General features: G+C 38.2%; 12 protein-coding genes across 26 annotated transcripts in view; 5 read left to right on the forward strand and 7 right to left on the reverse strand.

Annotated features, from left to right (window-relative positions):
* Positions 1-14,181: 14,181 nt before the first annotated feature.
* Positions 14,182-15,834, forward strand: LOC132844033 (forkhead box protein D1-like). Its single transcript, XM_060867191.1, has one exon. It carries the CDS (start codon positions 14,392-14,394, stop codon positions 15,259-15,261), a length of 870 nt encoding a protein of 289 aa, XP_060723174.1. The 5' UTR covers positions 14,182-14,391; the 3' UTR covers positions 15,262-15,834.
* Positions 15,835-57,156: 41,322 nt separating this feature from the next.
* Positions 57,157-67,181, forward strand: lyl1 (LYL1 basic helix-loop-helix family member). 2 transcript variants are annotated; one of them, XM_060868745.1, is made up of 4 exons: positions 57,157-57,374; positions 59,335-60,182; positions 62,622-62,716; positions 64,885-67,181. In XM_060868745.1, exons 2-4 carry the CDS (start codon positions 59,632-59,634, stop codon positions 65,475-65,477), a joined length of 1,239 nt encoding a protein of 412 aa, XP_060724728.1. In that variant the 5' UTR covers positions 57,157-57,374; positions 59,335-59,631; the 3' UTR covers positions 65,478-67,181. The 2 variants fall into 2 exon arrangements, with proteins under 2 accessions (XP_060724728.1, XP_060724729.1); XM_060868746.1 differs by having other exon boundaries at positions 59,398-60,182.
* Positions 67,182-70,427: 3,246 nt separating this feature from the next.
* LOC132844882 (uncharacterized) lies at positions 70,428-77,878 on the reverse strand. The gene is made up of 6 exons (XM_060868747.1): positions 77,759-77,878; positions 75,419-75,972; positions 73,722-74,052; positions 73,457-73,534; positions 72,387-73,030; positions 70,428-72,257 (listed from the first exon to the last, which is right to left on the reverse strand). The coding sequence occupies exons 1-6, from the start codon at positions 77,775-77,777 to the stop codon at positions 71,460-71,462; spliced, it is 2,424 nt and encodes an 807-aa protein (XP_060724730.1). The 5' UTR covers positions 77,778-77,878; the 3' UTR covers positions 70,428-71,459.
* A 4,798-nt stretch (positions 77,879-82,676) lies between these two features.
* Positions 82,677-89,545, reverse strand: LOC132844883 (HMG box-containing protein 4-like). 2 transcript variants are annotated; one of them, XM_060868748.1, is made up of 12 exons: positions 89,448-89,545; positions 88,277-88,405; positions 88,086-88,161; positions 87,564-87,854; positions 86,263-86,442; positions 86,064-86,167; positions 85,893-85,974; positions 85,381-85,445; positions 85,086-85,203; positions 84,382-84,626; positions 83,977-84,099; positions 82,677-83,425 (listed from the first exon to the last, which is right to left on the reverse strand). In XM_060868748.1, the coding sequence occupies exons 1-12, from the start codon at positions 89,448-89,450 to the stop codon at positions 83,381-83,383; spliced, it is 1,461 nt and encodes a 486-aa protein (XP_060724731.1). In that variant the 5' UTR covers positions 89,451-89,545; the 3' UTR covers positions 82,677-83,380. The 2 variants fall into 2 exon arrangements, with proteins under 2 accessions (XP_060724731.1, XP_060724732.1); XM_060868749.1 differs by having other exon boundaries at positions 89,463-89,484.
* Positions 89,546-91,873: 2,328 nt separating this feature from the next.
* On the reverse strand, positions 91,874-94,190 carry LOC132844886 (heme oxygenase-like). The gene is made up of 7 exons (XM_060868751.1): positions 93,986-94,190; positions 93,767-93,821; positions 93,506-93,617; positions 93,134-93,349; positions 92,683-92,955; positions 92,464-92,551; positions 91,874-92,374 (listed from the first exon to the last, which is right to left on the reverse strand). The coding sequence occupies exons 2-7, from the start codon at positions 93,817-93,819 to the stop codon at positions 92,253-92,255; spliced, it is 864 nt and encodes a 287-aa protein (XP_060724734.1). The 5' UTR covers positions 93,820-93,821; positions 93,986-94,190; the 3' UTR covers positions 91,874-92,252.
* A 1,381-nt stretch (positions 94,191-95,571) lies between these two features.
* LOC132844885 (heme oxygenase-like) lies at positions 95,572-97,506 on the forward strand. The gene is made up of 7 exons (XM_060868750.1): positions 95,572-95,759; positions 95,924-95,978; positions 96,128-96,239; positions 96,396-96,611; positions 96,790-97,062; positions 97,194-97,281; positions 97,371-97,506. Exons 2-7 carry the CDS (start codon positions 95,926-95,928, stop codon positions 97,490-97,492), a joined length of 864 nt encoding a protein of 287 aa, XP_060724733.1. The 5' UTR covers positions 95,572-95,759; positions 95,924-95,925; the 3' UTR covers positions 97,493-97,506.
* Positions 97,507-100,047: 2,541 nt separating this feature from the next.
* On the forward strand, positions 100,048-102,604 carry LOC132844889 (heme oxygenase-like). 3 transcript variants are annotated; one of them, XM_060868760.1, is made up of 7 exons: positions 100,048-100,137; positions 100,471-100,525; positions 100,607-100,718; positions 100,842-101,057; positions 101,188-101,460; positions 101,618-101,705; positions 101,795-102,604. In XM_060868760.1, the coding sequence occupies exons 2-7, from the start codon at positions 100,473-100,475 to the stop codon at positions 101,914-101,916; spliced, it is 864 nt and encodes a 287-aa protein (XP_060724743.1). In that variant the 5' UTR covers positions 100,048-100,137; positions 100,471-100,472; the 3' UTR covers positions 101,917-102,604. The 3 variants fall into 3 exon arrangements, with proteins under 3 accessions (XP_060724743.1, XP_060724741.1, XP_060724742.1); XM_060868758.1 differs by lacking the exon at positions 100,048-100,137 and adding an exon at positions 100,241-100,283; XM_060868759.1 differs by lacking the exon at positions 100,048-100,137 and adding an exon at positions 100,241-100,283 and having other exon boundaries at positions 100,866-101,057.
* Positions 102,605-102,684: 80 nt separating this feature from the next.
* Positions 102,685-115,043, reverse strand: LOC132844887 (target of Myb1 membrane trafficking protein-like). 6 transcript variants are annotated; one of them, XM_060868755.1, is made up of 16 exons: positions 114,886-115,043; positions 110,650-110,734; positions 110,375-110,453; positions 109,760-109,909; positions 109,474-109,608; positions 108,986-109,114; positions 108,580-108,696; positions 107,987-108,120; positions 107,649-107,691; positions 107,356-107,470; positions 107,209-107,281; positions 106,863-106,938; positions 106,031-106,099; positions 105,065-105,124; positions 104,259-104,298; positions 102,685-104,157 (listed from the first exon to the last, which is right to left on the reverse strand). In XM_060868755.1, exons 1-16 carry the CDS (start codon positions 114,935-114,937, stop codon positions 104,018-104,020), a joined length of 1,497 nt encoding a protein of 498 aa, XP_060724738.1. In that variant the 5' UTR covers positions 114,938-115,043; the 3' UTR covers positions 102,685-104,017. The 6 variants fall into 6 exon arrangements, with proteins under 6 accessions (XP_060724738.1, XP_060724739.1, XP_060724736.1 ...); XM_060868756.1 differs by having other exon boundaries at positions 107,209-107,275; positions 107,356-107,473; XM_060868753.1 differs by having other exon boundaries at positions 107,356-107,473.
* A 1,118-nt stretch (positions 115,044-116,161) lies between these two features.
* On the reverse strand, positions 116,162-118,092 carry bglapl (bone gamma-carboxyglutamate (gla) protein, like). The gene is made up of 4 exons (XM_060867194.1): positions 117,928-118,092; positions 117,584-117,814; positions 117,373-117,490; positions 116,162-117,016 (listed from the first exon to the last, which is right to left on the reverse strand). Exons 1-4 carry the CDS (start codon positions 117,986-117,988, stop codon positions 116,914-116,916), a joined length of 513 nt encoding a protein of 170 aa, XP_060723177.1. The 5' UTR covers positions 117,989-118,092; the 3' UTR covers positions 116,162-116,913.
* A 7,748-nt stretch (positions 118,093-125,840) lies between these two features.
* On the reverse strand, positions 125,841-131,424 carry LOC132844036 (endoplasmic reticulum resident protein 27). The gene is made up of 7 exons (XM_060867195.1): positions 131,273-131,424; positions 130,053-130,138; positions 128,561-128,698; positions 127,799-127,915; positions 127,419-127,544; positions 126,232-126,429; positions 125,841-125,927 (listed from the first exon to the last, which is right to left on the reverse strand). Exons 1-7 carry the CDS (start codon positions 131,406-131,408, stop codon positions 125,883-125,885), a joined length of 846 nt encoding a protein of 281 aa, XP_060723178.1. The 5' UTR covers positions 131,409-131,424; the 3' UTR covers positions 125,841-125,882.
* A 6,591-nt stretch (positions 131,425-138,015) lies between these two features.
* Positions 138,016-140,741, forward strand: LOC132844037 (retinal cone rhodopsin-sensitive cGMP 3',5'-cyclic phosphodiesterase subunit gamma-like). The gene is made up of 3 exons (XM_060867196.1): positions 138,016-138,089; positions 138,795-138,948; positions 140,328-140,741. The coding sequence occupies exons 2-3, from the start codon at positions 138,807-138,809 to the stop codon at positions 140,402-140,404; spliced, it is 219 nt and encodes a 72-aa protein (XP_060723179.1). The 5' UTR covers positions 138,016-138,089; positions 138,795-138,806; the 3' UTR covers positions 140,405-140,741.
* A 1,547-nt stretch (positions 140,742-142,288) lies between these two features.
* rbfox2 (RNA binding fox-1 homolog 2) overlaps positions 142,289-143,633 on the reverse strand; it is a 54,737-nt gene continuing 53,392 nt past the window's right edge. For all 6 annotated transcript variants that reach the window (XM_060868766.1, XM_060868764.1, XM_060868765.1 and 3 more), the window contains one exon: positions 142,289-143,633. This exon is cut by the window's right edge and continues 1,463 nt beyond it. The gene's annotated coding sequence lies outside the window, so the exon portion shown is untranslated.

The raw sequence follows: 143,633 nt of genomic DNA on the forward strand, positions 1-143,633 counted from the left end.
TACACATTAGGTATTTGAGCAGGTATGAGATGAGGTAGAGATGGACTAACACAAAAACACTACTTTCAACTTTCCTGGCAAGTTTTACCTTAGACTTGCTTATTAAGGATCTAAACCTATATCAGAATTTCTATGAATATGTTTTGTGGAAGTGTCCATTGTTTAAAGGACTACAAGCAATAAAGTGAACGCAAAATAAAACGCACTAAGTGTGGGAATTTGGGAAACCTGGAATGGCTGCTCATGTTACACTTAACATCCCATTAGGAATTCAATTTAGGAGTGTAGAATTGGAGATTTGCCTATTCAGTCAAAAGAGGTTGCGCAATGATGTGTAGCAAGTAGAAATTTTGTTCAGATGTCTACATAACTTTTGGCCATGTAGATTCTTTAGTAAGGTGATAACAGTGTATGTTAAAGTCATATAAAATGCAGCTATAAAATATATTAATAAATTAATTGATAAATAAATAAAAAAACAAACAAACAAACAAACAAACAAACAAATAAATAAATAAATACAAAATTAGTTTTGTTTACAGGTATGTTAATCTGATTATTTCTTTATGTATTTTGGTCTGTACTTTGTTCCAGGTTCTGCTTTGAGATGTTACTACTGCACCATAGATTCTACTGGGAAATGTATTCCTATAAAAGCTATATGTACAGATTCGGATGATGTCTGTGCGAGCGGTCAAAACTTTAACTATCAAGGTATGTCTTTTAGTGCTTTAATTCATAATCGTTGCTTCTGAGCTTGTGAACATAACATAGACCACTTAAAACATGTAAATTATATATTGTTTTCAACAGACATTTGCACTTATTGTCAAATATTTTGTATCTCCTTAGTTAAGAAAATGATTACTTTCAAGACGTGCTTGCCTTCTTCAGTATGTTTCCGACTAAAGTTCCAAAGTAATCACAAGGATGTCAAATGCTGTGCGACCAACTATTGCAATTAAGATTGTGCTGAATGATCAAAAGGATGATGTCCTCATGATTTGTTTTTTATTATTTTAATCATGTTTTCAGCAACGTTAGTAGTACAATCTATCTGTTAGACTGTTTTCTTTCCCAAAACACAATCTGTAACTAAACAGCAATTCTTAATAAAGTCTTTTCAACAGCTTTTACTTTTGAATGTATTTTTTAGAGTTACAAGTCTGTGGAGCTTTTTATACATTGTAATTTCTTATTAAATATTCTAATGTGGTTTATTCTGGTTTAATGTCTTACCTCACAAAAACCTACCATTTTAACAGGGGTTTGTAGATTTTATATATAAATGTTTTCGTTTTTTTTTGTAGAGGTGGATGGGGATGGGTGTAAATGAGAGAATTAAAACTCGCTACTAATAGCCCACCAATGTGAGGCGCATGCATGTGGTGAGGACAAAAGTAATATGGCTTGAGACCATTAAAAAACACGAATTATATGATAATGATAGAATCAAAGTCGGTTTTCTGTATATCAGTTTCTCGTGTTATCCAGATATATTTAAGCTTAAGGAACTTTTCTAAATGAAAAAAATAAATATATATATAGACATATATACTGTATACTGCATATATGTGGACATGTGCTGTTCATGCTGAAGTGTTTTCTTGCTCATGTTTACGGTGACAGTGAGCTCTTACAGCACAGTGTTGCTGTAGGGCGGCTTGTCCACAATCTTCACACATCTGATACTTCAGCTGTTATTACACAGAACAGGAGATTTAACGGTGTGACTACAGTGCAAGCAACTTTTTCCTGAAAACTATTTTATAAGAGGGATGGTGAAATATCTTTGTGTACCAAGAAAAACATGACTAATTGTAATACTAAGATTTGCTTTTTCAAATAAGTTACAGTAAACAGGAGAAAAACTTCAGCTAAGAGTACACACACACACACATGCACAAACACAAACACACACACGCGTAACAACATCATAGATATTAATAATAATTTATTATTTTACATTTTTTCTAATATTATTATTGAGTTATAAGTTATAAATACTGAAATTTACCCCACGTTTGTCATAAGAATTTAAGAGTCCCACAGTCCTTCTGTGTAATATCAGGTTTTGTGCTGATGGAGTGGACGTCATGTGGGTGATTGGGTTAGTTCAGGTGTTGAGGCTAAGGTGTATAGCTTTTAGATAAAGAATTAGGAAATTATATGTTCTCTTCTGTATCCAGCGTTATAATCCTGTTAATGGTAATAATTTGTTTGTAGTATTTTTAACTGACTTTTTAGGCTGCAAAATGAAGATGAAGATTCCATTCATGTCTCTGGTTCTGGCCTTGATGCTGATGAGTGGTGAGTGTCGACTGGCACTGAGTCCAAGATAATGCTGATCAGTACTTATAAAGAAAATAAGACGAGGCAGGATGCGTTCATTATCCTTTAATATCCTTCTTCATCATTTATCGAAAACGTTTTTACACCTTTTCTTTTTACAATCGGATAGCTATCGGATCACAGAAAACGCATGAAGTGACCAGGTGTAAAAAGCCACTAAATTATATATGATTGTCAATAGACATTTGCACTTATTGTCAAATATTCTCTATCTCCTTAGGTCTCAACCTAATTACTTTCAAGAGGTGCATGCCCGCCTCTCTGTGCTACCACCTACTGAAACGCAAAGATTATAGGGATGTCAAATGCTGTGTGACCAACTTTTGCAATTAAGTGCTGAATGATCCAAAAGATGATGTCCTCATGATTATTGTTTTTTTTTGTATTTCAATCATGTTTTCAGCAACATTAGTAGTACATTCTTTACAATCTATCTGTTAGTCTGTTTTCTTTACCAAAACAAGAGCAATTCTTAATAAAGTCTTTTCAACAGCTTTTACTTTTGAATGTGTTTTTTTGATTTACCAGGCTGTGGAGCTTAAAGACAAAGACAGTCTATTATTTGTTGAATTAGACTACAAGCTAATTTTTATCCATTATAATTTCTCATTGATTATTCTTCTGTGATTTATTTTGGTTTAATTTTTTACCTCACAAATCCTACCATTTTAACAGGGGTTTGTAGATTTTATATCCACTGTAAATGCTTTATCTTTTTTTGTAGAGGTGGATGGGGATGGGTGTAAATGAGAGAATGAGGAAAACGTTCACAAAACTCACTATTAATGCCCCCAATGTGAGGCGCATGCATGTGGTGAGGCCAAAAGAAATATGGCCTGAGACCATTAAAAACACATGAATTATAATGATTGGTTCAATGTCAGTTTTCTGTATTTCAGTTTCTCATTGTTTCCAGAAGTACTGTACTTAGCTTGGTACTTGGTACCAAGATTGAGGACCAAAAAAATATGTGGATAACTGAAGTGATCGGTACACCTGACGAAGCGCAGGCTCAACGGCACGGAACACATGCAGGCCTGAATAGCGCACAAACACGTCATAGGCTCTCCAGCAGCTCCTCCTCCTCATGTGTGTCTGCTTCCATGTGTGCCCGGGCCGACATGTAGTCACCATTGTAGAAGCACGCCTCTTCAAAAGAAAATGCTTTTTCATAAAGAATGCTTTTGTATGCTTTTTATATACAGTATACAGAATTTCGGACTGAATATAATATACCAGTGACCCTTAGATTTTGCCATTGCTCTGGATGCTATAACATCTACTTTATACATGCTTTTAAATAATAATAATTTTTCTTTACAAACAGTTTCCTTCCCTGAACCTGATAACATGCCTATTGGTATGAGATGCTTCACTGGGGAAAAAGAAGTACAGTAATCACAAAATGAGAGATTTATTTCTTCAAAACAGTGTCTTGGCACTTCTTTCTGTTTCATATTGGAACGGCTTTTTTGGTAATCTAAACTGGAAGAATATATGGTCAATGCAACAGAGATTTTACCTTAGAAACAAAGTAAAAGAAATATCATTCTAATGATTTTTTTCAAGAGTTAAAACATTATTTAATTACAATTTCACCTTCACTACAACAAACCACTCAACAATAAAGCCGTCAAAACGTACAATTTGCATGGCTTACAAACTCTCTACTATTTTTAATTTAAAGTCTTGATTATCACTGTGTTCTATTTTGCTTTAACAAACTATGTTATATTCAAATAAGGCACTGGTGAGAAATAAGGGTAAGGAGTATTGAACGGTAGGAATTTTCTCTTCCAGGCAGACATACCTCTCGTAATAATCTATAAACACCCCCCGTACTTGGCAACTGCCAATCAACTTCTCTAATAAGGAAGTGAGTCAGAGAAGCAGAGCCATACCCTGCTACACTTTTAAAATATCAATCAGTGATTGATTAGAAAATTTGATTATATAATTCATTTATTTCATCCACTGAGATGAGGCCGACTCTGTGAGGATCCTGAGGCATCTAGAGATCTACCAGCTCCAGTTAGACTCTGCTATAATAAAGTGGAGATGCCAACTCCATGTGGTCTTTGAGGACAACAATCTCCTCATCAATACAACATTTGTCAGATTGTATATTTATAATCACACCCTCCAGTGTCACCCATATGAGGATGAGGTTCCTCTTTGAGTCTGGTTCCTCTCAAGGTTTCTTCCTTTACGATTCAAGGGAGTTTTTCCTCCCCACAGTCACCTGAGTCACCTCAAACTTGCTCTTTGGGGATAAATACAAACACATTTAAATATATAATATTAATCTTGAATTTTGTATTATATTAATCTTTATATTATTCTTTATAATAACCATTTGTTCTATGCTTATGTTCTGTAAAGCTGACTTGAGACAATGTCAATTGTAAAAAGAATTGTAAAAATAAATTTTAATTGAATTGAATTTTTAGTTTTTTTACTGACTTTTTAGGCTGCAAAATGAAGATGAAGATTCCATTCATGACTCATGATGCTGAGTAATGGTGAGTGTCGACTGGCACTGAGTCCAAGATGATGCCGAAAGAATTGATAAATAAACAAAACAAAACAAAAAACAGTTATGTTTAAAGGTAGAGGGGCACGGTGGCTTAGTTGTTAGCACATTCGCCTCACACCTCAAGGGTTGGGGGTTCGATTCCTGCCTCCGCCTTGTGTGTGTGGAGTTTGCATGTTCTCCCAGTGCCTTGGGGGTTTCTTCCGGGTACTCCGGTTTCCTCCCCCGGCCCAAAGACATGCATGGTAGGTTGATTGGCATCTCTGGAAAATTGTCCGTAGTGTGTGATTGCGTGAGTGAATGAGAGTGTGTGTGTGCCCTGCGATGGGTTGGCACTCCGTGGTTCTCCTTAGGTCCCCAAACAAGAACTTTAAAGATGTGCATGTCTTACTCAACATGCCTCCGAATAAGCAACCGAAGTGATTACAAGGATGTCAAATGCTGTGCGACCGACTATTGCAATTAAGATCGTGCCGAATGATTATGATTATGATAATGATCTCATGATTACTGTTTTTTCCAACTACTAATGTTTTCAACAACATTAGTAGTACAATCTTTACAATCTATCTGTTAGTCTGTTTTCTTTACCAAAACACAACCTGCAATCTTAAGAGCAATTCTTAATAAAGTCTTTTCAACAGCTTTTACTTTTGAATGTGTTTTTTAGATCTACCAGGCTGTGGATCTTGATGACAAAAATATGAAATTATTATTAAACTTTTTCACTCTATTATTTGTTGAAGTCGTATATTAACTTAATAGCATGAGATGATCTTATACATCATAATGAATGGCATGAGACATATCACATTGCTCAGCTATCATCTGCTTTAGAAGCATGAAAGAAGTACAACATATACTTTTTTGTACACATAGAGTATTTGTAAGATATGGCACAAATTTTACAAAGACTTCTTAAGAAAGAAAATTGTATATATGAAAAAGTTATATAAGAAAAATATGTACTCTCTCATGTTAAAATATTACTTTATAGAGTAAAACATTTTTTGAGTAAAAGCAAATTTTTATACATTATAATTTTAAATTCTCAAGTTGTAAAATATTCTGATGTGATTTATACCGGTTTAATTTTTCACCTCACAAAAACCTACCATTTTAACAGGGGTTTGTAGATTTTATATCCACTGTAAACGTTTTCTTTTTTTTTTGGTAGAGGTGGATGGGGATGGGTGTAAATGAGAGAATGAGGAAAACGTTCACAAAACTCACTATTAATGCCCCCCTAATGTGAGGCGCATGCATGTGGTGAGGCCAAAAGAAATATATTATTATATTATACGACTTATAATGAACGGATCAATGTCGCTTTGCTGTATATCAGTTTCTCTTGGTATCCAGGACTATTGAAATTAGAAGAAATTTTTTAAATGGAATAAAAAAATGTGGGTCACTGTGGATAAGTGATGCAAATATACGAGTACAACATCCTGAACCAAAAAACACAACACATTTTCAATACTGTAAGATTAAAGCAAGAACATGCTGTATTCATCTGTACTGAGTAACCTTTATGCTGAAGTGTTTTCTTTCACACATTTGATACTTCAGCTGTCATTACACAGAAGAGGAGATTTAATGGTGTGACTACAGTGCAAGCAACTGTTTACTTCTTCTAATCAGCTTGTTCGTTGTTATCAGTTAAAGCACTAGATATTAAATGTAATACTGTATGAAAAATGTCACTTTTCTTTTGAAGTGATGCATCACCATAAACAGATTGTTCCTGAAAACTTCTACTTTATGAGAAGGGAGGTAGAATTATATTGTACATGATTGTATATTCCACTATTCCCTACTTGATTGACAGGTGAAAAGTTTGAACTTCAGATTTATTTTAAGGTGGAGAGATAAACTAGTCTTCTTCTTCTTTCGGCTTTTCCCTTCAGGGGTCGCCACAGCGAATCATCTCTCTCCACCTAACCCTATCTTCTGCATCCTCAACACTTGCACCCACTAGCTTCAAATCCTCATTAATTACATCCATATACCTCCTCTTTGGCCTTCCTCTTTGCCTCCTGCCTGGCAGCTCCATGTCCAACATTCTCCTACCAATATACTCACTCTCCCTCCTCTGAACATGTCCAAACCATCTTAATCTCGCCTCCCTAACTTTGTCCCCCAAACGTCCAACATGGGCTGTCCCTCTGATGTACTCGTTCCTAATCCTGTCCAATCTTGTCACACCCAAAGAGAACCTCAACATCTTCAGTTCGGCTACCTCAAGCTCTGACTCCTGTCTCTTCTTCAGTGACACTGTCTCTAAACCATACAGCACGGCCGGTCTCACCACTGTCCTGTACACCTTCCCCTTGATTCTTGCTGATATTTTCCTATCACACAGAACTCCTGACACCTTTCTCCACCCACTCCAACCTGCCTGCACTCGCTTCTTTACTTCTTTCCCACTCTCTCCATTACTCTGGACTGTTGACCCCAAGTACTTAAACTCCTGTACCTTCTTCACCTCTTCACCCTGTAACCTTACTATTCCACTTCCCTCCCTTTCATTCACACACATGTACTCAGTCTTACTACGACTGACTTTCATTCCTCTTCTCTCCAGCGCAAACCTCCACCTCTCCAGGTTTTCCTCCACCTGCTCCCTGCTCTCACTACAGATCACAATGTCATCTGCAAACATCATCGTCCAAGGAGACTCCTGTCTGACCTCCTCTGACAACTGGTCCATCACTATAGCAAACAGGAAGGGGCTCAGAGCCGATCCCTGATGCAGTCCCACCTCCACTGTAAACTCCTCTGTCTGACCTACAGCACACCTCACCACTGTCCTGCTCCTCTCATACATGTCCTGCACCACTCTGACATACTTCTCTGCTACTCCTGACTTCCTCATACAGTACCACAGCTCTTCTCTTGGCACCCTGTCATACGCTTTCTCTAAGTCTACAAACACACAGTGCAACTCCCTCTGACCATCCCTATACTTCTCCATCAACATTCTCAGAGCAAAAATTGCATCTGTTGTGCTCTTTCTCGGCATGAAGCCATACTGCTGCTCACAAATTTCCACCACCTTCCTTAACCTAGCTTCCACTACTCTTTCCCACAACTTCATTGTATGGCTCATCAACTTTATACCCCTATAGTTGTTGCAACTCTGCACGTCACCCTTATTCTTAAAGATCGGCACTAACACACTCCTTCTCCATTCCTCAGGCATCCTCTCACTTTCTAATACCCTGTTGAACAAACTAGTTAAAAATTTCACTGCTGCCTCTCCTAGACACTTCCAGACCTCTACCGGGATGTCGTCAGGACCAACTGCCTTTCCACTTTTCATCCTCTTCAAAGCCTTCCTGACTTCATCCTTTCTAATCTTATCTACTTCCTGTTCCACAGAGTTCACCCCTTCTACTCTTTTTTCCCTCTGATTTTCCTCATTCATCAGCTCCTCAAAGTATTCCTTCCATCTCCTCTGTACACTCTCCTCACTTGTGAGCACCCTTCCATCTCTATCCTTAATAATTCTAACTTGCTGCACATCCTTCCCATCTCGATCCCTCTGTCTAGCTAACCTGTACAAGTCCTTCTCTCCTTCTCTAGTGTCTAACCTAGTGTACAACTCTTCATATGCCTTCTGCTTGGCCTTAGACACCTCCCTCTTCACTCTGCGCTGTAGCTCCTTGTATTCCTGTCTATTCTCTTCAGTCCTGTCCATATCCCACTTCTTCTTGGCTAATCTCTTCCTCTGTATACTATCCTGAACTTCCTCATTCCACCACCAAGTCTCCTTATCTTCTTTCCTCCTTCCAGATGACACACCCAGCACCTTTCTCCCTGTCTCCCTGATCACTTCTGCTGTAGTTTCCCAGTCATCCGGCAGCACTACCTGACCACCCAGAGCCTGCCTCAACTTCTGTCTAAATTCCTCACAACATTCCTCCTTTTTCAGCTTCCACCACTTAGTTTTCTTCTCTATCTTTGACCTCTTCGTCTTACAGACCATCAGAGTCATCCTACACACCACCATCCTATGCTGTCTGGCTACACTCTCTCCCACTACCACTTTACAGTCACTAATCTCTTTCAGATTGCCTCTTCTACAAAGGATGTAGTCTACCTGTGTTCTCCTACCTCCACTCTTGTAAGTCACTCTATGTTCCTCCCTCTTCTGAAAATACGTGTTAACCACAGCCATGTCCATCCTCTTAGCAAAGTCTACTACCATCTGTCCTTCAAGGTTCCTTTCCTTAACTCCAAACTTGCCCATCACCTCCTCATCACCTGTGTTCCCCTCACCAATATGTCCATTAAAATCCGCTCCTATCACCACTCTCTCACCCGTGGGAATACTCTCAATCACCTCATCGAATTCACACCAGAATCTCTCTTTCTCCTCTAACTCACAACCTACCTGTGGGGCATAACCACTAACAACATTCAACATCACCCCTTCAATCTCTAACTTCAGACTCATCACCCTGTCTGACACTCTCTTCACCTCCAGAACATTCCTCACAAACTCCTCCTTCAGGACCACACCTACCCCATTTCTCTTACTATCCACACCATAATAAAACAGCTTGAATCCTGCTCCCATACTACGAGCCTTGCTACCCTTCCACTTGGTCTCCTGTACACACAGTATATCCACCTTCCTTCTCTCCATCATATCAGCCAGCTCTCTACCTTTCCCTGTCATAGTACCAACATTCAGAGTCCCTATTCTCAGTCCTACACTCTTACCTTTCCTCTTCTCTCTCTGTCTGTGCACTCTCCTCCCTCCTCTACTCCTTCAACCAACAGTAGCCCAATTTCCACCGGCGCCCTGTAGGTCAACGGCGCCGATGGCGGTCGTTGTTAACCCGGGCCTCGACCGATCCGGTATGAAAATCTTACTGACAACTCGCATGGTTAGATTTGGCAATGTTTTATGCCGGATGCCCTTCCTGACGCAACCCTCTCTATTTATCCGGGCTTGGGACCGGCACAGAAGTCACTGGACTGTGACCCCCATGGCTAGATAAAAGATAAACTAGTAAGACTTGGAAATAATGAACAGTGAATGTACAGAGATTCCTTTTCCCTCGACTGAACTTCTTTAATGGTTAGAATTGCTCACTCGGCATTTCAGCGATCAGTCACTCACTCACTCACTCATTTTCTACCGCTTATCCGAACTACCTCGAGTCACGGGGAGCCTGTGCCTATCTCAGGCGTCATCGGGCATCAAGGCAGGCTACACCCTGGACGGAGTGCCAACCCATCACAGGGCACACACACACTAATTGCAATAGTCGGTCGCACAGCATTTGACATCCTTATAATCACTTCGGTTGCTTATTTGGAGGCATGTTGAGTAAGACATGCACATCTTTAAAGTTCTTGGTTGGGGACCTAAGGAGAACCACGGAGTGCCAACCCATCACAGGGCACACACACACTCTCACACAATCTCACACTACGGACAATTTTCCAGAGATGCCAATCAACCTACCATGCATGTCTTTGGACCGGGGGAGGAAACCGGAGTACCCGGAGGAAACCCCCGAGGCACGGGGAGAACATGCAAACTCCACACACACAAGGCGGAGATGGGAATCGAACCCCGACCCTGGAGGTGTGAGGCGAATGTGCTAACCACTAAGCCACCGTGCCCCCATTTCAGCGATCAATCAAATGTAAATTTCACACTGTTTAGGCTACAAAATGAAGATGATGTTTATGGTTTTTGCTCTAATTCTGATGAATGGTGAGGGTTGACAGGGGTTCAGTTCAGTTTAACAAATTCTGCTTCACATGTCTTAGATAATGCTAGACAGCCAAAAACAAACAAGGATAATACTTGATCTAAAAGGGGGAAACAGGCTATCTTCAAATCAGGAAATCCACCCGAGACACTGAACACACTTGAGAACCAGTTTTGTTTAAAGGGATTTTAATACGATTAATTCTTTGTAGAATTTGACGTGTGACGTGACGTGACATACGGCTAAGTACGGTGACCCAAACTCAGAATTCGTTCTCTGCATTTAACCCATCCAAAGTGCACACACACAGCAGTGAACACACACACACACCATGAACACACACCCGGACCAGAGGGCAGCCATTTATGCTGCGGCCCCCGTGGAGCACTTGGGGGGGTTCGGTGCCTTGCTCAAGGGCACCTCAGTCGTGGTCGGCCCGAGACTCGAACCCACAACCTTAGGGTTAGGAGTCAAACTCTCTAACCATTAGGCCACAACTTCCCAAATTTTGTCTCTGTTACAGGTTCTGCATTGAAATGTTAATGCTGTTCCTTTCAACTAGCTGACAAATTTACTCCCAAGACTGAACAATGGCAAGAAAATTATGATGCTTGTTCCAGTGGTCAATTATTTTCCTATGACTGTATGTCTTTTATTAAATTTCTTTAAGATCATTGCACCTCTGAGAAATATTTTTTCCAAATAAATAAGTTTGCCACTTACTGCTTAGCTTTACCTTTTGTTCTGAAAGAATGTTAATTATTCTATCTATGGTTGTGAATATGGTCTTGCATTAACTGAGAAATGTTCATAATAGATTAACCTTATGGCATTGGATATTCTTAAACATATTAATGATTCTGACTCAGTCACAAGACCAATAGTGAGGTCACGCTCACAAAAAATGTGGCTATGTGGCTGTGTGATTTGGCCAGTTGCTGAGTTAAATATATAGACTCACTAAAACTAAAAAGGTAGAAGAAGGTACTGAAAATTCATGAATAGAACTGAAAATCCTCTCTAGGTCTACTTACAACTCAGTAGTTCAGAATTATATGGTGTGTAAATAAATACATCAGATCAGCTGTGCTTTTCTGCCTCCTAACTCAGCAGTGTGTACACATCAACACTAGATGGAAGTGTCTAACTATTTTGTGAAAAGATGCCTGCTCTGCAGAAAGTGGAGAATCCTGTACCTCAAAGATGTACACTAGTCAACAGAAGTCCAGGCAAATTATAGGCTTTATTTTGAAGACCATTAAGTTTGCACTCATTAGTTTTCTCATACATAAATTTACACATACTGTACTCAGGAGCACATATAGGATATGAAGGTGTCTCATGAATCCCAGATTTCTTGGAGAAATGCTCTTACAAACCATTTAGAATTTCATCTGTTTATTTCCAGCTTGATAGAGTTTGCATATTAATAGCATTCTGTGTAACCGTCAATCCTACAGAAAAGTTTGTTTCTTCTACCAGCCTGCAATTTTTTTTTAAATCAGTATTTGTTGGATTTTTCAAACATTTGAGCCATACTGTACAGTATATACACCAATCAGCCATAACATTAAAACCGCCTGTCTAGTATAGTGTAGGTTCTGCTTTGCAGCCAAAAAGACTCTGAGCATAGATCCCACAAGACCTCTGAAGGTGTGCTGTGGTATCTGGCACCAAGACATTAGTAGCAGAAGCTATAAATACTGTAACTTGTGACAAGAAGCCTCCATAGATCTGACTGGTCTGTCCAGCACTTCCCACAGATGCTACAGTAGATTGGGTTGAACATAAAGGACCAGTTAACACGCTCTTTGGCATGTTCCTTAAACCATTCCAGAACAATTTTTGCAGTTTGGCAGGGAGTGTTATTCTGATGAAAAAGGACACTGCTGTAAAGAAATAATGTTACATTACTTATTCAGATTTTACTTTGACAAGTCAACATACATAGTTAAACATTGTTGCAGACCAAGTACACCTTTGTATTTGGTCTGCAACAACGTTCAAGTAGATGGTACGTGTCAGTCTTCATGAACATGAAGATTCAAGGATTCCCAGCAGAACATTACTCTGGCTCCGCTGTCAGATCTTCTTCCCATAGTACATCCTGGTACCATCTCTTTCCATCTCAAGTGATGCACATGACGCTGACCACATGATGTTATAGAAAATGTGATCCATCATACCAGGCCACCTTTTTCAATTATGTACCGCTTCAGCTATATATGGTTGAAATGACAATAAAAGCTTCTTGACTATGTTTTCGGGGGGCACTGTGGCTTAGTGGTTAGCACGTTCGCCTCACACCTCCAGGGTTGGGGGTTCATTTCCCGCCTCCGCCTTGTGTGTGTGGAGTTTGCATGTTCTCCCCGTGCCTCGGGGGTTTCCTCCGGGTACTCCGGTTTCCTCCCCCGGTCCAAAGACATGCATGGTAGGTTGATTGGCATCTCTGGAAAATTGTCCGTAGTGTGTGATTGCGTGAGTGAATGAGAGTGTGTGTATGCCCTGTGATGGGTTGACACTCCGTCCAGGGTGTATCCTGCCTTGATGCCCGATGACGCCTGAGATAGGCACAGGCTCCCCGTGACCCGAGGTAGTTCGGATAAGCGGTAGAAAATGAATGAATGAATGAATGAATGAATGAATGAATGAATGACTATGTTTTAGGGAGGAAGAGCAATGAGACAAAGATTATTATAAAAAGCAAGACCTTTATGTCACATCTTATAAAAGTATTATAAAAAATATTATAAAACTTTAACAAGGTAATTTACCAACAATAATTATTTTACACCAAACTGAATGATATTCTTATCACGTTTGTCATTTTGACTGAAATTGACTGAAATACTTTATTTGTGTCTTCTAAATATAAGGAAGTAAAGAGGATATAATGAAACTATACAGTATGAGGCCCATAACTTATGGAAGTGTTCTGAACATCCAACATGATTGTGCACCAATATTAATGTAGATCTTGCACTAGAGAACAAGAATAATTTTTGTTGAAATTTTTTTGAAATTTTTGAAATTCTTTTTAAATTTAAAAAGTGTTAGCCTTTATTATGGACTATGTTTTTTTTTTTTTTATTCGTTTTCTCATACATTTTGGTGTCAGACCTTTGAAGCACACTGAAACTCATCCACACGTTCGTTAATCATATTCTTAAACAAAAGAAAAAAATATTGTTTTAATAACAGTAAAGTGGTTTAAATTTGTATTATTGTAAATTATGTTTTGTAATTTTATTGCATGTGTTTAAGGATTTCAAAGTAAATATCAAAGTATGGAAAAACTTTTTTCTGTACTATTTTTGATCTAGTAAATTAAAAGATTTGTATTTTAAAATCCTGTTGCCATCAGTGGCCTTGGTGTTTAAATGTAGCCTAAATTTGATATGAAGTCTGGTCTCTCCTGAAAAAAAAAAAAATGACATCACCTCCTTCTCATCTACTAATGGATAGAGTTACAAGGAGAAAAAAAATCTTGAGGATGTTTTTCCTTTCTTTCTCGGTGCTTTCACCTACAGGACTAAAAGAATTGCCCCTCCTCTTGCGATTTTTATCACAATCAAAATAAACATTTATCTTTGTGAAACATGAAAGACGCGACTGGAGCGCACTCTTCCTTCGATGGAAATTAAAGCAAGGCGTTTTTTATTTATTTTTTTATTGCGTTTTTACGCACGGAAAGGATCAATAGCGCAGCTCGGATGTGAGGTTGTGATCCAGCTCTTGAGGCTCTAGTTTTTCCTTTTTTATTGCGGGATTATGATTTTGGATAAAAGCTCCATGGAGGAGCCTGACATCGACGTTGTTGGAGAGCAGGATAAAGATGCTCAAGTTCAAATGTCAAGAAGTGAGTGCAGGATCAAGGAGAAGGATCCAGAGGACGAATCGAAGCGCAGCGACGGAACCCGCGTTACGTGCGTAAAACCGCCGTACTCCTACATCGCGCTCATTACTATGGCAATCCTGCAGAGTCCCCGCAAGCGGCTGACCCTCAGCGAGATCTGTGAGTTTATCAGCCGCCGCTTTGCCTACTACCGAGAAAAGTTCCCGGCGTGGCAGAACTCCATCCGGCACAACCTATCGCTCAATGACTGCTTTGTAAAAATGCCACGAGAACCCGGCAATCCCGGCAAAGGCAACTACTGGACCCTGGACCCCATGTCGTCTGATATGTTCGAAAACGGTAGTTTTCTGCGCCGCAGGAAGCGCTTCAAGCGGCACCGCTTCTTCACCAAAGACGCAGAAACGCCGCTTCCGGGATTCCAGCTCAGATCTTACGCATCGGCTTTACCTCTCCCTGCTTTAGATCTGTACCTCGAGCGATCACCTCCTCCTCGTCCACCTCCACCTCCTCCTCCTCCACCCCCAGGCCTTGTCTCACCTGTCGGCAGTCTTTTACCTGCGCTGTCCACTCTTCTGAAAGGTTACCTTCCGCATCCATCACGCTCTCTCACACTCCAATCCACACGCGGTCCTTTCTCTGACCCACAGCTTCCAACTCCTGCTGCACTTGCACCTTTTCCGCCGAGTTTTTACACCCTTCAGCAGGAATATCACAAACTGCAGGCTCTGCACAACACCGCGCTTACCACCAAACTTTTACAGCAATTCGGTGACTCTACACTGTAAACATATTTAAAGTGTTTTTTATCTAATATTCATTGGTGTAGCCAATATGTGAGGACTTGACCATAAACTCACAGTTTTATAAATATAAAAGCGACATTAATAAACCCCAGACTTGTGGACTTATCCAAGAAAGACCATGGCAAAAGTCCTTTTTCTTTTTTTTCCAAACGTTTTTTAATGATTATGGACTGTATTTCTTTGAACAACGAAACGAGGAAAGTGTTGATTATTATGGACTGTACTTCATGTTCATTCATCCACCTTTTTGTCTGAAGCACATGTTCATCTGAGTAATCTTAAAAATATCCTTTTCAGAAAAAATTTAAAATGATTTGAAATAACATTGTATATGAATTTTCCATTTTCACTCATTAATACTGAGTATACTATTAAACTCATAATTATCAAAAATTCTATTATTCTATTCGATACAAACCTTTATTAGATGTCAGACTTTTACAGCGATTCTTTGACACAACACTGTGATACATTTTGATAACTTAGAAAATTGTATATGCAATTTTGTAATTTATATGCCAAAAATAATAGTAATAATAATAATTATAATAATAATAATAATAAGAAGAAGAACATTATTATTATTATTATTATTATTATTATTATTATTATTATTATTATTATTATTATTGCAATGTATATGCCACTAATAATAATAATACTACTAATAATTATAATAATAATAATAATAATAATAATAATAATAATAATAATAATAATAATAATAATAATACAGAAACAAATTGAATGAAAAAGACCATGAAATGATTCAAGAAATGTCTTTTTACCTTCCCTTTTTATTTTCAATCTTTTCATTATGGAACATAATTTTTAAAACCTTTTCCTCCAGTAAAGTGACTGGGACATTAAAAACAGATGAAATTATATTTGGAATATTTTAGGAAATAAACAAAATTGTATCCACTAATTGTGTTTTTATGTAACATTTTTGTGTTTGTTGCTTTATTTGTTTTAGGACCTTGTTTAGTCTTTGGTCTCATTGCCACGTTTATAAGTATTTAAACGTTTTCTGGGCGATGCTGTGAATCAGTATTGTTTAGTTTTAAATAAAGGACTACAGCTTCATCTGTTTTTCTTTTAAATGTTCATTTTGCTCAGTTTTAGGTTATGGCCGAAAAGAAAACAAGTAGAAATGTTGGAAACATTAAAAGGCATCTGATAGCTTTGCATGGCTGTTGTTGTTGTTGTTGTTGTTGTTGTTGTTGTTGCTTTTCTTCTTCTTCTTCTTCTTCTTCTTCTTCTTCTTCTTCTTCTTCTTCTTCTTCTTCTTCCTCACACTGTTTCAGTTTCAACCACAATATATATAAAGTATAATCTATGATATGTAAAATACATTATTATATAGTCTATAATATGTTATAGATTCTTAGTTTTACATTACTTGCATTATTAGGTTTTGTACTATAAGAGGAACTTTACTGGCTTTTTGTAAAGCAACTAGTACAGTATGATAGTTATATTATTGGATTTGACTATATCATTAGTGTAAAATAATCTTGGCATAAACGTGGATTTAGTGAAAATAAAGTCTGCATTCAAGAATTTTGCAAAAAACTGGCTGCTATTTTAAAACATAGACATAAATTAAAATTTAAGATGTTACACCTCTATTATTTAACCCAGGTTAAGTGTCCATGTCAAGGTAATAACGTTTAAAACTAAAATATATTACATTTGGCTACTTCAAGTTAATCTACAGCTTTTTAAACAAGGCACAGTTCACTTTTTGACTTACTGTTATTTTTTAGCAAATGAAATGTATGTATGAAAATAATGTGGTTTTTGCAATATGAATGAGGTGATTGTAAATCTCTGCCCCAGTTTAAAAGTTTCTTGGATGTACACGTGGGCTCATGCTGTAGGAATTTACAGCACATTTAAATTAATAACAGCACTTTATTAATCTTTCAAGTGCAAAAGTGTAAACAGAAAGTAAACTGCCTCTTATAGCTTACAGCGTTTAAAAAAACATTAGTACCTCTCACACAGAAAAGTCACACCAACTTCACATGAGTCATGATTCCCATGTAAATATTTAGACAATTCAATTAATGTTTCATGCATTTTCACATGTGGTGCATATGTTTTAATTTAAATTTTTCCACATTTTTCCTTTTCATCTGTGATTTTTTTAATTCGACACATTAATATAATTTTTTTTTCACGAGTTATTAATGCTTTATTTTACATATTAATCATTTTTCACATTATCGGTTATAGTATGTGATTTTATATTTTTACATCTAACCCTACATCTACATTTTTTTTACACACATTTATTTTTTCACACCTGGGGCATGCAGCTTATTACAATTCAAGTATCTTCATTTGACTTATGTAAAGATCATGTAACTTTATATATACAATATGATTACGTAGAATATGTTTTTTAAGGGATGACCATAGGTTGGTATTCAAATAAAGATCTCACTTATCATTGACAAAATTACTGGCTTACTGGCCTTATCAGATACATATAACTGTGCAATTGCTTGTGGTGTAGGGTCTAATCGTGATTTTCATGTCAAACAGAGGATCTTCGTTCCCTTTTTGGACATTTGCTAAGTGTTTGGAGGATCAAACTCTTTGCCTTTCTGAACATGTGGGATTGGGTAAGATCTCCAGTGAAAATGCTGAACATCTCCAGATGAATATTTTGGAGGATATTTAATGGAAAATAAACACTTGCCAGGCTTGTTTCATTTCGAACTAGTTTCTTAATCGAAATCGCAAAACTATTATAAAAAAAAACAATCAGATCTGCTCTGTGTTTCTTAAAGGTATCAGTGGGATATGCGTGATGGATTTGTGCATGGATTTGTGTGTCTTTTTGTGTTTTGCGTGCAGAAGCAAAGGGTCAGTTTGCACCTGACAAAACAGTGTTATTTGCTTTTGGACAGAAAGAGGTTTCCATCTCTCTCTCTCTCTCTCTCTCTCTCTCTCTCTCTCTCTCTCTCATTCAAATTTTCCACTTGCTCTGCGTCTGCATTATTTTGTGTTTATACGCATATAAACACAAATCCTGTCTCGCTAATTTCTGTAGCTGTTTGCAGGCACGAAAGTCCATGTGGGAGAGTTGGGAATTGGCATGAGGTTCACCGCTGCAATGAACGATGCAGCATATAAAAGGATATTATTTATCCTTTTTTTTTTTTTTTTTGCTGTAGTCTCTGAGGTTGTTTATATAGTTTAAAGATATATGTCTAAGCAAATTTCTGGTACAGTGTATTGATCAATCTGAATATTAACCTAAATTCAGAATTAAGGCAATACAGGAGATTACAAAAACAACAACAATAAACAACAATTGATATCAAAGAATTTCAGTGTTTCTAGAATCTTTAAAACCTCTTATACTGTACTTTTACTTTTTAAAAAAAAAAAATCTTTGGGAAATCATAATGACATTTTTCATTATAAAGTGAAACAAGTCCAAGAATAACAACATTCAGAATTTCCTCTATAATATCCTTCAAATCAGGGTTAGGAATAAACGTTTTCATTGAAGATCATTCAGCGACGTTCTTCCATTTTAGTTATTAAGATTTATTTTTTTTTTTTAGAAAGAACAAGACAGGTATAATGGAATAACAAGGATTTTAGGTATATACAGTAGCTTAAACTTTATAAAATGTTAGATAATATGTGGACATGTTTTTATTGCTACAGCTTGTGATTAGACATATAGATGCCATTTGGAAAGTTAAATTATCCATAAATATATTATTCACAGCATGGTGGCTTAGTGGTTAGCATGTTCGCCTCACACCTCCAGGGTTGGGGGTTCGATTCCCGCCTCCGCCTTGTGTGTGTGGAGTTTGCATGTTCTCCCCGTGCCTCGGGGGTTTCCTCCGGGTACTCTGGTTTCTTCCCCCGGTCCAAAGACATGCATGGTAGGTTGATTGGCATCTCTGGAAAAATTGTCCGTAGTGTGTGATTGCGTGAGTGAATGAGAGTGTGTATGTGCCCTGCGATGGGTTGGCACTCCGTCCAGGCTGCCTTGATGCCCGATGACGCCTGAGATAGGCACAGGCTCCCCGTGACCCGAGGTAGTTCGGATAAGCGGTAGAAAATGAATGAATGAATGAATGATATTGGTTGGTGTAAAGCTAAAAGCAAAGCTATATCATTTGTAAGAAACATTGATGATCCTGGTTTACGTATTTTAGTTTAAAATTGAATTATATTACCATTTCCAATAGCTTAAAAATGTCTACTATAAGTCTGCTTTTTAATTTTGGAAGAAAATGTGTAAAATGTCTTTGCTGATTAAACGGGTCGGTTTAATTATGAAATATTTGCTGACCTATTTCAGTCATCGCTAATATTCTCAGCCTCGAATTTCTCTCTAACCATTTCCCAACTGAGTTTCCCAGCATACTTTGCCCTGGAGGCCTTTCTGATCGTGTTGAACAAGCAGTGCATCCTGTTATTCATTTTTCCCTCTTCTTCTGTTTGTTCTTCCACATCTGTGAACGTTCGCTCCTGACAGCCTCTGATACAAATGTAGCCTGAGATGCTTCCACAGAACCGACACGGAAAGAAAACGGTGGTGGTATATTTCAAGGATACATAACGATTTCATAGCACATACGTAATCATTTAATAACATAAATATACACTGTGCTGCCAGTTTATTAAGCCAGTTAAGCTTGTATCTGTATTTGCAAGACGAGAGGAATTGTTTCATGCAGAACTTAACTGCTCTATGATCTCTAGTCTGTGAGTCACATCATTTCCATAATGCATAAAGTGTCAAACCCCTAACTTTTTTTTGTCAGATATACTTAATAAAACAACAAATATTTCTAAAACTATGCATTGTTCTGCAAAAGACTGCTTTTTATTAGTGTTACTTGAAAATGTGTCTCTGAAAAGACCTGACTATATTCTGTAACTCTAATGTGCATGTCATATACATTATCACAACTTCAAATGTCATGTAATGGTTCAAGTGTCTTTATTTACCACTTGTATATTAAATACATGTGATGCTATACAGTGAAAGGTTTTGCCTTAGTTCCTCTTCCCGCACTGCAACCAACAGAACCAACAACAAATTAACTAAGGATGCACACACAGTACTGACTATTTCCCAACTTTAACTTGGAAAACTTATAGTTAGCACTTTATTTTTGACTGTTAGAAAGTACAGACACTGGATACTTCGGCACATCAAACTTTTTCTGTGTTTTTGCATCGTCCACTATGCAAGTTCTTGTGTAAGCTGTTACTCTACAAACAAGAATGAATACGTGTCATATATATTATTCCTACTGCTAAGCATGTGTACGATATTAGAGATAAATAGTAACTTAATTTTAAACTAAAAACAAATTTTTATTCTGTCTCTATGCTTCTGTAAAGCTGCTTCGAGACCATGCCAATTGTTAAAAGCGCTATACAAATACATTATATTTAAGTAAATGTGCTGATATTGAGATATTCATCCATCAGTGTGAGTTTATTTACCACATGCATACTCCTGGAATTGCCCAAATGTGCCATTCAATGGTTATACATTTGCTATAAAGCCATTACGTAGTCAGCTTTCCCATAAAGTTTCATATAAACGTGGCCTGCAGCTTGTATGTCCATAACGGCAGCATGATTTGCAGTGAGTCTAAATAGGTTTGACAGAAGTGTTACAGCTGAGGACTGACTTCAATAATGTGAACTTTCTGCCAACATGCCATTACACTTACAAGCCCAAGAGGAGCACAAGAATGCTAAGCTAGCTTGAGCACAAAGCAGCATGAGGTAGAAGCTAATGAATCACACCAACATGGCCGCACGAGTTCACATAAATTCACAACTTAAAGTTTAGCATGAAAATATGTAAAGTAATGAACGGTTAAGATCAGGGCGAAGGCTGAGGTAAGTGTGAAGCGTTCATAGCTTTACTTTCAAATGAAAATGACTCTGTATCATGCTAGGATTCTTATGAATTTTGCTTCAGATCAGTTTGATTATATTTGTACAGACATTAAATGAGCTGGATATCTTTTGGTGTGTTTTTCAGACTTTCGTCATGCACGTTCTTTTTGTCTTTGTGTGTTTTTTTGTGGCAAAATTTCTTCTGCTATATTTGAGACATAATTATAATGTGCTACTTCTACTCTCTCTCTCTCTCTCTCTCTCTCTCTCTCTCTCTCTCTCTCTCTCTCTCTCTCTCTCTCTCTCCGTGCAATACCCTTTTGGCTTTTGTACTTCTTTATGCACTTACAATTGTAAACAAATTCAAGCATGTTATAAAACGAAGGTGCACAATATTTTTTTTAAACTTGCCAAAATGCTTTATGTTTTGGCTAGTTGTGTGTATTGGGACAAAACAAGTCACCCTACTTTCTTTTTTTTTTTTTCATGGACTCTGCAGAGTCAAAATTCGGCCAAATTCCCACTGCAATTACAACTTTAAATGACACTAAAATAATCTGAATCCAGAGCAAAATTTTGGGTCACTGGGCAAGGACTACTTTTTCCTTTTTTGCCCAGTGCATGAGAAACCAGTGGATTGCATATATTTCTGATTTATTTATAGAAATATATTAACTAGTATGTTCTTTTTCATGTGTTTATCATTATTAAACTTTAAAAAACTTTACAAGGAAATTATACAGTCATTATAATGAAATAGTGCTTAACTAGCATCAGCATTGTGTCCTAGCTTCAAAGTAAAATCTGCTAGCATGTCTGGCGATCTTTTCTGATCTTTTTTAAAGTAAATCTGAACACAACAGTTCTCTGGTTTGGGAAATCTTGTTTAAAATATACAGTCCTCTCTGAAGTAAAGTATTGGGAGCAATACTTTTGTTTTTACTCTACAATAAAGACAAAAAATGTAAGTTTGAAATCAAAAGATGAAAATGAAACGACTGATCAGATTTATTTTAATTAGTTTATTTTGGGGAGTTGGTTATTATGGTTCTTTCCAGGATGTGAAACATACTGATTTGGTTGAGGTCTGGGGATTGACTTGGCCAGTCTATTGGCTACTCACTCACTCTCACTCATTCATCTTCTACCGCTTATCAGAACTACTCTCGGGTCACGGGGAGCCTGTGCCTATCTCAGGCGTCATCGGGCATCAAGGCAGGATACACCCTGGACGGAGTGCCAACCCATCGCAGGGCACACACACTCTCATTCACTCACGCAATCACACACTACGGACAATTTTCCAGAGATGCCAATCAACCTACCATGCATGTCTTTGGACCGGGGAGGAAACCGGAGTACCCGGAGGAAACCCCCGAGGCACGGGGAGAACATGCAAACTCCACACACACAAGGCGGAGGCGGGAATTGAACCCCCAACCTGGAGGTGTGAGGCGAACGTGCTAACCACTAAGCCACCGTGCCCCCCTCTATTGGCTACTTCATTATGAAATTCCTCCTAATTAGATTGGAAGCATCTCTCTGTAAACTGACAGACAGAATGTTTCTGACCTTCATGAATTTATTTTGCCACTACAATCATCAATTACAACATCAATAAAGATTAGAGTCTGTTCCAGATGCAGTCCAAGCACAAGCCATGACACTTCCACCATGCTTGATTGTTGAGTTTGCATCCTTTCTTTTTTTCGCACTTTGGTAAATGTTAATATAGATTTCTTTGGAGCTTTTATGGCTCATCTCTTGATTTCTTTGCTGATAAGTGGTTTGCTGGTGCTATGGCCTCTATATTTCTGCTCTCAATGTCTTTTCCATGAGGTAGATTGTGATTCCTTCACCCTTCCCTGTGGATGTTGTTCGTGATGCCACTGTCTGTTGTTTTGAGTTTTATCTTCAGAGCGCTCACATTATTTCTGTTATCACATCTTGTTTTCTTGGCTGAACTGTTTGATGTCTGCTTGTTAGTACACCAGTGGTTTCTTTCTTATTTCTTATTCAGAACACAGCTGTTGTATTGGCTATGTCAGTTACTTGCTCAGTGGCTCTGATCGATGTCTCTCTTTCTGAACTTCAAAAATGCTTGCTTTTCTCCTATAGACATCTCTCTGGTCTTTGTGTAGGTGTATCCATTTTGGCACCAATTCCAGTCTTCACAGACAAAGCCAAGAGTTAAAGCAAGAGCAGATATTCAGAGTTCTTAATTATTTAAACAGTCAGTCTAACAGGGCACTCATGGTCATAAAGAACTGTTATAAAGAACCGCCACTTGTACTAATATTTCAAGTTCCTTACAATATGGGTGGGTTATAAGATGTAAATATTAGCTTGAATTAGAATGATTAGCTTTATTTGATGTCATAGAATGAGTGAGCATGAATTGCCCACTTTCCGAGTAGCAATGTTGGGTTGAAGTGGCATTTCTTTTATAGTTTTAGTCAAGCACAGGAATAGACACAATCAGTGTTTTGCAGTCTATGCTGCTAATATGATGAATAAGAGTGTATGTGTGAGTATGTGTGTGTTTGTGTGTGTGTGTGTGTGTGTGTGTGTGTGTGTGTGTGTGTGTGTGTGTGTGTGTGTGTGTTAAAGCCAGGACCCCCCTCCTGCTGTTGGCAGTAATGACAGTGACATATCGCAGGAAAACCACCCAGAAGGGTATTGAGCTCAGACTTCAGCCATGCGTTCAGCATGAAGGGGAACCAGTGAGGGGTGAAAGAGTGTGTGTATGTAAGACAGATTAAGACAGCTGATGAGGTACAGAAAGAGGAAAATAGTAAAGCTGTTAGTGACGGCATAAAAATCAGAGCAAGACCGATGCTTTTATGGACACGCAAAATAGCGCTCTTTCATCTCGTGCGTTGCTTTCAGGAGAACTTCTCTGTTTCGGCGCTCGCCTGTAAAAATCGTCAACCCGAATCGAGCACAGTTAGAGATCACAATGTGTTTGTGATTAACTCAGTGACCAGAACTGAACGAGACGACAGAGCATCTGCTGAGCTTTCTATTCCAGACATGCTGGATTATTTACAATTATTTTATTTACTCTTCAGAGTAAATACAAGTGTGCCAACAGACCTGCTGGGGTTTATTAGATAACCGTAATTTAAAATTGTTTCCACAAAATTCAAGACCACCTGGTCAGAGGAGGCTGCAGTGTGTGTGCGTGTGTGTGTGTGTGTATGTGTGTGTGTGTGTGTGTGTGTGTGCACTTTTGTATCTATTTTTGCTCTGTTTCTCTCAATTCAGTTCTGCTCTGTTCAGGTCAGTTAAATTCAGTTAAGTTCTATTTGACTCAGGCCTATTCAGTTCAATTCAGTTCAGTTGTATACAATACATTCATTCATTCATCTTCTACCACTTATCCGAACTACCTCGGGTCACGGGGAGCCTGTGCCTATCTCAGGCGTCATCGGGCATCAAGGCAGGATACACCCTGGGCACACACACACTCAGTACAATACAGTTTCCTTCAAATACAGTAGATTCACTTTTATTTACGTTTGTTCACTTGACTTTTATTTGTTTCAGTTCTGTTTAATTAAATTCAGTTCTATTCTATTCAAACCAGTGCTATTCTTTTCAGTGTTGGTTAAGTTCAATTTGATTCGTTATTCTTCACTTCATTGTTATTCGATTCAGTTGGGGTGAAGTTCCTTTTAACTATGAGTCATTTCTTGAGTCACTTGACTTGATTCAATTTTTTTTCTTTACTTCACAGAATTGATTCCACTCCATTCAGCTCAATTCAGTCGACTTCGATTTTGTTAAATTCAGTTCAGGTCTATTTCCTAAAGTTCTATTCAATTCAGTTAAATTCAGTCAGTTCAGTTCAGTTCCATTTGGTTGAATAAATTATTTGTTCCAGCACGTCTGTGTAGTTCAGGTTGTAGGTCATTTTTTCACTTCAGTTCAGTTAAATTCAGTTCCAGTTAATTCATTTGAACCAAGCTTAGTTCATTTTAATTAATTTGTTTTTGATCGAGTCAGTTCTCCAGTTCTATTTGATTCTGTACTTGTAAATATTTTACTCTGTAAATATTTGTTATATTCTTAAAATAAACAATGTAAACAAAATTATTTTTTTCTCAGTATTGCTTAAACCCAAATATACATGCAAATCATTAATAGCAACATTACTCACTCACTCTCTCTCACTCACTCATTTTCTACCGCTTAACCGAACTACTCTCGGGTCACGGGGAGCCTGTGCCTATCTCAGGCGTCATCGGGCATCAAGGCAGGATACACCCTGGACAGAGTGCCAACCCATCGCAGGGCACACACACTCTCATTCACACATGCAATCACACACTACGGACAATTTTCCAGAGATGCCAATCAACCTACCATGCATGTCTTTTATGGTTGACCGGGGGAGGAAACCGGAGTACCCGGAGGAAACCCCCGAGGCACGGGGAGAACATGCAAACTCCACACACACACAAGGCAGAGGCAGGAATCGAACCCCCAACCCTGGAGGTGTGAGGCGAATGTGCTAACCACTAAGCCACCGTGCCCCCCAATAGCAACATTAATACAAGAATACATTTCCCTGTTCACAGAGTCTCTCTCTCTCTCTCTCTCTCTCTCTCTCCTCCCAGTAATTCTCAATATCAGTTAAAACTGTAAAATGTGTAGCATTAACATGGAACGGTTTTGAGTTTCTCTATTACTTTTCAAGAAATAACCAGGAATATATTTTCCAGCTTCTTCTCCTACTGTAATATAGTTTATCAGAGTCACATGTCTCTGTACAAGACACACAAGCCCAGGAGGATTAGTGGTTTCTCTGAGCACTGCTGCTTGTGGTGACATCACATTGCTGGTGTGTTTTCAGGAGTTTGTAGTATGTTATTGATGACCGAGGATGGTGAGGATGGGTGCGGATGATTGTGGATCTGCGGCTGCATGCAAAAATGGTGAAAAATGAAGCATTCAGGAGATGAGAAAGGACACGGAGATGCTGACGGAAGCGTTGCTGTACTGACGCAATCCTACACCACTGCGGTGTCAGCGCCTCTCTGATCTGCAACCACAGAAAGAGAGACAGACTGAGAGACAGACAGATAGACAGACTGACTGATTCATATACACTGTGCTTCTGTTCTTTTCCCCTCATTTATGGTATCAATATTTTTTAAATCTTTCTTCATTGTTTTTAATTCTTTCTTCCTCTCTCTCTCTCTCTCCCGCTCTCTCTCTCTCTCTCTCTCTCTCTCTCTCTCTCTCTCCTTTGTTCACTGTAACTCTCATTTCAGTTCTGTTTAAGTCATTGCTGTTTTGTTTTGTGTTTCGGTTTGGTTTGGTTTCTTTGATTCATTTCTGCACAATTCAGTTCAGTTCTGTTCTATTGAGTCCACTTTGTTTCTGTTCTGTTAACTTCAGCTCAGTCTCATTCAGTTTGGTTCAGTTCTGCTTAATTCTACTTTGTTCTATATTCACTGAGATTAGTTTTGTGCTCAGTTCATTTCTGCTTAATTTACCTTAGTCTCATTTTGTTCTGTTCAGATTCAGTCCATTTCTATTCAGTTTTGTTCACTTCAGCTCTGATCTGTTTAGTTCAGTTCAATAAAATCAGCTCTAGTGTCATAATTATATCTGCTATAAAACTATATTATTATTATTATTATTATTATTATTATTGTTGTTATTATTATTATTATTATTATTATTATTATTATTATTATTATTATTATTATTACTACTACTACTACTACTATTATTATAACAGTTATATTTATAGTGACAGTATGATTACTGGTAATGATTAATGGATCTCTCTGTCTCACTGTCTGTCTCACTGTCTGTCTCACTGTCTGTCTCACTGTCTGTCTCACTGTCTGTCTCACTCTGGCTGAGTCATGAAACTAAGGACTGGATTTAGAGTTTGGAATGTGAAAGCTTGGTGTGTGTTTAATAGTTCACTGTGTGTGTGTGTGTGTGTGTGTGTGTGTGTGTGTGTGTGTGTGCATGTGTGTGTGTGTGTGCGTGCCTGTGTGCGTGCGTGCGTGTGTGCGTGTGTGTGTGTGTGTATGGTGAGCTCACCTGTTGAGTAGAATGCTTCACACACCCAGGCTTCCTAATCTTCACTTTCCTTTCTTTCTGTTCCCTATTTTATATCTTTTTCACTTTTATGCATTTCTCTACTTCCTTCCTTCTTTCTTTCTTTCTTTCTTTCTTTCTTTCTTTCTTTCTTGGCCACCTTCTTTTCTTCCCTTAATTATGCTCTCTCTCTCTCTCTCTCTCTCTCTCTCTCTCTCTCTCTCTCTCTCTCTCTCTCTCTCTCTCTCTCTCTCTCTCTCCCTGTGCCACCCATGCTGTTCTCTGTGGGTGCTGTTTATGTGTGTTCTCCGGTGGTCCCGGTGCAAGCTATATTTTTTGCCCTTGTCCTTTTTTGTGCTCCTCTTTTTTATAGCAAACACAAAATTGTTCCTAATTCCCCGCTGCTGGAGGGGGCTAATTTGTGGCTTTTGGCTGAGTGCACGAGTCTTCTAATTTAAAAAAGCTGCACTCTCTCGTTCTCCCTCTTTTCTTCACATTTCACATTTCAGGCTTGACATGCCTGTTTGGAAATCGTTAAAAAACGTGTGTGTGTGTGTGTGTGTGTGTGTGTGTGTGTGTGTGAAAGAGAGAAAGAGAGAGAGAGAGAGAGAGAGAGAGAGAGAGAGAGAGAGAGAGAGAGAGAGATCAATTGGCAGTCTGAAATTCTTTTAAAAATAATACTCCTTTAAACATATGCTTGAGATTGTGATGAATTAAAGAGTAATGATTTAGGTGTATGGTGATTTAGAGCTCCTAAGTGTGCACTCACAAGCTCTGTTTTAACCAGCTCCTTTATTGAACCCTGCACTTAAGTGTCAGAATAAACAAAATAATGTTATTGTAGGTTGTGCGTGTGTTCCGTCTCTTGTCATGATCACATGCTAGCTATATTTACTCTGTGACCTTGTGTTCCTTTAGAATGAGCCATAAAACATCTCCAATGTCGTCATTGGCTGTACATTAGTCACTGTGCACTCGTAAAACCTTAAGAGTTGCATTTTCCAGCACTGCTCCACTTTTGAGTGTGAGATCGTTTGTAATATGTGATATGCAGTTTTATGTGTTAACTTATTACGTGTGAGCTACTGCAGTTTTTCTCTGATCTTCCATGACAGGATTTGTGTCTTTCCATGTTCACTGTGTCTACTGTCCATAAGAAAATATGCAGCTGGAATAATAATAGCTAATGGATAATCTATCTTAAATTTGATTGGAAGCCTTTATGAAATTATTTAAGTGAAAGAATCACTCAGGGGGGCACGGTGGCTTAGTGGTTAGCACGTTCGCCTCACACCTCCAGGGTCGGGGTTCGATTCCCTCCTCCGCCTTGTGTGTGTGGAGTTTGCATGTTCTCCCCGTGCCTCGGGGGTTTCCTCCGGGTACTCCGGTTTCCTCCCCCGGTCCAAAGACATGCATGGTAGGTTGATTGGCATCTCTGGAAAAATTGTCCCTAGTGTGTGATTGTGTGAGTGAATGAGAGTGTGTGTGTGCCCTGCGATGGGTTGGCACTCCGTCCAGGGTGTATCCTGCCTTGATGCCCAATGACGCCTGAGATAGGCACAGGTTCCCCGTGACCCGAGGTAGTTCGGATAAGCGGTACAAGATGAATGAATGAATGAATGAATCACTCAGTGAACAGTGTACGATGTTTCATGATGATTAAACATAGAAACTAAAAGTTCAACTTTATTTCATATTTGTTTCGACTCCCAAGACACGACAACGGATAACTTTCTGAAAATGTGAGTCTCAATATCCAAAACCCGAGTTAACGAAACAAAAAAAAAAGTTTGCATAAATTAATCAATTTCTTACAAAGAGTTAAAAACAAAAATAGACAACAGCATAAATAAACCTTCTAGTAATGCAGCTCAGCCACTGCAGTGTGTCAGCAACCACGATCACATGCGAACATCTTTATAGGGTGCCATTATTTTTGCTTGGATTGGATGACTGTTACTCTTGGTCATCTTAATTCTCAGATATTTTTGGATTGCTTTCTTTCAAAGCTTTAACATCAAATGATTTCATTTTGACGTTTTTCAACAAAGCTCCTTATATGTAAATTTACACAAATTTAAGGGCTTTTTAAAATCTTTTTGTTTGTTTTTGATTGTTTAAAAGGTCTTGAAAATGATTTATAAATACATTTTCCAAATTGCTAAATAAGAAATCTATGAATTACCCTTGTACTTATCGTGTAAGTTAAATATGCTAAACATGCTCTGAGTGATAAATATATTGTCTCTCTCTGTGTGTATGTGTGTGTGTGTGTGTGTGTGTGAAGTCATATACGCTGCATCGCTGTCTAAACTCTTTTCCGGCTGCCCGGCACAGTGTGTGTGTGTCAGCTGTGGCAAGGCAAACCATAAATCCAGCATGCACCGTCTGCTGTGTGTGTGTGTTCATTACTGCACATAAAACCTAAACCATGACAGGTGCTGAAGACCCAAAACAGACAGAGAGAGAGAGAGAGAGAGAGAGAGAGAGAGAGAGAGAGAGAGAGAGGGAGAGAGAGAGGGCTGAAACACAGAAGTGTGTGTGTGGTAGAACTGGGAATCAGAGGAAAGAAAAGTATGTGTCAAGGATGTGAAGGCTGAAGAACTGTTATTGTGTTTTGAATGCTGAGGCCGCAGAGGTGAGTTTATTTGAAAGTCTGTAAAAAAGCAGAGAGCTGAGTGCCACGTGGCTGCCCTGGACTCCATCTTTATTCCTCCCCAGTGGCAAATACATACTACTGAAGAGTGACACAGGCACAGAACGTCTGGTGGAAAAAAGACTGAATTAGCTGTGCAACATGTTTCTGCCTATAGAATATTTGGCTGTGTTTTTTGATATATTTCCAAGAATTTCTTACATTATTTAATCATTACCAGTGTATATATACATTACATATGCGTTATATATGTAAAAAATCACCAGCAAATACACAGAACACACTCTTCTATCTCAACTTTTACAATTTTATATATAATAATGAACATGCTGTAATATTTATCCAAAGCTCACAGAACCAGAAGCCAAAAAAATCCTTTTTTATTAACACATGGCTCTGGTTCGTTGATCGGAGGATGTGGGTTCAAGCTCCAAGCTGCCAAACTGCCACCTTTGGGCCCTTGAGCAAGGCCCTTAACCCTCACTGCTCCAGGGTGCTGTATCATGCCTCAACCTCCAAAGTTGGGTTATGCGAAGAAATAATTTCACTGTGCCGTAATGTATATGTGACAAAATAATCTGTCTGGAATACTTACCTCTTTAGCTTGGAAATTGATGATGTAAAAGCTAAGTGTTTCCATCGCACATATTCACAGAATCTACATTTCTTGAAATATTTTATTTAATATTTTTTATTTTATTTAATTTTAGGAAACTTCCCTGTAAAAAAAATTATTCAATATTAACAGCCAATACCAACACTGCCAGTTAATGGTTAGTTAAGAGCACCTAGTGGTCAGAAATGGGAATTGCAACAAGCACTTATAGAGGCCTATTGGGGCACGAATCCCAGTGCCCCAGTCTCAAAACATTTGTGTTTTTTCATTATAGGTCAATTACATTTATTTTCCTCTTCTTTTCATCTCACATGGTGTGACAGTGTTAACACAAACCCTCGTATGTTAAAGCTCATAAAATAAACCAGATGTTTAGGCAATTATAAGATTGTGATTAGCAAGTTTAATCTTTGCTGTTATCTAGCTAGCTAAGAAACTAGTGAGGTTGTCTTTAAAGTGCAATTAATAGCAACCAGAACCTTATAATTACCCCAATTTCAATATAGCTCTAATGGATAAATTTGCACTTTTGAAAGATCACATACTTGTATTTTTTTATTTTTTATTTTTTATTTTTTTACAACTAAGCCAACATCTTTTTTTCTCTTATTGTAAATTGCTTTTAAAAAAAATCACTAGATAGTAAATCACTAGATAGGCTGTAACTCATGATCATGATTTTAATTTGTTCGTTTTTTGAGGCTATTGTCATCTTGTCCTCTCAAAACCTAATCTAGGAGTTATTTAAGGGGTTAAATTAGAAAAAGGGTGTCCTTAAACACTATAGTGCCACCTCTATCCCCATAGGAAGACGTCAGTGTTGATTCTTTGTTAGAGTGTGCACTGCAGTTCTGACTCAGGCATTAGTGTATACTCCTTTCTGCCTACTCCCTTGCTTCCTCATTCCTGTTGTCCCGTGGGCCCTGCACAGATGGGCCGGGTGTGAGGTTAAGCGGGTTAGCAAGGGTTTTTTTATCCGAGGTCATGTTCACAATCCCACACACCATGAAAGACTGGACCACCCTGGCAGAATTTCACTTACACACACACACACACACACACAAACACAAACATATATATATATATATATATATATATATATATATATATATATATATATATATATATATACATATATATATTCACACTTGCTTATACCCTCTTGGCCACAGGCACCCTGATTGAGCCACAGTGAATTCTTGTCCTCTACATCAACCTTGCACTTTTTTCATTTTTTTTTCTTAGTTGTTTAAGATTCTGTGTAAAAGACTGGAATTTTGTTCGAGTCACAGAAGAGCAAGAGATTGTAATCCTCAAGCACTGGTTAATATGGATGAATAGCTCTGTCCCAGTCCTGTGATTGGCTGATTACCCCACAGTTGTATGCAATGGTGGCTCAAACGATTAAGGCACTGGGTTGTTGGTCAGGGGATTTGGGTTCAAGCCCCAGCACTGTCAAGCTGTCACTGTTGGGCTCTGGAGCAAGGCCCTTAACCCTTATTGCTCAATGTACTGTATATGTAACAAAAAGAGCTTTTATTCAGTGTTCAGCCCTTAATTAGCTTGCTCATTTATACTCTTTTGTTTCTGTTTCCCTTTGTGAAGTCTTGCCTGTTGTGTCGTATTGGTATTGTTGTTTTTGACTAGGAATTTCCCTTCTTTCTTGCGTGCTTGTGTACTGACCACAGCTATGAAGATGATTCGTGGATTTTCCAAAATAAACAACAAGCTGAGTTTACAGACATGCGCCCTGCCTCAGACGGCACATCGGTTAAGCTGTTAATGTATCAGGCCTCGCTTGCTAAAATATAGAACTTAACAAGTCTTTGTGTGGCTGCGTTTCCATAACAACGCTCAAGATTCTTCACTCAGTGAGTGTGATATGACATTTCTGAACCCAGCCATCTGGTGCAAATTCATTTTTTTTCCATATTTTCCTCACCTTCTATAGAATTACTACGTTAAAAACATACAATCTGTGTGAATTCTGACCCGGTCTCCTTTCCTTCCTTTCTCATCCGTCTCGCTGAAACAATAATATTTCGTTTCTGGACGAAAAATGGCTTTGAACGTCTTGGTATGCTTTTGCTGAATGGATAAAAGGCACATGAAAACGGTGTCATGTAAGTGATCTAACAGAATAAGATTCCCAGCATCGAGTATGAGTTCAATATGGGCCTCAGGCTGCTTAATCCTGCTCGAGTATGTCAGAAACCCAACAGAGTTTGCACTAAGTGGGCCGGTGTCAGGATGCAAACAAAGCTGGGGTTCACGTAATAACGTGGAAACACAATAACACAGTACAAATGTGGGGGGGAAAGGAATAAGTAGAGAAGTGCAAGAAAGCCTGAATTCCTTTGGAAAAGCAAAAACATGACCTTGTTTAAATAGACAGAGTGCTGAAGTCAGACCATCTGGTCCACAGACTTGGGATCTCTGAAATTGGACCTTTCCTATTTTCTGAGCGGGAAGTAAGACAGAGGATGTATCGTTCCTCTTTAAATCTCCTGTCTCTCAAAAACAAAGCCAGAATTTCACAGCCACTTACTTTTTGACGTGCATATGATTCAGACTAACCTCCACTTGTGTCAGTTTGCATCTGACAAACACTGCATTCGTCAAACACACAGTAATCGTTGTAAAGTTGGATTTTTGCATTAGTGAGCAGTCAGGCAGATCCGAATCTGCTATTCATTTATTATTGATAAAATGCAGTACATAAATACGTCACTGCCATAGAAACACAACATTTCATTGGTTTCAGATGTGATAATTGGTCAACCATCTGATCTAATCAACGTTGTCTACCAACCGAAATTTGAAACAGGCGTCTAGAGCAGCTCATATATATATATATATATATATATATATATATATATATATATATATATATATATATATATATAAAGCTATACAAAGCTAGCATTTGAGACTTTTTTACTGGAAGAGTGCAGTACATTTATCTACAGACTTCTCAGGTTTGGTTTTCTAAAGGTGTTTCCCCTGAAGATTTGAGCACAAGCTGTTGGAAAGCCTTTCACAAAATGCTTACTGTGATGCTTTTACAAAAATTGTTTTCATTCTGTGCGTATATTATGTGTCTCTGAGGTTTGTGCAGCAAAAACCTTGACGATTGAGAAATGGCACCTTTTTTTTTTTTTAACTGACCAATCAGTGAGTAAGTTCATTTGGACAAAGGACAAAGCGCAGGTGAAAAGGTTGGTCTTGTGAGTCCCACACAAAAGCTCCTCTTCTCCTGATTTCCTGCCTCCAAAGCAACAGTAAAGGCCGACATCTTCGTCATCGTTAGAGTTAAACAAAACTTTATTTCATCTTTAAAACATGGAATAATATTTGTAATCTAGACAACAAGGGTTAGCTAGGTGATAATATCTAGGACTGATTACAGAGTTATGTCTAAACACAAAGGTTTTGGAGGAAGTGCGAAACGAACCCAACGACTGGGTTTAAATGATTGACAGTATTATTTAAACCGAAACCGCAGATTTGATGCTGTATGTTTCCTTCAATAATTGTGTAAAATAGTCTTTGTTTGGCTTAAACCCTGTCACTCCAGCCATAAACCTGTCTGGCAAGCTGAAACTCGAAGCCATTAAATAACACATTTTCTGCAAAGCACATTGATACGTCAGGTTTTGTTCGATTAAACGTGTGTATTTTTGTATAAGAGGAAAAATAAATCCATGTGAGAGCGTGCGTGAGAAAGCGGATGAAGTCATAGTCACGGATGAAACTTTGGTGCTGGAGACATTTGGCAGAAAAATAACACTATAATTACTCTGGTATTAATATATACACAAATACACCTAACCTGTCCCACTTCACAGCTTTCAACAAAAACACGGATTAAGAGCAGAACTGCGTGTGTGTTAGTCAGATGAAGTCATCATTGTGTTGGAGGAATAATATTATGTGACTGACCGGAGAGCAGCTCTGTCTTTGGCTCCTGAAAGAACGCAACTGGACAGTGTGTTGATTTTGGACTGCAGGATCAATCAGGCCACCGAGGCTCGGCATTTTATTTTTAAGAGAGCGCTGAGTGGAAAGTAAACCTCTATGGTCTGAAGTAAAAATACCTATTAGGATGACAAGCCTCACTGGTTTCATATGCTTCTCATTCTCGTGTACACTAAAAGCAAAACATTTCTGGATTTTTTAAAGTACAGAAAATTTGTGTCTGCAACATTGTGGCTACACACACACACACACACACACACACACACACACACACACACACACATATATATATATATATATATTTTTTTATATTTATAGCCATGAATATATACCGTATGTATATATAGAGAAAGATAGAGATTACAAAAAGAAAGGGAAACCAAAATCCAAAGAAAAATCCATAAGTGAGTAGGAAGTGACCCAGATTTTGGTGTTCCAGAGTCAGAGTCAAGTTTGCCACAAAATTAAATCAAATGTCATTTTGTATGGCATGTGGCATGTACACACACTCAGTGACCACTTTAATAGAAACACCTGTACACATGCAGGTTCATGCGGTCCGCTGCATGTGGCAGCAAAGTAAATGTAAAAAATCAAGTTAATGGTTACATCAAGCCTTGGCACGGTTGATGGTGCCAGTTGGACTGATTTGAGTATTTCAGAAATCACACAACAGTCTCAAGAGTCTAGTTCTATGCTACTGTATGAGATTATGGCCACATATGTAAGTTAAAGCTATTAGGAAGATTGCGGTAACCATCATCACTGAACCATTCTGTAGAGCCATGATGGGCTGAAAAAGGTCTCAGAACTCATAACAAGCTGAACCTATTCCTATTAAAGTGGCATTTTCAATTTATTGTGCCTAATCTATTTTTAAAAGCATGTGAAGTTGTTTTTTATAGATTACAGTAACTAAAAATTTGTCCTAAACCACAAACCATACCTGTGAGTCTGTATGACATTAAAACCTGATTACAGATATTTATGGAAAATATTTTCCTGCTTCTCTTCAGTAAAAATTTATCAAATCTCTTTTTTTTTTTTTTTTTTTTTTTAAATAAAATACTATTTATTCATCTTAAGTTAGAGCTTTATCCTGGTTGAGGTTACTGTGAATCTGGAGATTGCCCCAGGAAGCAGAAACACTGGCCTTGAGGAAAAGATATACTTTAGACATGTACACTTTAAAATATAGTTGTTTTATTTTGTTCTTTTTTTAATTGAAGTTAAGAAATCACACATTAAAACAATTAAAAATAAATATTCCAATATTTATATATTTAGTTTTCTTCAAGATTTGAACTTTGTTGATGACAGCAAACTTTTGGCTATTAAATAAAATCTATAATTAAGTTCAGTTTAATATTTTAGCATCAAATTAGCTTATACTGGGTTTAACTCACATCCATGATCTTATCATACAGTATGAGGACATTAAGGACTTTCTAATAATTTACTTCGGACTGTAAAGTTCAAACATATACTTGAATGATGAAAGTACTTTTTTTCTTTACATGATCTGGAAGTTTCTGTTGAACATGGGACTTGTGTCCAAGCAACAGGTTTAGTGAATAAACTGAAATGTACATTTTTTATAAGCTATAACAGGTGTCTCATGGAAGGAAGTTTCATGCATAAGATGCTAATTGGTTTCACACAAATGAAAGCAAAATATGTATTTTATTTGTTACAAGTGAAGCTGAAGTGTAGATACAGTGTGTGTTAAAGCTTTCTTCTAAGATTAGAATGTTAAAGAATGATCAAAGTTTATTTGTGGTTTTTTTTTGTGTCTGAAATGTTTGATTTAACATTTACAAATTTTTATGTAAAATAAAAAATGTATTGGGAAACAAATGGCATTCAAATTGTGCGCGCACACAGACTCACACACACACAAATAAGTGGGATTAACCATACACACACACACATAAAAGTGAGATTAAACACACACACACACACACACACACACACACCAATAATTGGGAACAAACACACACACAAATAAGTGAGATTAAACACACACTCAGACAGACAGACACACACACACACACACAAATAAGTGAGAACAAACATACACACAAATAAGTGAGATTAAACACACACACACACACAAATAAGTGGGATTAACCACACACACACACACACACATAAAAGTGAGATTAAACACACACACACACAAATAGTGGAAACAAACACACACACAAAAAAGTGAGATTAAACACACACACACACAAATAAGTGAGATTAAACACATACACACACAAATAGTGAGATTTAACACACACACCACACACACAAATAAGTGGGATCACACACACACATAAACAAATATGTGGAATCAAACACACACACACACTCACAGACAAATAAGTGGAATTAAGCGCACACACTAAGCAAACACACGTACACACATACTGTACACACAACGATACACACAAAGTAACCCAAGCTTAGAATGAAACCCAGACCGCAGAGCTGTGAGGCTGCCCACTGCACCACCATGTCATCTCCAAACCATTTACTTAAATTAGATTTAATTAGATTTAAAACAACCTTAAGAGCTACAACCTAATGGTCGTAGTTCTGTGCGAGTGTCACAAGTTTAAATGAATTCAGATCTCTGGACTGTACCTGCTAAAAAGGAAGGAAGGAAGGAAGGAAGGAAGAAAGAAAGAAAGGAAGGAAGGAAGGAAGAAAGAAAGACCCTTTTGGCACAGGCCATACCTACTTTAAATAAAATGAAATTTAAACAGATACAGATATTGGCATTGAGTCACACTCCTAGTATCTGTTTAATGACACACTGTCTCTGTTCTGTTTATCCCATATGGTAAATCCCCTTGAACTGAATCTGACATGCTGCACTTTAACCTCGTCCTCATTGTTTTATTCCACATACAATTTCCTGTAGTCGCGAGCCAAAACAACACAACACTGTGCTGCTGCCCAATTACTTACAGACTATAGCAGTTTCTGTGACTCAGTGTAATGCAGCTCAGATGGAGAGGGAGAGAAACGGTACGTTAACATCCCGCAGTCGGAAAAACATGTTTAATTACTCCATGTATCCTAAAATAATCGTCTTCATCGTGTAATCATTACTAACCAAAATTAGGTCGATTAACCAAGACATGTTTTGAGGCTAATAGTGCTAACAAGTACAGTACGAGACGCTAAACTTTAGCATCATGCTTAAACCATTACACAATCGTGTCAAATTTATTTGCGTTTTTCAAGACCTTAAACAGGCTGTGTGTGGTTTTTAACTTATTTTTGTACACTCTCACTCACTCTCTCACTCATTTTCTACCGCTTATCCGAACTACTGTACCTCAGGTCACGGGGAGCCTGTGCCTATCTCAGGCGTCATCGGGCATCAAGGCAGGATACACCCTGGACGGAGTTTTGTACACTATGTCTGGTGCGAAAAAATGTTTTAATTCATTTGCAGGGTTAAAAACTTTACCATCGATTTGACCTTTTTATCTCAGAATGGAAAGACTTCAAAAAGGAAAGACTTTAAAGTTTAATTATATTACCAGGATCCCGCTTCTATTTTATAATTCTGGGCCCGTATTCATAAAGATTCTAAAAATGATCTCAGAGAGCCGCTAATTTAGCTTAATTTAACTAATTTAAATTTAATTTAAGCTAATTTAACTAATTTAATTGAAAACATTTCTAACTAGGAATCACAAGCAACTCTGAGCAAGGAAAATAAACCAACTTTTATCTTGGAGAGGAGGCGGGGCTTAAACATGTTACTTGGTGACACATTGTTTTGAAAACTCTGATTGGTTGTTCAATAAAAAAATAGGAGCACTTTTAAAATCTGGTCTATTACAGTATAAGCCTTCACTTTGTCTCAATGTTAAGATATTTGAGACTATATTGTGTAGGGATTACGTTTGTGATCCATATTAGAGATGCGCTAAAATCTGTATGTTATAAATGTAATGTAAATGTAAATGTAAACATCTCTGACACAAAGCAGAAACGTCAGAGAGACAAATTATATCATTGTGATGTTGTCGTATCACAAAACTACTTAGCGGTGGAATATATATATACTGTATATATATATATATATATATATATATATATATATATATATATATATATATATATATGCAATTTCTGTGCTGTGTTGGAGATGTTATCTCTAATATGATTGATCACAAAAATAATTCGTACACGATCAAATCTGTAGTCTAGATTGTTTGCAATACATTTCTGCTCCCTATTCACTCATACTATTTTCTCTTAAAGAAACTCGTATACCTCTTAAAACTCCCCCTCACTATTGTTAACACTTTTAGGCCTTATGAGCACTTTTAATAGTTAAGATGTTTTATGAAAATCTTTCATCTTTACTCGGATCTTCTCTTTAATTTTACTCTTTAATTTAACTTTTTGCTCTAAGACCTTTCATGACCAGGGTTTTTATTCCTGAGACAAACAGTTTTGCTCTTTAGTTAAATATCTTTAGCATATTTAGGCTTAATTAAGGCTATTAAGCTTTCTATTACAAGTTAGCTATTAAAGCTAAAGTAAAACATTTTAACTGCATGTCCATGGTGGAAAGCTAAGGTCTGTACTGACAGACTTCCTGTTGCACTCACTAATCAGATTTCCTTTGTGTCAAATAAAAAATGGATGTAGTAGCTGTCAGATGAAGCTTATTTGTGCTGCGTAAAGATTTTTGTCTAAAAAGAAAAGCAGCTGGATAAGAAAATGAGATCAATGGCTGATTTTGGATACTTCTGCTCTGTGCTTCCTCACCATAGCATGCAAAACTAGGTGCCGGATTTTTTTTTTTTCTACCCATATGGTTTTAATGAGAGATTAGTTCTCACTCACTCACTTTCTCTCTCCCTCTCTCTTCCTCTTCCTCTTTCTTCTTTTTTCTTTTCTCTTCATCTATCATCTGTCATATACATCATCTTCTACCACTGTGTCCTCATGTGCTCCATATAATAAGATTTACCCAGAACACCACATTTATAAATATTGATTTATAATTATAATTATTGACATGTAGATATAACGACATGTAGATATTAAAGAAAGCTGTGTAAAATTCTCCTCTGTTGTAAAATCGTATAAGGATATGAACAGAAACTGTGACACAAACAGTTAGGAGTTTGTTACATTTATATCAGTGTTAGTTCCACATACGGAAATTAATTATATGGTAGAAAACAATTTTGTTTTGTATTCCAAGAGTCTTCTCGCACTTCTTAGAAAATCGGATAAAAGAGATAAAATAAAAATCATAATAGCACCATTTACCAAAATTTCATTTTAAAACAACTTTTAGATTTCCAGGTCTCTCTCTCTCTCTCTCTCTCTCTCTCTCTCTCTCTCTCTCTCTCTCTCTCTGTCTGTCTCTCAGGCGTTCTTTTCTTCATTCATTTACATTTACATTTACAGCATTTGGCAACCGCCCTCATCCAGAGCGACGTACATAAGTGCTTAAATCTCTAACATTGAATACATTAATGCTGGCTCACTAGGTTACATACTTAAGATTCCATGAGTTTAAAACATTTGTTCAAAGTTACAATGAAAAAGTGTCAAAGGTGTTTTTTTTTTGTTTTGTTTTGTTTTTTAAATGCAAAAGATAAGGAAAGAAGTGCTAGTTGAAGTATTTCCTGAATAAGTCTTCAACCGCCGTTTGAAAATAGCCAGTGACTCAGCTGTCCGGACTTCTAGGGGAAGTTCGTTCCACCACCTTGGTGCCAGAACAGAGAAGAGTCTTGTAGTGTACTTGCCTCTTACCCTGAGAGATGGTGGAACCAGTCGAGCAGTGCTGGTAGATCGGAGGGTGCGGGGTGCAGTGTGAGGAGTGATGAGGGCTTTGAGGTAAGAGGGAGCTGGTCCGTTTTTGGCTTTGTAGGCCATCATCAGTGTTTTGAATCTGATGCGTGCAGCTACCGGAAGCCAGTGGAGGGATCGCAGCAGCGTGTGGTATGCGAGAACTTTGGCAGGTTTGTTCATGTGTAAATAATAGTCTATACTTTTAATAATTGTCCCATAACACAGGCATGCCATATGAACTACTGATGTCATTAACTACTGATGACTCAAGGCATGGACTAATCACAAACTAGTAAAGAAGAAAACATAACTATGGTGTGAGTCTTATGAACTCCTGTGTGAATAACAACCACCTCAAGTAGATGTTAGTACCTTCACCAAAGCCAGGATGTATTCTATGTAAATACTGTTCTTATACAGCCATTGTTTTTTAACCAGTACTCCAAATCTGGCAATAAACTCATTTAACATCATTTTATCAGCGGTGATATAACGCAGCAGTGCCAATAATCTTATCCAGAAAGGGTTTTAGTGGGATCAGGTTTTCTTTCCAAACAAGCAGAAGCCACACTTCATTATTAGGTATTTTGAAGTGGAATCAGGTGCTGTTTCTGCTTGACTGAGATGAAAACCTGTATCCACACCCATATCCACACCCATATCCAAACCCACAGCCACACCCATTTCCACAGCCATACCCATGTCCACACCCACACCCATATCCAAACCCAAATCCACACCCATATCCACACCAACCCATATCCACATCATAACCCATATCAACACCCACACACATATCCACAACCACAGCCACACCCACAGTCATATCCACATCCACACCCATGTCAACACCCATATCCACAACCATACCCATGTCCACATGCATATCCATACCCACATCCACACCCACACCCATAGCCATACCCACACACATATCCAAACCCACAGCCACACCCATATCCACACCCACACCCATATCAACACCCACACCTACATCCACACCCTTAACTGCACCAACACCAGCATTTTACAGATAAGACATGATGGCTTCAGTGAGCGTACTAGGTTTGGATACTTGATTGATTTAGGTTCCAGTGTTAGCTAGAAACTGTTCTGTTCTTCAGTATGACACTCATCCTACACATCTTATATCAATACTCTCATTTTAGTGACTATTTTCATATTATTCAATTACCTAACTACATGCAGGTGCCATTCTAATACTTCTGAATCCAACTTTGTTCATCATTGTTGATGTTTGATGAGACCAGGTGTTGGGAGTGTGTGTATGTATCTGTGTAATCAGAGCAGATGGTAAATGAGTCCCAACCCTTGTTCTACACGGTTTAATCGCTGTAAGTGCTGTATATTTCAGCCTTGTAAAGCTCTAATGATCGACATGGCCAAATGAATAAAATCTTTGTCCCGTAACGGAGCTTTATGCCATGACTGCACTCATAAATCAGAATCTTTCTGTTTCGTATCATTTTCTCATTTGGAAAACTGTACACAGACTGAGAGGGCTGTTATACAGTTGGTGTTTATTTAGGTATGTTAATTGGGTACTTATGCTGAAATTTAGTTTTATAGATTAGTTATGGCACCTTCTATGACCTTCACAAAATTTGTAGAATATGGACACAATAAGAGTGTCAGCTGGAGCCACTATCTGTATTTGTATCTGTATCTGTTTAATGCATCAGTTGGCCACTTTAATAGGAACACCTTTATACCTGTTCATGAAATCATAAAATCATACAGATTCAGGCCCAGAGCTTTAAATCAAACATCAGACTGGGGAAAAGTATCAGCTGGTTTATTTCAGCAACTATTTACAGTCTTTAGGGATGTGGTAGCCCAGTGGTTAAGGTGTTGGTCTACCGATCGGAATCCCACTAAGCTGCCCCTGAACAAGGCCCTTAACTCTTAATTGCTCAGTATAAAATGAGATAAATGTAATTTTCTCTGATTAAGAGCATCTACCAAATGCCATAATTTTAAACGCACCCTCTAGTAATTTCACACTCGACATTCTCTACAGTTAACAAAGAATCGTGTGAAAAACATCCAGTGGGCATCAGTTCTGCAGGTGGAATGAGATATGGCACAGGGTAATGACCAGAACTAACAGGAAGGCTACAGTAACTTAAAAAAAACATGTACAACCATGAAAAGCATCTCAAAACACACAAAACGTCACACAGAAAAGGAGCTACAGCAGAAGACCACATCAGGTTCCACTCCTGACAGACAAGAAGAGGTATCTGAGGCTACAATGGACACAGGCTCACTTAAACTGGTTTTCTGGAAGACTGGAAAAAGATTATATGAGGTTTTGTCTAGTTATGGCAAGCCTGTGTCCACTTTATCCTCCTGTACTTTGATGAGATGACTAGACAAAACTGTGTGCTGTGAGATCCCATTTTCCAAATGACCATCTTTATGTAGTATCCTATAGTGTGTGTCAGTGAATCGGCATAATAATTCTCCTTAATATTCTACATTTTTATTACCAAATGTACGAAGACAAATTAATACAGCTTTGTTTAAAAATATAGGGTATAACAGGAATTAAATTTACAACACAATCTTGGCTGTAATAGTGCTTGCTAATATTATGAACAGCAGCTATGCTAATCCCGCTCCACTGTTTCTCTCTTTCTACCCATCCCGAAATTGTACCGGCTCCGTTTGTCTTCCGTGCAGTGAAGATTCTGGACCTTTACTGAGATGAGGCCAACCATGTGAGGATCCCGAGACATCTAGAGATTTACCAGCTCCAGATGGATTGTGCTTCATGAAGTACTCAGACATACTAAGAGGAGACTCCAATTGCGGGTATTCTTTGAGGACAGACTGCCAGACTGTATATTTTCACACCTTCAGTGTCACCCATATAAGGATGAGGTTCCCCTTTGAGTCTGGTTCCTCTCAAGGTTTCTTCCTTTACCATCCAATTGAATTCCTTGCCACAGCCGCCTGAGTCACCTCAGACTTGCTCATTGGGGATAAATACAAACACATTTAAATATATCTAATATTCATCTTGAATTTTTGTATTATATGAATCTTTATATTAACCTTTTGTTTTATGTTTATGTTCTGTAAATCTTCTTTGAGACAATGTCAAATGTAAAAAGTGCTATACAAATAAATTTGAATTGAATTGAATTGCTGTATTGTTGGAATTTATACAGACCAGGCAACCCTGCCTAAAGGGAAAATGAACTGAGAGGTAAGCTTTAAGGCTCCTGCAAGGCATCAGTTACCACATCGGGCTCAAAGAATATTTTTACACATTTATCGTACCGTGACTTTAACATCTGTCTATACTCATACCCAGATCTGTTTATACACTACACACTCTACATATTTATGTTCACACACCCACATTCATTCTTTTACATTCATAAACACTTTCCTGCTACACACACACACACACTGCACATGATAGGAACAACAGAACACTATTGATGAGAAAAAGATGAGAGATGAGGAGTGCCGAGAGCAGCTGCAGTGAGCGTGTGTATACACACCCTCGCACAATGAGCACACACAAACACACACACACTCACACACAGCAGGTTTGTATTATACACATATAAACACAGACCTCACAGGTATTCATATTACAGTTTGTGCCTTGTCGTTCCTTTGTGCTTATTTCCGCAATAAGCTTCTGTCAGATCACAGATACTGTCATGAAAGAGGATCTGATAAAAAAAAAAAAAAGATTAAAACGCTTAGAGTCAAATCAACCAAAATAGCTACATTACATTTATTGCTATCTGAGATCTACTTGTTTGAAGATATGAGGCACATGGGAGCACAAACAAACACTGGTGGTTTGAAAGCTTTCCCTGAATTATCATGATCTTAATGGTCTCCATTGGATGCATGTAGTTGCTTTTTAGCTGCAGCTGTGTCTGTGTCCCCAAACGTCTCCTCCCACACGGATCCACCCCAAAACAGTTTGATCTTTCAACCAAGAATTGCTACCTCACAGCTCCAGGGTTCCACTTTTTTGTTCCTGATTTCACCCATCTCTCAAAAATGTGCCTTAATGTGTGTGTACCATTTCTGTATAGGCCTCAGATCTGTCATGACACTGTGAAGTGATGGAACATTCTGGTCATTTTTACTTCTGGTCATTTAAATCTTACTTTAAGATTTTCATCTTTAAAAATAAATAATTAAGAAAGCATATCATAGGCTAATATGGTAATAATTCTAATTGAAATAATAAAGAATAATTAAATAATTTAATATGTTTATGTGTTGTTTTATTATGTTGGATTTGTAGAAGCCAACATTCTGTTTTCCTATTTAAGCTTAGACAAAAATTTATAAAATTTAATGCGGCCTAGGGCTTTCGAGCCACATGCACCAAATTCGGATATGTTGTAGACCCTGGTCTGAAGTTTGTTGCTATTACTTTTCTAAGCGATCCCAGTACCGGTACTTCCGGTACCGGGTCTCAAAATGGCCTTTTTTTCCCATAGACTCCCATTATAAACTTTGGAGATTTATAACTTGGCAAGCTTTCGAACTATCTACACCAAACTTGGCCAGCTCCTTTAGATTGGTGTACCGACTGGCCTTCCGGTTGTGCCACAGCACCGCCCCCAAAATATGCAATATCAAAAAATTTTGCACAACATGGGCATGTGACATATCAAAACACTCAGCCCAATGAGGGGAACTTCCTTAGGAGAATTCGGATGACATCACATGCTCGTCTCCACTTGCCTCCAAATGTTTTGGCACCCTATCTTTCTGTCCACTTGCCTCCAAAAGTAACACTGACCCTTATGTCCACTCGCCTCCAAAAAGCACCGGCCTTTGCAAATACTTGCCTCGTCAAAGCCAACATCAAAGTTTGTCGCGACAAACTTTACAAATCTAGTTATTAATTATGTTAATATTGAATTATTATTTTATTACTATCATTTCTTATTATTATTCCTATATGTAAGATATTTTCATTTGTAAGAGAAAACTTGTTTGCCAAAATAATTGTCAGTAAAACCTACATAAAAGAACCTTCCTTAAAGGAAAATCTAAAAAAAAAAAAAAAAAAATTGTTTTAATTCATAATCAGAATTTATATGTTTTGTAAAGCTGCTTTGTGACATGTGTCCATTGTTTTCTTCCAGGCTATAATGTTTAACTATGTGTGTATGAATGAATAGAAGACTAAGACTCACAATAATGATGTTCTATTAATTCAATGTATGTGGCAACCTCAGGCCTTTTTCTGGTCTGATGCTTTATTGAGTTTGCGGATTTTAGATGTTTGTATGTCATTACGTCACAACAGCTCATATTTCTTTCTCTGCTAATTTAACGGTGACTTTTTCTACACTCAGTGTATTGTTAAAAATATTCTCAGGCTTGGACTCAAAGCATCTGACACCTTTTCTAAACATATCTGGCAACCGGATTCAGAATCATGAAGGTATTACAGTAGTATTAGTGCACTTAAAATTGAAGGAGTTTTTTACTCTTGGGACAAATGTACTTTGATCATTTAAAACGTACTTTAATAATTTTCTTTTCTGGCACTTCTGGTATTTAAGAGTGTGTTTCACACTGAGGCTGCAGTTTAGTTGGAAACTTCAGCAGGTTATTCTTCATGAATCCCACACACACACTGCTGCATTTCCACTGACACCCTGCTGAGTCTCCCTACGCCGTCACTCCACTTCACTCCATTGTTCTGAACTATTGTTCTTCATCCACATCCCTTTTTTCTCCTCCCGGTTCTTTAAGTCCAGACCACATCTGCATGACAGATGTTTGGGCTTATGAGCAAGCTCTCTCTCTCTCTCTCTCTCTCTCTCTCTCTCTCTCTCTCTCTCTCTCTCTCTTGCTTTTTTGGAACATGAGAGCAGTATTAATCCCTCTCTACTCCACCTTGCATGGACCACCCACATGAGCAGCCCTGCCTCAGCTGGCCAGTATGAAATCTCTCTCTCTCTCTCTCTCCCTCTCTCTCTCTCTCTCTCTCTCTCTCTTTCTCAGTGCACCCTCCACAGAGCTGTGTGGTGGACTGAGACAGAACTACACCTATGAGTCCCATGTAGTAATTATACTGGAACACCAGCTGCAGGTCAGTATTTTTAACCTTTGTTTTTAACCTTTGTAAAAAGTGACCTATTCTTCTTCCCCCGCTGCACAGTCTATCACGCACAAGCAAATGCCCCGTTGATGCATCACAGCTCCTTAAATGTCATATATGTTATAGCAATACAATTGTATTATTTATTTATACATACTTAAGCGGTCACAGAGTAAAAGCGGGTACAGTTACGCCTTTGTTCGTCGATGTACAAATTAAAATGTACCTTCAAATTTTCCAAGGCTTACATAAAACATATATGTAACTCGTATCTTATTTATTAATAAGATCATCCATTTTTATTGACAGACACACTGGTCTTCCCATACGAGGATATTCTCCTGCTGCTGCTCTATGATACTATACAACATTTGATGTACTTAATGTACTTAACAAATAATGGAAGTCTGTCTCACCCCAAATGTTCCTAAAAATAAAACCCCCCATACTGTACATTTTCTCGTTTTGTCAAATGGGTGTTGGAGCACTTCTTACAGACAGCCACATCTGTGCTCCTGTTTGTCTACTGCTGTGTGATTTCCTCCCTTACACACCTACTAAATCTTCAGTGGGACAAATGAGGTGTGCATGAGCAGGAAAATCAGTAAACTGTGCTGTACACTGACCAGACAGGATCTCTCACACACACACACACACACACACACACACACACACACACACACACACACACACACACACACTTATAAGAGTGTATAATTACACTCACTTATAAGAATAATAAGAGTTATTTTGTAGCTTAAAGATATTGATTGTACCAACAGGTATAACTATGAATATACTTTATCAGTCATAGTTAGCATCAACTGGCCAACAAAGCATATTCAATAAAGGTATTTTTTATACAACAGTATCAAATAACCTACACTTGAAAAAAAAAAAACCATCATACAGCATTTATAAACAGTTCAATATAACACCAATATAAAGTGTCAAGCTTTTAGACCATCGTGAGACTCCAGACCACTTTCACTGCTCTCTGTTTTCGAAACCATTAACATTTTCTGAAAGAAATTCCCTCACTGAGTGTTTTGTTGAAGGTGGTATAGCGAATAACAGCTCCAGAGTCTATCTGGATGAGGTCTGTTCTTTCAGATCATTTACATTTTTATCAAGTCATTCAGTGTGTCTGTGTGACCTGTGGATGGGGCGAGGTCATCGACGAGACCAGTTGTGGGCACATCATGCGTTATTAGAACTTTTTAACTTTTAGCATTTTTTTTGTCATTCTCATACTGTACATGATACCAATTACATCAATCTTTTCTTTTCGTTTTTTTTTTCTTTTCTATTCTTTTCTTTCAAACTTAACCTGCTTTAGCAAACCTGCTAAAACCTGCAAACTTAACCTGCTTTTTTATACACAAAATCACTACTAAGGAATCATTCAGGATTCATTAAAATTACTACTCAGGAATCATTTCAGTCATTAAACCCAAAATGAACACACGCTGAATCGTGTGTTCATTTCACCCTGATTTCACCCCTGTTTCAGCTCTGAAACTCAAAACAAAGTGAAGAAGTGAAGCTTTCCGTTGATATAAGCATTAAATGTAAGTTAGATTACTTCTTTATAACATGTATCATCATTACTCCTGATAGGATAGTTTGAATAATTGATGTTTATGTAAGTAATAATACTTACGTGAGCATGCTGTTAAAGGAAATTAGTGCATATTGTGATTGATTCTGGCTGTTACCTCCCTGATTATTTACTTGTAGCACATCAACACGTCCATATTATTATTATTATTATTATTATTATTATTATTATTATTATTATTATTATTATTATTATTATTATTATTATTATTATTATTATCAACTTACCAACTATTAAAAGTTTCTTAAAAATAATTGTAAATTAAATTAATCAGAACAATGTGGCATACTGCTTTAACTGTTTATATATACGTTATATTCTCTCTCTCTCTCTCTCTCTCTCTCTCTCTCTCTCTCTCTCTCTCTCTCTCTCTCTCTCTCTCTCTCTCTCTCTCTCTCTCTCTCTTTCGCAATTACAACCATGATGTCCAGAAAGAACCTCAGAAATCTTAAAAGTAGTTTAAAAACTAAAAGCTTTACCTTTTATTCCTTGCTCACACTGGAGACACCTTCCAAAAATAATATCCATACAAAAAATGTTAACAATTACTCTTTTATATATATATATATATATGTATATATATACGTATATGTATATATATATATATATATATACATATATATATATATATATATATATATATATATATATATATATATATATATATATATATATATATATGTATATATATATATATGTATATATATATATATATATATATATATATATATATATATATATATATATATATATATATATATATATATATATATATATATGTATATATATATATATATATAATTCTGTATCAGTTTATTTGGAGCATATAGCATTCAAATCCTGTAAAGAAAAGCTGTCAGGTTACAGCTACAGTTAATACAATCAATGCAGCTGGAAATAATCTCAGAGTTACTATTACAGTAAATTAATCAACAACTTCTGACCAATCAGAATAGAGTATTCAGGAGCTGTGTTATAAATAGCTGCTTGTCTTTTTAATGAAAATATATAAAAATCTATATCATTGCAAAATGAAAGACTTTCCAAGTGTTGGCGTGATTAAGTCCAAGACCAGATGAAATACAAGTCTGTCTCTCCATCTAGTGACACTTTGTGAGAAATGCAGCGTTTACTCTCAGTATTTGAACAGAAGACTTTAAATAAGGTATATTACAAAAAAAGATTTATACAAAATATGTATCTTTTTAAAATTCACATTAATGGCCACAAGGAAACCACAGGGAGAAAGAGAGGAAGAACTAATATGTGGTGAGTGTGATGTGTACATGGAAAAAATAAATGTGTGACACTATAGAGAAAAAAAAAAAAAACAGAAAGAGTTGAGTGATATGAAGCTATTTCCTGTCATATCACCAAATCTGGGAAACTTCATCGCTTTTCCAGCTCTTGTTACGAGAGACAGACTTTTGGGTGATGAACATTAGTGATGTTACAGGAGGACAGGAACAGCTACTGTTGTTTTTTCACTATGACACTGTGACCTGAGAAGCATGACAAAGTTTTAGAGCGTTGGCCCTCCATCCTGATTCCCCAGCAGGTCATTGTGTTCCTCTCTGGGAAATATTTGGAATTGTGGGGAAGTGAATTATGAGGAGTGTTCTAGAAGTCCATGAGGAGTTGTAAAACGACCACGTACAGTAAAGACATATGAGAGAAGGTCAAACTCTGTGTGGGAGAAAAGCACTAGGCGCCATCCTTAGTGACTAACGTTGTAGCCACTGATGCTGACATCTGATTGGTTAGATTAATTTTCTAATACAGCAGCACTTTCCTGGCTCTAACTATATATATCAAGTTTATATTAAATTTCTCATATGCATTTCTATTTATTTTGTAGGGGAAAAATGTTAAGGGAAATTTTTTTTGGCAAATTAGTAAACATGGTGATGACGATGACACACAATAATTATTTAGGTCCTAATACTTAAAATCAGACGTGAAGGAAGGTGTACTTTTTTATCCCCATGACTGTATATATTTTGTTAACATTATGTTTACCGCATGTGGCAGACACACTAATCCAGACTGATTTACATTTTATCTTTTTTTTTTTACAATTAAGGAATTGAAGGTTAAGGGCCTTGCTTAGGGGCCCAACAATGGCAGCTTGGATGGACTGGAAATCAATCTCACAACCTTCCACCACCTTAAACACTAAGCTACAACATCCCCACATACACATATTAATAATATATATTTCTATATATTGCATATGTAATATGTAATTATATGTATTATATATATATATATGTTTATTAATTAATTCAGTTATTTTGACCGCAGTGGTGTTCATTCATTCACTCATTCGTTCATTTTTTTTTTTTAAATGAATGAACCTTTAAAAAAATTTAGGATGCGGTATGTATCAGAATTTATATTATTACAGAATTTACACTAGCTGAGTTTAAAAGAAAACCTAGCAATACTGAAGCATTTGAGAGCCAAAAGAATTTGCATTAGTGAGCTAAGATACGAGAATAAATTAGCTTGACTGAGATTGTGTGGTCATTGCTTGAGGACTTTGAACCCTAACCACATATTAGCCATTTTCACCACATCTGCTGAGGTTAGTATTGTACAAACAGGACATGAACTCAATCTAGTTCTTTAGCTGAAGTACTTTAGAAGGCAACTTCCAGCTCCGCACATCATTCACGATGACCTCGGCAGCACAAGGCCGTAAAATTCGTTCAAGGTCAGGCTCATCAAAGGCATCCCCAAGGGAGCTTCCCTCATTTCAGACGAGTGGAGTGAAATTTATGCACATTTTAAAGGAAGAGGATTTCAAATGGTCTGCTACTGTCAGTGCACTTCGTTCCTCTGCTGGATGGTGAATTTGGGTAAAAGATAAGAGAGGTTTTCCTCTGACTGCACTGCCTCTCTCCCTCCCTCACTCCCCTTCCTTCCCCCCCCTGCTGCCCCACACTCCTAATTGGAAGCATAGGCCCCTCATTATCGCATATTAAAAATCACTTCTGAATTATGAGCGTTTGTGAGCTCACACCTGTGACTGTAGCTGAGATATCCTGTTTGGAAATGGACGCTGGCCTCGCCAACAGCCCCTCGCTACACCCCTTCCACTGCTTTCTCCCCCTCTGCTTGAACAGGAAGTGTGGACAGGAAACAGCTGTCCCCAACATCCGCCTTGCACTTCTCAGGTGCATCCTGGGTACTCGAAGCCTTCAACAGATACACGATTTTATACATGTGAATCGTTTTCTTATGAGACTCAGCATGTAAAAGATGCTGTCGATACGTTTGGCACAGAAATTCATCTCTTACTTATTAAAGTTTTATGAATTCCTGTTTATATGTAGATCATGCTATCTATATTATTTTAGCTTATTTATTTCATTTCACACATTTAAGCAAATTTAGTAATACTTGTTTGTTTCGTATAAATGACTTGAAAGACGGTAATTCAAAACAAATCCATAAAATAAGAGAAAAAATATTCATCATTTAATTAAGACAAAAGGAAACAGTGGGCTGTTACTGGAGGAAGAGTTCATGTGTGTTTATTGTGGCTTTTAGTTGCATTATTGCAATATTTAGCAGTCGTTGATTACACTTGTGCTTTTGCTGTTGTTCTGTGCCATTTTATTGTCTCTATAAGGTTTGATTTGTGCCATTAAGTGTCAATAAGCTTTGTCCTTGTAATTTACTGTTATTTCTTAACATATACATGTAAAAAGAATTGAAGCCTTTATTTGTCACATATACATTACAGCACAGTTAAATTCTTTATTCCCATATCCCAACCTTTGGTGGTTAGTGTAATAGCACAGGGTCAGACATAATACAGAGCACTTGGAGCAGTGAGCATTAAGGGCCTTGCTCAAGGGCCCAACAGTGGCTTCTTGAGCCCAGGACCTCTGATCAACAACCTAGGGCCTAAACTGCTTGAGCCACCTCTGACCTATGAGAACCAGCATTACCAGATCTTTTGCATCTGTCATGAGTCCATTTACATGCAACTTTACTAAATTATAAATAAATGACACCTACTGTATAAAATATTTAATTGACCACCCCTAAGGGTTCTTTGGTTTGTAGCAAAGGGCCGGTGTGGCCAACCAAACCACCTGATTCCTACCTCAGAGGGTTTTCCCTTACAGTCAGGGTTTCAGAGCAGGACCACCATGGGGAGATATTACCCACAGAATTACCCTTTTACAGTACATAGCACTTCTTTTCTTAGTGTAGTGGCTTAGTGGTTATGGTGGTTATAGTGGAAGGTTGTGAGCTCAAATCCCAGATCCACCAAATCGCCACTGCTGGGCTTCTGAGTAAGGCCCTTAACCCTCAGTTGCTCAGTTGTATAAAATGATCCAAAAATGTAAGTGGCTCTGGATAAGGGCGTCTGTCAAATGTAAGAAATGTACAGTACATGAAGGCACCATATGTCCGATATCAACATTTGCTTCTATGATATGTTTCTTTTAATATCTTTAAATGTCAAACATCAAGGGGTGTAAAATATCCTACAGTCATGATTCCATTCAACTACATTACTGGCTTCACCATTCATTTAAATTTGATTTTCCAAATTTATTTCCTTGATGAAGATAAATTATGAATAAAAGATGAATGATCTTTTTTATTTCTGAATTACAAACAATGCAAACCAAAGAAATAAATAAAATCAATACAATAAAAATGAATTATTATTATTATTACTATAATAATAATAATATTAATAATAATAATATTAATATTGTAAACAAAATCTACTACAAGTTCATCATATATACATATATATATATTTTAAATAGCTAGTTATTTATACATTTTATATTCTCAGCAAAATTGGATAAAATGAACAGAGTCTCACTTTTGACACTGGAAAAATGAACAATAGAAATATAAGGAGCTACTATATGTAGCTGTGCCTGAGATGTCGTTTTAAAAATAGAGCTTCAAAGATGACTAAAATGCCCAGCTTCCACATTCTCACATTCAGGCAATTAATAGTCAGCAGTCCTATTACAACCGGTCAGCAACCGGGGAAAACCCATGACATCTCCATCTGAGAGCTTTGTGTAACCGACATTACAACAGATATTTTAAGGCCTCTTGCTTTGTGCTACATTCACTCAGGAAAAGGAAAGCAGAGCTTCATTAGTACATTGAAAATTTACGTTTTATGGCAGTCATGTTGCATTATCCCTACATTAAGATTTTGTTTTTTTTTGGAAAATACAATCTGTAATCTTTGACACATTTGTTGTAAACATGCCTCTCATGTCTCCAGAGTGAGAATTTCCGGTCAGAATCCTGGGAAAACCCCCACTTGATGATGCACCTCAGAGCCACAGGACATATCTGTATGATGCCCATTTTAACCCTACAGCTAACAGTGTACACTGTACTATTTCACTAAATTCACCCATGTGGAATATGATTGAAAGCATCAACTGCTGCCTTTTAATAGCTGCCTTTAATAACACACACGCAATGATGCACGTGCACACACACTTGTCTGTGATGGCATGCTGCAGTGTTTGTCACTTTCCCTACAAAATAGACTGCTCTTATTGCTCTAAACAATTAGCCTCTCTGATCCCTATCACCAAGCATTCACAATAGTGTTTACATGGGCCACAGGAAACGTGTCCATGGAGACTTTTTACTATGTGTGTATGTGTGTGTGTTTGAGAGAAGGTGAAAGGACTTTCTATTTAAAAAAAATTGTTAAAGGTATATTACCACATGAACTTTAACAGCAATTTTTTATAGATTTTTTATAGACATTCCTTATTTCAGTACTTTACTAGAATGTTGTTTTATCCTAGAGTTGTTTTTTTTATCCATTTACAGTTGCACATATACTATTGTGGGTCCTCAAAAAATTTGTGATAAAGATGTTCTTCTTGGAATCTAATTCTATTCATCTTTTACATGGTAGTAAAATCGTTCCAAATACTGAAATACTAAATAGAACATAACTGCTGAATACTGACTTGCTGTAATACTCTCTGACCTGTGAGACCTTCCCTATGGCAGAAAACCTAAAGGTGCACTAGTCTTCTTCTTCTTCTTCTTCTTCTTCTTCTTCTTCTTCTTCTTCTTCTTCTTCTTCTTCTTATTATTATTATTATTATTATTATATTATTATTACACATAATAATATACAGCGAATGTTTTCTTCCACATTTCTATAGATTTCAGCAAGAATTCAGCAAGTTTATACTGTTAAAAGAAAATTCAGGCTTTAAACGGATTCCAACGTTCTGATTATTTTTAGAGGTGAATTAAAGCTACAGGTTTGTTGTTAATAAAATTGTAATGTATTAATCTGAAACATGCAATCAGCTTGATAAAATGAATGAATGAATGAATGAATGAATGAATGAATGAATGAATGAAATGGGGGCATGGAAGGCTTTATTTTCATCACATATACATTACAGCACAGTGGAATTCTTTTCTTCGCATATCCCAAATGAGGAGGTTGGGGTCCGAGCGTAGCAGGGAGGGTTAATGCCCTTGTTCAAGGGCCCAACAGTGGCAGCTTGGCAGTACTGGGGCTTGAACACCAATCCTTCAAAGGACACACTGCCTTAACATTTACATTACATTACATTATGGTAGATGTGGTATCTTAAAGGTTAAGTTGTTGGACTACTGATTAGAGTGTAGAGTTCCAATCCCAGGTCCATCAAGCTGCCAATACTGGGCTCCTGAGCAAAGCCTTTAACCCTCAGTTGTATTAAATATAAATTGCTCTTATCTGAGTAGTCAGTTGCATAATTGTGTGAAAGATAAGAAAGATGGGCTGTGAAGTGCGCTGTAATAACAAACACCACCGAATGTGCAGGTAATAAACTTCATATTTCTAGGTTGATTTTTCTTGGAACACACTCACTCACTCACTCACTCATTTTCTACCGCTTATCTGAACTACCTCGGGTCACGGGGAGCCTGTGCCTATCTCAGGCGTCATCGGGCATCAAGGCAGGATACACCCTGGACGGAGTGCCAACCCATCGCAGGGCGCACACACACTCTCATTTACTCACGCAATCACACACTACGGACAATTTTCCAGAGATGCCAATCAACCTACCATGCATGTCTTTGAAACCGGAGTACCCGGAGGAAACCCCCGAGGCACGGGGAGAACATGTAAACTCCACACACACAAAGCGGAGGCGGGAATCGAACCCCAAACCTGGAGGTGTGAGGCAAACGTGCTAACCACTAAGCCACCGTGCCCCCCTTTCTTGAAACAATACTGTGATATCCAACCATAAACCTACTGAACTCTACACAACATTCTAGGACCCTGAAGTGTCACTAATACTTTATTGTCTGTTATTATTTACATTTATAAGTTCTGCTCCACCCTGTATACTCTGCTACATCTTTTCCACCAACTATCTAACCTATCTAATGGTATGATTGTCACTATACATCAGAGTTATTTAGTGCATCTCTGCCTCATTTGACCTTATAATTAGAATCAGTTTCCTCCAGGTGTTGCTGCAAAGGCTCTTGGGAATTGAAGACTATACACATGCAAAGGTCTATTGAAACCCTGTGGGCAGGCTTCTGGTCTGACCTGAGTGTTAGAGAGTTTATTATACGCCTAGAGCGAGTTATATTTAGAAATGGAGAAATGCATCTCTCAATGGAATTGCATTTTAAGACGCTCTCATAAGCTTAATTTAACACGTAGGCAAATCCGCAGAGACACAAAGCTGCTGAAATGCAGTGTGCAATCAGCTGGAACCACAGGTGTTAAAGACAGAGCAGAAGACGATCAGAAGTCCTCAAGTAACAGACATTCATATCAAACGATATTCATTTTGAATCAGTTGTATAAAGCAGGTTAAGGAATGGACGTAAATGAGTTTTCAGTGCTGTTAAATTTTAATAAAGCGAAACAAAAATCTGCCCTTTGACCCTCAGTAAAAGTAGTTTCTGTTTCAATCATGATTCCAGGAACGATGACTGGATTAAACAAATTTCTGCTCATCTGAAGTCTTAAAGAAATCAGTACAAGATGTTTAATGATTTTTCTCAAATAATCCAACAGGAGTTATGTTTTAGGTTTAGGTGTAACATAACATTAATTATCTGCCTTAATAATTATGTTAGTGGAAGGCCTCATAAGTGTAGTTAGACAACTGTGTGTGTGTGTGTGTGTGTGTGTGTGTGACCATCTTCTGTGTTATTCAATTGTGATGTAGAGCCAGCTTCCTTCTTACTGTGATCCAAGAACCTCTAGAGTCCAGGACTGACTATGCAGGGAGAGATGCGTGTGTGGGTGTGTGTGTGTGTGTGTGTGTGTGTGTGTGTGTGTGTGTGTGTGTTGGGGGTATAACAGGGGTGGGGGGACATGTTTCCTTATCTAAGGTCCGCAGGCGGTTTTTGAGTCTCTTATCAGCAGTCACCATATTGTGTGAGTACATCCTCCTGTCCAGCAGGGAGCGGAAAACTGTTCCCTCTCTCCCTCCCTTCCCTGTCTCTCTCTCTCTCTCTCTCTCTCTCTCTCTCTCTCTCTCTTTCTCTCTCTATCTCTCTCTCTCTCTCCCACCCATCACTCTCACTGTTTCTCTCTCTTTTTTCTGTAAAGTCCAATACATTCCCATCCAATGGAAACCAACTGGAGCACCATGTCTGCTGTGGGATTAGAAAGAAAGAGAAAGGAAAGAGAGAGAGACAGAGAGAGCAAGAGAAAGGTGCCTGGATGCTAAATCCATCACCTGCATTTACACAATAACACAACGGAACCCACAGAACATTAACTAGTTTTGTGTTTCTTTCCAATTTGTTGATTTGTTCCTAGTCACTGATGTGACACCAGTCGTTAATTTTAGTGTTTTAGTGTTCTCATTCTATTGTAGCTTAAAAGACAGGAAGGTGAACATACAAAAACTGAGAGAGCGAGACAGAGAGAGCGAGACAGAGAGAGAGAGAGAGAGAGAGAGAGAGAGAGAGAGAGAGAGAGAGAGAGAGAGAGCGAGACAGAGAGAGCAAGAGAGAGAGAGAGAGAGAGAGAGAGAGAGAGAGACAGAGAGAGAGAGAGCAAGAGAGAGAGAGAGAGAGAGAGAGAGAGAGCAAGACAGAGAGAGCAAGAGAGAGAGAGAGCAAGAGAGAGAGAGAGAGAGAGCAAAGAGAGAGAGACAGAGAGAGAAAGTTATTGAGGAGGGAATGGAAGGCGTGATGGAATAGGACGTTGCGTTTATCGCCCAGAAGACAGACTCTAGTAGACATGAGGACACACACCAATAGTGGAGAGTCCAACGTGCATGAGTGTGAAGGTGTGATCAACATTCTGTCCACAAACATGGTAAGTACCTTAAGGAAACTCTCAATGAAGCTATTAAGGAAGTCGACTTTATCGTATTTTGTTAGACGACTGAAGAACTGAACTGTTTAAATATTTCATGAAATATCAGTGTCACATTTTTACAAGTGACGAGCTAAAACCTTAAACTGTATGGTGCAGTGATCACATGTATCGCATAAACGGACATGTACACGCGGGGCTGCCTGTTTATTAGGGACTGTGTACTGTGTACAAGGGAATAATGTTTTTAAATTAATATTAAAACACGCTTTGTCATTTTAATCTTATACACTTGAATCTGTATTATTAATAATAATAATAATAATAATAATAATAATAATAATAATAATAATAATAATAATAATAATAATAATAATAATAAACAGCAATATTTAATGCTAAATAGAAATAAGTACTTGAAGAGCAGCAAATAACACACTGTTATACATTATATATTATTATATTATAAATCATTTATATACACAAGCAGACACTATGCAGTATTCTGTCTATAGAAAGAAGGAATTTAATTAATGGAATCAGTGGAATTTCAGTAATAAATAATTATTGACGCTGTATGTGTCCGAAGAATACGTAATTACAGTATGACATTCTTCTGTCATGAGTATCTTTTATTATATTATATATTTTTATCAACACCGATGAAAAAGTTCAAACGTGACATAATGTAGTGTTGGTACTGAACACACATCCATATGCCATGAAAAGCATCAACATAAGCAGAGACTTGACATTAAATGATATTAACTACCTGTAACGATTAATACCATAAGAGACTTAATTCTATACCCCAGCAAATAATTCTAAAGTAATTAGCAATGAATGTAAAGTAATGCTCCAAAGCAGCTGCAGTGTCTAATGTAAACGCTTTGAACCTTTCTTATTCACGTTCGAATGACATCATTTATTACACCGTCTTTCCTTAGACATATGTACAGTTTTATATATAACTTAAAAAACCCACAACAATAAGGTATATATAAATATATGGTTAATCAGAAAAGGGAAACACCCTCGGTGAATGGAAGTATGCATCTGAGAAAGTGGACTAGGGAGGAAAAAAGGGAAGGATCTAGATTGCAAAAGCAAATAATGAATCATTCAAGGCCGGGTGAATTTTTCTGTCACCAGTCCACGGATTATTATTATTCTCGCCGAAACATCGAGCACATTGTTTTATGTGAATAACACGTTGAGTTATTTACACATTCATCATAGAACTGTGATTACTGTTAACGCTGAACTCATTAATCTGCCTTATTGTATTTAAGTGACCGATTAAATATCTTGTCTTTATCCTTGATTTTTCAAAGTAATGAAATATATTTGCAAACGATGTGAAGAAATGGGGATCGTATTAGCTACAAGACAAAAATTTGATGTTATGATTAAGTATGCATGTACTGTAAGACCCAAATACTAAAAAGTGTAGAAGTGTTCATAAAGGATTAATATTTAGGCAAATTTGTTTTTCCGATGATATCAATGTATGTCTTAGTAGCTTTAGAGCTTTTTTTCTGATATCTCTGTATTGATTCCCCTAAACCCAAAAAATCTATACATACAGATGTGAGATATTTGAATCATATTAACTGCACCTTTCCTTTTATTACAAATGCAATATACATATTCAGATTTCAACCGAGCCGACTAGACTCTCAATTACACTTACTTTAAATGTAGAAATAAAGAAAAAATATCTTAAAATTCAACAATCAAACAGATTTATTTCACTGTCTTGGGATCTAGCAATGTATTTATATCATGGCCTGAAAACAAATATGTGAGCAGTTTATTTATAGCATATTAAGGAGGAATTAATCCAAATGTTTGAATGATTTTTCAGTTTATTAAAGTATGCAAATGTAAAGATATTTCAGAATATTTACTAGGGAGACATTGTGGTAGGTACCAAAGAACATTCTCTATACTCCTGCAGGCTATGGACGCCAATTTAAGCCTCACATTTCTGCAGCTTCTGATGATCTTTGCGTGTGTTTAGACCCCCTGAGCGGCAATTGAATTGACAATAAAACTAAATGCACCCTGGTGTGACTGCCGACATGGGATCTGCAGACTAAACATCGCAGATTCCCTGACTGAGGCATCGCAAGGGAGAATAAGCAAAGCTTCTGAGAGATGTCATCAACATGCACTGATCCATACAAAAGACTTTTAACGCTTTAGAGACTGAGTCCGAGCTCTGTAGCTAGACTGAAACAGAAAGAAGAAAATCATGATGGAGAAGATGGAGCCCACTGTATCTCCGTCCCCTGTTCTGTCAATGACTGACCCTTTAACTCCTCCACACACTCATTCTCCATGCACCAGCAGCCCTGCAGCGAATGAGGCTAATGGTACAGAGAGTGGCATGAGCTCAAACCCCAGCAGTCCGGCTACATCGCAAATTACTGAGACAGCTAATGTAGAGGAGAAAGCTGAGCCTGCTAGCTCACCCCCAAACACAAGCATCCCTTCCATTTCTACTTCCACATCCAGTTCCACTTCCACCGTCGTCCTCTCTTCTCCTCCTTCATCATCCCCTGCTCCACTGCCCCCTAACATCCCAGTCATCAGTCTGGCTCACAGTAAACCTCCTCTGCCGCCGATCCCTATGCCTGCTACACAGCTGACCGCCCTCCACCCCATACCCACAGTGCCACACGGACCTGGAGAACTACGACTGGCACAGCTAGCTGCCCTCTCAGGGTGTCCAACAGCCTCGGTGCCTCCACCTAGAGCTCTACTGCCTCATCAATACCTACCTGGACACCCCTTACTCAACAGGTAAGCACTCACAGTGCCATAGTTTCAGATCATCATTTCACCTCTTATTTTATTCATCATGATATCACATCACCCAAATGTAGTCAATAAGCCAAGAATTTTCCTTCAAAAATGATCTATCTTTAAAAATATCGATGCTTCTAGAAAACACAGCCGTGTTTTAAATGTCAAAAAGCATAACATGTATAAAGAGAAACCATTATCACATGTTAAATATTATTACTTTTTACACATGCTATTAGGAGTCATTATCAATCCTACCTGCAGTTTATTACATTATTAATAACTCTGGGTCATAGATAACTGATTATTCCTGCCTTGTTCTGTGTCTGGTCGAATGTCTACCTCACACCTCCAGGGTTGGGTGTACATTTCTGTGTATAGAGTTTCTGTGCTTCAAGGTTTTTTTCTGAATACTCAAGTTTCCTCCCAGAGTCAAAAGACATGCGTTGTACACTGATTGGCACCTCTAATTTGCCTATAGTGTCTAAATGGGGGTGTGAGCGTATGTGTGTTTGTCTCCTGTGATGAGTTGCCACCTAATCCATCCAAAGTGTCCCCTGTCTTGTGCTGCCAAAAGTCCCCTGGGACAGACTCCAGGTTCCCCATGACCTTGTGTAGGAATTAGCAGTATAGCAAAAAGATCTGTTATGTCAGTCTTTGAATCTTGTGCGTTATCACTTCTTATTAGTTACTTTTCCTTTCGCTTGGATTTCATTCATTTTCTACTGCTTATCCGAACTACTCTCGGGTCACGGGGAGCCTGTGCCTATCTCAGGCGTCATCGGGCATCAAGGCAGGATACACCCTGGACAGAGTGCCAACCCATCGCAGGGCACACACACATTCTCATTCACTAACGCAATCACACACTACAGACAATTTTCCAGAGATGCCAATCAACCTACCATGCATGTCTTTGGACCAGGGGAGGAAACCGGAGTACCCGGAGGAAACCCCGAAGGCACGGGGAGAACATGCAAACTCCACACACACAAGGCGGAGGTGGGAATCGAACCCCCAACCCTGGAGGTGTGAGGCGAACGTGCTAACCACTAAGCCACCGTGCCCCCCTACTTGGAAACACTATGGATGAAACATACATATATAAGGAGTATTTCCAACAAATAACATTTTGTTTTTTTTGTTCCTGTGAAAAAAAAACAGAATATTATGCAGCTTATTCTAGATGTTTTATGTATGTATAGCATTATATCCAAACACGCCAATAGCTTGCTAAGTAATGCAATGTCACATGATCAAATTCCCTAGAAGACCCTAGAAGAGAAACATTTCAATGAAGATAAAGTTTATTTAATAAGCATTATTTAATTTGCTTAGTCTGAATCTGCTCTTAATTCTAGTACATTTATATACAGTAGCTAGAAGTATTTCCTTAAACGTTTAGCACCTTAAACGTCTGCTGTTCACTAAAAATTCCTCTTGTACTGATGCGACAAAACTGAGGCACTCTGCTCGTCTGTTTCAATCAAGTTCAACTTAAAAGTTATTGAGGAAGCTTTATTTATCGATCCACAAGGCCCGATAAACAAGGCATTAAACCGGTGTCGATTCAGCATTAGCTGTTTATAGCGGTGCCACAGTGAAGTTCTCTTGGTCTTTATGCTTACAATGCTTTTGGGAAATTGGGGCGACATGCAACAGCAACCCATGACTTATTGCACAAGACAAGCATCTGTCCGCCTTCTTTTGTTCCCTCGCAGTGCCATGCTACACAATTTACATACTCTGTTTTGTAAATACTGAAATCCTATTATACAGTTCCTATATTGTGCAAGAGTAGTGTGCAGGCTGGAAGACCGTCATGTAAAAGTTCCTGTTTCTTTGCAAAAAAATGAGAATAATTTTAAGGCGGAAATGTAAAGATTTTCATCAGTAGTCCAAGTGAACATCTACATTCATATGCATAATAGACGTTTGAAGATTTTTATGACATTTGAACATCTGGACAGTAAAGAAGAGCAAACCTATGCATATGATCTGTATATCCTTAGTGACTGACTGTTTCTAATAAAGTCAAGTTCCTTAAAACACTTCAAGGAAAACAGCTATGTAGAAAAGCTACTAATTTAAGAGGCAGCATGAATTGTGTTTGGACCGAGCTAAAGAGCTACATCGACTGTCTCAGTCATTCACTGTACTGATGTAATGAAGTCAGGTCTTGACTGGTCACATCAGCTCAATCAAAACACAGGAAGTCACACAGAAACTCATCAAAGCACAGATAACTGCTTTTTATTGATTTTTTCACTTGTTTTTCATGAAACGGTGGTTCAACTGAGTCATTTTGTCACAACAGCCTGTTTTTGTTTCTGTTTCTGCAGATTAAAATATTACAAAGAATAACTATGGATGGTTTTTCAAATTAAATGTGGCTTTTTTGTTAATTTACATCTTTTTTGGTTTTCTCTCTTGCAGCTCTTTCCTTAGTCCATCCGGTAGTTATGGTTTCTTCAGCAACAACCGTGTTAAAAGAAGACCATCGAGCCACTTTGAATTGGATTTAACTGATTGTGAGTTAAAACATTCTACAAGTCTTTCTAGTCTGGGGAACACCAGGGTTTCAGAAAGCATAACTAACATTGTTTTATTGTGTTATTGTCATGAGACACACCACTATTTTCACTATAAACCATGTCAACTCATTTCAAATGAGAATTTAAGAACAAAAAACTTTTTTGATAAACCTTCCATACATACAGTAGAACTCTTAGCTATACAGTAATAAATAGCTATACAGTTATTGTACAGCTTTAAATACCTGATGTTATAAAACCGTTTGTAAAATAATGATATGTAATAATGATAACACCTTGAAATTTTAGATGTTTGTGAATAAACTCTTGGGGCATCTCAGAGAACAGAAATAGCTTCGATATCACTGTTTACTTGAAGATTTTTCTCTGAATGTTACTTTAAACTCTCTCTCTCACTCACTCTCTCACTCACTCATTTTCTACCGCTTATCCGAACTACCTCGGGTCACGGGGAGCCTGTGCCTATCTTAGGCGTCATTAGGCATCAAGGCAGGATACACACTGGACAGAGTGCCAACCCATCGCAGGGCACACACACACACTCTCGTTCACTCACGCAATCACCCACTACGGACAATTTTCCAGAGATGCCAATCAACCTACCATGCATGTCTTTGGACCAGGGGAGGAAACCGGAGTACCCGGAGGAAACCCCCGAGGCACGGGGAGAACATGCAAACTCCACACACACAAGGCGGAGGTGGGAATCGAACCCCCCACCCTGGAGGTGTGAGGCAAACGTGCTAACCACTTAGCCACCTCACCTCCTGTTTCTTTAAACATCTACAGTATGTAAAAAGAAAACTATGCATTTGTGTTTTTCTGGAAATTTTCATTGAAGATATTTCTTCGTTTGCTAGGTACAAACGTAAATACTTATGAAAAGTATTACAAATACAACACAAATTCATAAATCCTTGGTTGTCTACTTTCATGAGTCATTAAGCACCACCCTCTCTCAGGGTCAGAGGTAGGTATACAGCAAGACTCTTTTCTGTTCTGGCACCGAGGTGGTGGACTGAACCACTGAGTCACATGACGGCTGAAGACCTACCTCTTCCTGAAACACTTAAACTAGCACTTATTTTCTCTGTTTGTTTTATGTGTAAGTTTTAAAAAAAGAGTTTTAGGTTGATGGAATCCGTCTGTAACCTTTTGAACCAGCGTTAATATATTCACTGATAGAGACTTCAAAGCACTTTTGTACGTCGCTCTGGAAAAGGGCATCTGCCCAATGCCGTAAATGTAAATGTAAATGTTAAAGAAATCCAATGCTGAACATGGAAACCCCAAAACAGGCATAAATTCCATTTTTGGGCCTCTGGAAAAAAGAGTTCAGGAGACAGTTGGAGTGTTAATCAAATGCTCATTAGGATTCCTATAGATTTTGCTATCATATTGAAGAATTAGGGTGTATGAGGGTGGTGGTTTGAGTTTTGTTCTCCAAACAAATGACTCTCAGGCATAAAATTGCCTCCTTATCTGTACACCGGCTCTGTGGCACATCACACAGTTACTGCAGAAGAAGGGTTATTTTATCACCCTGAAACTGAATCGCTTTAATTCAGTGCAACTTAAGTGTATTTAAATAACTGCCATTTAATGTCCATATGTGAGTTTGAAAAATTTGTGTTTGTAAACCAGTGGTCTTAAGACGGAAGTGTTGATGATCATCCATGGCTGAAAGGAGCATGGCTCAGTTCTTAAAATATTAAAATATTTCAGATCAGCACAGACTTCAGCATTAACAAAAGTTTCAGTTTAAAATCAGTCGTTCCCTCTACATGAACAGATTCACATTCACTGCTCTTATCGCTGCTGAAGACGTAGCTTCTATCTACCAATATGTTCACAATGGAACTATTAGAATTAAGCAATACATAAAATCACAAAATCCATGTCGTTATTGATGGCACAATAAAAATAGTGTGGTGTAAACGATTATTGATTCCAAATTTGAAACTTCCTGTCTATTCATGTCTTTTTATTTTTGAAACTTTAGACCAGTCGCTCGAGTGTTGAGTTTTGATCATGTCTTGATCATCACCTACAACAGCTTTACTATATATTTCTGTATACGATGTACTGTATGTCTGTTCATTGCTGTCATGGGACATGTGTTCATGTTTGTGGTTCTCTTTCAGGTCCTCCTCAGAAGCTGGCCAGGCGTGTTTTCACCAACAGCCGTGAGCGTTGGCGTCAGCAGAACGTGAACGGTGCTTTCTCAGAGCTCCGGAAGCTCATCCCTACACATCCACCAGACAAGAAGCTAAGCAAGAACGAGATCCTGCGGCTCGCTATGAAGTACATCAACTTTCTGGTGAAGCTATTGAATGACCAGTCTAACGACAGCGGCACATGCAGCCTAACGGACAGCACAGAGGAGGACAAGAGCAAGACGAAAGGTGCAAATGAAATGATGGGCAATGGCCACAAAGACTGCAGCCACGTCCTGCACTCAGCGTGTCCCTCAGACAGCACTTCACCGTCTCAGATCACTCCTCCACTTCCTGCTGTTCGCCTGACCTTAGTCACTTCCCACCGTAACAGAGACTCCACTGATTCAGTCATTGCTTTGACAGCATCGCCTGGATCCAGTTGCTATGGCGACACGGACAGTGAGGAAAATTTAGGCTCACAGAATTCAGGGATTGTTAAGACGAGCGTTAGTGAAGGGATGATGGAAAAAATGAAGGAACAGATAAAGACTGTTATGGCTGCCGGATACCACCGATGACATCACCTGTGACATCATGTTCAAACGCTGGAGCACAAACTGACAAAAAGAGGAACGGACTAGTCAAATATATATGCGCTTTTGTGTGTGCTTGTCTGTGTTGCTTGTTTGTGGAATAATCTATTATTATTATTATTATTGTTATTATTATAATAATAATAACAATAATACAAATAATAATAACAATAATAATAATAATAATAATAATAATAACAATAACAATAATAATCTATTATTATTATTATTGTTATTATTATTATTATGTTTAAATTTAGTTATTGGTTAATTCCCACCATAACAGTTTAAATTGAGACATTTTAATATTTTAGATGTTTTATTGTGTGCAGATTAATTATTAGCATCTGAGGTAAAAATGTTTGGTTCACACACACTGACTGTCGTATTGTTGTGGCACTTTGAAGTATGAAGTCAAGAAAAAATAAACAAGCTGTGTATTCGGAGACCTTTGTGCTATTGTGTATCACAGACAGCAGGAACGAATAGAAATGGTGTTTCTAAGTAGCAGAAGATAAACATGAAGAATAATCAGGCTTGTGGAAAGATCTACAAAAGTTCTACATCAAACCTTTATAGCAAAGGGGTGTAACTCTAGTGCACTTACCACCTCCGAGGCACCAGATTGGTAAAATTGACCTTTACTTGTGGATGTCTGTGAGCTCATGGATGTGGAATTGGTTTATTAGCAGTTTTATCTGAATGTGTTACGTTGCCCTGTGACCATTATGTCAAGTCACCCTTGTCAGAATCTCAAATACTCTTGAATTTCCGTCTCTGGAGCCACAGCAAAGACAAACAACTTCATTGTTACCAAAGTTAAGTGAATCTTTATTGCTGATAATAACATTAAAAGTTAGGTCAGTTAGTGAGGTTAGTGAGGACTGGTCGGAGGATCGTTGTGGCTAAGGCTAGCGCTTTTTCTGTAAAAATTAAAATGGAAAAAATAAAAAAAGTGAAAAACCTAGTCTGGCATACTCTTCTCTACTCTTCTGGCAAAAGTTAAATGTAAGTTTAATCATGTCAGAAGTATGGTTATTGCACTATTGCAATATTGCATGTTTATATTCCCAGGAACATTTTGAAAAAGACTAGATAGCACCATCGATCAATCTTTCACTGTTAGCAAAATTAGCATCTAGAGTTGGGAATTTTAAACCAGTGAAAAACTACTGGAACATAAGATGTATGAAATTCCTGGTATCATCACTGCTAATTTTTCTGCTATTTCATGGTATTTGCTTAGAGTTTCACCTTTTCAAAGAATGACTTACAGATGGAAATATTCAGCTTTATTTAACAAGTATAAAGGATTGCTGTTAAGCTTCAGATGTTTATCCCAATAATGTAGAAGTGCTATTTTTTGTGAATAATAGATTTCTATTTCTTTAGTAAATCCTGTGTTTGGATAACATTTCAGGAGTAAACAAAATATTGATTACATATATTAATGTCTACAATTTGTCCAAATTTGTAAAATAGAATATTGCATTGTTTACTGTGTGCATGTGTATGCTTTTATATGTGACGTGTCACAGAGTTAACATGCTCTACATTCGTCTAAATCAGCTTCTTGCTTTTCTGGACTTTGTACTGAAGGATTGAACTAGCTAATATCTACCACAAAATAATGCTACTAGACGATTAAGATGACATTTTCATTAAATAAAAATGGTGCATGAGTTTTAAGACTCTGTTAGGTTGCAGAAATTAAACAGGTCAATATTAATTTTCTGGAAATTTCTACCAGAAAACGTCTAAAATAAAAGAACTGCGACTCTTTATAAAAAAATACCCAAAATTAAAGGTGTTTACCTAAATTCTTCCAAATAATACAAATATAATTTATAAATACATTTTTATATATATTTCTTATTTTTAAGAATGATTTAGCTTAGAACCTAGGATTATTGATGATTTATACCGATTTTCAAAGCTCATAGGCCATCTAAGATGGCTGCCTGTCGAGAGCTGCATGCGTGGTTTATAATTTCCAAAATATCTCACAACGATAGCCACATATTTCACTATCGTGAGTTGAGGTATTTTAGTTATAATTCTTTTTTATTTGTAAAAGCGAAACCATTGGAATACATTTTGTTGCTTTTGGGCCTCTTGATAAATTAATTCTTTAAGTTTGTAAGATTGTTTGGGATGTGGTAGCTCAGTGGTTAAGGTGTTGGGCTACTGATCGGAAGGTCATGGGTTTGAACCCCAGGTCCACTAAGCTGCCACTGCTGGGCCCCTGAGCAAGGCCCTTAACCCTCACTTGTAAGTCACTCTGGATAAGGGTGTCTGCTAAATGCTGTAAATGTAGGGGGTAAAACATTATCAATAATATATTTCTTACAGGTGAGGCGGGTACTAAAGATATCAGGCTAAATGTTGATAGGATGAAATGATTTGAAGGTAGAAAAAGTCAATTCTACACTCATGGGTACAAGACTACCATGGAGGAATGTCTTTTTTTTTTTTTTTTTATGTACTAACACTTTGCTAACACGGCATGGTAACCCCAAACATATTCCTCCTGCAATTATTTTTATTGCAGTTTATTTTGTACATGTTAAATAAAATCCTTGCATCATGGCAGAGGAAGTTAGTCATGAAAAACACTGTGTAGAAGAGAGCTTTCAGAGCCACATCTCTATCCACTTCCTCTCAGCAAGTTCAGTGAAAGATCAGCAATGCAAGCCAGTAATTTAACAGAGTAATGAACCAGATGCGTATTCAGACTCTACTGAAGCCGGAGTTGAAAATAGCAGAAAAAAAAAATGCTAGATACCCTTACGAAACAAAAATATATTGTAATATATCACTTACATATATAATATATTATTAGTAATATATCATATGATATATTATATATGTAAATGTCACAATATATGGAGACGCATGAAATATATTGTCACGTAATATTAGTAATATTGAGAAATATATTTTTGTTGCGTAAGGGTATTGCTAGATAAGTAGATACTGGATTCTTCATCCATCATTTATTTATTTACATATTTATTAATTTATAAGGAGATTTTGTGTTGCTAACAGTTCTTTAACTATGGAAATCATGCTTATACAACTGCTTATTTTAATATGACTAATAACTATATATCTTTCTCAAGCATGCTATTGTGTCTGGAAGATCAAATATGGGAATTGAGCCACTAGTTGAAAGGTTTATTGCTGTAAACTGCCAATTTAACAAAATAGGGAAATTAGCAACTTAAGCATGAAAAAGGAGTCAGGGGAAAACATCTGACAGCGTCCTGGAACCGGACATAGTTCATCCATAACAGTGGTGGGAGAATAGGACACCATTGAAAATAAAAATCAGCATTTGAGGCTGTGTACTTTTTCATATGGCTGCCTGGAGTCACAGCTGTGGTCAGGTACCTTGGAAGGTCAGCAGAAGTAACACGACTATGCTGGTGACTATACTAGTGCTCCTTACTGCCCTTTCTTCTCCTCTATCAGGTGTCCAGGAAACGTTGTTCAGTTGGTGCTCTCTCATCAGCAGCCAGCCCACTTCCTGACACAGATCATGGGAAGGAGCTTACGGAAAAAAGAAAAAAAAAAAAAGTAAAATGAAAATCACCACCAAGCGGTTTCTCTGACAACACACACCACATCCCACAAGGAAGGGAAACTTGCATAAGTGTTTAACAGGCCGCAAAAGAGCCACAGCCTTTGTTTCTCATCCTGAGCATCGTTTTAGATGGGATGTTGTCATTTAAGCTTAGTCGTTATGTAAGAAATGTGGACAGCATGTACCCCTTCGTCTCTAGACTCTGATAGGGGGGCTAGAGTGGGGCAGACAGAGTGGTCTGTACCACAGAGATAAACTTCCCTGGTGGTGCCCTCCATGCTCTGGAGCAAAGCATTGTGGGCACCACACCCTCTTTGCTGGCACAGTGCTGGGCCACCTGCTACATTTCATCAGTCCTGCTGTGGTTACCGCAGTTACGACATCCCTGATGACACGGAGCACTTCCTCTGCCCAGGGTCACATGCCACAAAGATCTACACACACACATATATGTCTATCACTACACTGGAAAAACACAGTCAAACGGAGCTGGAAAACAAGGTCAAAGGGTCAGCTGTTTGTGTTTAATACCTTGCATCCCAAACACTGTAAATGAACCAAGAAGCTTCAGGGGCTTTTTCGGCATTCTAATATTCAGTGTTTTAAATCAGCTGACCATTGAACTTGGACTGTTTCAGTGTAATACAAAGCATAGCAGTAAATAAGGTACATTGTAAGGGTTAAAATCTCTAAACTCATCCACAGTGACCCTACAGTCATACAATATTTTCCAGTATGACCACCATCTTGAAAAACATAAATCTTTGTAATTAGCGTGGGTTTTTTTTTTTTTGCCATCCAAGTTTAAACCTAAACTGTTTCCTAGACTACCCACAGTGCCATTTGACTGCTTGTTGATACCAGTTTGATTTAGCCCTTGTTTCATCTCTGTAAAATCAACTGCTTTAGTTCTTTAGTGTGTCCATTTTTCTCACCAAAGCCTTCATGCTGATATCAGCATAAACACCATCAGGCCAGTTATCTCATAAATTGGTAAGAAGCCTATTACCAATTTATTGTCACATATACGTGTACATTACAGCACAGTACAATTCTTACTTTGCATATCTTAACTTTGGTGGTTTTGGTCAGAGCACAGGGTCAGCCATGATGTAGCACGTGCCCAAAAGGGGCAGCTTGGCAGTGCTAGGGCTTAAACCCTGATACTCCAATCAACAACCCAGATCCTTATCCACCTGAATCCCCACTATTACTAGCCAAACTAAGTCTGGCATTTGATGGCATATTTTAACCTAAACTCAATTTAGCATGATAAAATCCATTGTGTGGTATTGATTAATTTTATTTGCATATCACCATAAACACCATAATGCCATTTATCTCATAACTTGATTAGAAGCCTTTATTTGGTCTCATATACATGTACAGCACAGTAAAATTCTTTCTTTGCATATCTCAGCGCACAGAGTAAGCCATGATGCAGCACCCCTGGAGCAAGGGGGGTAAAGAGCCTTGCTCAAGGTGGCAAATTGGTGTTACTGGGGCTTAAACCCCCAACCTTCCGATCAACAACCCTACCCGTATGAGCCTTCTAAATAATCAACATAATTAGAAATACTAATAATAAGAATGTTAAAAATTGCTATTGCACTTACGATTGTCTTTCATCTTAACAAATACTGTAACGTAATCTACTACTGCAAAAGATTACACAATTAATCGAGAGTCTGAATCAAGATAAAACTGCAACTCAGCTCAAAAATTGAGGAACTCTTCTTCTTTTTTTTTTTTTTTTTTTTACATAAAACAAAATTAAAATCGGTTTCAGTAAATTTAGACAAATTTTCCGTATCTGCCAGCACAAAACGAGGAAGAACATCTGAAGTTTCTTATGTAGAAATTTAATTTCATACAACAAGTGGTTTCTGGAAGTCTTACCTCAACACTGAAACCATTATCAGAATTTCTTATACAAAAGACACCAAAGAGCTTTTATTTTTAAAAAGAGCTGCAGATGTGGCTACAGACTTCAATCCAGCCAAAAAGAGCCACGCTTAAAAAGTTGTTTACAGGCCAACATTTTAGGATAGCAGACAATGGTTTTACACAAGCATTTTATAATAATCTATTCCTTTATTTATAGATAATATATTAATAGTGAGCTTAAACTCTCCAGCTAAGATAAAAAGTCTTCAACAGACTAATAACAACACGTTTTTACTGATTCTTAACTTCCTTGTGCCTTTGTCAGACATCAATTGAACAGACCACTTAAATCACAGTAGTCTATGTATACTCCTGGGCAAATATTTTGCTAATGCCTATTAATAAACAAAAGCTTTGGCATTAAATTAAAGATTGCAGACTATGCGCATTACTGCAGCAGGTATTTGCAGCAGGTATTTGTCCATTACTATCCATTAGTCTGTTTTGGGTTTATTGTACTTTCGTCTTCCATATTCAGCGGCTGCAGATCCTGCTGTAGCCCCAACAGCACCCCCTATAGGTCCTCCAACATAAAGCCCAAGTGCACCTCCTAGCACTGCCCCTCCAGCCACCGGCTTAGGCACCTGCTTGGCACCTTCGCCCACCTTCTGCCCAACAAATCGAAGGACAGAGCCGATAACAGTTGCAACCGACCAGGCTACAGATTTCACTGGTTTTGCATTTTTCTCTTCTTGCTCTACTTCCTCTTCCTCCTTCAGAGAATGTAGAGTGCCTGAGTTGGCTCGGTCTACGTTGTCCTCTACCCCCTGGCCTCTCCTCAACTGTGTCAACCTTCCTCTGACAAGCTCCCCCTGTTCCTGGTAGCTGTAATGGCTTCCGCCACTTTCCTTCACAACCTGCTCTACCTTCTCCAACAGCTCCTCTATGTTCCCTCCATTCTTTCCTTGCTTCAGGACATGGTAGTGGTCATCACACTTCTCAACCAACTCTAGCAACTCTGGTCGCTTAGCTGCAATGTATTCCTCCACATTTGCGTCCTTCAGCTTGTCTGAGTGCGTAAAGATGACCAAAGTATGGCGCAGGATGGCATCGGAGCCAAAGGCATTCTTTAGGGAACTCAGGTCATGTAAGTTTGAGCGGCCAGGCAGGGTTACAGGAACACACAGTAGAAAGGCGTGAGGGCCTGGGGCACACAGTTCTACACAGGAGGACAGATGGGTTGTCAGCTTCTCTGGGGGCCAGAACCAGTCTGGAGTGTCCACAACTGTCACCTGAGAAAGCAACACATAAAGTATACTCATTAATAGATTATCCTAGTCCTTGGGTAGCCAATCATCCACGCTATCAAAGCAAATGAGAATATGAGGCTATAAACGTAATATGAAGCAGAGAATACTGACTTGTTTTTTTCCAATCATAGCTGTTCCTTTCACACACAACTGGGTGGTTGCACCAGTGGCATCGTCTCTACACAGCTTAAACTCGTCACGGCCCAAAATAGTGTTCCCTGCCGTGCTCTTCCCAGACCCACTTCGACCCAACAGGACAAGTCTCAGTTCATCTGAGGAATTGCTAGAGAAGAAGGAAGAGGGGGTAATGGTGGGGCGAGAGGATAAAGCAGTGGAGGAGGAGGAGGCAGAAGAGGTGATGCCAGTGGATGAGGAAGAGACTGATGCATTGGAAGAGGATGAGACAGTGGAGGAGGATGAATAGGAGACATTAGTGGGAGAAGAGGGGATGTCAGTGAAAGAGGAAGATGACAAGGCATTGGTGGGGGAAGAGGAAAGGGTAGCGGATGAGTAAGAGGAGACTTTAGTGGGGGAGGAAGGGAAAAAATCAGTTGAAGGGATGTTAGTGGACGGGGAAGTGGAAAAAGAAGGAGAAGAGGAAAAGTTGTTGGAGGAGGAATGTGCAAAAGGAGCTGAGGAAGAAGTAACATTAGATGAGGAGAAGGTACTGAAGGAGGGAGAGTAAGACACTGTGGGTGATGGGATGGAAGATGCAGCAGAGGTGGTGTCACCCATGGTGCTGAATTGGTAATGGACTAAAAAAGAAAGAGAGAAATTTACAAATATATAATATATATATATATATATATATATATATATATATATATATATATATATATATATATATAGAAATATAATTGCATTATACACAAGTTCTTTCATGCAAATGCCAGTTTCTGGCTAAGAATCAGACTAGATTACTTTAAATTAGTTTCACGACAATGTAGACATACTGTATGTCACACGAAAATGGGGCTGAGTAGTGAGTGTACACAAGACACAATAAAAACAATTACTGACATCATAAATGTCATCACATTCTGCATGTTTTACATGATGTGTGTGTTCTGTGTAAGATACACTAAATATGACCAAAATATTAACAGACACTTTCACCAGAAACTATGACTAAAAACACAGATTACATTAACAGGAAATAGAGGTGGTACAGGGTGACTCACTGGTGTTAATGAAGTTCTGGTTGTTCTGGTTTTTGCCTGGTTGCTCTGTCTCTGTCATCTGACTGAGAATGGCGCCCTCTGGTGGTGAGACCAAATAATAAAGTATGAAAAGCATGTAAAGCATGCTAGGTAAAATATGATAGGAATATCGGTGTTACAGTTGCTTGGGGATGAAATTTGGGTAGCATGGTATCTTAATTTTAAAAAAAAACTTGTTTATGACATGTAGTGTTTATGACTAAAAAATAACTGTAAAATGTGGCACCTTTACTCAGTTTGAAACTGGAACGCTTCTGTTTGAGTCCTGCAGATGAGTCGTCGTAGCACAACTGAGAGTCAAGCCCATTGGTCAGCTGCTGTGACATCACCCTTCCTGTCGCTGGCCCCATGCTTCTGACTCTGATTTTTGCTCTCCTCCCGGACTCGTCCCACGTCTCCTCTTTGCTCCATGTTGTCTGGGTCAGCGTTCTGTGATGTGGGTTTACCAGCTCCTCTTCACGCAGGCTGTACCTCCTCACCAGCTCTCGATCCTCTACCTCTCTTTGCATGGGGCTTGGCAGGTAACAGCCACCGGCCCTCTGGGTCATCTGCTCTATCTAGCACAGAGAGTCGTTTATGTGAGTTGCACACAATCCATTCGTTACTAACAAAGAGGACCTGCTTACCAGTCTAATGAATGTTTCACAGAGTAGAATAGATGCACAAACTTCGTTTAGCGAGTAATTGGATGGTAAAGTAGGTCTGTTTTAAATACTCTCCAATTACACCATCTGGTTTCTCCATTTGGTTTTACTAATAATCTGTTCTATGAAAGCAACATTTTACTCAACAGAATGCTATTCGGAAAACAAGTCCATTTTAAGTACATTAGAGCACAATGACATTCTTTCTTCACATATCCCGACTTTGGAGGTTGGGGTCAGAGCACAGGGTCAGCAATGATACAGCACCCCTGGAGCAGAGAGGGTTAAGGGCCTTGCTCAAGGGCCCAATAGTGGCAGCTTGGCAGTGCTGTGGCCTGAAATCTGATCCACAACACAGAGCCTTAATGGCTTAAGCCACCACTTCCCCTGTTCTGAAAATTAAAGCTGCATATTTAAATATTTTGTCATGTAACAAATAAAGCAGGGGGGCACAGTGGCTTAGTGGTTAGCACCTTCGCCTCACACCTCCAGGGTTGGGGGTTCGATTTCCGCCTCCACCTTGTGTGTGTGGAGTTTGCATGTTCTCCCCGTGCCTCGGGGGTTTCCTCTGGGTACTCCGGTTTCCTCCCCCGGTCCAAAGACATGGATGGTAGGTTGATTGGCATCTCTGGAAAATTGTCCGTAGTGTGTGATTGCGTGAGTGAATGAGAGTGTGTGTGTGTGCCCTGTGATGGGTTGGCCCTCCGTCCAGGGTGTATCCTGCCTTGATGCCCGATGACGCCTGAGATAGGCACAGGCTCCCCGTGACCCGGGGTAGTTCGGATAAGCGGTAGAAAATGAGTGAGTGAGTGAGAACAAATAAAGCACAGTGGCTAATGTGCAGGTTTTGGTGTTTTTAGAACAGCACACCCTGCACCCAACATTTTATATATCTTATACAATGACTAAAACATTGTATAATTTATCCTTTCGTTGTTGCATTGAGTCTGAGAGATGAGTTCATTTCTGTTATCGCTTACTGAATAGTAGCTAAATAATATTTGTTCCCTCTTTTTTATTTATATATATAAGAAGAGACTATGTATTATTAAACATGTTGTGTTACACCTATGTGGACAGTCTGCCATGCAAATCCCTATGTGTAAAGTTTTGCTATAGAAAACATAACAAATAAGAGCGAGTGGATTAAAATGAACACAGTTGGAGTTACTGATCGATACTGAACACAAATCAACACCTTTTAAGCGATCATTCAGCAGTGCTTTGGAATAAAATGGGTTAGGTTTATTAAAAAGAAAAGCTTTTCTAGAAAGCTCACCTTCTCCAGCAATGATATGACCTGCTCTCTGTCCTCTGGTCTGCGGTTATTGATCACATGCCAACGTCCTCCACACTCATTCACCATGGCATTGAGCCCCGGCTCGCCCATCCTGATGTAGCGGTCATGGTCTCGTCCTGACAGATAATCTCCGCAGGTGAGCAGCACCATGGTGTGTTCCAGTGCACCTCTGCCAAACACACGCTCCAACTCAGCAGGAATTCGGCCCTCTATCTCGGTGAACTGTCCCACAGGTACCAGGATGAGGAAGGCATGTGGCCCTGGTGCCACCAGGCTGAGAGCCTTCTCCGTCTCTCTCTGCACGTTGACATCAATGCTCTCACCTCTCCAGTACCAGCGCGGTGTCTCGACCACTCTGAGGTGTCGTCCCTCACACCTTCCACGCCGAACCTCGCTCAGCCGTGATGGCACGAGGGCGCTGATGCTCGAGCTGTCACTCAGCAGCGTGTCAGCTGTTAGTGTTTTCCCACAGCCAATGTTACCTACCAGGATTAAGCGCAGCTCTGGAGTGCTACTGTGGCTACCAGATGAGTCTGAAACAGAGAGACAGAAGTAAAAAAATATTTAAAGTAGTAACAGTTAAGATTCTGAACTAAATACCTGCACTACCAGACACCCACGCATGGATCCTTGAGCAATCCTTAGATTAGTCAAAAGATCGGAATATCATATTTGGTGTCTAGGCTTGGCTTCATTAGTTTTGCGCTAGAACCTTCACTTTTTAATTCACCACCACTTGGTATTATTCCAGTTAAATCCCGACGGCTTTAGTTATAAAAATGAGACGTATACAATAATATTGCAACAGACGTGTATAAAAATATGTTCATGTCTGTACTGTCACTTTTATTATAAAGACAAGCTGAAAAGTATGTCTTTGACTATTATGTACTTTTTCATTCATTCATTCATTCATCTTCTACCGCTTATCCGAACTACCTCGGGTCACGGGGAGCCTGTGCCTATCTCAGGCGTCATCGGGCATCAAGGCAGGATACACCCTGGACAGAGTGCCAAGTGAGTGAATGAGAGTGTGTGTGCCCTCGATGGGTTGGCACTCCGTCCAGGGTGTATCCTGCCTTGATGCCCGATGATGCCTGAGATAGGCACAGGCTCCCCGTGACCCGAGGTAGTTCGGCTAAGCGGTAGAAGATGAATGAATGAATGAATAAACAGGACAACGGCATTGCTGTATATAAAATGTTCAGATAATTTAGTGTACTAAAATATTCAACAGAACAGATGTAACCTTGCTAAGTGAGAACGTCCAACCTCGAAGTTATAACATTGTTCTACATGCTTCAGTAATCGTCTCATTCATGATGAAATGATGAAAGAAGATTCCATTCATTTCATATTTCTTTCTTTGACTGAGTGACAAATTCCTTGTGTGGGGTGAACACTAGTGTGTATGAATGTGTGTGTGTGTGTGTGTGTGTGTGTGTGAGAGAGAGAGAGAGAGAGAGAGAGAGAGAGAGAGAGAGAGGTCAGGGTGTGTGTCTTTTTTTAGGCATCCAAAAACTGCATTCTTACACAAAGACACACACTCCCATAATAAACCCCCAGTCCAGCTTGTTTAACAGCATTCAGCATTGTTGTGCCACACACACACACACACACACACACACACACACACACACACACACAATCGTGCGTGGACACGGACACACAGACCCGTTACGCATTGCTCTTTTTCTATGGAATCCATTTCCTTAACTACAAAGCATTGTTCATGTGTTTGTCATAAGCACATAAGCGAGCAAAACAGAACTTATGACAGAAATGTTTGGAAGATAATAGAATAAAAAATGTAATTCTATTTCAATGAAATGTAATGAAAATTTTCAGACTCATATCAAATACTCAAAAGTTTTATTCTTGCACTGAATCGTGAAGGTCACATGCAGATACGTGTGTTATAGACTGTAACAACCTGTTCATTTTATATCCAGGGTACAATTTTTATATACATTGCATTTAAAGTGAATTCATTAACACGCATTTACATTACATTTAAAGTGAATTCATTAACACGCATTTACATTACATTTAAAGTGAATTCATTAACACGCATTTACATTGCATTTAAAGTGAATTCATTAACACGCATTTACATTGCATTTAAAGTGAATTCATTAACACGCATTTACATTCCATTTAAAATGAATTCATTAACACGAGTGTTGTATTTAAAATGCAATGTATATAAAAATTGTACCCTGTAAACTTTTCTGATTTTTCTGCGATATATTTGAATAAATTCAACACGTATACTAAGACAGTCGTCTAAATGAGTAGAAACGGCTAAACTCGGCTTACCTTGATTAAGCATATCCATGTTTCGTGAACCTCAGCAGCCAGTGTGTCTAAATTCCACAAGTGTCTGTCCTTCTTTTTTAGCTGGAGCAGGTTTTAATCCTAACGCACGTCTCTGTCCTTAACCTCTCAGAAGGAGCTCCTGGTTGTCACCTCCCACTTTAATTCTCTCCCCAACCAAACACACACACTTACAGAACTGGATCCACAACAAATATTGTTCATCAGCTTCCACACATTCCGCGTGTGGGTGGAGGTGAGACTGCCATCTTCCACCTGTGTGAATCACGATCCACTGATATCCTGGTTACACCCGACCAAACCTGCAAGACTCCCAAGCACAACACAGCACTCGGACAATTAACAGCACACTAGAATGCTCAGGATAATAATAATTAAAAAAAAAAACTTAACTTATATGGTATAAACGACCTTATATGGTATAAATGACCTTATATGATATAAATGACCTTATATGGTAAAAATAACCTTATAAGGACAAGCCAAAGACTTGATCTGTTTTTTTTTTTTTTAATTATACAACTACAATGTTACATTCTCGATTCTGATTGGTCGGAAGGATTCATGAAGGATTCATTCACGAGTTGATTCATTTTCTATACCAGCAGCTCTGACCTTGCAAATCCCAGCAGAATGGATTAGGCTTTATCAAAACTTTCCCTCAACAAAAAATAACCTGCTTGGGTTCCTTAACAGCTTTTAGCATTAATTTTTTTCACACAATACTGGACACATCTCATATAATAGGCTTTAAAACAGGATTAAATCATGTAGCCTTGTGGTACGTAATTAGTAGCTAAGTGTTTAGAAGGTTGTGAGTTAAAATCCCAGGAACACCGTTACAGCTGCTGGGCCCTTGTGTAAGGCCCTTCATGTTCAACTTACTCATTCATTCATTCATTCATTCATTCATTCATTCATCTTCTACCGTTTATCCGAACTACCTCAGGTCACGGGGAGCCTGTGCCTATCTCAGGTGTCATCGGGCATCAAGGCAGGATACACCCTGGACGGAGTGCCAACCCATCGCAGGGCACACACACACACTCTCATTCACTCACGCAATCACACACTACGGACAATTTTCCAGAGATGCCAATCAACCTACCATGCATGTCTTTGCCCGGAGGAAACCCCCGAGGCACGGGGAGAACATGCAAACTCCACACACACAAGGCGGAGGCGGGAATCGAACTCAGTTACATAAATTAAATAAATGAACAGTAATATAGCAACATAGCATAGCAGAGGCCTGGTATAATTTTTTTTTGAATAACATGCTGCATTTGGTGAAAATCATAGAACGATGAATCTTTCAGCCCAAAAAGCACAAACGCAAACTTTTTTTTTTTTTTGGTCAAAAATTGTTCCCAGATCTACAACAAATTCACAGCATACATTACAGTGGTAAAGAGTGCCATAGGTGTGCCCTTATGTTTGATTTATTCTCCTTCAAAGCTTTTTCAAAGTTTGCAACAGATGCGTTTAAATATGCACAGATTAAGCCTGTATATTTAATAGATTATAATATATTGGAAATGACACAGCGGTGCGTTTATTTTAGTCCACCACATCATCCATCATGTGAATTTTATATCTAAATATAAATGAGTGATGAATTGTGTACTTTATGCACAAACCTGAACTTTACCTGGTACGAACCAAATGTTTACATTTGTCCAGAGCATCCCAGTATATTACTGTGCATATTGATTATGTATTGGAATGGAAAGACTCAGATCTCCAGCCCTGGACCGATGCATTGGTCTTGACCTTATATCAATGATGTATTTGGTGAAAGTCAGGGAATGGTTGGGAACAAACCCACAACCATGTTTTTTTGGTCAAAATGTAATGTTTTCAGGTCTACACCAAATTCACAGCCTGACTAATGCAGCAGTGTACTTACTGTTGTTCCATCATGCTCCAAAGTTGATACAGGACATAAAAGCAGTTATGGTATAGTGTAGTATAGCAGTGTTTAACAGATTAAATAGGTATTTTAGTATCTTCTTCTTCTTCTCACTCACTCACTCACTCATTTTCTACCGCTTATCCGAACTACCCCGGGTAACGGGGAGCCTGTGCCTATCTCAGGCGTCATCGGGCATCAAGGCAGGATACACCCTGGACGGAGTGCCAACCCATCGCAGGGCACACACACACTCTCATTCACTCACACAATCACACACTACGGACAATTTTCCAGAGATGCCAATCAACCTACCATGCATGTCTTTGGACCGGGGGAGGAAACCGGAGTACCCGGAGGAAACCCCCGAGGCACGGGGAGAACATGCAAACTCCACACACACAAGGCGGAGGCAGGAATCGAACTCAGTTACATAAATTAAATAAATGAACAGTAATATAGCAACATAGCATAGCAGAGGCCTGGTATAATTTTTTTTTGAATAACATGCTGCATTTGGTGAAAATCATAGAACGATGAATCTTTCAGCCCAAAAAGCACAAACGCAAATGTTTTTTTTTTTTTGGGCAAAAATTGTTCCCAGATCTACAACAAATTCACAGCATACATTACAGTGGTAAAGAGTGCCATAGGTGTGCCCTTATGTTTGATTTATTCTCCTTCAAAGCTTTTTCAAAGTTTGCAACAGATGCGTTTAAATATGCACAGATTAAGCCTGTATATTTAATAGATTATAATATATTGGAAATGACACAGCGGTGCGTTTATTTTAGTCCACCACATCATCCATCATGTGAATTTTATATCTAAATATAAATGAGTGATGAATTGTGTACTTTATGTACAAACCTGAACTTTACCTGGTACGAACCAAATTTTTACATTTGTCCAGAGCATCCCAGTATATTACTGTGCATATTGATTATGTATTGGAATGGAAAGACTCAGATCTCCAGCCCTGGACCGATGCATTGGTCTTGACCTTATATCAATGATGTATTTGGTGAAAGTCAGGGAATGGTTGGGAACAAACCCACAACCATGTTTTTTTGGTCAAAATGTAATGTTTTCAGGTCTACACCAAATTCACAGCCTGACTAATGCAGGAGTGTACTTACTGTTGTTCCATCATGCTCCAAAGTTGATACAGGACATAAAAGCAGTTATGGTATAGTGTAGTATAGCAGTGTTTAACAGATTAAATAGGTATTTTAGTATCTTCTTCTTCTTCTCACTCACTCACTCACTCATTTTCTACCGCTTATCCGAACTACCCCGGGTCACGGGGAGCCTGTGCCTATCTCAGGCGTCATCGGGCATCAAGGCAGGATACACCCTGGACGGAGTGCCAACCCATCGCAGGGCACACACACACTCTCATTCACTCACACAATCACACACTACGGACAATTTTCCAGAGATGCCAATCAACCTACCATGCATGTCTTTGGACCGGGGGAGGAAACCGGAGTACCCGGAGGAAACCCCCGAGGCACGGGGAGAACATGCAAACTCCACACACACAAGGCGGAGGCGGGAATCGAACCCCGACCCTGGAGGTGTGAGGCGAACGTGCTAACCACTAAGCCACCGTGCCCCCCTTCTTCTTCTTCTACTTTCGTCTTTTCCCATTAGGGGTCGCCACAGCGAATCATCAGTTTCCACCTAACTCTATCCTCGGCATCCTCTACTCTCACACCAACTACCTTCATGTTCTCATTTAACACATCCATATATCTCCTCTTAGGCCGTCCTCTTGACCTCTTACCTGCAGCTCCATCTCCACCATCCTTCTACCAATATAACCATCTCTCTCCTCTGTACATGCCCAAACCATCTCATTCCAGCCTTTCTGTCCTTGTCCCCAAACCAGCCAACCTGAGCCGTCCCTCTGATGTGCTCGTTCCTAATCCTGTCCATCCTCGTCACTCCTAAAGAAAACCTCATCATCCTCATCTCTGCTATCTCCATCTCTGCCTCATGTCTTTTCCTCACTGCTACAGTCTCTAACCCATACAGCAGAGCTGCTCTCACAACTGTCTTGTACATATTTCCTTTGACTCTTGCTGAAAATCTTGTCACACAACACACTTTTCTCCACCCACTCCAACCTGCTTGCACTCGCTTCTTCACCTCTTTTCCACAGTCTCCGTCACACGGGACGGTTGACCCCTGTAACCTCACTGTTCTACTTCCCTCCCTCTTGTTCATACACGTATTCTGTCTTACTACATCTGACTTCCATTCCTCCTTTTTCCAAAGCAGACTCTAACCCCCACCTTTCCAGGTGTTCCTCCACCTATAGCATGGTATAATATGCTAATGTACAAAAAATACGTATGACATAATGGATGAAACAGGTACAGTATTGTACAGTATACACAATAAGTTTTGTTAGTATAATATAGGGCACAGTCATGAGGTGAGGCACATATGAGTTTGATGATCGAGTGTCCGCAAATTTTTGCTTATATGGTCTATCTTCTTAAACCACTATAGCACAAGCACATAAGAAACTGACCGCATTCACTATCTCTTTCACTGTTGAGCTACACACTATTCCTGCTGCCTGAGGAGATGGCTGTGTCTCTGGAGAGCCCATTCACTTGATATTGCTGAGGGTGGCCCTACAGGGATAGCAGAGATGGCAGTGAGACTGCTGTAGATGATAGCCAGAGATACCCTAAAGATTGCCATGGATCTCTATAATAGCTATAATAGGTGACTGGCAAGGAAAAGCCTTGGAAACAAAATTGCCTGTGCTCTTTGGTTAGGAAAACTGGCAGGTTGACCAAAATATTGAAACGTGTATTTATTAAAAAAAAAAAAAAAACATTGAACATTGTAACATCTGAGATTGGTGAAGACCTGTACGTGTTTTGATGCAGGTATGTATGGACAAGATTTAAACAGAACTATTTATTTAAATAAAAAAATAAAAATTAAAAAAAAGTTGCAGACTAGAAGTAGGTTTCCTTTCGCATATAGTTCATTTAATAAAACTTCACACGTCATATGTGATGTAGAATATAAAAGCCCAGAGCAATGTACATGATTCAGTCCTGAAATTAGATGAACAAGTTAGCAGAACAGATGTGTTCTACATGAGGTCCCCAAAAAAAGAGCAGGTCACGTTTAGTGTAGTAGAATCATTGTTCAAATCTACTTCTACATAATGTCCAACACTGTTATAGAGTAAAGTTTCTAGACACATAAAAACAACCACAAAGAGATATCGTTATACTTTTTCTAGAGAACTGTGGAGCTTAGATCTGGTTAATAACCTGAGCTTTCAAACTGTAAATCAATTATCGAATGTAAAAGAGTGGCTTGTGTGCATGGAGCAACACCCCTACTGTAAAATCAGAGCAGCTGCAAAGAGGTTAAAAGGTCTCACTAAAATGCTTTTAATTGAAAGAATGACAAACACGGCGACAGAAATACAAAATGGAGAGCAGACAGGATAAAAATGGAACGAGGGATTAAGAAGCAGGTTAAAAGGAGACGTGTAGTCTGTGGTCTGTCCAGTGCAAAAATATGCAATTCAAGTCCTTCTCGTGATGAGAACCAGGAGGTTGACAAAAGGTCCAAGGGTGAGGAAGCTACCAACTAGTGCTCATCTTCCAGAGAGAGAAGAGAAAGTCTGTACTTGGGAGACGATCCGGTAGCGTTCAGAGTCCAGGCATGACGTAGGCTATGTTATCCAGAGTGTTTGACTTAAAGAAATGGAGAGAAGAGAAAAAAAAAAATCAGACATATAAATTTACTTGCATTTTGACTGATGACTGATCATGGACTCTTCCTATAGCCAATCACCAAATACTACCTGACTCATTTACTGACCATTAACAATTCAAACACAAATCTCATCTTTTAGATCCAATACAACGGTTAGTCTTTATTCAATTCGGTGGCTATATCTTATGCAGAAAAATGTATATACTGTAATATTTATGATCCTGAAGCCTGTAGCCAGAAAAGCCCTGGCCATGAAGAGCACTATGTTAAACGGTACAAGCTTCTGGACTTGTTAAATAATGTTAAATATATAAACTGGAATTCTGTATTATATTTGACAGTAATTGAGTATCTGACTACTAGATTTCAGTGTAATAGGCTTTCCGCATGAAGCACTGATTGATATTTTGTTATTAACTCTCTCAGTTGCCAGAGACCTTGTTATAGGAGTGTTTGAAGTGTTTTACCCATAATGTACTGTAATTATGTGTCTGTAATCACTACAGGTTCTTTATGATGGTGTAGTTACCAGTACGTGAGGAGGGCAGCCGTTAAGTTCTGGCACCTGAGCAGTGAGACATGCCAGAGGGCCGAGAGCACACAGCACAGAGTCCAATAGTACAGACAGAGAGCCTGATACCGTCACCATCCCCTATACACACCCACAAACACACACACACACACACTAAAGTTTGATACATCTCAAAACTAAGCCAGGATCTAGGATGCAGTTACCTTAATAGACTTTACCGACAGTGGGGCGATTACATTGATATTCATCCTACCTATTGAGCCAATTGTCCATTGTCAAACTTTTGGTGTATATAGGCAGAGTTTATAATTGTCTGGGAAGGAGTGAACATTCGGTATCTGGATTCGAAATTAAAATTTGTTTGGAAGAATTCCAGTTTAAATCTATAGCAGTGTGTCATACCTCAGTCTCCTGAAGCCTCCGGCCAATCAGGGACAGGGACTCGCCCAGCAACTGCAAGTGGGCAGCAGCATCGATTGGGTCCACCTCGGAATCTCTGAGTGGGGAAGGCGAGGGTTCAGCTGCTGGACCCAGAGACGGTCCGTTCTGGGGCAGTGTCACAGCGGGCTCTGGCCTCTTCGGCACCGCTGCTACTATCTGTGTTGCTGTTGAGGTCGGAGAAACCACTCCCGGGAACTGAGCAACACCTAAAGGGGCAGAGACAACAGATGACTCCATACTCTCTTTAAAATCTTCAAACAGAATCTAAAAAATCTAAAACACTGTAAGGTAATTTGTCTACAGTATGCTACACAATACACAGCAATTCGGGTGATCTGGTCATGTGCTTTTAATTATTTCAGATCTAAATTTTATGCACTATCCGTAAGGATTTATTTTATGATGTTTGCATATATGTAACGGGGCAGATCTGTTTGTCAAGCCGCCTGGCAATCCAACCACCCGACTGTTCACCCGTCCACATGTCTATCTATCCGTGTCTATCTATCCGTGTTTGTCTCTCCACCAATTTATATGCTTGTGTCTCAATCTGTCCATCCATATGTCTCATTCTGTCTGAAATGATGTGCATATCTGCAGGCGAGCATGTTCAGCAGATGGGTTATTGCTCTAGGGCTCAGTATTGAAAGCAGTAGTCTGCGAACCTTTAGATTTGCTGGTGTCTTTGGCAGGTTTGGGCTGGCTGTGTTTACTATGTTTGCTTGTAGTGGACTCGTACTTCATCTGCTTGTGCTGCAGATACTCCGCCCTCTCCCTCCAGACCTAAGAGATCAGTATGGTGAACTTAATAACACACATCTCTCAGCATGAAAACAAAACCGATTCATTCTACTAACAAAATTCCACATATACGAGACGGATAAAAAATACTAAATATACCAAAGCTCAGTGTATGACTTAAATGACATATTTAAACACATATGCGGTTTAGACACTGACCTGTTTGTCTCCCTCAGGTAGCTGCTTCCATGCATCTGCCAATTTCTTGCTTAAATCTCCAAAATCTGTCAAATAATACAGTAAACATCTTAGTCATATGATTCCGAGTAAATGTTTTCTCCAGCATCATTTCTGGGAGACGGATCATTCTGTTTATTCTTAATTTATTTTCAGCCTCAGTTAATGACTCCTAATATTTACCGACGGTGTAGAAACGGCCCCGTACACTTTGTTGACCTATAAATATACCTATACATCATCTCAGGACACTGTTAGCACTTGTCCTAACCTTTATACACACATGTAAGAACATAGCAAACATTCAGAGTGAGGATTATATGCACAGTAACAGGCTGCTAACTACACATAATGACATCATAAACCTATGATCCAAATTTTTTATTGTGAGCCAGAAATGAGCCACTGCTTACGTTATGACTGATTTACAGACAGATAAAACAGATGAAGAAAAATCTGCTGTTTGATTTAAAGGGTTGTGTGCATGTACTGACCGAGACCTGGCTGCTCCTCCAAGATGCTCAACCTGTACTCTTTAGAGAAGATCTGATACGCTGTGAGAACCTTCTTCTTTGCCTGTAATGCAGAGAGCAAAAAAATTAATAAATAAATGAGTTGGAAGGTAAGTGGAGCTTAACTGCACATTGCTAGGTCCTGTCATTTACCTTCTGAGCCTTTAATCTGGCCTTCTGTTCTTTCTTTCTCTTTTTGTCTGTGTGAGATCCTGACCGTCCTACGGCGTACGAACCCCCGTCTGAGCTGCCGTTGGCTGCGGAACAAATCACAGACCTCAAAGATAGAATACATCATATGTTTTAGATGGTTATAAAAAACAATTGCATTAACGGTTGTTTTTCTTCATACATTTGACGACGTGACGCCGCTCTTTCTCCTTGTCTTTTTTCTTCTTGCTCTTCTTGCTCTTTTTGCTCTTCTTTCTGTACTGGTTGAAGGAATCATCGATGACCAGCTGACCTCCTTCTTCGTCTTCCGCTGACAAGGAGCTGTTGTCATCGAGCAGATCGTAAGATCCCCCATAATGTCCTGCAATGAAAGGAAGTCAGGAAGTCAAATGTTATTAAAGAAGGAGCAAATCAGAGGATGGATGCTTTTCCCCCCATGGTAAGTCATTTCTGGGCAAAATTATTTGGAAAAATAATTAATAATAACTAATAAATAAAAAATAAAATTATATACAACATCAAGCACAAATTTTTAAAAACAATTTGCTTTTCGTGGTTAAACTGGAAAGTTTTCAGTATATGTTTCCATAGTTACTGTTTTCTTCCTCTTACATAACAGGATTAGTTTGTTATTTGTTATACTTTATAACCACTTGGTTCAGTCTCGCGCATTCAAACAGATATAAACAGCCTTTTATTTTGTTACTGAAACTTCAGCGGTCACCTTAATGATGCCAGAGGCTCCTTCCATAAATGCTCCTTACAGTAAAATCACACGATTTAGCTGTTACTACAGAAGAGATAACAGAATGACTGTGTTGATATAAACTAATGATTTGTCTGGCAGCCAGAACTACTTTTAAAGACTCTGATTAGGTTAAAAACACTGACATATGTCTCACAATCTCTAAAATGAACTCATTTTAGTCCATTTTGAGTCCAGATGTTTATTATTTACTTATTGCTATCTCTCTAATACAAAACTAATATTTATCTTAGCAGCCATCTTTAAGACAAGAACACTTCATTCTGACCACAATGGCCTATTTTCTCTGTAAACCATAAATGCAGAGATCTATTTTTTTTTTTTTTAATACCACACGGTTAAAGAAAGTCATTTGTGGGCTGAAATCCACCACAGAACGGTGTGTGCTAGTCTCCGTGTGTTGAATCTTTTGTACACCTTAATGACCTCAAGCTTTAGGATCTGTAATCGGTCAGAGGCTGCAATCTGACTTGGCTTATAAAAAAGAAACTTATGAAAAGAGTATGAAGCGATTAGCTTTGCAGTCAGTAAACTATATTTTGCTGTTGTGCTTCGACAATGTTGTGTGGTTGTTATTTTTGAAAGAAGCCAGTTCTGTGTGCACCGGTTTGTTCAGCTAATAAAAGCTCAGCTTCTTTGACAGATTTTTTTTTTTTTGGCAGCTCTTCCTTGACTGCCTTGATAAGATTCTGCTTCACCTGCCATCTGTTCCTCACCTTCCAGCTCCACTTCTTCCCCGACCATTGGCAATGCTTCTCTCATTACATGCGGTTTCTTCTTAGCTGGTTTGGGCATTAGCACGCTTTCTCTCCTGCGATCTTTATTTGAAGGGAGTGAGGGGTACGACGGTTTCTTGGGGAGCGTAGGACAAGGTTCTGTGCCCACAGCTGTAGGAGAGGTGATGGCCTGAAGCAGACCCATGGCGGTCATGCCATCGTGAGGGGAACTGGAGGGCGCTGCGGCAGACATGGAGCTGTCGAATGGCCTTTTTTTCTTCTTGTGGTGGTCTGGAGGAAAAGTTGTAAACATTCACTGGTTTATTAAGTAATCTTGCTTTTATATTTTGTAAAGAAGTCTCATTGGTTTCCTAATATGTCATGTCAAAACTTGCATTTAAGGCAGCATTTGCTTACTTTCTTAATTTAGGGAATCTGACCACCAAAACCTCTGGGACCCTCCTGCTATCTGGGTGAATATTATTAAAGTTATTTTTTGCCATTGCTCACCCTCTAACCCACCTTTGTAATGATAATCGTCATGATGCTTCTTTTTCTTCTTGTGAAACTCGACGCTCACTGCAAACCCATCAGACTCCTTTTTTGGAAAACCAGACAACAATGTAGTACTCAGTTTAGTACTGAATAAAAACACAGGTATTAAGTGTCATCAGTAACCCAGTATACAACTTGTCAGGTTTCGTTCTTCACACCTTGGGACGCTTCTTCGAGGACTTGCGAACCTCAGCATCGATGATCTCCTCTTCTCGCAGGAGGTCCTTGTAAGATCTCCTCTTCTCTCTCTGACTGCGGCCTGCCACCAGGCTCACCTCACCCTCCATCTGATAAATCATATGTAAAGACAGAGCGTTTATCACTTGATGAGGTAGATACGTCATATAGGTGAATTTGTGGTGTGTGTATCGAGCGTCACTGACGTACTGAAAACGGCTCACTACATAAATATACGTGTGTTATGGGGTTTGTCTCATATGATAAAAGGTTAAACATTGGCTAGATGTTCTCTGTGGTCCTTTCTATGCTCTAAAACACTTACATGATCTCAGGGTGTTGTTATTTAGATGATTAGTTAGATAAGGTGGATTTTGGACGACACTAAGGATTCTAGGATCAGGGTTTGAATTGTGTGACTTTTTGAAAATATGGAATATAAAATAGAAACAGTTCCAAATAACCCCTTCATCATCATCATCATCAAATATCCCCCATGTTCTTAGTCGGATTCATCTGGGTTTGTTGATATGTTCACACATTTTATTTCTTTAAGTGATTTCTCAGATCAAACTACTCCAAGGAAACAGATGATTAAATCTCAGAGCTCAATGCGATTCCATTTACTTTCTGATTTACAATATCACTCATCCTGTGTGAAATTATTCCGATTAGATCGAACTGAAAGCTAGGAGGCGGATCCAAGGGTCGCCTGCTGGATATAAACAACGTTTTCCCGCCTGTGTTTGAAAACAAATTCGTGGCTAACACACACTTCTGTTTACTGTTTGCCGTCTAGCTTTAGCTCTCTCTCATTTAGCTTACAGGCTTATTGTGTCCCAAACGGCTTCCTATCGCATTCATAGTGCACTTGAAAATGACACAAAACTCCTTAACACAAACCCTACTTAGGGCGCATATCTAGGGAGTAGAGAGCTATTTGGCATTCAGCCTACTGAAGGTAAACTAAACTAAACCAAGCTTTAGCAAACAGCTAACTAGTTAGCCAGCCGGCTAACTTTCGAATTCGTTAATGTAAATTCTAAATGCTGAATTGATCCCTCTAATGTGCGGATTATATCTGCTATTAATCGTCAGCGTGAGTTTTAAGAAACAAAATGAAATTTTCATTCAATATAATAGAGAAATTACCATTAACTAGCATACATAAACTTCAGGCTATCCTCGCCGCCATCTTCTTTTTATTCCACCAAAGAGCTGAATAGAAGAAGGCGTTAAAGGCGAAATAGCGCCCCCAGCGGTTTGGGTGAACTATGAACAAATTTAATAACTATTGTACAATCTAAAAGTGTGGGTCTAAAACATTCTAAAAAAATTATTTTGCAAACATTTAGCCTACATAAAAAAGAAAGAAAGAATAATAATAATAATAATAATAATAATAGAATAGAACGGGCATAGAAGCCTTTATTATTGCCACATATACATTACAGCACAGTGGAATCCTTTTCTTCACATACCCCAACTGAGGAGGTTGGGGTCAGAGTGCAGGGGCAGCTATGATACGGCACCCCTGGAGCAGGGAGGGTTGAGGGCCTTGCTCTCGATCAACAACCCAGAACCTTAACCCGTTAACCAGTTAACCAGTCATCGTGCGGCACCCCTGGAGCAGGTGAGGTTAAGATGTCTCAGCAGCTTGTGGGCTTGAACCCCGACCTTCTGATTAGGAGCGCCTTGACTGCTAGACCATCACGCCCTAATAATAATAATAATTCATTCATTCATTTCTACCGCTTATCCGAACTACCTCGGGTCACGGGGAGCCTGTGCCTATCTCAGGCGTCATCGGGCATCAAGGCAGGATACACCATGGACGGAGTGCCAACCCATCGCAGGGCACACACACACTCTCATTCACTCACACAATCACACACTACGGACAATTTTCCAGAGATGCCAGTCAACCTACCATGCATGTCTTTGGACTGGGGGAGGAAACGGGGAGAACATGCAAACTCCACACACACAAGGCGGAGGCGGGAATCGAACCCCCAACCCTGGAGGTGTGAGGCGAACGTGCTAACCACTAAGCCACCGTGCCCCCTAATAATAATAATAATAATAATAATAATAATAATAATAATAATAATAATAATAATAATAATAATAATAATAAACTGCATTATAAAGAATAAGAATAAATCCATTAATTAAAAAGAGAAAGTACATGCCACAACTGACACGATGCTTACAGTAGCCTGTCTACCAAAAGGTAAGGTAAGGAGCCCATCAATCAGGGAGGCAAGTAAGAGACCATGAGTATTTCCCTACATTACGCTCCTACCACCCTGCTTCACTGGTGATCTCAACTTGAAGACTAATGTTGGGTTTCTGCCAAATGTAGGACTTTGTGGAAGGGAAAATAGTCAAAATTTTGGTCAAATCAGGTGAGTGAAAATACATTTTCTACACGTTTCATTAGGCTTTGTGGAGTCTTTGGTTTATGGCTGTACTGTACTATAGCTACTCTCAGTTAAGATGTAGATGACACTTATCCACTCTGTTTATTCCGTCATGACTTTTGAAGGAGGGTTTCCTTGTAGCTGTGCTATATTATTTTCACTAACAAATGAAAAAAGCTACGGCAAGGATACAATTCTGCCTAGACGACGTCTACCATCCACCTAAGAGTCAGTCACTGGGACTAGACTCAACCAAGTGGAGTATCTTGGAATAGAATTTCTCTTGTTTTTGTTTTTCTGTAAACCTTCAGAAGCTTTCCTCAGCTTAAATTACAAATCTCATTTCATTTTACATTATAGATGGCAGGACATTTTGTTGCAGCACATTTAGTCTTTTAATAAGTGTGTAATCTGCGTCCTCACACAGCTTCCGTATATACAGCCGGTGATAGGTCAAACCTGCTGAGCTGCGATTTGAGCACTCAGATAACCCTGTGCTCGAATCAGAACCGTGACTCAACGTGGGCATGTGGAAATGATTAGTTTACACTACATGGAGCTGATAAACATGAATAAGCAGTTCCAAACTGTCAAAGAGTAGACAGACGTCTGAGAGGACTACTCCTGTGCATAAAAACATACTGAACTCTTAAATACTTTTCCTGAATGAATAATGAATAGTAATGATATATTTGTATTTGTAAAAAAAAAAAAAAAAAAAAAAAGGCTACATTTTTCAATCTGTTCCCCATAAAATGTTCCCCAAAAATTCCCCATAAACATACATGTGATTCTTTAATCTAGTTTTAAGGGATCTTTACAAGGTCATACAGGTTTTTATGATGTTGATGGGCTTTTAAAAGGGGCCAGTAACCTTAGAACAGCATGAGAATGATGTGACTGTATACTGACTGATAGGGTTAGTTAAGAAATAAAACTGGATAGGATGTGATGTTTTAGAAGAACGTATTGTGTTATCGACTGATTAAATTAATTAGACAAAAACAGGTTGTCGTGTTACAGAGAAACCTGTGAAGAACTTACTGTTACAAACCAATAACGTGTCTGTTACTGATAATAACACTTTCTCTTTCATTGCATATACACATACGATATCAGTTGTATTTTTCTGTTACAATGAATGATCAAATTCGGTTTAATTTTGCTTCAGTGTTTTATTTTAAAAATGTTTGTACATCTATATACAGGTATTGTACACTTCTGTAATTTCGGGAATGTACATTTAAAGCTACACATAGTCTCTCTCTCTCTCTCTCTCTCTCTCTCTCTCTCACACACACACACACACACACACACACACACTTGCTACATTCAGCATATGGCATCAAATAATCCAGTCTCCAAGTAAACATGTAATTGCTATAAAACATATAAATAATTAGACAGTATTCAAATTAAAAGTGCATTCTTGAATTATACTGAGATTTTTCCTGAACAGGGATTTTCACCTCAACTCATCACTTTATTTCCATTTGCATATCACGCTGTATTTTACGTTAAAGAGTCACAGTCTTTAAAGTGCATACATTCCCATTCCGACCGCCAGAACGAAACACACACCGAGCAGCATCCTGAGCAGCTGAGAAGTGGATGTCAGTGAGGAGGACAGCGCTGAGCTCTGATTCACTCTGACATCTGAGGAAAAAGAGACAGTCGAAGCATTAACATGCTGGATATGATAAAGATTTCTGGCTTTGTGCTGCTTGTGTTTATCTGTGTTGTACCTGGTGTCTTGAGGTTGTGTGTTTTGTTTCTCTGCCTCAGTTCATTCTTCTCTGAGATGCTCACCAAGTTCTGGAGATCATCAAAAACCTGGAAAACAAACCACGCACACTGGAGTTACCTCATCTCGCTGAGATAAATCTTATAAACAACTTTTATAAATGGTCCAACAAAATGTACCGTGTCTTTAGGTGAATCTGTGTGAAGTAAAGTTTTCTAACCTGGATGTTGTACTCGAAGGCTCTGACAGCTTCCTCCAGCACTCCCTCTCTCTGCGTCTCTGTCAGCTCGATGCTGTTCATCCTGCTTCTGTACAGCTGCTTGAACAGATTCGGGCTGCTCACGGCAGGAAACGTGAAGAACGCCAAACCCTCTCCGTTCTTCAGTCCTAAAGCCTTCTGGGTAATACGGCCCAACACCTGGCCACCTGACAGGTCACCCAGGTAGCGGGTGTAAGCGTGAGCCACGAGGCGTTCAGGATGCTCGCTGCCAATCTGAAATAAGAGAGAAGCAACTTGAATAATTCATTACAAAGTACCAAATGACATGAATTCATTTATTTCGATGACTACAGTGTGTACAGTACAGTCAGAGTTAACGCAAGCATAATGCAAGCGTGTCTTCTATCAGTATGTTTACACATCAGCATGTTTCTTAAATCTTTTGCAGTACCTCTCTCAACCTCTGAGCGTATCTCAGTGTAGCAGACGGTACGTTCATCTTCTCTCTCCAGTCCTGACCATAAAAGTGCTCCAGATCTTTCTTGAGGGCTTCCATCCTGCCCAGTTCCTGAGGAAAGTAAATTGGTGCCACACTTTCATGAGATGCGTTCCTGTCCAGTTCCTCTTCTAAAGCTTCGTAGATCTTATACAAGGAGCACAGCAGGAGCTGAGGACAGAGTCAGAGGAACAATAAGAACTTTATAGCCATATTTAAAGAGTCGTATCAAAGACATTCTCACGGTATAAAACAGTGACACTTCAGACCTGATTTTAAAGCTAATTTGGGATGAGAGTGTTGTTAAGGACCAGGAAGATGGCTGACCTTATACTGCTGCAGGCTGATGTTCGCTTTCTGGAAGCTCAGCATCAGTTGTGTGTTCTCGGCTCGGATGTGGCTTTCTTTAGTCACGGCCTTTATCTGCTCAGACAGATCACTGTAGAGAGAGACAGAGTGAGAGACGTCCTGTTAGCGCCGTGATAACCTACATATCTACATAGAGCCTTCTTAACTACACATAATTACACTTTTCGTTAGGTTTGAATATTAAATCATTTCTTTAATCTTTAAGATTTCCGCTCTTACCTGTCTGTGACCTGAACCTTCTCACACTGTACTTTCTGCTTATCTGCTTCCATTTCTGTGAGACATAAAGAAGAGTAACTACTGAGAACAGAGGCAGTGTGTAATCTCTGTGTCGGAGCATCTCATGGAGACAAATACATAAAGACTGAATGTCGAACAAAATGTCAAACAAGTTCAAAAGTACGTTTAAAAGTCATCATGTCTCAAATGTTTACTCACTCGGGTCGTCTTGGGACAGTTTTAGTTGTGTAGAGTTGTGTAGTTTTGGAGACCTTCTTGGATCTGTTGTTGGTTGTGGAGTTCACTCTGCAGCTGCTGCTTTTATACTCACTCTCTCGCTCCCTCCTTCTTTTCACATCAGGGTGAAAACAGGAAACTGTATTCAGGCCAGCAGAACAAAGCGAGTGGGAGGATCTACAGCTAACCGTGACACAGCACACAGGGTGAAAGAGGAAGGAATCAGGACTAACCATGACACACGACATTCTCCAGGCTGAAAATAGAAGCAGAAAGGTCACTTAATGCTTTTTAAACATTATGCACACATGGCTTCACTTCACTCTTTTCCATGCTCTCGGCAAGTCCTGTTACTGCTCTTTGAAACAGAGGAACTGCTTACTCACGTTTAGCTCGTCCACTCCTTCCTCACTCTGCTGGCTGGATTGCGCGTGAATCATTTCCACGTTCCTGCACTGAATGCTGGGCGTTCGGCTGAGTCATGGTTCTGATTTTAACACTGCGTTATCAGAGTGCTCAAAGCACAGCTCAGCAGTCTGGAAGAAAACCGTTTCTAATTAGTAACAAGAAGGGAGATACACTCGGTTGAATTCTACAGCATGTACTGGGATTAGATAAACATTAGTGCTGCTGCAAGGCAAATCACAGTTTATATATTTCTGAAATCACATGATCTAAGAGTAATAATAATCAGATTAAAAACACACACATAAGCAGTTTTAACATACATGAAAACAGGAGGTAACTTGTTTTGGACATTCCACAGCATGTTTTTTTCCCTAGGTTACCACACCTTGTTGTGTTTTAATGCTCACTATACTTTTCAATTCAATTCAATTCAAGTTTATTTGTATAGCGCTTTTTACAATGGACATTGTCTCAAAGCAGCTTTACAGAACATAAACATAGGACAGAAGATAAACATAAGGAGTAATATAAAGAATTAATATAATAAAAATTCAAAATATATATAGTTCACAGTGTGTATGTATGTATATGTATTTATCCCCAATAAGCACGTCTGAGGTGACTCAGGCAGCAGTGGCAAGGAAAAACTCCCTTAGATTGGTAAAGGAAGAAACCTTGAGAGGAACCAGACTCAAAGGGGAACCTCATCCTCATATGGGTGACACTAGATGGTGTGATTACAAATATACAGTCAGACAAGTGTTGTATTGGTGTAGGGATCACATGGAGTTCAGATCTCCTCTTAGTATCACAGAGTCCAACTGGAGCTGGTAGATCTGTAGATGTCTGCACCATGTGTTGGGCAGCAGATAAGTGTTCATAAAGTAAATGACATAACAAATTAATTCTGTCTGTTTATCAAGCATTGTGTGTGTTTGCTTTGTTAGCATCCACATGTGTACTTTTACCCCACAATGTCAACATGCATAAGTACTAAAGAGCAGGTGACTGAACGAGTCACAATCCACTAAGTCATGGTTAGTCCTGATCCCTCCCTCTCTCCCTCTTTCCCATTCCCTCTCCCTCCCTCTCTCCCTGTCAGTGTTGCATTTCTTGTCTTTCACCCTGTGTGCTGTGTCACGGTTAGCTGTAGATCCTCCCACTCGCTTTGTTCTGCTGGCCTGAATACAGCTTCCTGTTTTCACCCTGATGTGAAAAGAAGGAGGGAGCGAGAGAGTGAGTATAAAAGCAGCAGCTGCAGAGTGAACTCCACAACCAACAACAGAGCCAAGAAGATCTCCAAAACTACACAACTCTACACAACTAAAACTGTCCCAAGACGACCCGAGTGAGTAAACATTTGAGACATGATGACTTTTAAATGTACTTTGGAACTTGTTTGACATTTTGTTCGACATTCAGTCTTTATGTATTTGTCTCCATGAGATGCTCCGACACAGAGATTACACACTGCCTCTGTTCTCAGTAGTTACTCTTCTTTATGTTTCACAGAAATGGAAGCAGATAAGCAGAAAGTACAGTGTGAGAAGGTTCAGGTCACAGACAGGTAAGAGCGGAAATCTTAAAGATTAAAGAAATGATTTAATATTCGCACCTAATGAAAAGTGTAATTATGTGTAGTTAAGAAGGCTCTATGTAGATATGTAGGTTATCACGGCGCTAACAGGACGTCTCTCACTCTGTCTCTCTCTACAGTGATCTGTCTGAGCAGATAAAGGCCGTGACTAAAGAAAGCCACATCCGAGCCGAGAACACACAACTGATGCTGAGCTTCCAGAAAGCGAACATCAGCCTGCAGCAGTATAAGGTCAGCCATCTTCCTGGTCCTTAACAACACTCTCATCCCAAATTAGCTTTAAAATCAGGTCTGAAGTGTCACTGTTTTATACCGTGAGAATGTCTTTGATACGACTCTTTAAATATGGCTATAAAGTTCTTATTGTTCCTCTGACTCTGTCCTCAGCTCCTGCTGTGCTCCTTGTATAAGATCTACGAAGCTTTAGAAGAGGAACTGGACAGGAACGCATCTCATGAAAGTGTGGCACCAATTTACTTTCCTCAGGAACTGGGCAGGATGGAAGCCCTCAAGAAAGATCTGGAGCACTTTTATGGTCAGGACTGGAGAGAGAAGATGAACGTACCGTCTGCTACACTGAGATACGCTCAGAGGTTGAGAGAGGTACTGCAAAAGATTTAAGAAACATGCTGATGTGTAAACATACTGATAGAAGACACGCTTGCATTATGCTTGCGTTAACTCTGACTGTACTGTACACACTGTAGTCATCGAAATAAATGAATTCATGTCATTTGGTACTTTGTAATGAATTATTCAAGTTGCTTCTCTCTTATTTCAGATTGGCAGCGAGCATCCTGAACGCCTCGTGGCTCACGCTTACACTCGCTACCTGGGTGACCTGTCAGGTGGCCAGGTGTTGGGCCGTATTACCCAGAAGGCTTTAGGACTGAAGAACGGAGAGGGTTTGGCGTTCTTCACGTTTCCTGCCGTCAGCAGCCCGAATCTGTTCAAGCAGCTGTACAGAAGCAGGATGAACAGCATCGAGCTGACAGAGACGCAGAGAGAGGGAGTGCTGGAGGAAGCTGTCAGAGCCTTCGAGTACAACATCCAGGTTAGAAAACTTCACTTCACACAGATTCACCTAAAGACACGGTACATTTTGTTGGACCATTTAGAAAAGTTGTTTATAAGATTTATCTCAGCGAGATGAGGTAACTCCAGTGTGCGTGGTTTGTTTTCCAGGTTTTTGATGATCTCCAGAACTTGGTGAGCATCTCAGAGAAGAATGAACTGAGGCAGAGAAACAAAACACACAACCTCAAGACACCAGGTACAACACAGATAAACAGAAGCAGCACAAAGCCAGAAATCTTTATCATATCCAGCATGTTAATGCTTCGACTGTCTCTTTTTCCTCAGATGTCAGAGTGAATCAGAGCTCAGCGCTGTCCTCCTCACTGACATCCACTTCTCAGCTGCTCAGGATGCTGCTCGGTGTGTGTTTCGCTCTGGCGGTCGGAATGGGAATGTATGCACTTTAAAGACTGTGACTCTTTTTAACGTAAAACACTGCGTGATATGCAAACGGATATAAAGTGACGAGTCGAGGCGAAATTCCTTGATCAGGAAAAATCTCTGTGTTCTTCCAGAATGCACTTTTTGAAATAATTTTTTTAGGAATATTTTCTTATGTTTTTAACACTGTTTTAATTATAATTATTATTATTATTATAATTGGGGGCACGGTGGCTTAGTGGTTAGCACGTTCGCCTCACACCTCCAGGGTCGGGGTTCGATTCCCGCCTCCTGGGGTTAGCACGTTCGCCTCACACCTCCAGGGTCGGGGTTCGATTCCCGCCTCCGCCTTGTGTGTGTGGAGTTTGCATGCTCTCCTCCGGGTACTCCGGTTTCCAAAGACATGCATGGTAGGTTGATTGGCATCTCTGGAAAATTGTCCGTAGTGTGTGATTGTGTGAGTGAATGAGTGTGTGTGTGTGCCCTGCGATGGGTTGGCACTCCGTCCAGGGTGTGTCCTACCTTGATGCCCGATGACGCCTGAGATAGGCACAGGCTCCCCGTGACCCGAGGTAGTTCGGATAAGCGGTAGAAAATGAGTGAGTGAGTGCTACCAGTCACATTCCAAGTTTCAAAGACATATTAAGGACAAGGTGACAATAAAGGAATTAAAGATTTATCAGGAATTTTATGACATCTTGAAATAAAAAAATATCCAAAACTTCAATGATGCGATATACCAATAATAAGGGAATCTGGTGTAAAAGATCTATTTTAAAAACACAGGACGATGATGCAGACAAAAATACCAGGAGGCTTAAAATGCTACAAAAACTCTGGTAAGTCTAAGTTTCTGTTCAAATGATCCAAGCACCAGCTTAGATCATTGTCTTGACATTCCTGCTTTTTGCACCCAATCAAGGAAGGTCATCAAAGTCAAATGTGTTCCACTTGAGCACAATATTTCCAATCAAAAGACAGAATATCTTTCAAATCCAGGAGACCTTGATGGTTGTAATGATATTGAGTCAAACTTGGTCATTATATTTTACTGATGGAATTGTCAGCTTGACAATTCTTCATGAGATGGAAGGAGGTGGAGTAGGATATTTTCGCAAGGCTAAGATAAACTTGCTAAGAGTCAGATGATACGTAGAATGAAGGAATAATAGAACATCAGCATAATAATTATATGAAATTTTTTGAGAGTGGATGACGTTTCCTGGTAAGCTGGTGTATAGGAGGAATATGACAGGGTCAAGCATATACTGTAGGCTTGAGGTTTACCAGTTTTGACCTGAACTTCTTGCCCTTCAGTGACACCGTATAGGCTCTTCCTGAGAGGTAGGACTCATCAGAGTGTAGTTCATATGATGGCAAATTGGGACAGCAAAGATAGTCAGGACAATTCCCTATTTTACCAGTAGATAGAGCCAGTAGTCTGCTGGTAAAATAGTCTGAAGAAAAAAAATGATTTGTTACATATACTGTACAGTGAAACTCTTTACAATCTAAGTACAGGGTCACCCATGGTATGTCAACATAACACCAGACCTGCTTAAAGGTACTGGGGCTTAAACTCCCAATCTTAAGATCAGGAACCCAGAGCTTCAAGCCACTACTGAGCTGCTATTATCCTGACCAGTACTGCAGTGGATCAGGACTCCATTGTGGAAACAATGATCAAGGAAGGAGGACATCCTGGATTGCAGGACACCATGCACACAAAGGATAAATCTAGAGTGACTAATCCACCTACAGGCATGGTTTTGGTAGATGTGAGAAAACTGGAGGGCCCGGAAAAATGGCCAGAAAGAGGAACATGTGAAACAGTCTAGACAATAACATGAGCTCAGGAACGAAACAAGGACCCTGTAGGCGTCTTCAACAATGCAACCAGCCCTTATGACTGCTGACAAAATGATAGATTTTTATAACGTATAAATCATTATGCTAATTCTTCACCAAAAAGTATAACGTTAACTTTATAAACATATCATGTCTTACATTTACATTCACATTCATACATTTACATTCATGTCTTGAATCAGCTTGTCATGAATTAAGGTTTAAATGTTTATATGTAAGCTATGTTTTATATACTATATAAACCAATATGAATTAGCAATTAAGGTCATGTGACTGAACTAAAAGTCATGTATTCCGGGCACACAATCCCCCGAGTCATGGTTAGTTCTGATCTCTCCCTCTTTCTTTACACTGTCTGTTTCTGCTCAGCTTTTGGAACGCCGTGTGTCATGGAAGCTCCGGTCACTCCCTGGATTAGGCACAGTGCCATGTCACGGCTATCCATAAGACCACTCTCTCTCTATATTCTGCTTCCCTGAGTGCTGCTTCCTGTTTCTCACAGCTTAACAGTGAATATGGAAGAGTTCAAACTTTCATTGACTCTGATTTGATTTACTTTGCTGACATTGCAACTCTATGAACATTGCTGCTATGAAGAGTACAGCTTTTTGCGACATCAGCCAGGACGTACGTCATCTACACACAGTACCTACGCAATCTTGGAACTTACAGTACTATTAGCTGGAAGTGACAGAGAATGAGTGAGAGGATGAGTATATAAGAGGGAACATCTCCACAACCACAGCAGATCTGCTCTCAGGAGGAGGATAGTTTACCCGAAAAACTAGAGTCCAAACTCTGAGTAAGTAAACACAAATTTTAGTGAATATTTTTTAACTTGAATATAAAAAGCTGAGAGTGTGTGTGTGCCCTGCGATGGGTTGGCACTCCGTCCAGGGTGTATCCTGCCTTGATGCCCGATGACGCCTGAGATGACCGTGACCCGAGGTAGTTCGGATAAGCGGTAGAAGATGAATGAATGAATGAATGAATGAATATAAAAAGCAACTTTTAGAATGACTTAACCTGTCATGAACAATCCCTACATGTTATACTGAACTAAATTATACTGTATACTTCAGATGTTCTCTGTAATATACAAACATTACTGTATCTAATTTTGTCACCTTTACAGAAATGGAAGTAGATAAGAAGAAAACACAATTAGAGAAGTCCCAAATTACAGACTGGTAACTAAAATACTAGATAACTGCTATATAGAGATATAAAGGTTTATAGTGATGATTACAGAAGTGAATCTCTCTCTTTAGTGATCTGTCTGAGAAGATAAAGACTGTGACTAAGGAATGTCATGTCCGAGCCAATAGCACAGAGTTGATGCAGGCCTTCCAGAGAGGAAACATCACCCTGATGCAGTATAAGGTGAGTCATCGTCATCAGAATGATCTTCAGCTGCATTTAAACTTTTAAATCATTTTGGGCTGTTATCTTAAATAGAACTTTTTCTTTTTTAATTAATACCCCATTTCCCGACTCTGTCCTCAGCTCTTGCTGTGCTCCTTGTATAAGATCTACGAAGCTCTAGAAGAGGAACTGGACAGGAACGCATCTCAAGAAAGTGTCGCACCAATTTACTTCCCTCATGAATTGGCCAGGACTGAGACGCTGAAGAAAGATCTGGAGCACTTTTATGGTCAGGACTGGAGAAAAAAGATTTTTGTTCCAGCCTCTACATTGAGATACACTCAGAGGTTGAGAGAGGTACTAGAAAATATAGAAGTCCACAAAATATGTAAATAGAGTAATATTTTAAAAGTACACCAACAGTGTACAGTTATGGATATCAATCCTGCTGATACCCATTGACACTTAGATTTCTTTCCTCTCTCAGATTGGCAGCGAGCATCCTGAACGCCTCGTGGCTCATGCTTACACTCGCTACCTGGGTGACCTGACAGGTGGCCAGGTGTTGGGCCGCGTCCCTCAAAGGTCTTTGGGACTGAAGAACGGAGAGGGTTTGGCGTTCTTCTCATTTCCTGCCGTCAGCAGCCCGAATCTGTTCAAGCAGCTGTACAGAAGCAGGATGAACAGCATCGAGCTGACAGAGACGCAGAGAGAGGGAGTGCTGGAGGAAGCTGTCAGAGCCTTCGAGTACAACATCCAGGTTAGAAAACTTCACTTCACACAGATTTAAACGATATTTGTACTGACATTTAATTGGAAAAGCTGTTAATATGATTAATTGTTTTATGTGATTAGTATGATTCAAAAGACATAACATGCATGTGTGCTTGTGTGTGTGTGTGTGTGTTGTTTTCCAGGTTTTTGATGAACTCCAGAACTTGGTGAGCATCTCAGAGAAGAATGAACTGAGGCAGAGAAACAAAACACACAACCTCAAGACACCAGGTACAACACAGATAAACACAAGCGGGACAAAGCCAGAAATCTTTATCATATCCAGTATGTTAATGCTTCGACTGTCTCTCTTTCCTCAGATGTCAGAGTGAATCAGAGCTCAGCGCTGTCCTCCTCACTGACATCCACTTCTCAGCTGCTCAGGATGCTGCTCGGTGTGTGTTTCGTTCTGGCGGTCGGAATGGGAATGTATGTATTTTAAATCATATGACTGTATAATGGTTTTATTTATTCATTTATCAATATATTTGTCTAATGTGCCAGATATTAGACAAAGAGGTGCATGTATGTATGTATGTATGCATGTATGTATGTGTGTGTGTGTGTGTGTGTGTGTATGTATATACACACACACACACACTTACTATTTCTTTCTCTGTGCTGCTGGAGGGTGCACTTTAAAATCTGTCTTTCAAGATATTTGATAAATGATGGTGAGAAACCAAAACTGAGGATTAAAATGTCTGGGTTACTACAGTACATCTGTACAACTCTCAGGGAGAATCAGCAATACAAGATGCCTTATCTCTCACAGTTCTTTCTTACCCCTGCACTTTCTGTGAAGAGCTAGAAAAGATAAGCCATCAAAAAAAATAAAAACATAAATGGTCTATTGTAGGTGTCTGTTTAATACAGTAAAAGAGCTCCTGCATTAAAAACCGTTAGTTTAGTGACAGAAAGCTTCTGAGACGCAAAGTGGTCAAGGCTCTGGGTTGTTGATGCTGCCACTGTTGGGCCATTGAGCAAGGCCCTTAACCCTCTCTGCTCCGTTGGCACCGCATCATGGCCGACTTTGCGCTCTGACCACGACTTTCAATGCTGGTATATGTGAAGAAAGATTTTCACTGTGTGTAACGTATATGTGACAAAAATAAAAACTTCTCCTGTTTTGTGATGGTATCAGAAATGATTTACTGAAACACAAAAACATTTTCCCCGTAATTTCTCTAGTGTCTACATTCAACAAAAATACTAGACAAGCAGCAAATCATTTTAATTTACCATACATAAATCACAATTTTAACTTCAATCTTGTCAAATTAATATTAATTCAGAATCGTCATTTTTACAATAAATTTAAATTCCGCCACAACATGACAGTCTTGTAGTCTACAGGTTATTCGTGAACTATTTTAAATAAAAGTACATCACAGTGTCGTCCATCATATAGTGATTTTTATACACTTCATAGCCCAGAGAGCTGATCTGTAATCGCAGAAAGCCAGATTAGTTGACTGATGGGCAGAAATAAAGACTGGCTTAAAGAGATCAGAACATGACAAACACAACACAAGTGAGGAAGCACTTTAGCAGCGCAGAAAAATTAACATTACAGTAATTATTAAGATATGGAATGAAAATTAATACAAACTGTAATTTAGGTATAAAAGTGTGTCAGAGAGAGAGAGAGAGAGAGAGAGAGAGATTCTGATTGGATCGCTGTCTTGTGACTGACACAGTAATAAAGCGGGTACTAATAAAGGCTTTAACATTTGATACTAAATAATATTTTAGACGCTCTATAGCTAGACAGCTTCATGTAATAAAACCACAAACTATGACATTAGCTATGCTTTCATATATTTTTGTAATTTAGGAGAAAAGAAAAAAAAAACCCAAGGAAAGTGACCCTGTAAACGTTCTCTCATATAATAAACTGCTGAAACTTCTTTTGTGTAATGATGCATGATGACAAACATGGCCAGGCGAAATATTCTCACCTTCTGGTTAACAAGTACCTTTGTTGAGAATATATTTTGTGGGAACTGGAATCTTGTTAAAAAAAAAAAACAGAAAAAAAAGAGCGTTTGAACGCTTAGCTAAAGCAAGCCACAAATTAAGAGGTACATCTTGTTGTTATAACAACAATGACACTAAATCATCGTTTTTTGCAAATGCACACGTTTTTTTTTTTGTTTTTTTTTTTTGATTACAAGGAACATGTATGTAAACAAAGAGTGAGGAATGTAGGCTATATAGTGTCCACTCTGTTGGGAATCTATAATCAGAATGAATTATTTTGATTGACAAGAAAAAATCTCTACATGTAAACAACCACCGCTGGTTTGTTTTTAAAAAAAAAAAAAAAAAAAAAAAAAAAAAATGATGTGTGGGGGAACACAGACACAAAACATTTTACCTTTTCTTCAGTGGCTTTCTTAAGATTACTTTTTGTCATTGGCTGCACTGATCCTAATGCAGTTTTGTACAAAAAACCAAAAAGGCAGTTAGGTGGAAATCGCAACTTCTGAGCAGTGCATTTTCTGCTACCTGTTTCTTCGTTCTTCCTGTTAATCTGAGTGTTAGAGGGTGAAGAGCTGATCTTGAGTGCGCTCTTGTTTCTGTGCTGATTGTTGAGGGTTCCCAGGAGGCAAGGAGCTTTTCTGCACAGAAGGGAGATGTTCCACTGCTTTTGCTCTATGCGCCAAAAACCTGTCAAACTCTGCCAGGGAAAGACCAAGATCAGGTTATGAAATGAAACACAGAAGTGTGTGTTAGAGACAGAGCGAGAGAGAGAGCGAGAGCAAGCAAGAAAGAGCTCACCTTCAGTTGTAACACCATCTTCATCATCATCAATATCACACTGGAAAAAAATGATATCATCCTTTAGGACAGAAATGAAGTCTTTTTTTTTCTTTTTTCTTTAAAAATTAATGTCTGTTCTGTCAGATATGAGACCCTATTTGTGGTGTTATAGCAATGCATTTACAGCATCCATAGTAACTGCCAGGTCAGGGTCATGGGGATTTATATAGACTAGTTTGATTCTATTTCAGAATTAATAACAAAAACATTTCACAGAAATATCACAATACTTGTATAAGTAGGGGGAAAAAAAACATCAGTCCTGCACACATCTCTAGTCCAAACAGACCAGAATTAATAACACAAAATACCAACACAGATAGTCACTGTGTATCACCTCGATTACAAATTATTATGCATGCTCTGTGTTTATGAGAGCAAACTTTCATTCATTTTTAGGATCTCCAGATGGCGCTAGCACACTAAGTCTAGCCTCGCTTGCTTCCTCAAGCTCTTCCTGGAGGTCTACAGAATTCTGGTTGTAGTTAAACTGTGAAGATTATATCCACAGGAGAAAGGCTGGTGACTGCAGGTACGCAGAAAAGTGTGTATCACCAGCCACACCCTGTCAGGGAGTGGAGAAGAGTAGACTGCTAATAATCAGAATCGTTTAATGAGTCAGAAAATAATTGGCCACCACAGGCAAATGTAGAGAGTTGAAGAGATTGCCAGTTGGTCAAGAAATACATTGCATGGACTGCTTAGACTGTAAATTATTCAAATAAATAAATAAATAAGTAAAAAAAAAAAAGGTGCTAACTTACCGTTTCTAAAGACAACCACTTCTCAATGTCATCCATAGCAGCACTTTGTGGTGCAGGTGCCTGAAAAAAAATAAAAAATAAAATAAATTGAACCACAATTATTATAACGAGATGTCTTGACAAAATATTTTTATGTACAGCAACAGTTTATATGAGGAATCAAAATGATGATCAAGATCAATTTTACATCAGGAAAATGAAGACCAAGTGTTGATTTTGCTGCCTTCAGCTAAATCATTTACATAAATGCATGCAATTAGGCAAAAAAAAAAAAAAAAAAAAAAAACAAAGCAGGTGCTACAGTCCAGCTGGCTCAAGTTTAGAAAACTAGAGCTGTAGAACTACTTCAAAATTTTATTCCAAACTTTTCACATGACTACAATATTTTTTTTCTAGCCCATTCACATTAGAGAGCATCCACCCACAGAGGAGAGCTACAGAGCTCTGTTTTATTCCTTTACAGTTTCCTCATGTAGTACAGCTTTAGCAAAGGGAGTTGTTTTGGGTTACAATGATGGCTTGTTAGTCATTTCAGAACAATTCTGATTTTTAAAATTGACATTAAGATTGCTGACATTTGGCAGGTTTATTGTAACAATCATTGATTACATTTCTTTGATACCTTCATTCTACCACTGATGTGACTAATATTTCATGCAAGTGGAGGTTAAATGACAGAAGATAGATAGCGTTTTTTTTTTTATATTGTGTTATATTTATATTATTGCGGTATAGTTATCCACTATATGTTCCAAAGGTAAGTGGACACCTGGATATAACACTCTCAAGTGTTTGTTTAGTCCTGCTGTTATAATAACCTCCAGTCTTGCAGGAAGGCTTTCTACCAAATTATGGAGCGAGTGTGTGGGCATTAGTGAGGCCAGGCACTCGAAATTATCCACAAATGTTTGGCCATAAAGTATATCTAGCGCATGCATCCTAAATCTCAGCTTTGCTGGAACCCACCAGTGCCTCACTGTATATCCATTGAGACTGACGACTCCATTCACCTGCCATATCCTTCGCACACTCACGCTGGCACACACACACACACAGATGCTGGGTTAGTATGTTAGTGTATCACTAAACAGCTGATGATTGGTCAATAAAGTAAGCATTAGTATCAACTAAAATCACCGTATTATTCATTGATTTACTTATTACTGTCTTCTAGGTTTGGATCAAATAAAAAAGATCCTCCTGCACCCATACGCAGCATACAACACAGTACAGTACATGTGTGCTCAGCTCAGTTTAAAAAGGCAGTATACACACACAACTACGACAGACCTTGTTTAGAAGAAATCCTGTTATAACATAATGCAAGCAAATACACAAACTAACAGCCTTCAACAGCCTATTAACTATCATTTTGATTTAAGGTCTCCATGCACTCCTCTGGCTTTGGTTTTCAGAGTTAACAAAACAGCGGTCATCTTTCAGAAATGATTCGTTTCACAAAATGTCCGCGTGCAGCAGGATGGATTTCCCGCTGGTCTGACTGTTAATTATGCGTTTTTATACATTTCTAAGTGGGTATCGAGCACTTATTCCAGCATGTATGGAAAGCCTCTTCTTAAGAGATTATCACAAAAATGTTAGGGTTGCTCAGGAACATCAGATTATAGTATTCTTCAAAGACTTCCCATTATATGTTGTATTATAAAATTCTATTGCTCTAGCTTTAAAAATTACTTTTCACTTCCACTGACAGCTGAGGGGAAAATAAATGAGCAAAACTGTATATATGTTATATTAGTACTGAATTTGTTAAAAATGCAGTTTTCTATATACTGACCCCTGCTGTGACCTGAAGCCGAGTGTCCAGCGCTTCTGCTAGCCCCTCTACTGCACCAGGGTCCTCGTATCTGACACTACACACACACACACACACAGACACACACAGACACACACACACACACACAAAAACGTGAGAAAAAAGAGGCACAAACTGTGCACATCTCATCAATAAATAATTATCAAAAAAAAAAAAAAAACAACCAACCATTTTCAGTACTTACCAACTGTATTAATAAATATTCAACTCACTGTCAAAGGATTCATCCTCGTCTCAACATGAAAGTACAGCAATTTACAACTTGGCTGAGATTGTTAACAGTAGGCGAGTGTAGTTGAAAGCTTACTTCTTTCTCTGCTCAGCCAGTGAACGTCCTCTCGTCTGAGCAAACATGTCGAATTCATCATCATCTCCTGCAGCTAAGAGAGAGACTATGAGAGAGAATAATGACGCTACTCTTATTTAACAACAACAACAAAAAAAAGGCACAGACCTGCAGTCATTATGGGATTAGATGTAGGCTGCGTCACTGGCTGACTGACAGGTGGAAATAACGTCTGATTGGCTGGAGATGGAGCTAGGTTAATGTCTAGAAGGTTTTCTGTCACCTGCTTTAACAGACAGAAAATGTCAAATTCACAATCGAATCATTTATAAACGTACTACATTAACTAGTGTAAAAGTCATTAATGATGAACGTAATTATACAAACATACCAAATAAATGAATATTTTACTAAACAGTTAATAATGAACACATCATTTAAAATTTGAAAGGTACATTTACTTGATCTGTGGAGGGTCTTTGGACTGTGTTCAGCCTTTCAAACCTTAAAAAAAAAAAAGAGACACCAAAACTGATCAAAGCAAAACTCATTACACAATGATGACATTTTTCACTTTGACATATACTGACATGGGCAGATTTAGGATGTACAAGTATTAGGGGAAAAAAATAATAATTCCAACAGGCACTGAGATTTATTGAGTAGAATCTCAAATTGTGTTCTGTCAGCCACGTAGTGCACCATGTAGAGATTTGTGCTTTCAGTGAAATCGCTTACATGAACAAACTAAAGTGATTAATGAAATTGAATGAGAAACAAGTATATTTGACAGTAGTACCTCTCATAGCGTATGAAAGCATTGTTGAGATCATCGTTGATAACGAGCAATTCTCCAATCAGCTCTTCTTCACTCAGACTGGGGATCAGTTCCACTATTCGGTTTTGCATGTTCTTACATACCGAGTACAACTGCTGCTCACACACAAAAGCACACAGATATCATGTTTGCGTCTGTCTTATAACCAAATTATTGATTATTTAAGAGAGGAACATAAATGTATGGACTGTATGGAGTAGGGCAGGGTTGGGTGACTCAACGAGTAAAATCATGAGTAAGTGAGTAATGGACAGGGTCAGAAAATGAATGAGGTTGAAGTGAAGTGGTTCATGCAGCGCACGTGTGTGTGTGTGTGTTAGGGGGAAACAATGGACTGAGTGAGTGAGTGACAGAATGAGTGAGTGACAGAGTGAGCAAATGTATTAGCAAGAAATGAATAATTGAGATAAAAATGGATTTACAAAGCATTTTATTTCAAAATGTGTTAAGGTGATTAAGAGAGTGAGTTGAGTTGAGAGTGGTCAGGGCTAGTGAGCTAGTAAATGAGTCAGATAATGAGAAAGTAAGTTAGTGACATAAAGGGTGAAAAATACCCGCAGTAGCTCTGTGTCTGTTGATGAGCTCTCTCCTGGTCTAAGCTGGTTCAGCATCTCGGTCATTACTGTCAGGTTTCCCTTCACTAGGTCCAACTCTGACCTCAGCTTCTGTTTCTGATTCACACAAAAGCAAAATCAGACAGAAAAAAAAAGGAGACATACACACGCAACAAACACACAATTAAGTTCTTATGAATTGATTAAAATGAAATTGATGAATGAAACCGATTAAAATGAACCTTTTATACTGTACAGTGATATATGATTAGTATATTTTGCAGTTGTAAAAAGGACCAAATAATATGTGGCCATCCCAGTATATACACATATATATAAGATACAGTATAGTATATAGTTTTGATATATAGTTAGTATAGCATATATATACTATTTTTATTTGTACCTGTCCAGGTGAGATAGGTGCAGGTGCCCCATTTGCCTGGGGGACATGTGAAGTTTCAGTGCTTTCCACAGTGGATGTGTGCATTGCGGGTTCTGCAGTGCGGGCAGGTGCATTGTTTTCTTGAATGCTCTGGGAGAGGCCACAAACCAGAAAGAAATGTATCTTCAATACAACAGAATATAGTACACCTCAGATCTGCTCCAGTTGGTTGGACTAGAAACTGCTTTTGTTTACAAGCATATTATACTAATTACACCAGGTATTACAAGTAATTTTTACTAATATAACTTAAATATTTTGTATCCCTATATTTATTTTGCCAGAGGTTGCTGCACCCTCCATAATTTTATTGCATTCCCTGCTTTTATCTCTTTAAACACGCTCAGGTTATCTCACTCTGCATGCTGCAAAGAAACTGTCGTAGCATAAAAGACTGCAGTAGGTTAAAGTCCAGGGTAGAAGAACAGTCATATACAGTAGAGATTTACCCTGATGGGGGTGTGTATTGGTGACAAAGCATCCAGATCAGTCATAGGAAACTCCAGGCCTCTCTTCTTCAAATCGTCATACACACTCACAACTCCAGACAGTGATGGAACGTTCCGGAAAGCATCGGCCCACGCCTAGTGAAGCATGAACCAGAAAATACAATAAATGAGAGAGGCTACAAAAAATAGCTTTTAGGGTAATTCCATTTGAGCCACTCTTAAATTTTTCTAATCAGCACAAATCAAAAACAATGCACCTTTTGTTGTTATAAAAATCTGAACAAACCTGAATGAGGCTTAAGACTCGGTCGTGTAAGACCATAGGGGGATTGTTTTTTGGGAGAATGGTTCGGACAAGCACACCCTCTACAAAATCCCGAGTGCACACGTAAACATGAAAACGATGGCCGCAGTTCTTCACACATGTCTCAAGAACCTCGGGGGGAAAAAAAAAGAAAAGAAAATATATTGATATTTTTAATAATGTAAAAAAAAAATTAATACATCCAATAAAACAAAATAAAAAGTAAAATAATAGATAGAAAATAAAATAGATAATAATAGATAGAAAATAAAGTTAAATAATAGATAGAAAATAATAGATAGAAAATAAAAAAAAATGTAATATTAAAAAAATAAGCCAGTATTGGAAACTAAATTACAGATGTTCATAATTTTACATTATTAAATGCTAATTTTAATAAGCTATTTTTATATTTTGTTTATTTGAAATATGATTGAAGCAAATTCATATTAATAATTATTTAGCCAATTTAAAAATCTATTATTTTAAATGAAAAGAAGACATAAAATATCTTTAGAATCACAATGAAAAATAAATAAAAAAAAAAACAAACGAATAAACAAATAAATAAACAAACAAATAAATAAATAATCTTACAGTCAGTGCCAGCATGACTTCTCTGAAATTTTTATTTCCTACGATCCGCTTCTTAATGGCTTTCATTGCATCTTTAGGTCTGTAAGCAGATGCATAAAAGGAGTGAAAATACTAGGAGTATTAAAACATCTTAGACATTACACATGAAAGAAATAAGGAATAAAAACTGATCATAAAATATCTTTTAATCCCCTTTTATTGCTAAATTAAATACATTAAACACTTCCACAGATCCAATAAGAAGAACGAATGCACTGTCATTGTTGATGTCCTACCCATCGTCTGTCTCATTGATGATGTCACAGATTTCCATGTTCATGCCCCAGTCCTCACTCTCTAAAGAGCCCCAAGTGGCTTTCTCTGCACAAATACACAAACAACAATGACAGATGAACAAATCATACATATTGTGCTTCGGTAGTTTTCTAACCACTTTACATTCATCATTTCTTTATTACAGACATCCAAATCAAATCAAAGCAAAAAAAAAAAAACTGAGTTTGTAATTCAGAACCATTCAAACAACATTAAAGGTGAATAACAGCAGCAGGGCTGAGAGAAATTAGTCAAATGTAACATTGCATAATGTGGTGGCAAAGTCAATCACTCTGTCAATCATTTAACTATTTAATTAACTAGTCATTTAGTTTGGTTTATGACATCTAGCAAGTATTCATGTATATGAAAATGAATAATGTCTAACAAAATTATGCTGCTTTATATTAGATAAAGTTCATGAAAGCTATGTTTTCCACAGTTGACTAAATAATTGTAATTATTACAGTGAACAAAATAAACACAACAAAATTTTTAGATCGTTTTGTGATGCTCTCGACTTTTCACCAAACAAAAAACCTGGACACAAATTTTGAATTATTAAATAAAAAAGATGGAAACGGAAAGCAGCACTCCTAAAGTCATGTACTTCATACCTACAGAGGGGAGTCACTGAGTATGTCAGTTTGGTCTGCAGTGAGCCAGCAATTTTTTTTTTTCACTTAAGCACACAATGCTTAACATTTAACAGCTTAAACCAGAGTTCAACTGAATGCTGGTTAAAATCCCTGTGGAAGTTTTGTATGCCCTGATAACCCAGCACCATGCTTATTGTTAACAGGAATATACCTCGAAAGGCCTCGAAAGGCCTCTAAAGCATCAGGGAATTCCCAAGGCTGTAAAACAGCCGTCATCAGAGCTCTTGAGGAACCGCAGTACACTGAGCTTGAAAAGGATTTAATCTTTCTTGCAAAAACAAGCAGAACTCAAAAATGGTGTTGACACAGATGTCTCTGGCTGCTAGTCCTTGTTATATATTTGTAAGCCTACAGACAAGCACTTGACCGTATGAAAAGCACAGAGACAAAGTGGAGTTTTGATGTTATGTGGTGAGGAAAGATTCTCTACAACATGCCACTACTGAGTAGGAACAACAAGATAAGCTGCTGGCACAGCTCATTTAAACAAACAAGAAATATTATGGTGGCTTAAGGACAGTTTTGCACATCTTGTGACTGATTACAATATTGCTGTATGAGGGCTCATGTGATCCAAACCACCATTCACACAAGTTCCTACAAGATGAACCCTCTACTCTGTAGGCCTATTATGAGTCCCTCCTTTTCTCTCTCTTAGTATTTTCATGTGACTGTCAGCTGGCTGTTCAGCCCTCCCTGTTCTCCCTGAGCAGCTCCAAGCATTTTTGACATCAATGTGAAAATTGAGAAGGGTGTGTGAAAAACAGACCAGCATTTTTTTTTTGTAAAAATATATACTAGTGCTGATGTTCATTAACTTGAGTGTGGTGTTGATTGCATGGTGCTGTGGGTTGTGTTTACTAAAAAAGACGTTATTCTTTGCTTATATTTTCGCAACTGAAAAAAGCATTACAAAATATTGTGACCAGATTGGCTGAGCTTTCTGCAGCAGGAGGACAGGATTAGTAAAGAGTTTCTACATCAGTGGAAAGAATTGGACAGAATTCCTTTAGGAGTGTGTTGGAGTGGGAGGGACAGTCCCGTACACACCTCTAGTGTAAACTCTGTATCTGGAAAGACATGAAGTTCTTGTTGATGAGAACAACCTTTAGCACTGGCTTGCGCAACGCTTTTCCTAACTGTCCAGAGTACAGAAGAATGTGGAAATTTCCTACTACACACATCTGAAATGAACATCCAAGCAACCAACAGACTTCAGGGAAGTTAGAAGTAAAGTTTGAGTAAAACACCTAAAAGCTGATATTTCAGTCTCTCTGAAAATCTTCGTATCTTCCAATTTTCATAAACATTTAACAAATAATGTTTCTACGTTAATGTAGCTGAATGGTGTAACTTGTGAAAACAAGAGTTGCTTTTAAAGCCTAAATCTCTAAAACTAAATCCTAGTGCGGCTTCTTCGGCTGAGAACTGATAAAATCTCCTTCCCTTTAAAAACAAAGACTTTATTTGCATTGCAGAAAAGATTCATTTGAATAACTCACTACTGGTCCATAGCTGAAATTACCATACAGAACCAGAGAGTGCGTCATAAAATCACTCAAGATGTCTGCTTGCACCGAGTTGAAGAAAACCTGCTAGACGTTGGAGAGTCAGGATTAATTGATAAATGTCCCAAAGATTTAGCACATTTTAACAACACCAAGAGGAAAAAAGTGACATTAATTTTCTTTCACATCATTTGTGTCAAAATTATGTATTGGATGATTTGTTTATTTGGTGCAAATTCAAAGACCACATAATGACACGTTCTCAATGGATTCAGTAAATATATCTACAAAGCTACAATTCACCTTCAGTAACCGTTTTAGCCCAGTCAGGTATACACTGAATATGCATCTCAGGCAGTAACACACCCTGATTGAGATGCCAGTTCATTGAACAGCTTGTGCGAATCCGGAGTCGCCACATATACACAGTCAGTATTCTGAGCTCAGGATCAAACTGGGATGCCTGAATTGCACATTGTCGCCATTTTGAATCCCTATAACCATCCAACTCCTTATGTTTTGATGTCAGTGTTGAGTTGACAAGGCATTTGTTAAAGGTGGTATCAATCACCTATGGGATGAAATGATAATTAATTCAGGAGCTGAACCAATTGTCCTAGAGCTCCGAACAATCAAAGATACCTGTACTGTATAAATGTTTTTGTAACTTTCATTTTCTCAAATATCAGAACCATGCTACAGCACTAAATCAGTTTACCAGTGATAAATATAGAACTTGGCTCACATGATACCGACAAATATTTGTTTTTATACTAAATTTAGTTCCTGATTCTGATTGGTCAGAAATTTAAAACAAAAAGGGAGAGGGGGTAATTTAGTTCATGGTGGCTTGGAGGTTAACGCACACGTTTTGCCTTTGGGGTTCGATTCCCACCTCTGCCCTGTGTGTGCATGGTTTGCATGTTCTCCTAGTTTCCTTCTGGTGTTTCTTTCATACAAGCCCCCTGTTTTCCTCCTTCTGTCCAAATACAAGATTGTAATGCAAGTAAATTCCTAAATTGTCCGCAGACTGTGAACGGGTGTGTGATTGTGCCCGTCCAGGGTCACACCCTGCCTTGTGCCCCAAGTCCTAGCACTACAGAAACTGGATGGATGAGTGGATGGATGAGTGGATGGATCGACTTGTTTGACTGATGCTGGATAAATTATTACAAGAGCAACTCTGACGTCACTTTCTGTTACAACTTGCACAGCTTGTTACAAATGCATGTAATAGATTTTAAAGGAGTCTCTCATGACAGGGTTTTGTAACAGCCAGTTGAGAAGCTGCTCCTTTATTTGCGACACAGAAAAGTCTTCAAAATGGAAGGAGTACTTTTTCAGTTTCTCAGTAACATAACAGAGCTGAGGGGTTTATAACCAAACGTCCTGTATATATATATATATATATATATATATATATATATATATATATATATATATACATATACATATATACACACACACACACACACACAGGGACCCCTATCTATCTACCCCTAGCTATCTAGCTTGCTACCTATCTCTCTGTCTGTCTGTCTATCTATCTATCTATCTATCTATCTATCTATCTATCTATCTATCTATATTACGTGTACAAAACACGAACAGAAATGTTTTTACTTTACTTCCCTTATTGTAAACATAGACCTGAGAGATCAACAAGACAAGAGGAAATCAGACGTAGACGTTTTGAGAGTTAAAGTGTTTCCCTGAGATTGTCTCTAAACCACAACACTTTAAATCCACCGTAAGTTACACCTCTGCTCTGCTAGCACACACTTTCACTTTGTCGATGTTCACTGACTTAAAAATACAGAGAACTTAGACTAGACTGATATTAAAAGTGAAATACAGTATAAACATGTACATAAAACGATGTAATCCCGAGTCGTTTACGAGTAAGAGAAGGTCACCAGTTCAGGAAGCTAAACATTTTTGCTAACAGTTTCTTTTAACCGACAATTCAGTTAAAAGAGGAAGTTTAAATACTATTTTGTTTTTTAAATAAATAAATAAATACACTCACGAATACGCTGGCCGACCGGGGAGGAGAACGGGCTCCCGATGAGAAAATCCATTTTTACTTCAATCTATGAGGTAATTATAAATAAACGTCCATATTTCGGTTTGTGTTCCGCTGTTATTTCTACCGGTTTGAACAGCGCTGTAGAAGCGCGCGCACGTATAGGCTTTAAACTGAACCGTGCACGCGCGGTCACGTGAAAGAGAGAGAGAGAGAGAGAGAGAGAGAGAGAGAGAGAGATTAGGAAGGAACGTAAAACTAGGAAGTAAAATTTCTCTTTAAAAAAATCTTTTTATACTTTTAATAACACCCTCTATGTGTGCGTATTTATTTATTCGTTGTTTATTATTTGTTGTTGAGGGATCTGATGCTGGGTGAGATGACCTTTATAATCTCATTAAAATAATGACTATCTATCTATCTATCTATCTATCTATCTATCTATCTATCTATCTATCTATCTATCCTGTCTGTCTGTCTGTCTGATCTGTCTGTCATCAATCAATCATCTAGGAAGGGACTTTGTCTTATTTTGCCAAATACCATATATTGCTAATGACTCCTTATTGGACTACACAGAAGCAATGCCCACTAGTTCAACAAACTATTATAGTCCATTCGGTGTAGAAATACACCCAATTTTGTTAAAATTGACAATTGGGATTATAATTGACTATTGCGTTTAGGTCAGTGCCCTGAAAATGACTGCCATCCCATCCAAAGTGTTCCTTTTTTTATAGGCTTCGGATCCACTACAAATAAACACAACAGGATAAAGTCAGTTATCCACATTAGTTATCCACATGTGTTAATTCCATTCTAAAAACAACCCACATGTTGAAAGAGTTTGGCTTTCTCGAAGACATTTGAATGATGAAATGTATTTTTACATTTTTACATTTATCTTTTTATTTTTATGTGTTATTTTTATTTGACTTATTTTACTATTTTTAAGATAAATACAAGTGTATTTAAGATACTGAACAACTCAAAATGGTTTGCGTGAGTGTGTAACGATTTACATCCAGACAGCTATGTGGTACCATTGCAGACAAACATGAACATATGGAACATATTGGTTTACTGGTGTAAAGGAACAATGATGTAAATTGCAATGCTAAACTATTTCTTTTTTACTGAAAATGTAGAACATACACATGATTTCATTCCTGATTAGAATTAATTGAGAATTTACTCCATGTTGATAAGCTCACTATTTCTCAAATATCATTCAGTTAGTCCCGCACAATTATTAAAAAAACACAGCATGACTTCACAATTGTACATGTTAAAACATTTTTATTAAAACAACGTTTTACAAGCATTTTCCATATCATTGTGTCACTAAAAATGCTATGTATATATTTTAAAAAAAGAGACTATCCACAAAGAGACAAGTCCTAGATCAACTAGCAAATATAAATGTGTAAAATACAGTTTATGATTTTATCTCCCTTAGCTTTGAGTGTTAAACAGGGAGGATTTAGCACCTTTGTGATAAAAGATGGCACTGAGCGTTCAAGAGAACATAAACTCCACAAAACAATAATAATTTAAAACTAATGAACGATATGTTTGTGTTGCCTACTAATGTGCCAATCCTTAATCTATGCAGATAAAGCGAAATAGCTCTACAATGAAACACTACAGTACATTAGCAGAAGTGGCATTTTACAGTCCCTGTGACAGTATACATTTGTAAGTATATAGTATTGATCACACCACAGAGATCTTGTTCATAGTGAGATACTCGTGCTATTCTTAGACTACTACATAAAAGAGTTGTTACTGTGGTTGCGGTCACCTCTGATACAAAACCAGAAACTCTCTAGTGGTTTTAGTGAAAACATACAGCAAAAGCAAAAGCTGGAGCTGTCAAGGGTAAAAGCCAAAACAGCTGTTTATTTTTCTCCCCTCACCTCTGTGCAAAGCAGGTGAGGTTGTGAGACCCGTTCAAATAAGCTCATTTCTGTTCCATCTAAATCTGGATTAGCTTTGAATCCATGTAGAAGCAGCTTCTCTCTGAGGCGTTTAGAAAGGAATGGGGCCGTAGTATGCGGTGTAAGCCGCCACGATCCCATCGGTGTCGGACATGTGTTCACAGGCCACGTTGGGCTCGCACACCTCTCTCAGACTGTTCAGAAGAAATGGAAAGTTAAGATTTAGATGCTAGAATACATTTTTTGTTATATTTCTGTATAGTTAATATTCAGATTATTGAAAGTAAAATACTTTAAAGTATTTATTTGTTGAAATAAAATAATAGAATAAAATCTGAAGTCTTCATAGAATAGAATAGAAATTCTCTCTAACAAGAGAATATTATAATAGCATTTGATATATACTTTGTAGGAAAAGTGAAATGAAATGGAATAGAAATGGAATAGAACAGAGTGGAATAGATGAAATGGAAATAGAACAGAGTGGAATAGATAATAAATAGAATGAAATATAGGAGAGTATGAGTATAGCTCAGAGCAGAAGGTTTACCTCTCCAGCTGAACTTGGGTGAGGTCTGCTGCTGGTGTTCCTGCCCTTCTGTGTCTCCTTAGCAGAGCTGTGGCGAGAGATCTCTTCACCATCACATGGTCAGGTGCACCTGTAGCTACTGTATGGGAAACACCGGCGTCACGCAAACTAAACTCTCAAAGCCGATCGTGTGTGAACTAATGTTAAGTGTAACATCATGCAGGTATCTCACCTTCAACACTGTTAGAGTTGGACTCAGATGAGGACGAATCAGAGGCAGAATCAGACGCGGAATCAGAGTCTGAAGCAGAGTCGGATGCGGAGTCGGAGGCAGAGTCTGATGCGGAGTCTGATGCGGAGTCTGATTCAGAGGAAGAGGAAGAATCTGATGCAACGGGGGCATCAGCTGCAGGGTCAGCTGCAGGGTCAGCTGCAGGGTCAGGTTCAGCAGCGATATCAAGTACTGCACACAGGACAAGCATAGACACGCAATGTAAAGACATGAATAACCATCGTAATGTCCTTTAAACTGCAATTTAAATATGCAAAGAAAATTTCTTTATTTGTCCATCTTACCTCCTGTAGACATGCAGGCAGACAGCACAGTAAAGAGGATGAGTAGTGTGAAAGTCTTCATTTTTTTGTCTTTTGTAGCTACTTTCTTCTAGAGAACTTCGCTTTCTGTGTCTTGTTTGTCTTCGGGTCTCCTTTCTCTATTTTCTGCTGTTTCTCTGAGCACCTTTATACTGCTCTAACCCATTCACAAGGGCTGCTTTCGAAGTTTGTGATTGGTTTGAGAATCAAGTGACACCAAACCTCTTTCTGCATTTCAACACACACCCTCAAACACACACACACACACGCACGCACATGCACACACAGAACCCTTGCACATATGCACCCCAAACACCACTTTCTAAAACAGTCATACATGTCCCAAGAAGCTATATAATTCAACCACAAACGATTTTGACTTGACTTTCTTGGAAGATCTTTTATAAAGATTGGTTTAAGTTGAAAGTAATTGAGAGGTTGATATAGATCTGGGAGAAGCACATTTAAATTTATACATCTGTTTTTCTCCTAAATATTTCTATTAAAAAAATAAAAAAGCAATATGTGACCCCAATCACCTCTGTATATATTTGTGCACAGCATCTTCATTAAAGACAATGCTAATTTCGTACATCTTTAACAGATTTGGAGGCAATGAGGTAATGTCATCTGAGGACAAGGTAAGGGGGGGAACTGAGGTAAGGTCAAACTGAAAGAGGTAATCACTAAAAGTTACCTAAGTTAGTGAGCAATTCAAACACAGGAGATGGAATTGAGGTAAACTCAAATTAAATTTAATTTAGGAAATGGTTAAATTGAGGTAAATAATAATAACAGTGATGGCCAAATTCATTCATTTTCTACCGCTTATCCGAACTACCTCAGGTCACGGGGAGCCTGTGCCTATCTCAGGTGTCATTGGGCATCAAGGCAGGATACACCCTGGACGGAGTGCCAACCCATCGCAGGGCGCACACACGCTCTCATTCACTCACGCAATCACACACTACGGACAATTTTCCAAAGATGCCAATCAACCTACCATGCATGTCTTTGGACAAGGGGAGGAAACCGGAGTACCCGGAGGAAACCCCCGAGGCACGGGGAGAACATGCAAACTCCACACACACAAGGCGGAGACGGGAATCGAACCCCCAACCCTGGAGGTGTGAGGCGAACGTGCTAACCACTAAGCCACCGTGCCCCCTGTGATGGCCAAATTGAAAAAAAAAATTAGCTAAGGTAAATCAAACTGAACTAATGGTTAACTGAAGAAATGGTCAAAATTGAGGTGAAGTAAAACTGAGGTAAATGTTAAGTAGCGGTCAAACTGAAGAAAAGCTGTGCTGAAGTAAATTAAGTTAAAGTGAAAGAGATCTGAACTGAATTATAGTAGGAGTTGATGCAAAATCAGAATGAGGTAATGTTCAAACCGAGGTAAAACATTAAACCTTAATAAATTTGAACCAAGGTAATGGTCAAACTGAGGTAAAGTAAAACTGAGGTAAATTCAAACTAAAGTAAAGTAATTTTCTTAAGCTTAGCTTTTGATTAGTTATCACTCTTGTCGCTATGCCTATATACAAATCGCAAGTGATGATTACTTGGATCAATTTCATTTATTTTATTTAATTCATTTCACTTTATCAGAGCTAGTTAACAAAGAAAAAATATCAAGTAATGTACCCACTAAACTGTCCTTGAAAATGTACTACCATGCAGTCAGGATAAATGTTTTTCCAGTGTCCACTCAAAATGATTACCTCAGAACTACACTATAGTTCAATAGTACTATGTTCAAACCTTGATTTAGTATAAATGAATGAAATATGTGTCATATACATGATCATTAGTTTATATATGACATCATTTGATAGAGTTCCCCATGCACTTTTTTGTCCTTGCGATAATAATCCACACAGACCAGATAATTGGCATCTGTGTGTGTGATCTGTCTGTAAATGACCAGAAGGACTCATTATGTGCCAGATTTAATTACAGATGTGTCCTAGACTAACCAAAAACCACAGTCAGACTAAACCACATAAGACTTAAGGCAAACTTTGATGCCTGTTTGAGAATTTCTATATGTTTACAATTTTGGTGTGACATATAAGCTGACAAATATTTTTACAGGACTACAGAAGGATTTTTGTTGCAGACATAATAATGGGCATAAACAAAGGCGGTGCACAGCAACCCAAAGCCATACATTCACACACGCTATCATTCATCGATTAAACATTTATCAATTAATAGGTTTTATAGTTCTATCTATTATATCAGAGCATGGCATGCTTTTTGACCTCTCGCCTAGTTCTGACTTGTATATGCGTGTTTATGATATTCTTGGTGGAAGTGATTTATCTTGGCCCCTCTGGTATGTAATTTCAATGTCTACTGCACTGACTATTTAGTGGAATCGTCCCAATGTGAGGGACATTCTGGGAAGAAAAGAAAAAAAACATTTGCCACATTGAGCCTTGGCAAATCCAGTAGATGTATTCAGTCAGTGCTAACCAGTCTATGCTGTAATTTTCAGTTCGGAGTGTTGTGTTGTTCTGTACTTTGCGTGCAAATAACTCTTTTCCTTGCTAGTCATGACCCACAACAAATGGAGCAGGTGACTAATGAATGACGACTAAGAACTTGAGATCCAAGTGACTTGTCTAAGTGACGGGATCCAAGTGACTTGCCCAGAACCAGCTGACCTCATGACCATGTTTACAAGGATACCGTTTAAAAGTACTCCTGTTGCAACTTCCCATCTAACCTCACTACCATATGGAAGGATACACAAATATAAATTTGAATTATGACATACTGTTGAAGGATTCAGAACGGCAGCTTCACCCAAGCATTTAAGTTTTCATAAGTAACTCATCTTAAATTTTGACTAATCATATTTTTGTTGAATAAAAACTTTTACATGTAGACATGTTTGTGTTATTTGTACCCTATGGCCACCAATTAGTCTGTAAAAATCATACTTGTTTTTGGGCAAGACTTATTTCTCAGCAATCTGACTCATTTGAAAAGTAGTGTGAAGACACTTGTCCTTAATTTGGACATGTATGTAGGGATGTTAGCGAGGTACTTCCTAGGCAGCTTGCTCGAAAATAAAATGTCAAGTCTAAGACCAGACATAACCGAGAAAAAGTCAAGACATGTCTTTCGAAGATCCAAGCCAAGCCAAGATCGATGCTAAATAAAATTGGACTGAGACCAAAGATCATCTAATCTTTCTCAAACTCAAGACTTTACTTCAGCTAGTTGCCCCAATGATAAAGCCATGTTTTCGAGAAGAAGGAATTACTTACTGTCAAACTTTATCCTGGACCAAAACCACATTTAGCTAAACCAATTTCCAAGAGAGACAAGTGAAGTGTGAGACAAGTCCATGTAAATGAATACAGAAAAAGTTGATCTAAGCCCTACTATTAAGTTCATGATAAATACATGACTGAAAGAATTAAACATGACAGTGCAAAACAAATTCAAACCTGATGCAATGTTATAACAATTATCTGTCTTTTATCACATCAGTCATTACAGAGATCAGCCATTGTGACACTTGACATATTTGCTCATTGAAACCACTAAGGCAAAATTTAACAGACATTTTAATTCATGTTTTAATGTAGTTAAGGTCCAATAGATTTGGTTTGTTGACTTGGTGTGAAAAGACAGTGGTGAAAGGCTGTTGTGATAAAACTTATAGCTAGAAGTGGGACTTCTGTTTTCCTTTTTTTTTCTTCTTTTTTTTTATTACAAATACTGATTACTACCACCTCCTGATATGGAGAGGTGTTTTGCCTCATGCATGCACAAGAAGGACATATTATAGCCAAAGGTTGTTATCTTTCTGGAGTGTACTAACTAAAATGTACATAAGATATGAACTATGCCTGGTGTTGCAGTAGTTCTTTAACATGGGCTAGGTGTGTCCAGGTCCTTAAAACAACTTAGAGCACTAAAGGAGCAGGAAACTGATATTGTGTCGATTGTATGAGAGTGAAATTTTGTGGAAAACAGTTGCAAGTGATGACCCAAAGTGCTGGCTTTCAGGCTCCACAAAAGGGCAGATGAAAACACAGCGTGGACTTAACTGCAGCTGTTACAGTCCAGTGAGAGCAATCGGAAATACAGCAAAGAAAAAGAGAGAGAGGGGGAGAGAGAGAGAGAGAGAGAGAGAGAGAGAGAGAGAGATGGAGCAAGAGAGATACAAGGTTCATGGAAGAGGGTTCATGGAACACAGCAGCCAAATGTGGCTTCACCGCTGGCATCCACCATCACGGGCAGACACCACAAACAAACCCCGCTGACCGCTGTGTGTATATGTTACACAGAGCTATAGTGGAGTGTTGGAAGGAACGTCCAGAATCAGGCATAATTACAGATAATCTGTTTTTAGTGCATAATGCATTCTCCAGGGTTGTGTTTGTGTCTTTATGGAATGTCCCAAAATTTCACTTTAATACAACAGGCCAATGTTTTATACATAGCGTCTATAGAGCACACAGACCTCAAGAGAATTCAGCTGTCGCTCAGCCAGGAATGTACAAAAACCTGATTTGATTGTTTGACTAAATGTTTTGCACACATGAAGGTTGTTTTTTTCCTGGTTTTTTCAAGGTTGATTTTTTCCTGTTTGCAATGTAAATGATGACCGGGGGGGGGGGGTGTTTATCTATTTTACCATGGTTAATGCTATTCAACTGCCCATTGATAGTTTAGCCCCTGAAGTAAAGCAATGCAGCAGAGCTTTAATCCTTTATTTGGTTCATCTCTTCTTTAGATTTAGCACAAAACGTTCAGCTTAATCTTTCATGCTAATTCCAGAATTAATGCCATCAGTCCATCCTCCTGTCCATCCTCCTGTCCATCCACTGAGACAAATAGCTGCATTACTTTCCTGATCCAACAGCTTCATGTTTATTCTGGATTCCTCATGAATGAATTAATTAATATGACATTAAAAGTTTTATCAACATGGTATCAAACTTCAAATCCATAACAATTTGTACAATTCAATACAAAAATACATAACCATTTAAAAAGAAATAAAGAACAAGGTTAAGGTCAGTGTTAGTGGTGGAATTTTAAACCTTTCAACTATGTCATTGTGAAATCAAATAAAATCCACTCCTTCATATTTACAGCAGTTTCTCATGAGTTTAGATGCAATGTTCTACTGTATGTTGGCTATCAAGAGCAGCAAGTTTGTATAATTGTGAATTACTAACAATACTGTATCTTGAAGGAATGGTTTGGCAAGGAGATTTTCACTAAAGCATTGTGGGTAAAGCCTCTGGGAAACATGGAATCATGTTTTTTCTTTGCAAACTTTATTACAAAATTGAAATAAAATTTTAAAATACATTTTTAATTCCAATTAAGCAAATAAACCGATTGTTTAAATGACACTAAGACTTGTTATTGACATTGGCTTTGAAAATGTAGGTCACTAAACATGTCCTAGTTGATTTAAATACATGTCTTTGAAGGTAGGGAGAAGAAATATTGAACCTGCTATCATGGCCTTATTCAACTATTCAACACATCATTTATGCCCCCCCCCTCTGTTTTTTGATCTCTCTCTCTCTTTCTCTCTCTCTCTCTCTCTCTCTCTCTCTCTCTCTCTCTCTCTCTCTCTGTGTTTTTTGATCTCTCTCTCTCTCTCTCTCTCTCTCTCTCTCTCTCTCGCTCTCTCTCTCTCCGCTCTCTCTCTTTCTTTCTCTCTCTTTCTCTCTCTTTCTCTCTCTCTCTCTCTCTCTCTCTCTCTCTCTCTCTCTCTCTCTCTGTGTTTTTTGATCTCTCTCTCTCTCTCTCTCTCTCTCTCTCTCCGCTCTCTCTCTTTCTTTCTCTCTCTTTCCCTCTCTCTCTCTCTCTCTCTCTCTCTCTCTCTCTCTCTCTCTCTCTCTCTCTCTCTCTCTCAGGGTTTGAGTAGGAGCTGCTGTTTTGGTAGCATTTTATTTGGATGTCATGGTAATATTTTGGTAACAAGCTGAACATCGTACTAAACTAATCACACAAGAAAATAGCAAATTCCTTGCTGTAATTGTAGCAGAAACAAACTCTCGGTAATTTTTTTTGTTGTTGTTGTTTTTAAATGTAGAATATTACACACAGCTGAAATAGTAGCTAGTTTGACTAAAATTACAACACATTTATTTTTGTGTACACTAATTAAAGACTTAACAGCTAAGAAACAAAATAAGTAAAGACACATCATTTTAGTAAAATAACTTCATTCATTTTAACTCAAAAGGCAAAACTCAGTATGTGTATGAAGCCATTTTGAGAGAAATATTGCTGTGAGAGCTTAAAGAAAGAAAGAAAGAAAGAAAGAAAGAAAGAAAGAAAGAAAGAAAGAAAGAAAGAAAAAGACTCAGTAATAGTATTTTCACTTATTACCAATAATTACAGACTATTTTAACAGATGATGTTAAATATATTACGGATGATTATAACTATTATTAGACTTATTTTAAGTTTTATCACTGACTTATTAACTTATTATTAAATAACATATTGATAGAATATTGCCATGTTGTTTGTGGTTAAGAATCATCAAGTGTTTACTTCAGGTGTCTGGAATGACTGGAATGGAATGACTCCTTTACTGGAACGTCTTAATCGTTAAAGAAAAAAAAATAGAAAAAGTGAAGAAATTAAGGCTTTTATACATTGATTCACTCCTTTATGATTAAATTTTAAATAAAATACAAATGAAATTAAATAAAAATAACAAATGTGTTATTGGACTTTTATTCATTGTGAAATCAAATAAAATCCACTCCTTCATATAGTCTATCCTGGGGGACACGGAGGACAAGATGGTGGACACCATGAACAGGGTGCTAAACCATAGCAGGGCACAATCTCACTCACACACTCCCATTCACACACCACGAAAAATTTTAAGATGATTAAAGCAAACCAGGAGGGGGGCACGGTGGCTTAGTGGTTAGCATTTTCACCTCACACCTCCAGGGTCGGGGTTCGATTCCTGCCTCCACCTTGTGTGTGTGGAGTTTGTATGTTCTCCCCGTGCCTCGGGGGTTTCCTCCGGGTACTCCGGTTTCCTCCCCCGGTCCAAAGACATGCATGGTAGGTTGATTGGCATCTCTGGAAAATTGTCCCTAGTGTGTGAATGAGAGTGTGTGTGTGTGCCCTGCGATGGGTTGGCACTCCGTCCAGGGTGTATCCTGCCTTGATGCCCAATGACGCCTGAGATAGGCACAGGCTCCCCGTGACCCGAGAAGTTCGGATAAGCGGTAGAAGATGAATGAATGAATGAATGAATAAAGAAAACCAGAGCAGAGACAGGTATCAAACCCTGGACCCTATAAACCCTACTAGCCACTTATCCTCTGTGGTATTGTAAACAATATAGGCACTAATTTAACCTAAGCTGCTTATATCATCTTTGTAAATGAGAAGTAAATAATAATATCTCTTGAGTAGTACATAAAAACCCACACGGTCTCTCTGGATCGTTTAGCGCTTTCCCACTAAAGTTTACTTTAATTGCGATGATTGACATTTTTGTGAGGCCTCCTACAGTTTGGACTAAATGATGTTTGAGGCAAGTGTATTTCTGTTACCTCCAAAGATTTTTAACAGCTTGCCAGCGTCTGCGGTCCGAGAGAAAGCCAGGCACCAGTGTAAATAATACAGTATAGAGAGTCGGCCTTGAAATAGAAAAATAAAACACTGCAATTTCTCTCAGACACACAATACACACATTTTATACTGTTTTTTATATCTGGCGTTCACACACACACACACACACACACACACACACACACACACACACACACACACACACACACACACTGCATTTTACTGCATGTCGTACCCTGTATGTATCAAATTTTATTTGATTTGATTTGATTTGACACACACACACCATCAAACAAACACAAGTCTTACGTGTTGTAAAAAGTTTTAATAAAGGTGTTTGGTGACATTCAGAGTTCAGACTTAAGCTCAGGTTCTCCAGTCTCCTTTTCCTTCTGAGGGGAAAAACAAATCATGGTGATTCATGTCAATTTAGGCCTTTTATAAACTACATTTATATTCTGCAATAATAAATTTATTCAGCAAGACTAGGAAATTTAAATCTTAAAAAAAAAATAATAATATAACTACAAATAAACACACTAAGAAATGTATCATCGTATACAGTAACACTGTGTGATTGTCTTTATTATTGTGTACTTGTGTAATTAATTTTGTAATATACAGTGCTAGATTTCTCCTAGTTTTGTATTTGACTGGTTACATGACACCCAATCCATATCATAACAGCCACCGTACCTGTAGCTCTCCACTGAGGAAGGAGTCACAGAAGTTCTGCACACGCTCAGCAGAGATCTCGCCTGGTCCCATGAGCCACGTTTTGTCTGATTCGGCGTCATAGAGGCCCACGCGTGGAAGGTCGCGTGATTTCAGTTTGAAGTATTCTATTGCTTGAGCGTTGGCTTCATCTTTCCCATTTATCAGCACAAACAGCATCTACAGAAATGAAAGACAGACTTGCTTATATAAAAGTAAAAAAACTGTTTAATCATCTACAGAACCAGTTTAGTTGTAAACAGAAATTTAAGGTTTAAATATAATTATCATATAAAAATTTTAATCTGTAAATGTACTGTACCGCAGTTACTTACTTTATCCTTTATCCAAACAAATACGTATTTCTATTTATAAATATACATATTTAATACGTATTGAAGTTACCTTAAAAAATTTTTTATGCATTTTAACCATAAATGAAAATAAAACTCCAGAATTTAATGTTCACGAATTAGCGCCTGCATTATTTTTCTTAATTACATTCTTTTGGATTGAATAAATTTTATTTAATTCACATAAAAATAGAAAAAGAAATGATTAAAACGCATTCCTATAAATTATGTTGATAAGTCTGATTTCTAAGTGTATATAATAGAACTTGATTCATCTTCAGATAAAAGATAAGAGCCTCAAACATGTTCATTCATAGAATTAATTTTATTCAATATTGGTTCATTTTGCACTTGGGTTTTGTTAGAGTGGTGAAAAGCACGACTCATACTATCAAGTTATTTGTATTTAGGGGTCCGAGCACCAAACTAAACTCGACACCTAATGTGATCTATCGGTGCAATATTCATAAAAGTTTCTAAAATATTATTTGAAAAATTTTAATAATTTCCACGAAATAAAAGGTTAAATGGTTCGAAACATTGGCTAGAAACATTTCAATCCTCAACTGAAATTTATAATCTTATGCATGTGTGTATGTATTACATATATGTACTTGATTTGAGGAAATGCAAAAGGATGCCATGTCCCAGTAAAAGAACAAAACTATTTATATTTCAGAGGTGTATAGAATGTTTCGAGTGCATGCTTTTGTTGGATTATAAATTGACTCAGACTGTAATGGTGCAACCATGATTTATTTAGAACCATTAAGCTGATTATATTTAATGTTCTAGTGTATAAGTGATTAGGAAGACCTTTCCGGTGTAGCGAGGAGCCAAAGAACCGACTTGCTCCTTCAGCTCACTGTAATTATCACTCCCCCTGTTGGCAAAGAGTACAAGGTGCACCTTCACTTTGGACTGAAACAGACCTACAGCAGACTGAGAGAGAGAGAGAGAGAGAGAGAGAGAGAGAGAGAGAGAGAGAGAGAGAGAGAGATCTTTTTCTTAAATTTATACAATATTTTGTCATTAATCTTATGATATATATAACAAGAAATCCTATATATAACAAGAACAATAAGGAGAATTGTGTACAAGTGGAATATGTGCAGTATACTGTGTTCCAGTCATATTTGATTGCAATATAGTGTGTTGAAGCTGTGTGTGTGTGTGTGTGTTATATGTTGCCATACCACTTGATTGTATTCTGTGATATAGCGGACGTTGTTAATGATGAAGAAACGAACAACTCCGTCCTTGTCTAGATTTTGCGCTTTTGCTGGTTCTAGGTTCTGCTGATTCAAATCTGCCTGTGGAAACACACACACACACACACACACACACACATACACTGGCTATAATTATTCCTATAATTATTCTCATGAAGTTGATAATACAATCCAAAAGCACGGCTCGAGTTAACCTGATTGCAGAAAACTCTTTAGACCAAAGATGTTCCAATGGTGGAAAACATTTACAAAGCACTGACATTGAAGACTCCGTATTCCTAAATGTTACCTAAACATCTCCTTACTGAAGTCTTCACCATATCAGCATTTATATCTTAATGTTAAATATAATATTTTTCCTGTTTATTATTAGTTATGTACAGTGTCATATTTTAAGGAACTTATTGAAGGTCTACAGTACATAGTGCTTTATAACAGCTTTATAAAGGCTAATTTAATAAATAGAAATAGAGATATTTCCTTTTCTCTTTTTTATACAAACACAAATAATAATAATTAATAATTAATAAATACATCAAAAATATTTCATCCAATTTTGCTTTATAAAATATGTCTTCATTGCTTGAAAACTCTTATTGATATGCTCTCAATTTATATCCAACAGCATCTCCCGAACAGGAGCTGATAGAGGACCAAAAAGCATCTTATAGTCCAAAAAGAATATCACAGAAGATAAACAGGAGAGTGAAAAACACACGTGTCTACCTTCCTGAAGACGGAGATGGTGTCTGATACGATGCTGTATTTAGCCCACACCTCCTTCTCACTGCACAGGGCGGCTGGAAGGGACTTCACCTCTTCAACAGCAGCCAGAAACTCATTAAATCCAAGCTGTCCATCAGTCTAATACACACATGAAAATAATAGTCACATAGTCCAGAGAATTAATTTTACAATCTCCAAACATACTGTAAGCTCCATGTTCACAGAGACGATGTGAAAGTCAAAGCGTGTATAAATGTGTCCAGACCTAACTGTAAAGATTTCAGGACTAAAATTTAAGACAAATTCTGTTTTTTTGTGGGTTATGAATTTTATGTCATTTTATTGCTTTTGTGAGCAGGTCATTATGTCAATATTAAGAAAAGCAATGTTCTTCTCTTTTTTCATATAAACATTAATATTAATATTAATATTCTGTGCATGATTTAAATATAACGAGTTTTGTTTTTTATATTTGAAATAATAATAATAATAATAATAATAATAATAATAATAATAATAATAATAATAATAATAATAATAGATTTTGCTATGGAGCAGAAGACAGAAGCTGGGTGAATAATAATGGTGTAAACCAATGGTGTAAATCATTATATTATACATTTATATTATCATGGAGAAAAGTGTTGTTAGGCACAAGACAAAGCAGAGTATTTAAAACCTTCACAGTTGTATTGCACACTGTCGAGTGTGTTAGAGCATTATGGCATTCTTGGACAGAATAATAGCTAACACTGTAGTGTAACGCTTAACTATTAAGCAGTCAATCAGATTTTAAAGCTATTTGTTTCCTAAATAAAATTGTATAAATAAAATGTTCTTGGAATTGGACTAAATCTCTTTCTCATGTTCTTTTTTTTATAAACCATGCAGTTAGTCATGATTCTAGAAATGTGTTGCTGTAAATATCTCTATCATTAATACTACATTTGATGTTCCTGCCGAGTGTTTGACCTTCACTCGTAGTTAAATACGAGCCCGGAAAAATTAGACGATGAGGTCTACATGTCTGCAAAAGAACAGGCAAACTCTCTAAAGAGTTCTACATTATGTTCCCGACTGAAATTTTACTTAAATTTGAGGTCTGTGTCCTCGGTCCCAGACAATGTTTAGGTTCATGTTAGGTTGTTGCTGTGTTTGTTTATAGAGACCAAAGGCAGCCAATCCCACAACGTCTCAGATGCACCCTTATTTCCGTCCTTATTTCCTCCTCCGCCTGGCGAGTTGGCCCAAAAAGCTCAGGCCTCTGGGATCGCTACACACAGGCATTTCCTGCGGCCACGATTTTACTCAGGAGCACACATGGAGGTTATGGCACTAAGTACAAAGGTCTCCCACAGGGAAGTTATTTTCTCTTCATCAGTGTGCATTCCAAAATGTCTTTGCTGGTCACTTTTTGTCTTCTTTACCCCCTCACGCACAATACGTAATACAAGCACTCCAGACAGACACACCCATACACACAGTCTCTGACCTCAAAGAACCCGATGATGACAACTTCAGCCGAATCGATGAAGGTTTCTGCTGCAGAGATGTCTGTCAGTCTGGGAAGGGTGATCTCTGCAGGGAGCACATGAGCTGTGTCAGGGAGAGTGCTTATTTTGTAGATTTGCTATAATTTGCTAGAAATTGACCCCAAGGGTGCTTTTTATAAAGCACGTAAAAAAGTCAAATCTTAAAATCTAAAAAATAGAAATTTTTTTGTCTGTCAGAAAAGGAAGGAAAGTAGGAACCCTGACAGAACACACTAAAGAACCAAGATCATCTGATTAAGCAGTTGGAACCAGACATGACTCCTGCTTGATTAATATGAAAACCTGCACCAACACCAGCTCTTTGTGGATAAGATTGTACACCCCTGTTCTAAACTGAATAATTCTATAATAGACCCCCCCCCCCCCCCCCCGCCCCATACCCCATTTAACAAACCTGACAGAAACTTGTTCTGAATGTTCTGTAATAATCGATTCCTTAATTCTAGAACCCATATAAACTACTGGACTTTATATAGACTGAACACTATAACAATAGATCACTGCGTTCTAAAACACTCAATAAATCACTCTATAACACACTCTATAATAATAGATTTATTCATTCTAAAACACTTGGGAAATCTTTTCATGCTGAATGCTCTAGAATAACGGTTCCTAGAATCCTTCTAGTTCCTAGAAGTACACCCTACTGTTCATCTAGACTGAACATTCTATAATTCCCACATTCTAGGATACCTGAGTAAACATGACTAAACATATATAATAACTGATTCCTCCATTCTAGATTCAATTGATTCATCGATTCAACCCAAGTAAATTCACTGAACATTCTATGATTATGGATTAGAATGGATTCATTCTAGAACCCAAATTTACATCATTCAGAACATTCTTGACGGAACATTATATAATTCTTGATTCCGCCATTCTAGGACACCTGAATAAATATGACTAAACAATTTATAATAATTGATTCAACCATTGCAGATTCATTTGATTCAGTTGATTCCATTGATTCACCCTCAAGTAAATTGACTGAACATTCCACAATAATGGATTCCCTTGTTTTAGAACCAACATGTACATCCTACTGAATATTCTAGACTGTATGTTCTAAAATGATAGATTTTCTGTTCTAGAAATTCTAAAAAGTGATTCAAACTGAACACACACACACATATATACAATGAAAGCTGACCTTTATCCTCTGCTGTGCTGCAGATGACCAGTAAAGAAACCACAAGAAGGAGTAACATTTTGGTAGAAGACCGACAGAAAAGCAAAGAAAGAATATAATAACTTTCCCAGTTGTTGGTTCCTCCACTGTGAATCATGTGACCTGGTCAAATAGTAGTGATTGCTCTAGTCTCTGAGAACCAGACAGGTGTCTTTGATAATGTTAAGGTCAGAAGGTGTTGGATTACGTGTCACAGTCCTAGTGAAGGGACTTTTGGTAATAGAAAAAAGTGAATAGAGAATATACTTCTGGGGGATAAAGCCCTTGTGAGATCTAATCAGATGAAACTGATTAGATCAGTAAGAGTGTGTTTTCCTTTATTCAGAAAAGTTTGCTAGCAATTCTGAATTGTTCATCATTTTCATTGCTAACTCTAGCTGTTTGGCCTAGCTAAGCTAAACTGACACAATTTCTGAGAGAATTTTACTTCAGATCTGTAAATGTTTTTGACTAAAGTTATTCAGCTAGCTAATATTATCTAACCTGACGGGATTGCTAAAAGCATTTGAAAGTCATATCAATATATCTTTAGTTAGCTAATTTGAGGTAGGCATTTATACAAATGTAATCTTATTCATTGTCATGCATAATTGTTTCACTGCTAATGCTAGCTAGCTGGCTCGTGTGAGCTAACATGACAATTCCTAAGAAAGGTTTGTATCATATTAAAAAATGTTTGTCACTAAACAGCGAGGTCAGATTATATATAACCACATAACTATAACTATAATTTCTGATTACGTTTTTAATTAACAGTGTTTCAGAATCTCTCTGCTAATCCTGAGAGTCGCATAGGTGCATATTATAGGCAGGAACCGAACCCCCAACCCTGGAGGTGTGAGGCGAACGTGCTAACCACTAAGCCACCGTGCCCCCCAATTCAATTCAATTCAATTCAATTCAATTTATTTGTATTAAGTATGGAAACAGAAGGGAGAGAAAAAGAAATGAATATATAATAATACTAAGAGGAAGAAGAAGAAGAAGAAGAAGAAGAAGAAAAATAAGAAGAAAAATAAATAAGTGAATATATACAATTAAAGTTGAAAATTAATTTAAAAAAGATGAACTTAATTTAAAAATACTATATATCTATCCCTATCCCTAATGAGCAAGCCGGAGGCGACGAAAAACTCCCTGAGATGATAAGAGGAAGAAACCTTGATAGGAACCAGGCTGAGAAGGGAACCCATCTTCATTTGGGTGACACTCTACAGTAAATAGTGTAAATGTAAATAATGTCATTTCTACAACAGTTCATAATACTGCAACTGAGAGCTCCTGAAGAACTAATGGGACATTGTAAACGCTGAGTTTACTGCGATAAAGTACACAGCGCAGACCTGATTGCTGATAAAGTTCCTGTTTGTACACATTGTTTGGATCTCATAGTTAGCAAAGACAAATAAATAGGAATAGTACAAACAGACACTAATGTACACGTCATGATGTAACTCTGAGGAGAGCTCGAATGAGTGCTTAAAGGAATGCAGTATTTATCTGCATGGCGCACCCTAGTGGAACTCTGAAATTGCTGCAGGATGATGCTACATCTGGAGGAACTAAAGGTTACCTATGACTACATGTTTGTGTGTGTGTGTGTGTGTGTGGTTTTGTGCACTCGAGGATATGCTGTCATCTCTGTCCATAGTGTGAGAATGGTGATCTAGTTTGTTCTGGTTTCAGGCACTCAGTGCACTCACATACTGTAGCAGATGAATAACACAAGTGATGACTGATTTACAGTAATCTAACCTAGAAACAACAACATAGAAACAACAATAAACCTATCAGTATAATTCCTCTGACAGTACTGGGAGTGTTAGCATGAAATTATGTAGTTTCTTCTCTTATATCACTTATTGATACTTGGGAATGAATAACTCCTAACTTGTGATGTAATAAAATGTCCAGATAATGACACAGTTTGTACTAGAATATACAATATGGTTAAAGAGAACAACAATTCGAACACAAACATACATAAGCCTGCAAGTCTTAATGCTCAATTCGGATATTTTGCTCAGATCTGATTTTTTTGTTTGGCTGTTCACATTACCTTTTAAAATGTGGCCTATATCAGATACCAGTGTGAACTGTTTGCTGTTTCGAATTGACCCGCATGTGCAAACAAACAATAACAATGACGTCACACGCAGCACGCCGTTGCGCTAAAGTTGGCGAGGTTATGGAGGAAGTAAGCATTTTCGCTTTTCTTTCTCAATGTTTGTGTAATGGCAGCACAGAGACGCAGTGTTTTGAAAATTTTCAAATGTTGAGGGCAACTTTTGATTATTTGATCCATTTTGTAGGCGTAGTCACGTTTATGTGCGTACTCGCCGGCGCATAATTGTGATGAATGTCGATGTAGATTGACGTAAAAGTCGCATCAAATCCGCCTTGGTTGTTCACACTGCGGCCACATTGGAAAAAATCAGATTTGGGTCTGATTCAGGACCACATATGGAAGTGGTCTGAATCTGATTTGAAAAAAATCAGATCTGGGCTAGATTTGAGAGTTCAAACTACTCCTGAAGAAGTCTGACCTGGTCACTTGACCCCAAAAAAAATCAGATTTGGGCCACTTTTACCTGCAGTGTGAACGTGGCCTTAATCAGGATGTGTGTTCTTCATAGTTATACATACCTCAAAATAGCAGTTCAAATTACCAGAACAATCAACTACATTTGGAAGAAGGAAATTTAGAAGAAAAGAAATCTCTTATTCCAAGGCCCCATCTACCTCTAAATTACCACAATGTATGTATGGAGTTATTTTGATGTTATTTTAATCTTTCTTTAAGAAAATCATCTACATCTTTATGCAAGGTTTATGCCATATCCATTTGTATATGGATATTTTTTCATCCACAAGAAAACAGCAGTTACTGGATTGTGGACATGTTGTGGATCTTCTGCATTACGCCTTTTCTACCATTCAGTATGAAGTATCTTATTACAATAAATCTTATTACAGTAAATCTTATTCGTGAAATATTTCACATAACAGCTCTTAACATACTATCACTAGGCTGATGTGCTTATGTGAGTGTTTTCAAATAGCGGACAGATTTTTCTAAACATGGGCGGCTAAATCCTATATTTCAATGTGTGAATTATCATACATGAGATTAAACCTTAAATCTAAACCTAGCATTTGTCAGCCATCTGTCCAGAACCTGGTTAAAATGAAGAATGCAGAACAGAACTAATAAGCAAACAATGTAGTGAAAAATACATTACACACAGAAAATATTGGACCGTGTTTAATATGTTGTTTAAAGTCTATAGTGTTGTTGGTATGTCATGGGTTTATTTCCTGATCATTTTCTTTGGCAGAAAAAAAAAATATGACATAGTTTATTGCATGCCCAAATAAAGAGGGGAGGGACTTTTCTTAAAATGCTCGTCTCGAGATATCTTATCTTCATAGGATGCCGAAGGCTAAGACCCTGAGAGGAATCATCAACCTCTCTATTTAAACCACCGATACATACTTGTGATTTTGCTCTTTTAACCATTTAACTTTCACTTGATTTTACTTGTCTAACAATTCCAGTGTGCTGCTCCTTAATATATAGCAGTTTCCCCATATTATCCCATCAACATTTACACTCCTATCATGCTGAGAGTGTATTTTAATCCTTAGTGTGTCTAGGACTTCAGGTTAATTAAGGGTGCAGTGCACATGGGCTGTCATGAGGTATAAATATAGAACAAAAAGCACAACACAAGCCAGAATTAGCTGCTAAGAATAATCTTTCCATTGAAGATTATGATAATTATTTAAGGACATGAGTGAGGGTAAACAAAAACAACAAATAAAGACCTGGTTTAACCCTAAAGACTGTTAGGATATTTAGTTAGGCATTATAATCAACCAACCACTGAATCCTCCCGCTTAAGGCTACCAAAATTATAAATGACTTGGTCTCAGATATCAAAGAACATTTTTATAGCATTGTCAAAGCTGCAGCTCATCTGATCTGAGAGCAGTATGATCTCACAGGTGAAATCCAGCACTAGAGTAATTTATTACTCATACAGGTCACTGAATCTCTTATCAACAAAACATCTTGAGGTCGGTGTCACACAAAAATATCCCCGTGACTTAATTTTGAAAGGCTGATTTGCCCCTGAGATGTCCTCTGTTTAGGCCTCGGTTCTTAAACAATTATCTTCCACATTATCAAGTGTTGTGTGGTGTCTAGAATCCAATCACATGCAATTGACTCTCAGGCTATACACAACTAACACAATTTAAAATGGAGGTATAAAATAACTGAAGTTTGGGAGAAAGGCTATGACTACAACTTCATCCCATTTATCCCAATGTTCCCACCTCTATATAACTCCTACCCAAGTTTCTGGCTGACTAGTGGATGGATGGATGGATGGATAGAATTGCTGAGAGCTTTGCTAAGAATTGCTAAGAGCATTTTTAGGTCAACATTAATAAATTTGCTAGCTAGCTAAATTGAGGATGCTAGCCAGCTAATTTGAGGTAATTTTAATTTAGCAGCAGAAGTGTTTTCTGGAGTGTGTGTGCGATGGGTTGGCACTCCGTCCGGGGTGTATCCTGCCTTGATGCGTGATGTCGCCTGAGATAAGCACAGGCTCCCCGTGACCCGAGGTAGTTCGGATAAGCGGTAGAAAATGAATGAATGAATGAATGAATGAATGAATGAATGAAGTGTTTTCTGGAGAAATGCTCAAATGTCTGTGTGTCTAAAAGTGTGAGACTTCATTATTGAGTTTGTTTCATATTAATAAATGTTTGTCACTAATGCCAATGTGCAAGTCAATGTTTTGGTCATGACTGCTGTTAAAATTAAATGTGGTTTATGTGGAGAGGTTCAAAAATGATACCACAAGGGTTCATTGGATGACTAATGATTTTATCTTTCTTACAAGGTTCTAGCTGGAACATTTCCATTTTCTGAAAGGAAAACCTTCTGATTAGAAATTGATGTTGATCCTTTATGGGAATATAATTAAAAACATCATATTACTGTAATGATGAATTAATGGTTTGAGTATAAAATCAGGGGTTACGCATGCGGTTCTTTCATTCTTCTGCAGAGGCTTGCTTTAGCTTTGAGAAAAAAAATATATTTTATTATATATTTTTCAACAGAATACCTCATATTTTGCATTAAAATAACATTATTATAGTAAGCATTTAATATTATATATATATATATATATATATATATATATATATATATATATATATATATATATATATATATATACACACATATACCCGTGACCCGAGGTAGTTCGAATAAGCGGTAGAAGATGAATGAATGAATGAATATATATATATATATATATATATATATATATATATATATATATATATATATATATATATATATATACACACATACACTCACCGGCCACTTTTCTAATCAGCCAATCACATGGCAGCAACTCAATGCATTTAGGCATGTAGACATGGTCAAGACGATCTGCTGCAGTTCAAAACGAGCGTCAGAATGGAGAAGAAAGGTGATTTAAGTGTCTTTGAACGTGGCATGGTTGTTGGTGCCAGACGGGCTGGTCTGAGTATTTCAGAAACTGCTGATCTACTGGGATTTTCACGCACAACCATCTCTAGGGTTTACAGAGAATGGTCCGAAAAAGAGAAAATATCCAGTGAGCGGCAGTTCTGTGTGCGCAAATGCCTTGTTGATGCCAGAGGTCAGAGGAGAATGGCCAGACTGGTTCGAGCTGATAGAAAGGCAACCCTAACTCAAATAACGTTACAACCGAGGTATGCAGAAGAGCATTTTGTGGCTCCATGTGAATCTTATTCAATGGGAAAGGGGCAAAAATGTCTCTTTTGATGTTGAAGGTTTCAGACGCCTTTTATAAGTAATCATTTTAAATGCATCTGCTGTGCACTAAACAGGAACTAATAACAGTGCACACTCAAAATACACACTCTCACAAATGAAGGGTTTCTAGAGACTTCTTAGGATAGTAATAGGTTACAAATAGGATTTCACTGGTAATTACTTCTAATAGGAAAACATTCTGTTTGCCAAGATGACCAGCTTGACTTTAGGGTTCCAAATTTAAGTGTGTATCTCTTTATCTTCTGATCTCTGAGCTGTGTATTGACATTGACCTTTGATTACACAATCACTTGGCTCAGACTGACAGAAACTGCATGGAAACCTGAACTGGCTCTTAAAAGGATCTGCTGGTTCTATGGCCATGTGTATAGTATTTCCTAAAAGAAGGTTCCAAAAGAGTCAGTATATTTCTATACATTTCTATAATCCTATATGTTTTAAATGTCTAAGAGGTTGTACGATGAGGTTGTTATAAACACTAGACCATCAGTTGATCGTTGGCTTCCATTAAAACAAGAGAAACTCTTGGCTGCTTAACTGCTACTGAGGCATTAAGCTTCAGACTGTGTACTCAGCCCATTGAAACCTCAGACTGCCTGTCTCTCCTTTAAACAATCCTTAAAATACACCTCAATCTTTTCATCCCTCTGTCCCTCTACCGATTCTTCAAACTTTCAATCTTTTAATCCTTCAGGGAAGGGATGAGGTGGTACATGTGGCAGGTAATCAAAAAAAAAAACTTCTGGAAGAGTGGTGAGAAGTGGGTGTGTAGCTGCAGGGGATTAGAGAGAGAGAGGAGTATAAAAGAAGATGATGGGAGACAAAAGAAAAGTAGACAAGACTGCAGGAAAAATAAGAGCTGAGGATTGAGGAAAATCGAATCCTCCAAAAGACTCACTGCTGTGAAACACCAAGGTAAGCATCTAGGCTTTCTTGTCCTAGGGGTGTGCACACTTTGCATTTCATTTATTTATCATTAAACTGAATGTTATGGCTTAGATGTGGGACCCAAGCTTATAACCTTAACTGCTAAGCTACCATTACCCAGCATTCTCTGTATTGAGAATCAGGGTGCAATTGTCACTTCTAGTAGAAGCAAGTAATCTAATCTGAAATCCCTTGCAAGAGAGTATGAGAGAGAATGAGAGTGGCCTACATTAGTTCATTAAGGTCAGGGGTTACGTAAACATACTATAAATAGGTTGGACTTTCCAAATGAGCCTGGACATTTTTAATCACAGAGACAAAGCTGTTTAAATGATGTAACTGACCTGATGAACCAGAAGAATGCCAATGGCAATTTACAGATGATGTTGGATCTATGAGGAACAGCTGGAAATCATGCAGTGGATTGCTTTATGCTTCTCAGACAAATGTTTAATCCTGCCAGACTGAGCTTTTACCCAAAGCTAATTACAAATGAAGCAGATTTCAGTCAATATTCATTTATATATCTGAAGATGAGAGATTTGATCAAAAGACCAAATGTGACCGGCAGAACTGGGATTCATTAATCACAACCTGCTGGTCCAGTGCAGAACATCAACCATTGGACTAATAGTTGTATTTAAGATGATAATGATTTAATCTTATCAGAAGCAATGTTGTATTTCATATTAGGAAGTGAACACAATGGATGCCCCAGCACCCACAGACAAGAAGGCACCCCCAAGGTTTAAGCAGAGGACAGTCCGGACTTTCAAGAGTAAAGCACCAAGACCGGGGCAGAAGGGTTTTGGAGATGACATACCTGGAATGGAGGGTCTTGGGACAGGTAAACAAACACACCGCAAATATCAAACTTTATATATATATTCATATATATAATTTCTTGATCTGTCATATCTTTGCTGAGATGTTGTTTATGGTGCATAATTTTGACTCATTGTATTAAACATTTTCGGAAGGAATATTAAGAACCAAGCTAAACTATATACACTATATGGACAACGTTTGTGGATACCTGAACATCTCATTCCAAATTTAGTCCTAACATTTCTTGTGATAATAAGCTCAGAGTGAGGTCAGGCACTGTGAAGATGTTGGTCTGGTAAGATGTTTCTAGTGCTCAGTTGGTCATCTCAGAAGAGTTCAGTGGGGTTGAGGTCAAGGTTCTGTGTAGGACACTGAAGTTTTTCCAGCACCAACATTGACAAACCTTGTCTTTATGGAGCTTGCTTTGGACACTGGGGCATTGTCGTGTTGGAACAAGCTCAGTATATAAAGACATTCTCTACAACTGTGTGCTTACACCTTTGTTCAAAGTTCAAGTTCAAAGTGTTTATTGTCATGTGCACGGTTTCCCTGTACAATGAAATTATTTCTTTGCTATCCACAGTAAATGCCAAGACACGTGCAACATATATATATACTGAACAAAATGATAAACACAACACTTTTGTCAGTTTCTGACAGTTTGTGCAGAAATTATTTGGTTATGCAGACCGATTGTTGCAGCAGCTGTCCGGGTGGCTGATCTCAAGACGATCTTGGCGGTGAACATGCTGGATGTGGAGGTCCTTGTCTGGTGTGGTTACACGTGGTCTACGGTTGTGAGACCGATTGGATGTACTGCCAAATTCTCTGAAACGCCTTTGGAGAAGGCTTATGGTAGAGAAATGAGCATTCAATTCACGGGCAACAGCTCTGGTGGACATTCCTGCAGTCAGCATGCCAATTGCACACTCCCTCAAAACTTGCGACATCTGTGGCATTGTGCTGTGTTATAAAAACTGCACATTTTAGAGTGGCCTTTTATTGTGGCCTGCCTAAGGCACACCTGTGCAATAATCATGCTGTCTAATCAGCATCAGCATGCCACACCTGTGAGGTGGATGGATTATCTCGGCAAAGGAGAAGTGCTCGCTAACACAGATTTAGACAGCTTTGTGAACAATCTTTGAAAGAATTGTCTTTTGTGTACATAGAACAAGTCTTAGATCTTGGAAAACAAAAGTTTATAATTTTGCTCAGTGTACATAAATAAAACTAAGCTGCAGGAGTAGAAATAAAGACTACTAGAAATATGTGTATGTACATCTTGTATCATCCGTGCTATCATTCCATGTATCATTTATGGCATCAGTCTGTGTGTGTAGGTCAGCGGTCCACATGCCATACTGTATGCAATTAATTTCTGTTTCTCTTTCTCAGACTTCACTGTGATTTGTCCGTGGGAGGCTTATGGTGACATGGAACTAAGCGATTTGGCAAAATATGGAATTTTGTAGTTTTCATTTTGGCAGTCTCTCTCCCCTCCCCCCCCCCCTTCCGGATCCCTCACCGTTGACATTTTCTCACTGTTGAGAATTCCATGATTGTACACTTCCTCACCTTTACTTCCACTTCCTCACCTTTAACATCACCGAATTGCTCTTGAAGCTTCGTCTCACTCGTCGATTCCTCTGTGAAGATTCGTTACATCCAAAAATACAGCATGCGTCAACCGAATGCACTGAAAAATCTAAGATTGAGGAATCAGCCAGGCATCATTTCCAGTTCTGTTGAATTTGCATACTGAAATATGATTGGTTCTTAGATTTTATGATGCAAGTATTTACACTGCTACTCAAGCTCAACGTGATTTGTAGTTCTGAATCCTTTGCTTTGTACATATGGTGAAATGTGATGACTATTTTCCTTGTAATAAAAACAAGACAAAAATGTCAGAACCAGTGGCGTAAAGTCTGTTTTAACCCTCTTAAAGCTTGTATATCACTTATTCAAGGGGATTAGGAAGAATGAAAAAATTGGCAACCTTGCTGACCACAGTGATGCTATATTGTGAGGTTTAATCCCTCAAGGAACAACACTTCAGGATTGTTAGATTTGGCTAGTGCTATCAGCCTAAGGTGAACAAAGGTGATCTCACGTCAATCACACTGAATTAAATGCACGTATTAATACCTTAATTAGCTTAGTAACTCATTGACTCATGACAGTCACATTACCATTCCTGCCTTCTCTGAATAATGAAAGCGATCATGTAGTGGAAATGTGCATTTATCTGCTGTTCCTTCGTAAGAAAGGCTTAATCATAGGATCTGTGTACTTTTATCGCTTTAATAAAACATACTGGAAATTTGCACTTGTTATATTGTTGACTAGACGAAAGCTAAAACTAACCAAATAACATAAGTAAAAATATGATAACTATATGTTTATATATACACAATTAAACAGCATGTACTTGAACTCTTTTTCCCAGTGACATAAAAATATAGTTCGCTCCTGTTTGGTTGTGTCTATCAGCATTGTATGTCTGTCATGTCCCAATCCACCGTGATGGACGATATGAAGCTCATATGAAAGCAGACACTCCGAGGTTTCAGAATTTGTAGTTTTTCATAAATATTCCAGTTGTTAACTAGTTTAATAGGGGCTCATGTTAAATTAAAAAAAAAAACCCCAGACAAAAACATTTTTTGCATACAAAGGTTTCCATCTTCGAAGTAAATGGTGATATTAAACTCATTTCTGTTCTCTGAGACGCGCCCAATTGCTTCTAAAATTTGTAGGTGTTTATCTTTAACCACTAAAAATCTGTGCATCACAGAAAATCACAAGCGCTTAAACACCTTCAAGCATATTAAATGTTCGTAGTGCTGCATTTATTAAACCAAACTCTTACCTGAACCAAACTCGTTTAGACCTTGACGAGACTAAACGAAATACTAAAAATATTTTAACACCATTTTATAGATGAATGTATTTTTTTAAAGTAGATATTTGGATATGTTCCAGGTGGAAAAACTCGATTTTGAACATTATTAATTATTAAAAAAAAATAACTTTGTTTCTCCAACCCACCAAACATATGGGGTGGTGGTGGTGAGGGTTGGACTATTTATATTTCTAACTAGAATATTATACATTATATTATTATTATTATTATTTTAAATTAATTTATTTATTTTTAAAGAGATTAGGACTAAATTTAAACTCAAAGCCAAAATCAACACTGGTGCAATTTTTTGTTCTGCACAATAAAATAAATTTTCCTAAAATTATTTAATCTTACAAAAAAAAAAAAAAAAAAAAAGAAAAAGAAAAAGAAAAAAAACATGCTAAATTTTAATACTCGCAGCTGAAATAACTCTCCCAAAGACAAAAACTCAAACTCATTTGTGCATATATTTAAAAAAACAAAAAAAACAAAAAAAAAACAGTTTATATGGACATTCAGATACAAATTACATCACGAATGGCATCCGAGTATGCAGAGAGGAAGAGTTCAAACCGAAAACACACTCACATTGTAAACTAAAGGATAATATGCACAACATGTATTATATAATAATGTGCAAAGATGGAAAGGAGATATAGGATAGGATTGGGACTCTGCCGAAGGTGGCAGCTTGTTTCATTCCCACCCTGACTGTACAGCTGAACGTTATTAGAAACCTGTGCTCTATAAGACGATCCAACATTTCTAGACTTGCGCGCTCTTCGTCAGGATTCTGCCTGATTCCTGACCCGGATTTCCAATCGGAATTCCTCTCTCAGTTTGATTTGTGGGATGGAATTCACTAATAAATATCACTGGACTGAAATGAGTCTAAAACTTGTCTGGCTTTGGACTACTGTTTTAACAGTAGCACTTTAGTCACTATACACATAGGAAGGCTAGAAAAAGAAAAAAAAAAATGGAACAAATTCATCCAGATTTATCCGACACAGATCTTGGAAGAGTCGAGGCAAAAAAAAAAAAAAAACACCAAAAAAAAAGGTAGGGAGAGATCGATCGCAGCTAATGACGTCTTAAATTGTCTTGATAACACTGAGGAAACGTAGTGCATAGGCTGCAAAGTACCTAAAGGACAGCAAAAAAAAAAAAAAAAAAAAATTAACACCCTTCTATCTCAATGGGTTTCCAGAGAGAGAGGCAGGGAAAAATTCTTTAAATCTTAATAAACGTTCCACTTCCAGGACTTGCTTGGTGCAGTGGAATATAATTCAACCCTTACATTACACACAAACAAAACAAAACCAAAAAAAAAAAAGGGTTAAGTATGAAATGTATTCTAGTATTAACTTACAGTATAGGTGCTGACCGTTGCTAGGCAACACTGCTGAAATATATATATATATAATTTTTTTTTTTTTTTTTTTTTTAATAACGGGCGAATCCATACACAATTAATACCCGGTAGCTTGGGTTTTTCATGCTTTTCCAACAATTCCAGCACAGAAAGTACTGATACACGACTCGGAACGAAGCACGTACACTGATTAATCCTGACCACAGAATAACCTGCTTATATTTGACTGATAGGTTTGGTAATAAATTACGCTGGAAACTGGATGTCGATGGCACAGCAGACACTGCAAAATCCATTTCGGTTCAAACCATTTTTTTTTTTTGTTGGATTTTTTTTTTTTTTTTTAAGTCACTTCAAAAAAATCAAACAGTAAAATCTATTGATACAAAAATAAAACAAGGCAAACAACAAAAATGGC

This window comes from Tachysurus vachellii, chromosome 4 (genome assembly GCF_030014155.1).
Source record: "Tachysurus vachellii isolate PV-2020 chromosome 4, HZAU_Pvac_v1, whole genome shotgun sequence".
In the NCBI taxonomy this organism is placed as follows: domain Eukaryota; kingdom Metazoa; phylum Chordata; class Actinopteri; order Siluriformes; family Bagridae; genus Tachysurus; species Tachysurus vachellii.

Excerpts from the sequence above, each read along its gene's own strand:
- LOC132844886 (XM_060868751.1), bottom strand. The coding sequence starts at position 93,819 with ATGGAAGCAGATAAGCAGAAAGTACAGTGTGAGAAGGTTCAGGTCACA. Across the intron at positions 93,618-93,766 it reads AAGGTTCAGGTCACAGACAG|TGATCTGTCTGAGCAGATAA; the intron begins GTAAGAGCGGAA and ends CTCTCTCTACAG. Across the intron at positions 92,375-92,463 it reads ACACAACCTCAAGACACCAG|ATGTCAGAGTGAATCAGAGC; the intron begins GTACAACACAGA and ends CTTTTTCCTCAG.
- LOC132844887 (XM_060868752.1), bottom strand. The coding sequence starts at position 114,937 with ATGGATTTTCTCATCGGGAGCCCGTTCTCCTCCCCGGTCGGCCAGCGT. Across the intron at positions 109,115-109,473 it reads CAATACACACCCCCATCAGG|AGCATTCAAGAAAACAATGC; the intron begins GTAAATCTCTAC and ends GGCCTCTCCCAG. Across the intron at positions 104,299-105,064 it reads AGTGGTTGTCTTTAGAAACG|TGTGATATTGATGATGATGA; the intron begins GTAAGTTAGCAC and ends ATTTTTTTCCAG.
- LOC132844889 (XM_060868758.1), top strand. The coding sequence starts at position 100,256 with ATGACGCCTGAGATGACCGTGACCCGAG. Across the intron at positions 100,719-100,841 it reads TCACCCTGATGCAGTATAAG|CTCTTGCTGTGCTCCTTGTA; the intron begins GTGAGTCATCGT and ends CTCTGTCCTCAG. Across the intron at positions 101,058-101,187 it reads ACACTCAGAGGTTGAGAGAG|ATTGGCAGCGAGCATCCTGA; the intron begins GTACTAGAAAAT and ends TTCCTCTCTCAG.
- LOC132844037 (XM_060867196.1), top strand. The coding sequence starts at position 138,807 with ATGGATGCCCCAGCACCCACAGACAAGAAGGCACCCCCAAGGTTTAAG. Across the intron at positions 138,949-140,327 it reads AATGGAGGGTCTTGGGACAG|ACTTCACTGTGATTTGTCCG; the intron begins GTAAACAAACAC and ends TCTCTTTCTCAG.
- LOC132844033 (XM_060867191.1), top strand. The coding sequence starts at position 14,392 with ATGATTTTGGATAAAAGCTCCATGGAGGAGCCTGACATCGACGTTGTT.
- LOC132844885 (XM_060868750.1), top strand. The coding sequence starts at position 95,926 with ATGGAAGCAGATAAGCAGAAAGTACAGTGTGAGAAGGTTCAGGTCACA. Across the intron at positions 96,240-96,395 it reads TCAGCCTGCAGCAGTATAAG|CTCCTGCTGTGCTCCTTGTA; the intron begins GTCAGCCATCTT and ends CTCTGTCCTCAG. Across the intron at positions 97,282-97,370 it reads ACACAACCTCAAGACACCAG|ATGTCAGAGTGAATCAGAGC; the intron begins GTACAACACAGA and ends CTTTTTCCTCAG.
- LOC132844882 (XM_060868747.1), bottom strand. Across the intron at positions 73,535-73,721 it reads CAGTTTCAAACTGAGTAAAG|AGGGCGCCATTCTCAGTCAG; the intron begins GTGCCACATTTT and ends TCTCACCACCAG. Across the intron at positions 72,258-72,386 it reads CTATGATTGGAAAAAAACAA|GTGACAGTTGTGGACACTCC; the intron begins GTCAGTATTCTC and ends TTGCTTTCTCAG.
- LOC132844883 (XM_060868748.1), bottom strand. Across the intron at positions 87,855-88,085 it reads TGACGATTATCATTACAAAG|ACCACCACAAGAAGAAAAAA; the intron begins GTGGGTTAGAGG and ends CTTTTCCTCCAG. Across the intron at positions 83,426-83,976 it reads GCTGCCCTCCTCACGTACTG|TCAAACACTCTGGATAACAT; the intron begins GTAACTACACCA and ends CATTTCTTTAAG.
- bglapl (XM_060867194.1), bottom strand. The coding sequence starts at position 117,988 with ATGAAGACTTTCACACTACTCATCCTCTTTACTGTGCTGTCTGCCTGC. Across the intron at positions 117,815-117,927 it reads TGCCTGCATGTCTACAGGAG|TACTTGATATCGCTGCTGAA; the intron begins GTAAGATGGACA and ends TCCTGTGTGCAG. Across the intron at positions 117,017-117,372 it reads ACCCAAGTTCAGCTGGAGAG|TCTGAGAGAGGTGTGCGAGC; the intron begins GTAAACCTTCTG and ends TCTTCTGAACAG.
- lyl1 (XM_060868745.1), top strand. The coding sequence starts at position 59,632 with ATGATGGAGAAGATGGAGCCCACTGTATCTCCGTCCCCTGTTCTGTCA. Across the intron at positions 60,183-62,621 it reads GGACACCCCTTACTCAACAG|CTCTTTCCTTAGTCCATCCG; the intron begins GTAAGCACTCAC and ends TCTCTCTTGCAG. Across the intron at positions 62,717-64,884 it reads TGAATTGGATTTAACTGATT|GTCCTCCTCAGAAGCTGGCC; the intron begins GTGAGTTAAAAC and ends GTTCTCTTTCAG.
- LOC132844036 (XM_060867195.1), bottom strand. The coding sequence starts at position 131,408 with ATGATTCACAGTGGAGGAACCAACAACTGGGAAAGTTATTATATTCTT. Across the intron at positions 128,699-130,052 it reads TCATCATCGGGTTCTTTGAG|ACTGATGGACAGCTTGGATT; the intron begins GTCAGAGACTGT and ends TGTGTGTATTAG. Across the intron at positions 127,916-128,560 it reads CCATCTCCGTCTTCAGGAAG|GCAGATTTGAATCAGCAGAA; the intron begins GTAGACACGTGT and ends GTGTTTCCACAG.